Source organism: Seriola dumerili, unplaced genomic scaffold (assembly GCF_002260705.1).
Source record: "Seriola dumerili isolate Sdu_G_001 unplaced genomic scaffold, Sdu_1.0 BDQW01000331.1, whole genome shotgun sequence".
Lineage (NCBI taxonomy): Eukaryota > Metazoa > Chordata > Actinopteri > Carangiformes > Carangidae > Seriola > Seriola dumerili.
In genome coordinates this window covers 1,711,317-1,855,495 of record NW_019174586.1, presented here as the reverse complement: position 1 = coordinate 1,855,495, position 144,179 = coordinate 1,711,317, and positions in this window count along the sequence as shown.

Below are 144,179 nucleotides of genomic sequence, written 5' to 3'. Positions count from 1 at the left end.
TTCCCTTGGCTCTTGCATATATAGTTGTTGTGTCTTGTTAGTATTTGAAATTTAAATTAATTAAAACCAAAACATAATGAGTCATTATTTTTGCCTTAATTCATCAATGGTAGTAAAGATGTAGACTTAAATTATGAGGAGAGAGGTGGGCATAACATGCAACAATGGATACTCCAGTTCTGTGTCATCCACCTCCCTCCATCTATGTTTGACTATTAATTTATGATCACAGTTGTATTAATGCTCTATTAGTGGTTGTCTGTCTGTTTTGTTTGTTTTTTTTTTCTTTGTCCTATCCAGATTGACGTGTTGTTTTCCTTCAGCTGCAGTGTCATGACATAGTCTGACAATCATGGAGACTGTGAACTTGTCCATGTGAGCTACATACCAGCTGAATGTTAATTGTGGAAAGCATCAATCCAGACAGGAGCCCAGGATAAAGTTCCACCATTCCGCTTAAAGTTATGGCATGTGACCCTCCATATAGTTTTGGATCACCTGACCTACATTCATTCACACGATGCATGCATGTTGACCTACAGACTAATCTCTGGCTCAGTTGCTTTGTTTTTGGGTCATGTAGATCACAGATGAGAGAACATTCCTGCTGACCATCGTTGGGTCAAATGTGTTTGGAGGGTGCCCAATGCAGGGTGGACTGTGTGAGTATATTTATTCTGTATAGCACAAATACAATAGACAGATTAAGGTCATGGTTTCATAACTTGCTCTTTTTTGTCTTCCTCCAATGTCTCTGCTCTACTTCTTCACCCAGTCGCTCCAGTCAAACTTTATCAGTAATTGGGTTTAGAGTTGTTGCTTGCCCAATATTGGCCCCTAGGCTATAATAATCCATTTACTAGTGCAGAGGTCAGTTTGTCTTATCTCACTACACTTTATGTGAAAACAGTAGCATGGCCGGACAGCTCTCTCAGTCTTCAGTCATACACAAAGCTGCACAAATCATATCTGTCATGTGTCATCAAATTTACTAGGTATTCCATGCTTGAAGCCCCTTTATATAAGTCACCTTGTTCTGCCAATAGAATACAGATATATGGGGGATAGATATTGTATATTGCTGCAACAAATGAGATCAGGATTTTACTAGAATTGTCTGTAAAACTGATGAAGTTAATCAAGTAAAGCAAACATTTTGACTACAGATTTGGGCTTCACTGCTGCCGGGCTCCAGTAGTGCGGTACATGCTGGATTACTAAGAGTCCATTCCTGATATTCTGTGCTTCTGTGCATAATCCGATCCAAAACTTGAAAGCGGATCATAGCAAAGTTCACCTCCTTCTAAGACCATGTGTAAGACGCTCAAATGTGCTTATCACCATAAATACTTTCATTTGTAAATAACTGTGATACTTTCCCAGGGTGCCGAAGGACCAGTCTTGTGCAGCACTTATTCTTCTTTGTAGTGCAGTTCAAACGTTCAAAACACCCGAACCCTCACTGGCATGAGAACACATGTACATATGCGGCATATATGTGTACACAGATTAATATGGTTAAGGTATTTGGCACACATTCATGTTGTGTTTATTTTGTTTTTAAGGATTAAAAATAAATAAATTATCCGATGGTAGCACTGTTGTAAATGTTTCTTTTAAAAGCATGTCCTGAAGACTGCTGCAGTTAATGGACTCTGGTTATATGCATACCAAATGTCATAATGAAAGGGAGAAACGTTATAGTTTAATTTGGCATAGAATGCATGGGGAGTTTTATATCTCCATTAAAAACATTTTGTTGTTTGTGGAGAGTAACACAACAGATGTTAGAAGATGACGCCATGCCTTTTGGATTGAACTCAAACAACCTCAAAGTTTGAAAGTTCTAAAGACACTGACATGCATCGCATTTATATTCCTATAAAGCCAGTCAATGAAAACAACTGCTGAACTGGCAAAACAGCTTTTTTTTTTTCTTTTTTTTTTAATGGGTCTTGGATTCAACACGTGCACAGTAAAAGGTATGTTTGCAACCTGAGTCCGAGCAGTCGTGAAAGCGTAATTTCTCATCAACTTTACAGCTCTTTTACTATCCACCATATAACTAATTGCCCAATCTAAACTGAGATGCAGAATCTAACACTCCGTGCTGCGGTGAAAACAATTCTCATGAAAACCGCTCTCGTTGTGACCTACATCGAAGATGCTGAGGGGATTTGATGCATAGTTGTCACGCTACAGACCAAATGTGTTCACAGTGTGCACAGACAAAGAATGTCATCCTTGTTGAAAATGACATTGCATCTTACTGGGACTCCAGTCCCTTTCATAACACAACAGTGGAGACCCTTGTTCGTACTGACAACAACTGCATCATTGGGAGGTAGTGCTAGTTGTCTGATAATGTCAAACGCTGGCTAAAGAGACCCATTGCGTAAGCGTCGATGAGTCACTGGCTGACTATGCATGAAATGCAGCTTTGTCTCAGCAAACAAATAAACAAACAGAAAGTCCAAAAAATTGAACAAGTGAAGCATTTGCTTTGGTCACAACATCAACAAATAAGATTTTGTTGCAGGAATGCTGCAGGCATCTCAACTGGTCAGGGAAAGTGAGAGAAAAACAAACCGATGGCCTGCTGCTGGATCGGTAATTTTTACATTTATTTATTACAAAAATGTCGGTGTAAAATGATTAATGTTGGCAGTTATCTCATTAGATCAATATTCTGAACAAATTGCACGCCCTGTTTAGTAATAATGTTTCACATTAAATGGCCTTCAGTGGTCTTTCTGTAAAACATTCACTGTAAACAACTTCATCTGACGTGACCAAAATGTCATGACAAGTTTACTCTGATACACAACTGAGAAATGATTATAAGCACTGAACACTAGTAGACTAAAAATTTTCCTCTGAAGTGACAAAGTACGGCAGTTTGGGCAGGTACATTTTATTTTGAAATGTGGCTCAGTACAGTGTTTAACCTTGTTCGATTATATAATAGCATCTATTTCTACCCCTGAAGCTGTGAGGATTAGTCAAATGAACAAGTCTTTTGGACTGGCTTCCATACTAGCAGGGTGCTTGTCAGAGGCTGGTGGTGTTGGGGTTTTAGTGTTCACCCTTTGGTCTTTAGCCACTAAAGGAACAACTTGCACCACTACCAGCTGTGGTACAAGCTGAACCTGCCTGGCACAAAGGTGACGGCCAAATCTGGATCGATCTGGATATGTGTGAAGATTACACTGCTATTTGTTTGTCTGAAATAAATCATGTCAAACCAAAAATGTGAAGTAAAAGCATATAAAAGGAAATTATTATAATTTAGTAATATAATAATGTAACTAAAATGCTTTGCTGAACACGTTTCCAGGCTGTGACCTCTGCACCAAGAGTTTTTTAAAATGACCTCAGGTAACACTTCATCCTGAGGTTCAGGTTGCGTGTAGGGTTGCAAACTTCATAGATACTCTTCAACTATTATGACTAAAACCCAAACAAACACAATATAAAATTCAGAGTTCTCGCTGTGCTCTCTCTTATTTTCCCTCCGGGGGGGTGGCGGCTTCAGGAGTCAGGAGAGAATGAGGAGAGAAAATCAACAACTATAAAGAAAGAAAGAAGAAACCTCACCTCTGTGGCTCTGCTGATCTTTTCATACGTATGCAACAGCGGGGCAACGTGTTATTTTTGGTTCGTATTTTTTAAAAACAAAATCTCTTCAAAACAATTATTCTGTGCCGTGTGCCATCGCACCCCACCACAAAGAGCTCAGTCGACACATGTCTGCCATTCTGATGAAACATCTGGTGGCCTGGCGCTGAGGGAAATCCCATAATTCTCTACATAGGAGAGCACCCAACGCTTCTTCCTGCGGGGCTTTGGTATGTTGATCTAGCACGGATTAATGTTCCCTTAAGGGAGGCAGTGATCTGTAATTTAGAAAATGCTATAGGTTCATTTTAGGCCCGACTGGTGTTTTGCATGTTGGTGGCCCAAAAACAGGAGTGACGAGTTAATTGTTTGAAATGTAAGGCCTTTAAAACCCCCAAAATCATGTACTGTGACACCAGTACAGTAAATTACACACTGCGCAGTCATGTTTACCAACCTGCCAGTCTTTGATCACTGTATTGCAGGACACCAATGGGTGAAGTAACGCTGCAAAATTCAGCTTTCCCCCGGACATAGCTCTAACTGCTTTTTCGGGGGATCGAGTCAATGTCAAGTTTTAATTTCTCACATATTCCAGGAAGGGAAGCGAACATACCTGGCACACCAGCTTTGTTTATGCTAATGTGGAAAACCGGCATCTTAATTACCGGAAGCTCAACGTTGCTCCCACGGCATTTTCATATACTGAAGTCAGGCGATGAAATAGCAACAGTATATTATACATAAAAAAGGTCATATTATCATGTGTTGATTTTATGGTTGATGCACAAAAGTTTCTACGTGAGCTTCTACAAGCAGGAATGGCGCAGTCCTGTGTACTGTTACATCTCTTCTTTTTTTTTTCCCCATGCAGACTGCAGCTTTGTAGATTCCCCTGGTGTGGCACACAGAGGGAGACTGCACTCCCTGACTGCTTCAAGGCCTCACTTGCTATTTAGACAGCTGTACACATCAGCCTGGTCTTAACTATACTCTAGGGTTATGGCAGATTAAATAAATCCACTGCATTCGCGTAGCTCATTGCATAACAGGCACCTGATCGTGAACACAGATTGCCAGGTTTTATTTATCATAGGTTCATTGCAGTAATAGAGATAATCCATCTGCTTGTTCCAGTGAGCCTAAGTGGAATTATTCTGGTTTCTGGCGACCGTCACAGGCCTCACCGACACACTTTGGACAATCGCCACCGGGCACTGAGTGTGTATCAACTTTGTCCAGCTTTGCTATTGAAAGAAGCCGTGCCAGAACTCCTGGTGACACACATCTGTGCTGAGTTAGATTTTCACAGCTGACCAGGGCGTGACACACTTCCCTCTCTTTTTTATTCTTCCCTCTATTCAAGGCCTGGGAAAAAAAAAAAGTGTTTGATAGAATTATATCCAACCGTCACTGTTAAATACAGTTCACAACAGCGCAACACTTCCGCTTTCTCCCCTCTCCGCTCTGTGATTCAGTACATCAGAGAACAAACCAAGCCTTGGGCCTCAATAACTTCTATTCTGGGACGCTGATGGTTTGCTGTCGTGAGCAGTGGGGGAATTTCTGAGTCAGATTTTGTCTGTTGATTATGGTTTTCCCTCCGCCACTGTTACCATGGAGATGAACGCAATCTGAGACTCACAAACACAGTTAGTGACAGAGAGATGTGAGAAATGAAAGGAAACAAGGCCTCATCCCTGTTTGAGTCATTAGTCTTAAAATAGTCCACTCCCAGAATGAGCTACGTTTTTGATGTCACACACTGCAGTGAGGTGCGGATGGAGGAAAGGAATCCACACACTGGGATACCTGTTAGCGCTCGTCATCCCAGGATGAGTTCTCTTTTCCCTGGGTGCACAGTCATATGTGGAGTTGGGCTACTGGGTGACTTCTACGTACATACTGTACCGAGCACACACTGAAAATACCACAGATGTCCTTACATTGTACACTTGGACTTGAGGCTCTATTTTGACAGTCCAGAGCACATGGTCTAAAGGGCATGGCGCAAGTACATTTAGTGCTTGCCCATATCCACTTTTGGTATTTTAACTGCGACAATGGTCGCTGTGTCAGACGCAAGGGTTATACTTGGTCTCTTAATTATTCATGGTGTTTTTGTCTTAACATGCAATAAACCAATCAGAGTACCATCTCCCATTGCCTTTTATAAGCCAAACTCGCTTGCAACTTGACTGATTGATGGCGCAGTATTTCCCACAGAATTAGATTCTATTTGTGGTGAGTTGATTACATACTCTGACTGACCAGTGAGCCCAGTCCTGGCACACGCATGCATCGCGCTCTGTGCTGAGCGAATCAAGCAACGGCACAAATCACAATGTTAGACATGTTTTATGTTATGAGGAATGTAAATACATTTTCGGTTCACTGTAAAACTTTGATAGGAGAAATTTAGTCTAGGTGATGAATGGGAAACATTGTGGCGGATTTACCAGGTAGTAAGACAGAACGCTTCTCTGCAGAGCCTCATTTATGTCCAAGAGACATCCATGATGCATGGCAATGTTATACAACACACAAAAAGTGCATTAGCTATTTAAACAACGTGGGCACTGGATGGGGAAATGACAACTGCGTTGATCTGAAACCAGTAGAGAGCTTTCTTTTTGTTTCTTTTTGCGCCGCTTTGCGCGGGGTGTAAGATAGAGCCCGTATACTCTGAATGACATTTCACAAGTAGTCTGACATGAAACTAATTGGTCAGTGTCAAGCACAGACCCATTCTATGAATAACATTAAGGCATGAAATTGCATCGAGGAAAAACTACAAGCTCTGCTTCTCTATCTGCAGGAGTCCCCGCACGCCACTGGGTCATGGATAAGAAAAACAAGACCGAGTGTCAGTTTCACATGGGAAATGAACAGTGGTCTCCTGTGTGAAGGTCCTGTGTTTTGTCGACACATCCCTCCACCCCAACCTCCTCCCCCTAATGTGGACTTTGTCACTCCGTACACTACATAACTTCCTCCTTTGCTCCCGTTATAATCACTACAGCTGCTAGACGTCGTCTGTGGGTCAAAGCTGCTGGCACAAATGACCTATGGTTGTTCTTTTTTTTTTTTTTTTTTTTTTTTTTTTTTACAGGAGGACAGTCTCTTGTTCGCACATACGCTCACAGACACACACAACAACAGCAGACTGGCTGTAATGAATGAACTTGCAACAATACGTTTTTTGAATGTACAAACCACCAAATAACTACCAAGAACCACAATTCATGTCACTCACTTATCCAAGCTTCCACATACAGTAATCACCATGCAAAGTGCTCTGGTTATCAACAATCAAATTAGTGCCGTGATAAAGAGAATGACGAATTAATCATGACTGAATTTCAGTTTTATATCTCCAGGCACAGACGAGTCTGCTGTTTGTGGAGTCTGGTGGCATATTTACTGTCAGCACTTGGCAGTTTTTACGAGGCTGCAGCGGTAATAACATGGTATGGGACTGATCCACACACAAAATCTATTAGTAACATGAAGCTTCAGATAGCTCTACTCAGGCAGAATACAGTACCTCTAAAGTTACCAGGAAGGCTGGATGTTATTGGGAAAGTCTGGATGTCTGTGTGACTTTTAGAAAAAAAAATGTTTTATATAACATTTCCCACTAAGACCAAAGGTTAATCACGGCAGGAATAAATGAGGATATCGCTCTTCTTTTATCAGTTGACCATCATGTTTGTCAGGTTTCAGTCCTTCTCTGGTCCTGATAAGAAACACTCAGCGATTGGACACAACTGCATACCGTTTTTTTTCCCCTGGTGTATTAACTTACACAGGTCGTCACACTACCTTACATTTGTAGTTTGTCAACACGCAACACAACAAAGGCCTTAAATGATGCAGAAAGGCAGTTTCTTAACTGAACAGAATACACCTGCTCCGGTAAGATGATCATGAATGTGTGTGACAGCTTCTTGGCATACCATTAGTTATGCAACAGGCACACTTGTCAAAGTGCATGGCCTTGAGCAGTCCTTACCCTGTGTGTGGCGTGCCTGGCTGCAAACAGATGGGAATGTAAACACACAAGGGTAATGTCTAGCTCTAAACACACAACAGGATTACTGTGGTTGGCTTGAGGAAAACACAGGTTGGAAAAAGAGGTTGCAGTTTCAGTCCTTGCAGTTTTAGAGGAATGAATGGGTGATTAGGTAATGACACAAGTACAGAGCTCCATAGCCTGCAGTCACTAAGGTAGATCCTGTGCGTGTCCCGCCCTGTCAAATAACAGAGAACTCTATTTTGTCTCTTAACTTTTTTTTCCTTTTTTGTTTGTTTCATTCATACTCGCACAACAAACTCCATTTCTTGTTTTCACTTTTCCTGGGCCTTACAAAACCAGCAGTTTCCTGACAGTACTTATAATGGGGCAGAGGACCAATACAAGGGCAAATACACCGCGCCAAAACATAATCAACCAGAAAGACAGTTCCAAAATTTTAACGGAATATGACAAATGCAAACATACATGCAACGGATACAATATTATGTAACTGTTCCAGATAGTAAATAGCTCAGTTTCTTCTGTGGTCTACAAGACTTAGGCACTTCTTTCCATCCATGGTTTACTAGACAACATAAGCTCTGAACTATTTTTTTTTCGACTATACAGCTGGTTATGTAAGCTAGCCACATTGTGCCTTAGTAAAACCACAACCTAGAAGCACTCCAATGAGCTTGAAGTGAGCAGCAGTTTGTAACAGATATCATGGACACGCTATGAGGGTGTGACTGCACAAGTATTATAGGTGTGACTATGCACCATATGGCCCCCTCAGCTCTACATGATGCATCGTGGCACTCCGACTAGTTCTTACCAAACACAGTCAGAACAGACTCCTGGAGGAAGAGTTGACACATCCTGGCCAAGCTTAGCAGCATGTGCTGAAGTCTTGTGGATGCAGCTTTGCAGCAGCAGTAACACGGTGTGACAAGTTGACCTATGTGTTTAAGAGCCTGTTTCCTGGTCATGTCTCATTTTGTTTTAAGTGTTCTCGGTGCTGGTCGCTGCCCGTGCCGGTGCTGTGTTGTCAGTGCCATCTGGAACTGTTTACTCTGCTCAACATTGGTGGCTGACATTTACAAGTGTGTTACGTTTTGTCGGCCTTTCATAAGCGTCTATTCCGGTGTGACTGTTTTGCTTCTAGTATGACAGATTACTTTGAGTAAACACAGACGTACAGAGTATTGTTTAATTATTTTGGATTGTTTGGTATTGGTCAGTAATTTGGTCACTTGTAAATTAGACGCGAGTCAGGCGGGTTTATGCATGATCATTCATCACAGAATGAAATCCTACAGTAAGTCAGTCATCAGGCGTCATATTTCAAACAAACCACAAAATTTCCATATACAACTGCAATGCTGTAATTACACCAGTTACTATAGTAACCATAGCTTTGTGTCACAGTAGAAATTGTGATGTGAAGACTAATACAAGGAATGGTGCATCATTTCATCATCTCCGCCGTCTGTTGACAACCTGCGGGCGGGGAAGGGGAAGGGGAGGGGTTGAGTAACTCTCTGTCTGAGTCATATAGCCTGTGTTGTGCTCTCCCTCCATGTCTAGTTACCAATACCAATACAACAACAGCACCATGCCGCTCCATAGCAACTGTGTGTGCCCAGGGCGGAGTGAGTTTACAATGCAAATGTGGGGAGTTTCTATTGTTTCTGATAAATCATTTAAGACACACAACCTCTGAGGAATCAGCTCTGTTAACTGTGAAACACCACTGGATCATCCTCTTATCATCCTCTGCGCTGCATCCTGAGACTCAATTCTCAGGGCTCTCATTCTTACACTTATCTCTCTCCCACAACTCCACCCCTCTTCAACTCAGTAGCCGCCCTCTCGCTTCCCTCCCCAGCCCCCACCCCCCACTTGCCCTGATTGTTTGCTTTTCGAGTATGTTCTTGAGAGCCCCACTCTTCTTCGCTCTCAGCCTCTCTAGTAATTTCTGGGTTTCTCCAAAATGTGCCATCTAATCTTTCTAAATGTATTTAATTTAAATTTCATTCTGATTGTTTTGCCCACAGCAAGTCTTGACTGCTTATTACGCCAACACAATGGGAATAACGTTTTCAGATAGAGAGCGTGACATGAATTAAAACAGATGCTTCCAAAGAACAGCAGCAAACACTTCACTGCCAGATCCATGATTCTGAAAGCTTATCAGATGCTAAAAATACTACTTCTACTACTACTATCACAGTGGCAATCCTTTTGCCTTTCATCGGGACGATCACCAGTAAACAGCAGATATCTGGTGTTTCACGCTGCAAGTGAACTTGCAAGGAATGTAAGGCATCCCACTGGAGGGTGCCTTACCTTCATCAGCTGTCTGAGACGTTGCTGTCATCCCAACTAGGTCATTCTCTTCCACGTGAGAAGGTCAAATCCTCTGTGTGGATTTTCTATTTATTACATTAGATTAGGACCTCCTTTCATCCGCTCTACCTTGAGCTAAGAGATGAAAGATAATTAAGGGGAATCAAGGGATTTCCCAGGGGCTTTTACACTCGGATATCTGGCAATATTCATTACATGGGGATGCACATGTGTCCGGTTCAGCAGGGACAAGCTTTGACCATGGAGATCTCACATAGACGTTCCACACCCTGTTATACCTATAGTAACATCATTCGAACCATTTTTCTAAAACTCAACGCACAGTGATTGTGCTTGAGTGAGATCAGTATTTTTTCATTTTCAATGCTTTGAATCTATAAGGGCTTCGCAAACAAGGTGAACTGAAACGAAAAAGAGAAAAGAGTTATTGCTGAGAAAGAGAGAGAGAAACTCCTTTCACCAATGTAGCTGTAAGTCACTATTCTGGAAGAATTTATAAGACAGTTTTTCCCCCCGTCAACACCTAATGAAAATCTGAGGAATGTAGCTTTGCAGAGTTAGGCTGGACAAAAATGGTAACATCCAAGTCAGCCTGAGAAAATGCCAGAACATTTTTGATTCCAATCTAATGCGCTATGAGGAGAAATAGAGACAAAAATCCAAAGACAGAAAAACAAGGGTGAGACCACTGAGCTGCAAACCACAGAGCCATGACAGGCCCATTCTGCAGAGCGAGACAACTTTTTGTTTAACAAGCGTCTTCCTCCAGACGGCTGTAACAGAGGAAACATCTCCCACAAATCCCCTTTCACCTTAGAAAAGAGTTGGAAAAACAGATGATGATGTCAGCCAAGCTGTTTTATCTACTTCCTGTTTACTTTCTTCTGTGTCTGCGTCTGTCAGCGGGGAGCGTCGGGAAGCACCCACCGCTCTGCTCCTTAGGAGAGAGGCAGGGCACGGCGGTGAACGTCAACAGCGGGCCTATTGTCACCAGACCCCTTACCAGGCCTTATAAGGACAGACCCCTGCTGTCTCCAATCTGTGAGTGAAACCAGAGGGAGGAGAGACACAGAGGGCTGGAGGGAAAGCAAGAAAAAATAGAAACTCAAAGGGTAGTGATGAAAGGGTTAAAGAATGACAGAAGAAAGTAACATAAAAGGGGGAAATCAACAACATAGATGGCAGACTGGGGAAACCCCCCCTCCCCCCCACCCCCACATAATGTGAGTCACCATCAGGAAGAGAGCCAGACCCAAACAGCCTTCTCACCTAAAAATCCTCCTCAGACCCCCTCCCCCTCACTCTTAAAACTGCTAGTGCTGTCTGGCCTATAAAAAGTCAAGTGCGAACTACCTTTTGTTTTTCTCAAAGAGACACAAACAAGTGTACAGAAGCTACTCTGATCTGAGAGTTGTTTATCTTTCTGTGTGAACAGCAGTTGCAGATTTGGGATATTTCTCCTTCTTGCACCAAGATTTGTTTTCAATTCTTTGTTGTTGTTCTTTACATCGTTGTGAGATGGCTGCTATGGCAATGGTTAATGGTTACAAACAATGATGTGAAAAGAGGAAGTGAAACAGTACTTTGGGAACATTGTGTACCTTTCTGGGCTGCAAGCAAAAACCAGATGGCACATGTTAAAGAAAAAATTATTAAAAGAGTCCAAATTATAATCATATTTTATATTATTTGTGTTGTGCGGATTTCTGTTAGCAATGTCACATCTTGTATTAGTACAGCATTTTGTTGTCTTTAAAATCACATTGCCATCAAGTGATCTGTTGTTAACTTATTTTGCAGGAAATGCGGCAGGGTTACCAAGGCGACAAAGTTCCTCTTTCCACCAATGACTGTGATGTTGAAAAGTGCTGAAACAGTAGTGCAGTGATATCATCAGTTTCTCAGCCCTTCCCCTCTCTTTCACCACTGGCCATGTTGGGTAAAAAAAAAAAAAAAGGAACCCGTAGAAAATAATTGGCTGTTGAAGATGTCATACCACCATGTCGTCACAGTCGTAAGCTGCAGCACACTGCAGTTTCTAAAGCGGGTACATTACATCGTGCACCGCTTCTATATTTGGTGTTAAGATCAACACCACTGGTTGTCAATGATGCTGTTGATGCAGAGGTGGTGGTACAAGAGATTCATTCATCTACTGATGCTCCTACTCCGCCTCTCGCCACCAAAATGACCCATTTCATCGTCACCGGGTGCATGTGTGCGTGTGTGCATGTGCGTGTCAGTCAGTCTCAAAACTCTGAGTGGATGTTAGTTGATAAATCTGCGCCTCAGTGGAGTTCACCTCTATGTTTGGTTTTAGACTCTAAAACAAATTATAGTGCTGCCAAAATCCACAAAATGTCCCTTTATGTGTTTGTTTACTCTCAAATGTAAATGTGAAATATTATGTCACATAAGGCTCTTTCAGCAAAAAGACATCTACAATGATGAAATGTAACATTTTTATACTTTGACAGAGGAAACATTAAAGTAAGGTTGCCCGCTGCCATTTAAAACTAAAGCCATTCAGGCACAAGAGGGCTTCTCTCTCTCCTTAAAATGTTTCTCATTTACTGCAGCAGCTGATGTTTGTTTTCCTTCAGGGAGGGGAAGAGGCACCCATTATTTGTCTCCCAAGAGGGTTGGGGGGCCCATAATTTCTTTTTCCACTGTTGACCTCACCTCAACAATATGGCCCTTTCCTGGCCTCAACCTCAACTTTTCCCCAGTATCTGAGTCAGCTACTTCTCAGATTCATGTGCTTCTATTTTGAGGCTCTAATTTCCATCATTTCACTGGTAGTCATACATATATATATAGCTGTGCCTTTTTAATATGGAAAAGGAAAATGTCTGGACCCTGGGTACAATGGTTTTTGTGCCCTAGTTGGACTCAGTCGGCGCAGTCGGCCTAAAGAGGTCTGATGCTGTGGCACCAGGATTAACTGCACAAAGATGTTAGAAGTGACACCAGGTCAGCAGCTTGGGCTCAGGTCGCCTACCGTAGCTGCCAGGGTGTTTAAGAGACAAGCCTTGACTGAAAATGTGGGTCAGACCAGACACCCTGTAAATCCACTTGCCTGAAAAAGGACTGAAAGGATTCATTAAAGCCAACATGCACACATACAGAAGCACAGACACACGTAATGAGTATGAAACTAGTTTTTAAAAGAGTATTAGGGGCTTTGTGAATGTATATTATACATGCAATACATTCATTTTCACTCAATGAACATTTTTGTCCCTGACACAAAAAAAAGTGTAATTTATTCTCCCCTTGTGGCTGACTGATTTATTGATTCCTGCCCCGTCAGGCAGTGAAACATGAGCAAGTGTTTTAGTTTCTAAATGCTCCTATTCCTCCCTTTTGGCTTCATTTAACAAGATGACCAGTGTCTCCCTCTATGAAGCCCGTCCGAGGTTCCAGAGTTCCTGCTTGACATGACAGCCTGGCAGGTAAAATGTCCGGCCCTTGACAGATTGGTTGCTAGCAGCCAAAACAAGAGCTGGACAGGTCCCAATTCCATTAACACAGTCATGAATGGATGCTTCACTATATAAATAGTGATGTTTTTTTTTTCTCTAGTACAGGTGGGGACATTCAAAATCATGAACAAACACATGAACTCATATCCTTTGCCAGGAGTCACTGCTTTATTTGAGAGGAGTGTGTGGGTGGGGAGGGGTGTGCAGGCATACTTATGACAAGACACACCTGCACCTTGAAAACATTACTTACAGATATTTCTCAGCTTATTAAAGACGGCTCTGAAAATGACAAAGTTGCTGGGAGCACAAGCAGAGCGAGGAGTGCTGAAGTTGGCTCAGAATGATCACTACAGTATGTGGGGTTTGGAAGCCACACGGTTTCAATTATTGTTCCTCTCACCAACTGTGTGTTTTCAAGGAAGCCTCATAAACCAGTGTTGTTTTAATTTTGTTCACATATAGGTCACATATAGGGAGTTCACTTCAAAGCATTTCTTTTTTTTTTTTGAGATTGCATTTAACTCATTCAAAGAAAACGTCAAAGTTAGGTAAAAGGGGAAAAAAATTAAAAATTAATTGAATTACCTGATTGTTTGCCAATGTGTGCAGTCAATTCGCTGTTCAAGTGGTAAATTAAATGCAATTTATCTAAATTAAAGTCTTACTCATTCACATAAAAAAGCAGACACCGCGCGCTTCCTCTTAGCTTTGAATTAGCTGTCAAATTTGATTCCACGCCACAGAGGGTACTAAATGCCCTAAATGGATTACCTGGGATCAGTGTTTCTCACTGGTGTCTAACAACCAGACATTACAAGTTCACATGAAACTGCATCAGTACAGTACTGTCAGTACATTCTCAAACAGCAAACAATACACACACACACACACACACACACACACACACACACACACAAAAACACACACACGACAGGAATAAATGGCAGATTGATGAAAATGGCCTAATTGAAGGATTGAGGAAACTTATGTTTGACCTCGAGTATCAAATTGAAACCTACGTAACCGGGGCATCATTGTGTACCATCGCTTAATATGGAAAGCGTCATGCTATGCTTGAGGTCTCTAGTACATAGAGTCTTCCACAAAATTGGGTTATGAAACCTTTTACGTCTGTGCACCCCACCCCACCCCACCCCACCCCCAAACACAAAACAGGAGAGATTTATAGGAACCAGATTTTGAGCTAGCACCCTGTTGGCATTTTAAATTTGCCTTGATACACTTGTATCTGCATATAGTACAGTCTTGTGCATGAGTAACAAGGTTAATGATGATTAGAGACACTACCATGACGCGGTGGCCCTTCCAGCTTCAAGAGCTAAATTCCCAAAGACACCAAAGCTTCACGTTGGCGCGTCACAAATACAAAAAAACGCTTTTGAGCAGGATGGCAACAGTTGTCCCAACTATTCACGATTCATTTTAAATTTCAAATGAGTTAATGTCTGTGAATATGCAGAATTATGTCAGTCACAGTTTCCAAGAGAAGAATCATCAATAGTGGTGCTCCCCCCTGAAAGCGAGCCTTCAACTTTCATGACAGAGAAGTGAAACAAAGTCTGTGAATATCAAAGCAATCCGCCACTTCCACCCTCTTATCGCTCGGATCAAAAGGGCTTTGATCCACCGGCAGGACCTCTATTCTTTTAGCACGGCCCTTCTATAATTAGTTCGACAGAAAGCTTGTAACATCTCACATTAGCAGCCTTTGGTAAAGCATGGGCAGAACACTTCCACTTCTCCTTAGATAAATGGCAAACGCAGCTGTATACTGTATAGCTGCAACCCCTCCCTCTGCCTGACTCAGCCAGATTTTAAGCACAAAACAGGCAGTGAGCAAGACATAAGTGGGGGGGGGGGGGTTGGAAGGAGGAGAGGAAACCTGTTGTCTATTAGTGACAATCTTTTTTTAAGGGTAAAAGAAAAAGCTATTATTAGAACAAGAGCCTGGGAGAAATGGCAACAACAACAACAACTGCGTGTTTTACAAAACAAAAACAGGCATAAACATGACATAACAGCCTCTATAAATATTGTGCAAATGTTTCCGCTCTGTTGTTAGCAGTTATTTTTCTGCTGTGTATTGTTCCCATTTGTACTGTAAGGGATTATCATCTCCGCTGTTTTCGGTTATCCTCCCCACCCCCCACCCCCCCACTCCCCCAAAAAAAAAACAGCTGATTGGGAGATGACAGCTGTGATGCACGCGAGGCCATGAGACTGACAAGAAAAGGTTGTTCAATAAAAGCACATATGAATGGGAAAGGGAGAGTAACAGAAAGAGGAGCCAGAGGAGAAGGAACACTAAGAAAAAGAGGTGGGGCAGAGAATATCCAAACATTTCCAGTACTAACATTACAACAAGAGGCCACCCTGTCGGCTGCTCTTTGGAAATGTAAGTGTGACCGTAAGCTGAGTGCGTGGGGGGAACCAGTGAGTCACTCCTGCGAAGAAAAAACACAACATGGATGTTTTAGAGAGGTGTTCAAAGGAAATTCTGAAAAGTGTGATAGACCAGTTTTGCCCGTGGTGACTGGTTAGAGTCTGGGATGGATGGTGATTTAAAACGAAGATATTAGGTCAAGAGAAACTGCATTTGGCTGGGTGGCATCACAGGTCTGTGTGTCTGGGAGATCAAAACCTGTTGGAAGGAGGAAGGCATTTACCAGCGTTTTTTTTTTTTTTTTTTTTTTTGGGGGGGGGGGGGGGTTCTGGCAAAGCTACTTCACTGACATGGGAAGAGGATGCGAGGAAGGCAGGGAGTGAAAGATGAGTGGTGAGAGAGACAGACAGAAACAAACAGAGAAAGAGAGAGAGAGAGAGAGAGAGAGAGAGAGGCTGGTCTATGCTTCTCTGTTCCAGCTAGCCATCTATCTTTGGCTTTGCTCACGCCCCAGCTGCTGCTGGTTCAAAGTACGGTCATTGGCAGGGAACCAGCCACAGGGCTGCGAAAAACACCCACACAGCCACTTCACATACAGAGGGAAGCAAAAAGAAACAGAATGTCTTTGGAACAAATGGAAGTCTCAAACTCCAGCCCAGTGTCACGTAACTTTTGCAGAACCACCAGAAACTTCAAATTTGGGATGGATTTTTTTTTTTTTGTGTGTGTGTGTGTGTGTGTGTGTGTGTGTTTGCATGTTCAATAAGTTAATGTTTAATCAGCCGGTTAAATAGCACACTTGTGAATGCCAGGGATACTGGATAAAACTGTTAAACTAAATGTCCAGTTCTGCAGTGACTGGCGGTAGTTTGGAGAAACTCAAAGTTTAGTGGCACAAATACATTTCCTACATCATGAGAGTCGAATTTGAACCAAATACAATGAACAAATGCAAGAAACGTTGAGTAGCGGGGTGTGCACTAGAATTTAAGATTAAAGCGCGTGCACGCACCCATGCACACACACACGCACACATACACACACACACACATTGAGAAACAGGGTGTGGATTAAAGTGAGGTTAATCAAAGCGGGAAGCCTTAACTTGTGTAGCGGTCATGCTTCAGTAAATGTACTTAATGTTCATTCAGTTAGGCGGTGGTGAGCTGCAGCATGGAGGTCACTTGGCATGGTTTACGTGATCTCCTCCGTCCTCAAAGCACTCTGAGAAATAATATATCGAAAAACAATCCTGCTATGAATGGGGGGAAAAAAAGTGCGCATTTATGAATCTTTAAAATACATTGTTGTCATTTTGTAGTCATAAACGTTCAATATATAAAAGTAACTGGCTTTACATTGGTTGCTGAGTCCTCTGCTGCACCTCCTGTCCTGTGCCAAACTATCTGGGCCAAGGTTAAGTAAATGTGCTGCAGAGCCGGTTGTGCAAAGGCGAGTGTGTGGATGAGTGTGTGCATTTCTACACGAAGTATGATACTGTATTTATATTACTGTATGTGCATACGGTATGTGTGCCAGTGCCCTTGGGCTTTTCAGCCTGTGTGTGTATGTGTGTGTGTGTTCCCTCATGCACGTGTTCCAACAAAGGCAGGTGAGCAAAAAGTCTTGTTCATCAACCATCCAGAACCTTATACTGACAGGTCAGACAGCGAGTCCAACGATACAAACACACACACACACACACACCACACACACACACACACACACACACACACACACACACACACACACAGTCGGATGATTTCCTTGTAAGGACTGACTTGTTCTTGGAGTATGAACGTGACTGTGCCAGTGTTTCTACAGCTATTGTTTAGACTCGCCTGACATGTCTGGGTCACTGCTGATACACTGTTCTGTTTTGTTCTTCTTTGGCAATATGGCTGGTTAAGGTGCAGAACCTGAAACGTGAGGAGCGGGTCGGTGCCAGTTTTTTGGGGGTGCAGCAATCAGCAGATCGAGACTAATGAGAGCAAATTCAGCCAAAAAAGAGACAGGCTACTGGAGCTCTAGCCGGGGGGGGTGAGGCTTGCTTCCTGAAGCACCCATTTCTGGTGTGATTAATAGCTGACTTCCAGGGAAGCAAGGCTGTGCCTGTTAATTACCTTGTGTCCATTTGTTTAGCTTTTGTTGAATAGGAGGGGCTACATTTGATCAATCTAGAGTGGAAAAATACATAGAATTCAGGTTTGTGGAGGATTTCCAAAACACGTCCTTGTTATTGTGCAGATTTTCAATAAGTTCTAAATTCCTTCTTTTGTTTATGCACTTGTTTTTCTTGACATCAGTGATGAAAAAGCCCATTCTAAGTCACAGTATGGAGGTCATATTAATCCTTGCCATTAATAAATGCACTCAAAACACAAACATGTTATCTCTTATCTGCCCCAAACAATAAATCACAGATTTTTACCCCACCTCAATGTCATTCAGTCTGATCATGTTGTTACACGAACCTCCTTAGGTAACAGTGCAAAGCAAAAGTGAAAGCTCTGCTCAATATCAGGTTATCGGGGGTTTTTCCCACTAACACCCCAACCAGACGCTATATTGTGCACCTACCGATGAATAAAGACATTATGCAATGTGATGTGTGTAATGAATTACTGTCAATGAGACTCCATCTAAATGCTTAATTTCCTGAAAACTTTACATCCCAAGGGCAACAACCGCCTGTGATTGAATGCCAAGTCTCCTCTTTCATTAGTTGTGAGATCATCTCTAATCTAACTGTGATTTCGACAGTGTTACGGTCTTATGGTTGAGGTTGCAAAATCCATGCTGTAAAAACTTGAGGCAAAATTTCTTCCTCTTTCTCTCTCAGTCTGTCAGGACTTCCACATTCATGGAAAAAATACTGACGGATGAAACTCCGCTGAGTCTATATACAATACATGATGTTGATGTCAGTAAATTTTACACAGTGATCTTTGATTAGTCATAATGAAATAATAATAAAATATCACTCAAAGAGCAACGTGTGGGCATATAAATTTATAATGTAGTATATTCAGAATGTATTATATCATCATCATTTTGAAGGCATAAAAGAAATAATGCAATGTATCTATAACCAAATCAAGAACTTGAGTGTTATCTAATAATATTCTAATTCCGCTGCGCTCGCCACAGAAGAAAGAAATGTTCTTTCTAACAGGAAACAGTAAGTGAACCCAGCCCTCTCACTTCCTGGAATAGGCCAGATTTATTGATAGCATTACAAATATCAGGCAGCTACTGTGCACACACTGGATTACTTAAAAGGCACAACAGAGGCAGTCGTAGTTGCAGTAAACAATTCAGCTGGATTTGAACGACATTGCCATCTTCCTTATCCAGAACTAGAATAACAGCAAGCACAGAATAGGCTTAAAATCATGCATCGCCACCACTCAACCTGAATGATCAGATGAAGCAACAGCAGCCAGGCGTCACCATATTCATTTGTTAACAATCACACAAAGCTGAAGAATGAAAATATTTGCATTCTCTTATTTTTCTTTACAGCAAAGAAAAGTCACCACCCATCACAGATGAGCATGTATCCCAAGAATGTAAAAGTAAAAAAAAATAATAAAATGATGTGCTGAACCCACTCCAGAAATGTCACTGTGTTAAATATTTTCCTCTGGACCAAAATCTCATAAAAAGCAAAGCTATGCAATTATAAACCGAGGCATAAATCTTCCACTGGGCAGCTGAAAACCTATTTTGTGCTGTATAGTCAGTGTTTACAGCCAAGCAGGCCTCACTGCAGGACAATGCAAAGGTTTCTAACTGTGTGTGACGCACTGCATTTCCCAGCCAGGCCTTGGGGAGCTGAGCAGGTACAGTGAGCCATATTCCCACTGATGAGATTAGTAGTACCATGCTGGTGCATGCATGTATGTGTGTGGGTGTGTGTGTGTGTACGGTAATGCGTAATGTGTGCGTGCACTCTGTTCGACTGTGTCCGTGCTTGCAGCCTCAGGAAGGAGTTGTTTCCAACCCAAGCTTTTTCCTGCTGACGCTGATGCACTGGTAGAGTCGACATCTGACTTCCTGTCCTCAGGGATGGGTGATCGGATACCCGGGGCAGGATGGTTACACGCCCTCCAGAGGTTTACTGGGCAGGACACTTTCATGGAAGTGGGAATATGGAAAATTACGCCCACCTTTTGTCACCTCTCTGTGAGGTGCTCACTCAGGATGGAGGCATGAGATGGGTTGGGGTTGCAATATACGATAAAAGAGATGATGTATGATGAGGTGACTTAACAGGAAAGCATGATGACAGAGGTGGAGGTGACAAACCTTTTCTTCTACTAAGCCTATTATTAGCAGTGTAGAATTACGGCAATCATATTAATAAAGCAAAAACATTTTAAAGTCTACTTACTGTCAGTCACTGTCAACTGGTGGTTACGTTAGTTTCACTACAGAGTTGTGTGATACCATATCATCAAGCACAGTATTGTTGCTATGGTTAACACTGGATTGTTCATAATGGTGTTCAAACAGTTGAGGTGTATATGATTGTAAGTGACATCATTAGTACGAACAGTACACTCACATCTCCATAGACATTCATGTTTTAGTGCAGGTCGCTGTGCTGTACGCAGGAACATGTGCAGTCGCACAGTTGTAGTCACACGTGTTTCAGAGCAGAAGGACTCCTGAATGCCACATCAACCCTACCAGGACATTCAAGCTCTGCCTAAACAGACAGTATCCCGCCTCTAAACCCTTATTAACTCCTACCAGCGCACGGATTAAGTCCTGGGATCCAGACAGCTAACAACCCCGTATGTGTCTGGTACAAGCTGCTCACCCATTCACAATGCTTTATGACTGGCTACAACTCACAGCCTCCTTCCAACGCCTCCCGCAGAGGGACATTTGCAAAACAAGTGCTTAGTTGAAGGGGACAGAAGTGGAGAGAGAGGGGAGTAAGGGGTGTATTTCAAAGATTAGTGGAAGACGGGGAAGGGGGAGGGAATAATAGACATTTGGACTGATATGGGTTTTTTAAGCTGACGTGGCATTGAATCTGTACCCAGAATTATTAGTATGGCTCTTGGTGACACTGTGGCCCACCACATCTATTCAATATGCAATATTCTGGGGATGTATTATTACATTTCAAATAAAGTTATATAAAAAATATTCTAAATATTTGGAATGATGACATGGCTTCTATCTGATGTAAGAAATGGCTTCTTAATATATCAGTAAAGTGAAAAATTGTTTTAACTTGGATAACAGCTTCTTGAGAACACAGAGGGCACAAGGGGCGAGAGGCATTGAGGCGTTATGTGCCGTGCTTTTCATGTGCGCAGAAGCATGGGCCAGTCCACGTGGAGCAGACACTCCTGCAGAGTCAGTGGTCTGCCTTTTCTCTGGGTGTAAGGACAGAACATTTCACAAGTCATCAAAACACTCCTGAGAACCTGAGACTGAAATGTTGCCTATGATTTCACGCTGCATGGAATGTGACCTGTTGGTGCAAACAACACCGATGAATAATGACGGCATCGACTGTAAATCACATTTTTTTTTCTTTTTCTGCTATGTTTTATGATTTTATTTTGTACTAATGGGTCTGTTTTTATGAATGCGAGGGATATGATGCAAGTTTAACCATCACTTTACTATTTTGCAACATGTTTCAGGGTGTGGGAAAAGGCTTCACAGAGTACCTTGCACAACTGTGTGCAAGGAGATTCCAGTCCAGAGTTGCAGAAGAATTGCATTTGGTACATTTTATTGCTTTTCTACCTAAACTGGGTTAAAAAAAATAATGAATAAATAAAAACTGAAAATTTCTGGTATGGATGCACTTAAAGCTGTTATGGCAAATGATTTTAATCTGAGGGCATTGGCGCAGCTCTTGAGTAAGTAGGTCATATTCACTTGTGGATGTTTCTCAAAGCCAGACACGACCCATTACAGAGATTTCACATAGAAATGGGAAGTACAGCACAGCGCATTGAGCAAACACAGTGAGAGAAAGTCACTTTCCCACTCACTGTATGGCAACTGGTGCACAAACCCTGAACTGCAGTTCCTTATGAAATCAACAGACTTCAAAACCATATAGCATCAGAGAAATATATCCTGTACACCTGGCCTGTTGTCCTATTTGATCAGGCAAGAGGCTGTAAACCAAAAGTGAGTTGACCTTCTTCTCCTACCAACCTACAGACCTGAGAACTAGTGTACTCATTAATCTGAGTGGTGATGGGAGTAACCACTTAAGGCTCAAGGAGCTTTGTTCAAATACTTGTAGAGTGTGTCTGTATGTGTCACTGTTACAAATAATACACACAGAAGACAAATGCATGTGCATATAATTGTACACACATAAAAAAAAAAAAAAAAAACTCATGCAAACACACTTATCTGGTTTAGCGGTGTTGTATAATTACACCTGCACAACTGAAGCACAAGCCCTGCAAAGAAACTGTTTCATAACCCCATCAGCAGGTAGATTAGGGACTAATGTTTGCCCCCACGTGAGATGTTGTGACCTTGTTGCCAGTTTGCCGAGGTTACATAACGTCCCCAGACAGGTGAAAAAACAAATGACCAATTAATAGTGTCTCCCTGGGGAGCAACAACACAGCCGCTGCCATGACAGTTCCAGCCAGTGCAGCTGCAGGTGAGGACACGGTTTGTTTGAGTGTCAAGTGTGTGTATTGGAGTTGCAGATTCCATGCGTGTCTGGGTGTGCACACTCAGCTCCACACTCATACATTTGTGGGTGTGCACATACCGAAGCATTAGAAGAGACCACAAATGACTATAAACCATATCCAGAATGTAGTAAATACATTTTTAAATGACACAATAGTTCAAAAAGAATTCATGCAAATGACATAACATGTGTTATCAGATGTTCAGACTGTCTAGAGCAAACTATAACCATTATTACTTACATTTTTGAATGCCCCCCAATTCACACAGGTCACGCAGCCTATTTCCCTCCTGAATATTTTTAATCCTGCAAACATCAATAGCTTCAGGAGTAATAACAGTTAAAATGTTCCTATTTATAGCTTTGCGTCTGCATATGGCTCAGTGTACTGTATGTGCATATGTGACCCTGTGTGTGTTCGTTTTCGTGCGGCGTGCCTCATCTGCCATCCCAGCTGAGATCACAGCAGGGCCGAGCAGAGCGAGCCGACGCCCAGCTCGTGCAAGGGGTAATCCTGAGGTGGTGACATTTCGGTCTGGCTTCACAGGTATGACAACAGAGCAGTGCTTCAGCACAGGTTTGAGCTGAGATGAGGTTTTATAAAATAACATGGAACACATGCAGATGGCCTGTGAGCAGCTTGGCCCATATGCAAATGTAGGCGTCAAATGTAATTTATATATTGTCTAAGTGTGTGGGTGTGTGCCCTGTGGCAGTGCTGTAACACACGAGCGGTTATCTGCCCTTTGTAGAGACTATGTGTGCATGCTTTGGAGGATTGTGGTCACCTTCAACATGAACTACAAAAAAAAAATAGCAAAAAAATAACAGGAAACTTTCAGTGTTGCTTGGTGAGATTTAGCCACTTGTGTGTTATGTAACAGTGTCAGAATGTGTTTCATGTATTTGCTCAACAAAGTTGTCAGCCAAATAGGTTAACATATTGCCAGAGTTCATGTCGCAGAATAAAAGAGCAACATCCTGCTTATAACCCTTTATGTTATAATCAAACCTTTTCATGTTGTGGCTGTGCTGTTTTATAGTATACCATTACAAAGAACATGAAGTGTGTGTATGTGTGTGTTTTTTTTTTTTTTTTTTTTTTTTTTTTTTTTTTAACTGGATGCCAACTGCCTCACTCCCTGACAAATTATACCCTTCCCACCTCTCCGAAGGTTGTTCTGGCACAAAGGCAAGTGGTTACACAAAGTTATACAACAACAGAAAACTAAGGTTTCTTTATGTACAAGTCTAAATTGGGCTCATGGGGATTCACTTCTGTGAGGTGATAGTCAATGAGAGAAATCTCACACTCGCTGCGATCTGTAGGGAGAAGGAAAAATCAGACAGGAGGGAGGTTTTGTTCTGAGGATTTTGCTTTGGGGCTCATGTCTTTGGTTGGAGTCAAGAGGTTAAAGCCTGTGTTTATCTGTAATTTTGAAGGCATCATGCAGTGCTGTGCAGGCAACACACAGGCATATATGGTGTACACTAGCACAGAGGCGCACACAAATATATTCAAATGATCATAGGTGTAGAAGTAGACATTCACAGACACACACATACACCCATGTAAACATATACACAGTAACGTATGATTTCCATCTCATGCCGCTGCCTCCTCTCACAAACTGACACTACTGTGTACTTCTTTCCAGAAACACAGGAAGCCTTTACATCTGATCCTACACTATTTCTAATAGTATAAGAATATCAAAGCAGCAATATAAAACCAACAAACAACATGATTATTACTGTTCCTACTACATTTGTTAAAACTACAGCATGGAAATAAATCGCTTATTTCGCAAGATCCTAAGCGACGCCACAAACACACGCGTACTCAACCTGTTGATCGCTCGCAGCACAGTCATGCTGTGAGAACAAGAATAACTCCTCGGGCTTTTATACCTCAGCGAAAAGCAGAAGTGAACCACGTGGCAATGAGGTGACATCTTAAGATGGTTTCCCATCCCGCCCTCCTGTTGTGATGTACAGCGCTGAGAGACTGAGGTAACTTTTCTCTGACCACAAACTTCCTCCTTATCTGTGATAATCAAGTGCAGTGGCAAAAAGACTCTGGCCCAAGGGCCCAACCCTAGGGTGGCTCTGCTTCCTGTGATGAAAATACACTCAGCGAAAAGATCAACCTTGAGCCACTGCTACGTATGGTTTTGAAATGTATTGTGAGACTAAAGCTCTGATTATAAACTTTATCTTTAATCAAATAATACAACGATCTATTTGATGCCCTGTATTGAAATCCTTTTTAAGTGTGCGCCTATCCCAGATTGAACATGGCAAAAGACAAAGACACAGCATGGACATCACAGGATTCACACAGTTGTACACTTGCGTTCATACTGCAGGCCGGTTTGGAGGGTCCAGTATATACAGTATGCTCTGCGTGTATTTGCTCTAATTTGCAAAGACACGGTAACCCACACGATGAGCTTTGCAATGAATTACGTAATAAAGACAAGATAATCAAGCAGGTGTGTGGTGTGAAATGTGTGTGCGTGTGTTCTTTGTGGTATGTGCTATGACATTCTGTTTTTGAGTCACTGCCTCATTCTTGTGCTCAATAGCTACATCTAGAGCCTCGATATATTTGGTGTGGCACCGCACAGGAAAACACCTCTGTAAGCAGCTTTGTGTCTCTCCTGTCCAAACGAGCCAACCACTCTTCATCCCCCAAAATCTTATAAGCATAAATTACATCCACTTACAGTAACTGGAAGTGTGCGTGATATAAGCCAGTGTGGTACTAATCACATGACATCCCAAGCAGACGAGTAAAGTGAAACTGAATCCATGGGGGTTTCCGGTGGCAGTTTTCCTGTACACATCTCTCAGGGCTTCAGTGTACACTTGTTTCGGGGAAAAGCTTTAGCCTCATGGTGCCCTCTTCAACCTCAACTAAAAATGTTTCCTTTGAGCAGTTTGGCTCAAACTCCAAGCAGGGGCTTATTTGTCTGCCAAGGAGAGGAGTCTCCTATGGGAACACTAAAAGCCAAACAAATTAAAAGAGATTGGGCGAGATTACCGTCCCAAAAAAGCAGCTTTATATGGAGGCAGTAAAATCACAGCCAGGCAGTGCTTGTTTGTGTGCAAGTTAAAGAGCTGCTGGCAGCTGGTGGTAAGTTGTTGTGAAGATACCGGCCAAGTTGCTGCATGAGCTCGAACATTATTGATCAATCTGGAAACAGGGAGAACGTAAGAAGCAACACACTGACAAAATACAAGCACAAATGCTCAGTTTTAAGCATAGACATTCTTCCTCTGTGGCCTGTAAATCTGCCCACTTGTGTCCTTCTTCTACAGAACTCTGTGCTGCCTCTGTCTTCCAGAAAATGGACAACAAATGTTCAAAAGTCAGCTTGATCCTGAGAGGACTGTCAGAGACGTAAAGCAGATGCAGTAATCTGGCTCACACCGCACTTGAAGGATATGGAGAGGAAGCAGTGGTAATCACATGCTGGCACAAGTGAGTTTGGCTGCCCTACTAAAGACACAAGTTAATAAAATGTCACGGCTCTCTAACACCGCATTCATGTCCTCACAATGCCCACAGTTGTTTTTCCAACCTTTGCACATCCAGGAAAACTCAATTCAGGATTCATGGTTTTGCCAGCGACACCTTACTTCACATTCATTCAGTTCCACACATTCACACCTGACCAGTTTTGCACTGATGGAAGTTTTTTTTTTTTTTTTTTGGTTTGTCTCCATGAAGTTCAGCTCTACCGCATGCAGACACGTGCTGCGTGCGCTTGTGTTAGAGCTCATCTCAGTATTCTGCTTTAATATGCTGTGCGAAAAAACATTGTATGAGCCAGGACTTGAATGTAAGCCTCCCACATGATAAGGCAAGACGTCCAACTCTAAACCACTGATGCAACATTGCTACAAAGTCACAGGTGGTACAGGTAGTGTTAGTGGGCCCTCTAGAGGCCCGAGGTTCCTGTCCACACCAGGCACAGCTGCCAATACTTACACCTTCAGCTGGCTGTTGGGCAGCTCCAGCTAAACAGTTATGAGTTATGGTGTTTGCTCAAGGCCCCACTTTTCTAACCTTTATCCTTCGATCCTGAGCCCACAGCACTACTGGTTTCCTGTCCAAACAGCTGCAGTACTTGACTGCATTCATCCAGAATCCCAGGTGTAAAACAGTCCCTGAGTAAGTGATACAAAATGAGAACCAGCAGGACCTTGAGCCCTCACAACCTGAATGGGATCCTCTGCTTTCACTCATATCATGACACAGAATAATTGCTACAGCATGCATTTTGCTAAATGCTGTCTCATGGCTGTCTAACCTATGTGATATACTGGCAGTTCTACTGGTTAAATAACCATTAGAGTCACTTTATAGATGCTCAGTTGTTCCCTCCTGCAGAGCACTGAGTGGGGAATCTTGGACCGGTGAGCCCCCTAGAGGTAGATATTTTAATTGCACCCTCACTCCTGCCCAGAGGTTGTGTCTGTCACCTGAGGACACAAGCTGCATGCCTGAGCTCTCAAATGTGACACACAGCAATGCATCCCTCTGTGAATGAGCACCCATGTGCATAGGTGTGTGCTTTATGTCAAGTCTAGGTTTATTCCCTTATTAAATTGTCTTTGCCATATTATCCTGCAACACTTGTTATACTTCAAATTTGTATTTTTACATAATAAATAGAGCAACATTTCTTCTGTTTTTCTTTTCTTTTTTTTTTTATTTGCTCCTGACTTGCTGTATTTGCTGGATTGGGGGTTTTCCTAGTTCCTACAGCAATAAGACTTTTATTTTCAAGTTTTCTTTTAAAGTTTTTTCAATCAAACTTGCAATGAGTCTCACCTCAAAGGACACAAACTGCTACAGCTAGAAGATAAGGGTAAGTACAGCGACTATTCAGCACTTTTCTAACAGAGCAAGGTGCACTGCAACACACACTTTTAATCTTTCTTCCTTTTTCTGTGCCACAGTAGAAGCCACAGCTGCATGAGACTTAAACTCCAGACTATATACCTTGAGATACTATTCTACATCTTCTTATTGTTTTTTCAGACATCACATGCACCTTTTTTTCTTTTTCCTCTCATGCCTATTAAAAGTGCTGAGTAGAAAAAACAGCATGACCTCGCCTGTCCCTAGCACACTGTGTCTCCCTTTCACAGACTGGCACAACGCCCAGACGGCTGCTGCTTGCGTGCCACCACTGTTTGGGTAGATTTGCATCTGGGCTCTAGAGAAAACGGGGATGATTCACCAGTCATTTTGTGTGTGTGTGTGTGTGTGTGTGTGTGTGTGTGTGTGTGTGTGTGTGTGTGTGTGTGTATGTGTGTGTTGTCTCACTGAAGTCTGTCTTCTCTCTTTGCCTAACTTTCATTTCTCAGTGGAACTATTTCAGTATCATTCTCCCAAGAGCAACAAAAAAAAAAAAGGGGGGGGGGGGGCATTTTACTACCAAACTTTGATTATAGTAACTTAAACACAGATGTGTGTGGACCTTAGAGCAAGGCAGAGCAAGACAGTACAGTAAGAAAAGGAGTACACAGGAAAGCTGTATGATGTCAGTAGGGAGAGGGAGGGGGCATCCGGAATACAAGGAAAAAAAAAAAAAATCAAAAGACTTTTAAAAAAAGAAAAAAAAGATTGGAGCTGAGCTTTTCTGCTGCACACTTGGAAAGTGGACTTTTTTCATGACAAATCAATATAATTTTTAATGTGACAGCCCACCGGGGGACTCCACCCTGAACACCTGCCAACACCTCCCCATTCATCAAAGGGCCAATGCATGTCAAGGCCTTTCTTGTAAGGCACAGTGTACACAGTGCCAGTGGATGAATGAAGTTGGCATTGGTAGGACATGTTATTGTCCCCAAAGGAGGTTTTTTGTTGTCATCGTGACCCTGTTTCAGTGAGCTCATTTCTAGTTTCACACATGGCACATAATTAAATGTAGAACTTTACTGAAACCAAATGTGACACGATGTAAAGTGCAATAAAGTGCACAACGTAACAGGCAAGTCATTTCCATGCCTTGTTATTGCAGTGATTAATAAATCCCCACCCCCCCGGCAAAATTTGTTCAAAACATTTTGAGGAATGGATGTTCCATGTAGAAAAATAACTCTCAATCTAACATTTGCTTATTAATTATGGCTTTTTTAAAATTATATTTCATCATTTCATTTCCCTTATTGTATGCCAGGGCAATGGGAGCATGGGAGGACAGATCTCAAATGTTTATTATATGGTTATCTGAAGGTTTTTGGGAACAGCACTCAAATAATGATATACTGAAGTTGCACCACTGCCCCTTTTCTCTTTTATCTCTCTCTGGCTTTCTCTGTGACCTTGTTTTTTTTTTTTTAAAAAGGTCAAAGAAGATTTGCTCTAAGGGCAGTAAAACATTACAACAGAGCTGAGCCATCCTGGGAAAAGTCTGTTGCCTCCAAAACATCAATCTACAATATAATCTAACTAATGTCTTTAGTAGATAGAACATCTTTACGGGCAACTGAGGACACACCATTAGATTATGACTTACATGAAATATGATTCTGTACTGTCAGTTGACCTGTTAAAAAAAAAGAATCCTGAACAAAGCAGTAGGCCTCAGTTTCATTCCTTAGAACCTAAAGGAGCTATTTGTAAGCTTTGCTATTGCTACATAGCCAGCGTTAACAGCTGTTTTCGCACCAGTCTTGCAGAGAGCTTCAACCAACATTGCGTTTACAAGACAAGAGGTTATAATACGCCCTCTGACCAGTGCTACTTCCTCAGGGCACACTGGACGCTACAGTGAGTCGGTATCAGAAAGTAACGAGACAGTCCAAGCGACCCGGGGCTAGCTGGTTAGCATGCTATCTTCATAAAGAGTCAACATTGTTGTTGCTTTCCGGCGCCTGAGAGAGCTAAAGGAATGCTGAACTCACAGCGTTTCTTCTAGACTGGTAAGTAAACGGCTGTGACGGCTAACGTTGACAATGCAACAGCAAAACTTTAATAACTCCTTTAAAATAAGGAGGTTGCATTGGAATTATCAGAATATGGTTTTCCCCTATACATAATGAGTAGTCCTCAAACTCATGCATGTATCACTAGCAAATCATTTGACTTTCTACTTAGTACACTGTAACAACAAACGAGCTCAAAATACACCACAACTACAATGTCTACTATCGGTGCTAGCAAAACATTAGCAAGGCAAGTCCCAAGATACCATGGAGCATAACTTATGAATTTAAGTCATCTGCTCTTGTTTTTTTGGCATCAATTGTGCAGTCAACAATGTTCCTGTTCATCTTTGTAGAATCCGTTCAGGCCATGCACTGGCCTACACGTATTTAAAATAACCTACACTCCGATTTACTGCCCTTTGTCCTGTAACTATATTTTACTCAGTGTTGCACAGAAAGACATCTATTGACTGCTTTTGCAAGTGGGCTGGTTTCCTTTGTGTAACCTGTCAGAGTGAAGTGACGAAGGTGATCTCTCAACACAAACTGCAGTGGAAGTTTTTGTACCAGATTTTCATGTCTTTGCCCGACTTGAATGGTAGTATTCAAGTTGACAACAAAAAAGTGGCCATTTACAGCCAGGTTTGTTTTTATTTTTTTATTTAAGCTCTAGGCTGTTTTTTTTTTTTTTTTTTTTTTTTACCTGTTGCTGAAAACTTGATGTTTTCCCCCATTGTCCTTAACATTCAGTGAGCTGTAGATGTGTGATGACGGTGCAGCTGGCACAGCACTCTTTCCTATGCTTAGAGCTATAGGTGATTTAAGGTCAAGTTGCCATTGGTGCAGCCCCAGTGTGAGAAAACAAATTATTAACAGCCTTGAGACTGTACTAACATGGCAAACAAGTGGGGTGTACACAGAAACAAATGCATTCACATATTGGCTACTGTATGCTTTTGAGCATGCCCTCTCACCTTGACTACAGGATGCTGTCAATACAGTCTTTCCATTTTCTAACAAGGTTTCAAGTGGTGCATTCAGTGTGAAATTCCCTTAGTTCTTAGACTCTGAGTTAAATACATTTTTCAAACGTGTGTATATGATCATGCACAGCTTCCCTATTAAAAATGTACCATTCACGATGCGGTCATATTTGAAAGTCATTGCACAGTTCAAACTCCAGGTTAGCTTCACAGCTGAATTTCACATGATGGTGTACTTGAAGTATCTGAAACGAATGAAAGATCCTTGCTGCTGAACTTTATATTGAAATATAAAGTTCTACTTTGTCTATTTAGAAAGATAATTTGTGAAATATTTCCAGTTGAGGTTTTATGACTTATCAGCAGAAGTCTTTTGGTATAGCTATTAACTGTAATAACTGAACTTTAGAAAACATGAGACATTTTTTGTCAAAGAAAATCTTTTCAGCTTAGATTCCTTTCACTGTCAACAAATACACAACATCCTTTAGTTAATGATGTCTTTCTGTATGTGAAGCCTGGTATGTGTGTGTGTAGGTGGTTTTCAGCCACTTCCTTTTGTAAAAACCAACCAAGGACAGCATGTTCTGAACATGACTGCTTTCACTTTGCAGAGCAGCCACAGAAAGGTTGCTGACGAACGTGCAAGCGACATGTTTTCTGTGAGTGAGACAAAGGCACGCACCTTCAATAATGAGCCTTGCACCGATCTAAGACAACTGCACAGTGACCTCCATTTATTGAAAGCGCTGTTTTTATGTAATTGTATTGGTCTGCGGTCCTCTGAGATGTGTGCAGAACAAAAACATCAGCACAGAAACACATGTATACACAGACCATGGAGGTATTGACAAAAACACAAGGACTTCCCTGTCTAAATGTGGTTTGTCAGTTGGCATTGTTAACATAGACTACTTAATTTCACAACATTTCATCCTGCAGCTCATTTCCCTGTATGTCTCTAATCTGCATTGTCACCACAAGGGTGGTAAGCACAATGTGCCTCATCCTAACATTTTGGGGAAGATTAGTGATAGAGTGAACAAAGGCTGCTGTTTTGGCTGACTGGCAAGGCCTTTCATGGGTTTAGTGGTGGCTGCTCTGTACATTTTGTTCAGCTGTGGGATATGTCTGCCGACAGCTTTGCCTGCCTCATGGGTAGGTATCATAGAGCCACTCTCGGAGCTGCGCAGAAATACCGCCAGAGATTTTTCTAAGCCTAAAGATCTTCCCTGGAGAGGAATTTTGCCAAACAGTCATCTGCTGAAAGTATTGTCTTCATGGCCGTTTGCTATTGTGGAATTAAACATGACCCACAATTGCTTGATTCTGAATAGTATTCCCTGGACAATGGCAACCTCTACTACTACAACCTGTTATCAGCTACATCAAAAGACTCTTCCGTGACTTATTCTCCTTTTGATGAAAAAATTGTTAATTTCAGGGATTTTGGTCTCAAAACCAGTTTGCCACAGAAAGAAAAGACAGATGAGAACATAGATAAAAAAAAATAGACATACATTGAAACAATTGTGCAATATGGTGCCCGGTATGAGCAGATCAAGACGTCTTATTTCCTTGAGATCTTTTTTAGTTTCTTCCAGACACCTTTGTGAAGAGACACACAGAAATAAAAAAAAAAAAACAAAAACACACGCTCACAGCCGTGAATGTTTTGATATGCAGTGCGAGATCGTACGTCACTGCTAACTGAGCTTTGTGATGCTTCAGTTGCATGTTCATGCCAGCAGGGCACATCTAAATCTCTTGTTAAATGACAGCTCTAAACTCACGTACGCAACCCCTCTCTCCACGTAGACACCCACATGATCCCACTCCTGTGCTATCGCTGTTTGATCAGCAACGCTGATAAAGATACCTAAGCTTTTACATAACATAATCCGCTTAGTGCTGAAATTTTACTAACTTTCACTCCGTTTACTTTCAATGCACAGTGACAAAAAAACAGTGTATCTGCTTCCTATCCCATGGTGAGACGTTCATGTGTTTCCTCAACAAATGTGTCCACAACAAATAATTGTATATGTGTGTGTGTGTGTGTGTGTGTGTGCGCACAACAGTGTTTTCCCTCTCTCCTCACATTCTGAGAACATCACGTCGTCCACTTGCACTGATAAGTGTTGTCATGAGTCTTACACACCACACACACACACACACACACACACACACACACACACACACACAAAAAAACACACACACACAAAAAAACACACACACACACACCCACAAAAAAAAACACACACACACACACACAAAAAAACATACACACACACACACACACACACACACACACACAAACACCAACAAACACAAACACACACAAACACACACCCACGTCCACGCACAAACAAACAGTAAACACAGACGTGGGCTAGTTTTGCTGAATTAGCAAGGGCCACTGGAAAACTGAAGGGCTCCAAATCCTTTAAGTATAGAAAATTATATAGAATCCTGGTTAAATACATTTAAAGAGTTGACACAGGAAAACATTTGATTTACACAACACAACTAAAGAGGCCATGGAGAGCAGCCCGCCACAAGGCATGGCTTGTGCTTGCTGGACATTTTTCTCTGAAGTTCAATAAATGTTCAGCTTCTAATTCCTCAGTAGCAGTGCACACAGATCCACTGTTTACATGCAAGTGGACATTCCTCTCATGAGCTTGGCACCGTGAATGTGAAGTATGTTCTCTCCCGGTCGCCTGGGTGGTTGGCCTTTAAGCTACTTAAAACGGTTGACCTCATGTGAGAAAATGAGGAACGATGGATGAGACGAGAACAAAATGTTCTAGACACTCACAGCTGAAACTAGGTCACTGGAGGTAAAGCGTGTGCTTCCTCCTACTGGTCGTTACATGAAGTGTAAGGAGGCCATCATGGGTTGAGAATGGCAACCAGCAAGTATTTACACTGTCTATCTGAAACTGACTTATCTGTTGTTTTACTGCTGCTAAATAAACTATAAAACTATTAAACTATAATTGGTGTTAGAGTAAAGAGAAATAAATAGGATGCTGACCTGAGGACAGTTTTCTCTTTTTGCATCTTCACTGGCTCGAATATTTTAAATGGAGCCATTAAGTATGTTAATAGTCTTTTCTTCACAGGGAAGACACAAAACTGGGCTGTTTTATAATATTTTGCAGAATTTTTATGTATGAGCTCATAAAATATGGCACATGTAGCATTTTGTGGGGAGATTACTCTGCAGATGAATCTAAATGAAATATTAAAGTAAATAAATAAAATGCACTGATGGGAGAATTGAACCAAACCCTCTCCATAAACATCTGAGCCATCAGGGATTTGTGTACTGCACAATCATCGCATGGGCTGTTCCCGACTTGGCAGAAATGTGTGTGTGCGTGTGTGTGTGTGTGTGTGTGTGTGTGTGTGTGTGTGTGGTGATAAATGTAAAGAAAGAGAATACTTAGAATCAGCATAGAAATGGATGAAAATGTAAATTCAATACACTGCATTTAAATTAGAACTTTTGATTTACTACTTACAGGTTATAGTTTGAATATAGCTGCTTCCAGATTCATACAGTATGCATACTGAATGATATAAAATCATTCTTAGGATTTAGTGTGAATGTAGTATTTAGTATTTATTGATTTTTGGTTCTATATTTGCTGACCCTAGGTACTACCACCTTCAGTACTGCCTGAATATGCTTAAGAATATTCAGCAGCGGCCTCAAAAAGTGGACATCCTGACATTAGTATCCTAACCAATATCTCTTCACCTGGTGCGAGTGCTGCTTTAGTCCATCCACATCTGGGTTTTACTGGTTGTTAGACGCCTTTCTGCACACGGTTGCGCTGAGGCTCTCCTAAGCCTTACTGTTTTGCTACTGACCTGTCTCACAAGTGAAGGCTAGTTTAGTTTCTGGATGGTCAGGGTGTATGTTGCTTTAAATGGTAAAAAAAAAAAAATGTACTAAGCCAAAATCCCTGGAGAGCAGCTGTGCTTGAGCAGCAGTAGCTGACACCATTATACCATATTTAAGATCCTTTAGATCACTTAGCTTGGCCATTATAAACTCAAGTTGAACAGCCAATAACCCTCTGGACCCTGTTGTTATGTGCATAATGTATGGGACTGTGCACTGTGCAGGACTTTGTTTGACCACCAGCATCACCACAACATTGCTTTTGATACATCATTATTTATAAAGATGATACATCTGTCAAAACAGCGAAACCTCAACAAGCATCGTCTTAAAAAACAGCAGCATGTACAGCAATCTGCCAGTGTGTGCATAAGGTTAAATAATCAGTAAGAAATGTAATGTGCAGCCACCATGAAATCATACACGATGCAGGAAATGTAACTACAAAACTTCATTATATTTGCTGTAATATCTGAAAATAACCTTTTGACTTGAGTCTCATTCGCCGCAGTGTAAATACTGCAGAACATGTTATCTTCCTTCCACTAGATGCGTTTGGAAACCATGTCCTTCAATGTGGGAAGGCCAGTGTGTACCTCTGTGCATATGTGTGCATATGTGTGTATATGTGTGTGTGTGTGTGTGTGTGTGTGTGTGTGTGTGTGTATATACCTTATCGTGCTATCTTATTGATAACAACACTTTTATCTCTAAACACATCCTCCACCAGAAAAGCCTCGGACACAGTGTTCCAGAAAAAAACATTTTTGGGAGCTTTCCACCACTCCGATTTCAACATGAAATACAAACCAAATGCAATACAGTGTGCTTATGTTATGAACTGAGAACATTTTTCATCCCAGTGACACCTAGAAGCAACATGGTACAGTGGATTGTTGAGTCAGCCGCATGCAGTGGGAGGCTGTGTTGACTACGGGTCAGACGAAAATACAGACAACACAATACAGGCATCTGACGAATGAAATGGGCACATTTAACCCCAGAGCTTACTGCATGTTGGCTACATTACTGCTGCTTTACATACGAGTGTGTGGCAGTTTAGTTTCCCCATGCAAAGCTATCAGAAGGTGAAATAATAGATTGACTTTACAAAATGTGTGCTCCGCTGTATCTAAAATATTTGAAAGCACAAAAATACTTTGGCTGCGCAGAGCAGAAATGGGAACGTTTGATGGCAGCCGTTATTCAAATAACCTGTAGTCTTTCTCCTGTGATCATTATCTTCAAGAGAGAAGGGCGGCGTGTGGTTCTACAGCAAAGTTTTCATCTGGGGAAGAGACTGCAGAAGGAGAAACTGACAGTGGAAAGAATCTATTGCAGAGGCAGAGATACACGGGGAAGTGGGATTAAACTGTCCCCGGCCTCTTCATCCAGACACTTTGTAGTGCTGACCTGCACACGAACCAGACGTAGAGTTGCTGAGAGGGGTTAACAAGGGGAGTAATTAAGGAATAAAACTATCTGCCAGCACTTTCTTTCTCCCTCTGACTTTTCCCTCTCTACCCCTCCACTGCTGCTCCTCCATCAACTCTACTTCCCCTCTCCCAGAGCCCTTTTGTTGGCTCTGTGCTCTGCTCTAATCTGGCATGGCGTTCTCCTCCTAATTTGGGGACTCATTACGGGAGTGATTATCTCACTGCACACTATGCAAGCTTCAGAGGGAAGTTGGTGATGGTGTAAGGTTTTCTTCTTTTTTTCTTTTTTTGGAGCTATCTGGCTGTGCAGAAATACATACATTCCTGCGATTTCCTGCTCAGAGCAGCACACAGGTTATCTATAAATAAGTCTCGTATGGTAACGTGAGCAACTGAGCCTCACCACTGTGTCCGTTTGCACGCAAATCACTCTGTGATCATCCCCTCATGCCAGGTCAATGTGACTTAAAGGATTTGCTATATAAACAATAAGAAAAGGAGCATGACTTAACTCATGATTCCACATGATTGGTTTATGAAGCTTATATAGATTATATTCCTGTGTGACCAAGGATGAAAGGCCATTATTCAATTTTCTTCACACACTTGGGGCAGTCTGGATTATAACAAGTTATAGTTAATAATGAAATTAACAGTGACAAATTCAAAGTGATTAATAACTGTAGAAGTAAATCACAGCTCAATAGATTAGATTAGAACTGATTCTAGATGAAGTCAGAATCTGTGAAATTCTTTATGAAATACATCCTTCTCCTTTGATTTAATAAAATGACAAACTGTTACGATCTCCTATTCCTTTAAGACACACTTCAACCATGGTGATGAGCTTCAGCGGAGGAGAGGACTTATTAAAATCACTAATGTTGACAGATGGCAAAACACTATTTCACGTGGTGATCAATGGGTTGTCAGCGAACTTACACTCTCCTGACAAGACTGAGCGTGTTCCTCTGTTAGTACTGGTATGAAGCCTCTTTTAAAAGGCAAACAAGTGGGGTGTAGGATTTAAAGCATCCATGAATATGAACATGAAAGTGAGTAATTGTTATTGACTGGACCTCCTGCAGGTCTCACTGCCCTCTGCCCAAACTGATCCAGGACTTGGCTCCAGACCCCCCCCCAATGATCCTCAACCAGATTTAGTAGAGAATTAAAATGAATGAATTACTGTACGGAGGAGTTCGATCATTTTCTGGGTGCAGTGAGCAGAGAGGTTGCATTTCATATCCCCACATGGTGGCACTAGAGAGCAGTCTTTATGCTCGTGTCTATGATTTCATTGCTCCAGTCATCATGCTCACCTCCAAGAAACCAAGAAAAACCAAACTGAAGTCTGCTCACTTGTGCCGGTTGACGATTTACTGCAATTGCTGGTGCTGTGCAGAGTGAATAGGGACTAATTCACTCTCTATCAAATTCAACAAGCATTGTGAAAAACAGATCAGAAGAAAGTGACTGTAAAAGCACTGATTTTGGAATAACAGCTACTGTTACACCCTTGAAGCATTGAGTTGTGAGGGTGAAATTTAATTATAATTCTATATTCACAAAAATGAGAATTTGTGTTGGTAGAGATACAAAGAAACTAGTTTATTTGAAATTAATGTGTGGGCATAAAAGATTAAATTAATTCATCTTAATTTATTTAAATTGGTGGCCCTGGATTTCAATAACAAAATAACAGAATTCAATCACAGAAAAAAAAAAAAAACCTTGATAACACTGTGTTCTCCTCACGCTTACATAGCTGAAGTACAATACAGATGGTGATGGTGAAGATGAAAGACGTTCACATGTTGTGTCTAGCACAGAAGAAGGGTTAAAGTTAATCCTAGATGTGATCATTGTGTAAAGCTGCCGAGGCAGTGATACAACATGACTTCGAGGCTAAATGTTCAGCTCTATTGTTGCTGAGGTAGTTCAATTATGCCGCCTCTGATAGCAGACACTCATGAAAGAGATGAGTGTGGGAGGACATTGTGTCAGAGTGTTGGAAGAAACAGTCCACTGGTTACGGATGAATTTAACTAATTATTCAAATGCCCCATTAAAAGCATGTTGTTGCTCTCAGTGTGACCTGAAATAAAATGTGTGGAAATGTTCATGCCCAAAGGCTTTTTTCTTTTTTGTTTTTCTCAGGAAACTTTTGTTTGTTTCAATAATCAAACATCCATTTGTGATAAAGGAGAGTTTTTTTTTTTTTTTTTTGTTCCAGCACACTCAGGAATTCCATCCTTTGGCACTCACTGTCTGCGACTTCGACATAAGGCAGCAATCAATTGCTAATTCACATACAAGTGGACAGGAGTCTTCAGTCAGCCCGGCAACTCAAAGGCACTAATTCAACAACCGCTCAGCCTATTTGTATCCCAAGCGGCTGTTTGTAAAGATCCAAAGTGACCACACAAATCCTGGGCAACGTGATTAATGTCCCCCTTACGCAGGACTAGAGTTGCGAATAAAGACACGCAGATCGATAGCAACTTTATTGATAGGGCCCACCAAATAAAGATGACATTTGCTTGCTTTGAGAGATCTTTTAATTTGTCATGCTAAGTGAAAATGTAATTCATTCTCAGCGATGGCACACCTTCAAAAGAAAGGTCGTAAATGGGGTATGTGAAAAGGAGGGAAAGACAAACAGGAAGGACACAAGGGGGAGGGGAGGCACGTTTACCAAAATAAAACGTTGCTTCGCATACAATATATTTTGAGTCCACCCATCGTTTTACCTCTCTAACTCTCTCTCTGTGTCTCTCTCTCTTTCTCTGTCACATACCCACTGAGACCGCCACATGTGCGCACACACACGCACACATGCGCGCGCGCGCGCACACACACACACACACGCACACACACACACACACGCACACACACACACACACACACACACACACACACTATTCTGTATTTAGAAGAAAAGCCTTGGTGTTTGAACAGCTTTGGTATCAAGTTTGAGTTGAATAAAAGCACAGACCTCCCTTTGAGGCAGTACATGTCATACAGGGAACATTGAGCCATCAAGCCAGGCAGCCAGAAGCATTGTTGAGAAATTACACATGGGGGCTTGTGATTTGGCCTTGGTTTAACAAGGGAGAAAGAGGAGGGGAGGGTAGAGCATTTGGATTTTCAAAGCTTTGAAAAAAACAAAACAAAAAAAAAAGATTCACACATCCGAACGAGGCTTCTTTCTCTGTCTGCAAACAATTTGTAGTTCGTACGGGTGCCCTTCCCTATTTATCCTCTCTCTTCCTATCATCCTTTTCGAGGCTCCTACTATTGAGGCCTTTGCACCCCCCTACCATCCTACCCGTTATCAAATGCTTTGTGATCTGGGCGCAGTGTGGGAGCCTCCCCATGCCAGCATGCTGCGTTGCGAGCAGCTTGCCGCCGAGGACGTGCTAGTCGGTGGCTGGATCAATAGGCAAGGATTCTGCACACAAAGCTGAGGTGACAGGCAGAGACTGTGAGAAAGGGGAGCGTGACCTTTGGAGAATACAATTTAAAACATCTCTCCGACTCTGGCTAAGTTAACTCTGGCACCATGCTGTGCCTGCACTTGCAGATCGTTTATTTTCCTGGACAGTACCAATTGAGAGAGTGGAGGGGAAGAAGGGTTGGGATTGGGATGGAGGTGAGGATAGCAGTGAGGTGGGGTCACGGTAGGAGGGGATGCAGAGAAGAGCACCAATTTCAGCATGTTGTGCAAGCGAATTTACTTGTTTTTTCTTCTGTTTTTACTCTCCCGCTCCGTGTCTCCCTCCACTCTCGCCTCGTCGTGTTTTATCAGTCGTCCTGTAAAGGTTGTTTAAGGAGGCAGCCTGAATGCAGTCTTTCAGGGGCTTGAAAATAGCCTGAACACCACATTCTGAATACACGGGTTTCTTGAGGTTCATTTACATCCTGTAGACCAAAGACATGGTCCAAGTCTGTACAATTACAATGAAGCACTGACAGAAAATCTATATTTGTCTGCCCTAATGATTTAGTTGCTTCTTTCCGTCTTTGTCTCTCTCACATCTGTGCACCAATCCCCCTCTTTTCCTCGTTCTCTATCTGCTGTGCACTGTGGACAGCATAACCCCCTCTTTACAAATATTTCAAAGGCCACGTACACAGGCCAGTTAAGAAGATATGAATGTAATTTTAAACCCATCAATCTGGTAACTGCTCATGACTAACAATCTATATTTTGTTGCACTGGTGGATTTAACAGCTTGACGTGCAGCATTGCTCAGTGGGGGGAGTATTTTTCATGTAAGGCGACTGGCATTTTCAAAGCATGTAATGTATTGTATTCATGAAGCATTTCATGAATAAGTTGGTGTTAGGATGGATAGCGCGGGTGAGGTGTGGGGCTGCAATCTCTGCTTCTCTCTGCGAGCTGCTGTTCCTGTTTGAAAACAGCAGGGGGCAGTGTTAAACGAGGTATCTTTATCGGTGGTGACTTTTTGTCCTCTCAGACTGATGGGGCTGCTGCAGTCTTGTCTGGAGAAAGAAGGAGGGAGAAAGAGGATAGAGGGAGAGAGAGACAGACAAAGAAGAGGAGGGGGTGAGGGCTACTGCATTGCACAACACAACAGTGTATCAAAGGTGGGTGGGTGGGTTTGGGGGGGTTGGAAAGGAAGCTGGTGGATTTACATTTGCGGCCTTCTCCCCTTGTTTTACATCTCAATTGTGTTTGGACAAGCCCCACTCTACATGTGTAATTACCACTGACACTGTTACTTTTTCCAGACACAAGTTCAGGCCTCGCCTGGGTGATTAGTATGCTTTGTGTCTCCGGGGCACTCGTAAATACAAAAACCGTGGGCCCTCAGTGTGTTAGCCATATATTTGCTTTGTTTCTCTTTTTCTCTCTGTCCCCGTTAATGTGAACTTACTCTTTATTAATAGCTCTCAAGGACAAAAGGGGATTCATATGCAAGTCTTATTCTCTCTCTCTTGAAATTGCCAAGTGGTGAGCATATCATTAGATTTATGAATAATTCTGGGGGATTTGCTGTCTACACTTCCTGGTTCCGGCATTTTTGGATTGAAAATAACACCATATCACTGTAATCACAAATCATTTGATCTCCCATTCAGCTGGGACAAAAGGGAAAAGATAACAGCCATATTCCCTTCAACAGAGGGGTTTACACTAATGTCTATAACAAACCATTCATGGCAAAGATTACATCTTCTAGGAAAATTAACATTCATTGCCACACATTTGAAGATTAAAATCAATTTCTCTGCTTCCGTCACGTCATGTTATCAGCCTTGAGATGGTAAACAGACAGTAAGTGCCATCTTCCTTGAGGTCCAGAGGCATTCTAATACACATCATGATGGGCCCTATCTATGTGATGTTTACAACAGAGACATACGCTGCAGCAATACACCAAACAGCCTGTTGGGTGTATTCGCATTCGCAGAATTTATTGAGTCAGTGTGGGCACATGTCCTAATTTAGCCAGCAGTTAGCAGCTGCCAGATGAGAATCATCTGATAACAGCAAATTCCAAATTGCCTTTTCAATTTCTATATGACCACACACACGGAAGAAAAAATAACTTATACAGTATTACAGTACATTACAAATCCAAGCTAATTAGTTTCATGTACATGCAATTTTTCAAAAATAAAATGATAACACACTGTGCTGAAGTGACCCTTATTTTGCAGAGAACTTCCTCCAAACAACAAGCATCCCTGAGGGACACAACATATTCTTCCTTCCTTCTCTAGCCTTGACTCGACTGGCCACAAAACTGGTGACACATATGGTGACAAAAACAGACTGAATCAACAGACCCTAGAGAGGTCTTACATTTCCTTCCCTCCCATGAGCACTCCATTTGGCCCCCACCACAAAAAGCCATCCTGCTATTTGATGTTCTACGAAAAGCAATTAGCTGGTCACATTTCCGCATGTAAATGAAATGACTTGTTTCCATGGAACCTGCAGGACCTCAAAGACATATTCCTGCTGGCGGCGTGTGTGACGTGAGGTCTGCCAGCATTAACATTTGATAAGAAGGGTCGTTTACAACTCCCAGCTGCTTGCCAGCACCAGACAGTGACCTTTCAAACAACAGTAAATTTTGCAGACCTTTAAAAAAATGCACCCTGCATTGCCCATACTCAGTCTCATCATCTCTAATGATTTCCTTATTTTGACCATGGCACGTAAGTGTTCCTTCTCCTTTTACATAGCCTCACCCACACAAATATATTCCTCCATACCTCCTGCTTGATATTTCAATTCACGCCCCCCACTGTCTGGATTATTACTCATGAGGAGCTTATTTATTTATTCTTTTTTTTATTTATTTTTTTTATTTCACCAGAGACACATTCTTCACCAAGCTCTATTGGGTTACATGGTGAGGTGAATTTTTCCTCTCGCTTCTTTTCTCATAGATCGCCTGTCTGCCTCCATCGCTGTCAAAACACAACCTCTGTACACACCTCTTGCAAAGCACAGAATTAGAAGGATTATGGCAGTGACTGATTTTCATCACTGGTCAGTAGTTTATCATCCCTGTGGTAAATCCCTCTTAACACAATTTGGTGATGTGAATTGCAAAATGTGGTGCCAAATGATGCTTGATAGAGAACAAGGAGTAGATTAGCCTTGGAGGGCGAACAGTACATGGACTCATTCAAAAGCCTGGGTGAACAAAACATAAATACTGCACCGCTGCAGAGACTGGAGTGGTGGAGGAGTAGGATGGACAGTTCATATCTGCAATGATACAAAAACCTTGAGAGGTACAATACTTGCAATGTACATTAAAAAAAGGAAAGAAAAAAATCAAAAGGAGCCATTGTATAAGTGCAGCTCATTCTATTATGTTTTCCACTTGCCATGGCAACAGCATGTTCAACAGTCTTTCACAATCTGCCAGTATTCGAACTCAGCTGATTATCAGCAAAAAGTTTTAAGTGGTTTTGAAGTAGTGTCATCAAAAGTCAAACATAAATCTGTCTAGTGCTGCTATCACATCATGATTGTGATAAACTGTCACCCTAACAGAGGGAATATGGCAATGAACTGTGTGTCAGATCTCAACCAGATACTGCGTTTCTACCACCAACTATATTTCATTGTACTCTGAAATGAAATCTATAGATTCTATTGATTATTTTTCCAATGATTCAATTAATTGTTGTAATTGAGCTGTACACCATACAGAAAACTGTAAACAGCAAGGCCCATCACAAGTTCAGAGAGGTGACATAAGTGACATATTTGTTGTTTGTTGTTTTGTCTGACCAACAGTCCAAACTCCAAAGTTATTTCATTTACAATTAAACAAAAACTCAGAAAATAAGTTCTTGTTTCTCACCTTTAAAGTAACTGAAAACATTAAATACTTGGCTTATTCAATTACCTATGACTACATTTTCTCCTCAAATAACTTAGCCACCTCATTTATAAGACTGTTATCTGTTGAAGTACTTTAGAGAAGTACTTTACTTTTACTTTACTTTCAAGATGTGTAGTTTTTCATTTTCTTTTCTCTGGCTCTTTCAACAGCATTTCCCCATTGTCAATAGTCACTAATGTAAATATCTCACTGTACATCCATTGCACTGTGAGGACTTCAATTTTGATGATTTCTAGATTTCAATAGATTAGATTTAATTGTACAACGCATAATTAATTTGAATTGACCATGAAAGTTCTGTAGAGCTCTTATTTAAAACATCGTAACTGTCTCCGACTGGATTTCAGAGAACGTATTATCTGACATAGCACAGAAAATCCTTTCAGTGGTTTCACAATGTACAGATACAGTGAAGCAAGGCCAACTCTTTAGCATACTGATGTGCTTTCAACACCTTGCACCCCTCACTGCCATCTGTATAGCCAGAGGTCAATCAATCTTTTTGAGTTTACCTTACCTTTTGTCACAGCAAGTGGGATTTGAGAAATCTTTGTAAAAACACAGGAAGACCTTTCTGACGGATTTATCAACTTTCCTCATTACACAGTGTTCCCACATTCAACTTCTTCTCACTAGGAGCATTAGAAATCTCACTGTAGATGTAACACTTGTGTTGTTTTTTTTTTTTCTTGGACCGCATCATCAGTGTGTAATGTGGAATAAATGGCATTAATGAGACGAGGAAGTGTTGGGTGAGCGGTTGAAAAGTGTTCAAAAGTGCACGGCAAAAAACAAAGCCAAATAGCTTAACGTCCATTGATCTGAAACCACCAATCAGCTACATTATTTTTTACAATGAAAATAATCAATTTAATATAACACGAAGAGATGTGGGGCTGAATAGGGAACCGCACCAGCCTTCTGCACCCTTCTCCACCACTCAGAAACATTTTTTTTTTTTTTTTTTAATGTGAGAATTTTAAATTGTCAACATCTAATACCTTTGTAATAGGAATTAGGGATGGTAGCTACACTAAACTGGTGGCTGCTGGAAACTCGATGGTCAACGTGATGCGTAATAGCGAGGTAAATTGGTATGAGGTACTTCGTGTGGACACTGTTGGTCCAACTGAAGCGCCCTTAAGACAGAAAAGACCATGCTTAAGGCTGTGCCTGAGGGTTTTTAAACTGCTTACACATGTATGTGTACTGCGTAACAAGTGTTCCTTGTGAAGAGTTCCGAGATACCTTCATGTTCGCCACTGATTAGTGAGAGTTTTTGTTTTCAAGATTTTTGTTTAATGTACCTCTATGATTAAAGTTTGGCAAACAGAGGCGCACAGACTTGATGTATCCCAGTAAAACCAGTGTTATAAATAAATTTTGTCATTGGAGGGTGTAGACGAGGTTCTGATGCGGACCTCGCCGTACGTAGCACTACGCGACAAAATGCATCCGAGCTGGAAAACAAACACATATGCTGAGTTTGAAGAGAGTCTGTGTGAGGAGGTACACCACTACCCTCCCCTCTACAATTCAGCTTAAATAGAAGAAGCACAGCAGACACATCAACCCTTCTTCTTGCGTGGATGTCGCCGTTTTGATTTGATTTGTAGTGCACAAGCACAATACAGTTCGTGGACGACGATGTACTGCGCATGTATGGAAGGCATCCTCCAAGTGGAGTATAAAGAAATATATATTTAAAAAAATATATAAATAACTACGCGTCTGTGGTCGTCTGCAGCCGTCCATGTACACGCCCGCAACCGAGGCCTAACCCATTCAGACTTGCTTGCATGATCCTAAGTGCATCGTGGAATAAGTTACACCTCCACTAGCTAACTGTGATACATGGTAGCCTGATAATAAGACCAATGAGTGTTAGTGTACCACACTGCAAATGGCCTGATAAGTGTGATGTAGAGGGATTTGGAAGGGATTTGGATAGATGTGAGGACTGTATGTAATCTTTCTCACCCTCCTTCAAATGAATCCTTTATTCCTTTAAGCCACATCTGATGGGACCTCCGCGGGCACTCAATCAAAACCTCCCTCTTTCTCCTTCAATCTCCCTCGGTACAGAAATTTGTCCAAACCCCCCACCTCACAGCACTGTTTGTAAATTAACCTACACAGACTCGGCGCGTAAATATGTCTGCCATGGGTGCTCTTTATCTTTTTATCTCTCTCTCGCATACATACACCACATGTCACACTCTACAAACAGCCAGGTGATCGCTTCCCTTCAGGTGTGGCCATGATAGCAAATACAGTAGATTCAACCTTCTCCCTCCCCCCTGCTGTCCCTCCTCCTATAACCTATAACACAGTAGCTTAACACTTAAAGAGACTGACCTAATGTCAAGCTAAGGTAGAGAACATCCACAACAACCACAACAGTGGACGTGCCGTGAGTGCTAAAAAGATGACTCTTGGTTTGCAAAGTCTTGCATAGCAGGTTTTGAATTCATTGTGGTCTGATTTTTAAATCCTGGGTTCTGTTTATGATTCATGAAGTTGGCCGTGAGGCAAAAGGTGGGATCTTGTCTATTTATGCTGCATCTATGTTGTCGTACACATGTGAGAGCAAAAGGATGTTTAAACATCATACAGCTTGGTATTTAGCAAATACTACTGCTACTTCACGTTTGTAAAAAAGCAAGTAGACCTGCTATTAATGATATTTCAGTGACATGTTTTCCACTGTATATTATTTGTATAACCCTTGCATCTATTCAAGTATATACATATACACACACACACACACACACACACACACGTCATACATTTACATACGTATATATATATATGGGTTTTTTGTTTGTCTATGAGCTATCAGATTTGAAGGACTGGTGATGTTTGCTGCTCACATCCTTTCAGCTCCCTCTCTCCTGTAACATGTATGCCTTTATCTGGTCAATGCTGCCTGAGGAAGAGCTTTAGCCTGAAAAGCTCCATCTGTGTGGACTGCATACATTTAGCGTTGCCGTATCCTTGTGTTCCATGCCCATACTGCACATATTTATTGTGCGTTATTGTAGCAAGTAGACACATTGTATTTTTGCATTCAAAAAGGTTTTTTACCCGTCTTGTTTTGAATGATGAAACCCGATTACCGAGGTAATGATGCATTTAGAGATGTTTTATTTAGAAAATATGTTGAAGAAAAGTCAAAGCAAACTCTAATACAAGACATTTTATTTCAATTTTCAGGTCTGAGGTAGCCTCATCAGAGTTGCTCTTTGCATGTCCTTGACAAGGTCCTTTTGATATTCCATATGCAGGTAATCAAATGCAGACACTATAAGTCTATAATTTCCATTTCAGAAAGAGCATTCACAAATTCTAGCTGTTTAATGCACTACACTGCTCCTTTGCACCTGTGGCAGCTTTTCAGGACTTAGTCATTAGGACTTCACAATCAGAGAGATTCCAAAGAATGTGTAACGGGTTTCAAACCCATTCAATCAGCCCATTGCATAGAGGGAAGGACACCAACACGCGAATATGTGACTAATCAGTGCTTCTCTTTTTTGACAGCCCTCCACACAAACGCCGTACAATGGAATGAAGTGTAAAACTTGAATTTAAAAAACCAACTCATGAACAGATGACTTAAATGGCAGTTTGACATCCAGGACCCAAAAACACGGAACCTCAGGTGCTCATTTCTCTGGTTGAAGACCTGCCAAAGACTCTGCCGCTGATGAAAAGCTGTATTCTTTGTTTGTGACAAGTTTAATGGCTTTAGTTACTTTGCAAGGAAAATAATATACATCTCACCAAATGCACGTAGTTCCAGTCCAGCTCAGGATTTTTGCTGCATATCATTCCTCCTCTCGCTCCCCTTATTTCCAGTCACCTCTGATTAGGACATCCCATGTGAGGTTGAGATAATCTTATAAATTAATTCAAGAAATTAAACAAGGGCACACCAAGCACTTTCACATCACAGCAGGAGGAGGGGGGGGGGACTTCATACGAGACCCCTCTAGATATGGAAATCCTAATGAGGAGCCCTAAAACTGGCAAACCTGAAATTTAGACTTACACCAAAATTTCCCAAACAGGGCCGTCCTGTCCTGAGAGACTCTGTCTGCAGTCCATGCCGCAGATTCAAAGACACATGCACTCAAAGACATGGTGAAACCCTGACCCCAACCATGTCCAACAGGATCATGGCTTGGAGTGGGCATGTTTTGTAGTGAGTCTGCAAGCTGCTGTAGCTCTGTCACAGCAGCGACCTTATCCAGTGGATGGCGGTTTATGCTAAGCAAGCTAAATAAAGCAGAGACCCAACATAGTCACCTGAATGTTTTGCACCAGTGGTTATTTGCTCTTGTTGTGCTGTTAAATATTCAAATGGGAAGACTTGAAATTACAAAGGCCAAGGGAAAATTTATCAAAGAAGACAAGAGAGGAAAATTTTAAAAGCCAGAAATACCCACACTTGCTAAGTAACTGTTTAGTCAATAGTATTGATCATGAACTCTATCAACCTCCTGCAGATATATTATGATCAGTTCGTGCTGTGGGGCATGAAACGGTACTGCCCCTTTAATTTGGTTGTCTATTTATGGTAGGATTTGACGTGAATGTTTACCCTGCTATCCTAAGGCCTGAAAACAGAATGATCCCTGGTACACAGCCTGTCTTTTTCGATAAGTGTCTCCTCTATCCCAAAAACCAAATGAGATTCAAGTTTTATTCTGTTTTGAAGAGTCTGAGGGCTCAATGAATCATCACTTAACCTTCTAAAAAAAAAGGTCTTTAGAATTTGCTCAGAAAATATAGTACAGTATGAACTGACTTGTTTATTGAGGTATGACTGTATTGCGGCAGAGGGGAAAAATCAGCATGTCTGTGGCTGGGTGTGTCTGCCTGTGTGCATTTAGTGTGTGTGTGTACTATTGTGCCTGTGTGTCTGTGAAATATCTTGTGGTTGAAGAGCAGCTCCATGACTACTGCTCCCAGGGCAACAGAGGTGCAGAGAAGGTAGAGAAGACTCAACCAACACCTACACCCACCCCCGCGACACACACACACACACACACACACACACACACACACACACACACACACACACACACACGCACACACACTGATCTATGTGCTGGAGAATTTTTTCTCTCCTCTCTCTCTCTCTCTGTCTCCTCTTCTAACTCTTTCTCCTTCTCTTTCTCCCAGCCTTTCTCTCACTTGTCTCCTCTCCAAGTTCCCCTCAACAACAGCCAGGCCAATTAAGAAATGGCTCTTGAAAGGGTAGCAATTATTCTTTTGCAAGACATACATGGCTCCTGCTTGCCTCCACACATTATTATCTCTCAGGTATCCTACAGTGCGGTGCCCGGCCAACCATTCACTGCAACCCCTTACACCTCTGCCAGCCTCGCTGCTTCGTCTCTCTATCTGGCTGTCTGCACTGATGAGGGCCAGATTGCATAGTGTGGCAATCTGAGGCCCAATGGTGAGCAGAGAAACACAAGATAATGGGTGGATTATTAAGGGAAGCCCTGTTGAGAGAAAAGATTTTTTCAATATCTTTGCCACCACCCACGCAACCTACATTCCATCTTTTTACTTGCATCCCCCAGCTTTTTCCATCTCTCCCCCTTCTTTTCATGGCTCTTATCATTTTTTTAAATATTTTTTTTCCCCCAGTGATGATCCCCGGCTGCCACATGCAAATGAAAGACACTGCTGTGGGTTTAACGCTAATCAATACTGTGCAAATATTCATTTAAGAAGACGGCTGCATGGCAAGAGAGGGACCTGACCTACTTGAAATGCAAGGAGCTCTATGTTTTGTGCTGGGCACTGTCGTATAAACACACATGCATACATGCAATACACCACACACATTCACCCGTCTCTAAAAATGGCTTTGTAAATCAACCAGCAAAGAAATAGAGAATGAGATGGTAAAAACAGGAGAGGTAACAACTGAGGACACAAAAAGTAGAGAGGGTTGGGTGCTTAATAATCATTCCACCTGTATAAATAATAGAAACCTCTCTCACTCTCATTACATAAGGCTTTTGTGTGAAAATTGTGTATTGCTGTACCCAAGAAGGAAGTGCAAATGGAAAAAGGCAAAGGCTGTAGGTGCCACAGGCGTGGGCTCAATGTTGGCTCCATCATCCATAAAAGCACATAAGTAGACACCTAAAGGGCTGGATTAAGAGCCCCGCTGTGAGAAGAGCACCATGGGACATGTAAAACAGCCTGTTAATATAACTTCAATCTCTGTGAGTCAATCATTCTGGATATTTGGGAGAGAGAATACTAATAGTACATTAACTCAAGCTGCTTAAATCAGCAGTGATTAATTAAAAAGGCAGAACCCTCATGCAAACATAAACAAAAGTGTTTGCTCACCACCACCACCACCACCACCACCAAAAAAAAAAATCAAAGATGCAAGATTTGAATTTCCTATTAAATAAATTGACAGGTATTTTAGCACATGCACCGAAATGTAACTCATTAATATCTCGTGATGCCAGTAAAGGCTGAATCACACAAAGTGCTTATTTTTCATCAAAACCTCAAAACTCCTCAGTGAGGATTTAAATGTAATTTATACAGTAAAAATGACTAATTGCACCTTTAATCATTAGACACAAGCCTTGATTTTTATTAAATATTTATACATATACTTTTACTTTTGAGTGAGGCCTTGCTGCGATTTTCTTTGATGGGGAACTGCTTCTGAGAGAATATTGTGATATATATCTATGAGGCTAATTTTGCATCGATAATGACTTGATGAATAATTTGAACAAGGAGCTTAAGAAAAAGAAAATCTAAAATCACCTTTGTGAACAAGACTAAGAATTTACAGCAACACTAGCAGCTCTGGGAGGCGGTACTTCGGCACCGCAGTGCTTTAAGATTAGTGTTAACATCAGTATGCTAACTAGCAGATATAATGTTCACCATCTTTTTTTAGTAAGTTAGCATGCTCACATTTGCTACTATGAAGCAAATGCAATACAGATGAGGCTGAGGGGAACGCCATTCATTTTGGAGGCTCAAAAAAGAAAAAGCAAATAAATAAATAAATAAAAATCAAGGTATTGGACAAATTGAAATTCTGACCCACTGAAAGATTACTGGTGGTGCTAGATGAAAATTCAGGGGATCACTGAAGTAATTACAATTCATCCTCAGTGGAACGCAAATGTCTGCACCAATTACAAGCGAGTTCATCCATAGTTGTCAGAAAAATTCACTCCACACCACCATTACATGGTGATGCTACAATTTCGGTAAACTCAGAGACTGGAGTGCAAAGTTGCACAGCAGACTGTGGGTTGATGTAAAAAGGCAGAGTCTTTACTGAAGCTTAAGCAGGTCATACACAGGTAAGCAGTCCAAACAGGGCAAACAGGAGCAGACAGGGCACAGGCAGGAATACAAAAAACCCAGAGAATAACCAAGTCAAAAACCATAGAATCAAACACTGTGAAAGAACGCCAGAGAGCAATGCACACGCAAGGTAACAAAGACAGTCTGGTGAAGAGGAAGGGGAAACAGGGGAGTATAAATACACAGGGTTGACAGACAGGACCACCAGGGGCAGGTAAGTAATTGGAGGCAGGTGTGGATGATGAAAGGCGGGAGACCCACAAGGGCAGGAAACAAAACGACGAGACAGTTAAGTATTTCAAAATAAAACAGGAAATAATGAATGAAACAGACAAGATCTAACAATTAGAGCATCACTTAAGTCAGAAGGATTCATCTTCTGGGGACTGCGAATTTCAGTACAAAATTAGGTGCCAATTTATCCAGTGGATGTTGAAATATTCATCATCTGGGAGCAATGTGTGTGACAAGTTCCACAGTGATCCATCCAATAGTTGTTGAGATATATCAGTCTGAACCAATGTGGTGGACAGACTGACATTGCTATCCTGAGTGTCAGGCTGTGGCTAAAAATGAAACACCTACCTCGCTATTTTGAAGAAAGAGGGACTTCATAAGGATATAGACACATTTTCATTAGCACAATGATATCAAGTTAAATTTAGATATAAAATCTAAAGCAAATTCTCTCTCCTTGAATTCACCGGTAAAGGATTACATTGTGCCTTTCTTCTTGCAGTACCACATTTCAGTGTCAATTATCAGATTCTTCGCACAATAATCAGCTGCTTATTTTACCATATTTTCAAAGATGTAAATCACAGTTATGGTACTCTCCATTTTTCGTCATCCCATTTCAGTGTGAATCAAAACAGCATTTATAAATTCATTGTCAGCTATGATTATTTGCTTCCTTTAAGTTATTTCCTGTGATGTGCAAAGGCGGCTTGAGTTGACAAGGTGTTATATAGTGTGTGGGTGGTGGGGGCCAGCTGATGGGGGTGGGGGGGGGTTGAGTGCGAGTGAGTAACTCTCACTCCATTTCATTTCAACTCTGACAATTTTTCCCTTTTTCTTTCAAGTTCCCTCCTCAGCAGACTCTTGTTTGGCCGCATCATCAATGTCCCTGAGAGACATTGTCAGATTTCCTGTCTACTGTGGATGCCCCCCACCCCCATCCACACACACACACACACACACACACACACACACACACACACACACACACACACACACACACACACACAAACAACTCAAAAACACACACGCGCCTGCCTGCCTCCCTGACCTGTCTGCAGCAGTGCTCTATTGAGATGCTTTCCCTCTAAAGTAGGCCGGTGTTGTTACTGGCTCTGACCCTGAAATAGAATCATTGAAAATAAAATAACAGTCAAACATTCTTTGTGCTGTCATTTACAATAGCCACACAGCTTGGCAGCACCTTGTTTTACAGTTCGCTCCAACCAATCAATACATGGCTTTCATCGTTGCCATGCTGCCATGGTTGTACTGGAAACACATTTCGCACTCTTGCACTTTGTCTCTCCCTCTTAATCCTTCTCTTTCCTCCTCTCGCTCTCTCTATCTCTCCCAATATATTTTTTTTGATGTTGTCTTTTTTTGTTCTCATTTTCTCTTTCCCTCACTGTCTCGAGGGGTAGCCTTCTCAAATAAACTGATTTTCTTCTTGCCGTCATTGGATAATACGAAAGCCGTGGAGGAATTGGCCGCAAGATACTCAATCAATCAATGTTCTCCACAACCCTAGTTATCCCTCCCAGAAGTTGCTTTCCCTCATGCACGTTCCACTTAGATAATTGTTTATTATGGAGCCTAATGTGGGGATTGAAAGCTGCCTGGCAGCACGGCCACTTCTGCCTCAGGATGAAGACAGTTATCTGCTAAAGTACACGATGGCAGTCTCTACTTGTACCACTAAGAAAGGTCAGATCCAAACACACACAGAGACACGAGCGCACACACAGAACAGAACAGAAATACGAAGGCAGCAGCAAGTAGCTGTCACCCAGCAGTTTAAATAAATGGGTGCCTCCTGCCCTGTCCAACGAGCCTGCTAATTGTATTTTCTCTTACTTGGTGGCGTTTTGTCAGGCTCCATCAGTCTTGTGTGGCATGTATAAAATGACAGTCCACCTAGTTGACATTGTGAATGGTAGTCAGGTCAGGCCCCTGCTCTCCTTGGGGCCAAAAGGTTTGTTCAAACATTTTGCTTTGGCTCATTAATTCTCCCAAAAGGGGACGGCAAGACTTAGTCCTCCATTGTTTTTGGATAGGTTCCATACCCTTTGCATTATGTGAGGACGGACAAGACGTCTGTTCTTACAATATAGCCCATGGGTATACAGAAGGTGTCAGAAACTGCAGTTGAAAAGCAGCGTGATCGTTCCTACCAAAGCCCATTCTTTTTTTAAATGAAAACATTTTACAGAGGTCTTACAATGTCAGCATAAAGTCTAACTGAATTGTAAGTACGGAATCATACAGAATTGCACTGAATATCAAGTCGAACAGGATGCCGCAAAATAACCCTTTTACTAATTTAAAACAACTCCATGTTGCATTACAGAGTGGAGCATGACTATGGAAATGTTTGCAAAGGTGTGTCCTGCTATGGCTGATTATTAAGCAGAATATTGAAAGAATGTCTTCAGTTTGCAGCGGCTGGAGAAACCTTTTCCCTCTCACTACTTTAAATTACATTTTTTAATCAATAGATAACTAAGATACCAAATATTTCTCTGACAATTGTCTGGGTAGTGAACAGTCTTTGGACACCTGGGTGTTAGCATGCTCACAAATTATATGTAATGGCGCAGAAAAGCACCAGGCTACACTCTCACTTCCTGTTCTCAAATATCAATGCAACACCGTGTGAATATAGATGCTTAACATTTAGTGGCAAATAATGGAATGTGGACAAGGTATTTGTGGCGCTGACATTTTAGATCAGTGCTCATAATGTCTTCTGGTGAAGCTGTAAAACAGCTAATGTCTTAGAGGGTCTCAGCGGCTTAGAGTGCTGCTAAGTTGGAGAGAAAAGCAGAAAGGGGAGTAAGGGAGTTGGAAAGCAGCTGAAGGAGGTGGAAGAGTGAGAAGAGATGAGTGTTTCCTTTTTTTCTCCTTTTTGAATTCTCAGCTAAGAGAGCCACAAAGAGAATTACACAGGAAGAAAAATAGCCATTGTCGCAGACAGAGACAGTGGTAAATGGCGCGTCATTTTGCAGTAATTTACAAATCGCAGAGTGGAAACAAAATTAGATTAAGTGGGTCCATTGAAATGGACCTGCTAAACATCACTATTAATTATGTGGCTGTCAAGGGTAAAGATTATTTATTTTCATGGCAGCGAGTGAAACCATGTCGTAGGTGACTGCTTTGGGGTTTTTAGGGGAGTCATTTTTCATGTGCACATGCACCTCTAAACAGAACAACAGGGAAACATGGGCATTCAATCAAAGGCCACTAATGTCTACATTATCGTTCGGGGCAATAAATGGCTTAACCTGACTTATGGGAAATAATCGGCGCAACCGATGTTGCAGTGTCACAGCTGACATTAATGAGGGAGGAATTGTTTGCCATGCTCTGAATGGCCAGATGAATGTTGTATACTAAACAAAAGCTTGAACTGTGCATGTGAATAAATGCTGCTCCTAATGTTCACTGACATAATATAACTCAGACTCCGGGGTTCATCTGGCAGTTACAGGAAGGACAAAGAAAAAACCCCCAGAAATAATAGAATATCAACATTCTGTTGATAAAAGCTGTGAATGCACCCACACAGCTGTTTTTAATTGAAGGCTACACTGCATGTACTTGTTCAGTCTAAAATAATGTAAACTGAGAGATGTTTACTGAAAACTGTGCTCCTCTTCATGTGTGCTTGCCCTCCTCCCCAGCCAGCAGTCGTAAGATCAAAACTATGTCAGAGAATACAATAATCTTATTCACAGTGCTGCATCCCTTCTGCAAATATTGTACCAGGAGAGCTGTGGAGAGTGCAGATACCCATGGACATAGACTGGTGAGTCGATACTGGTATTCATCTTTTCATACTTAGGGTCAAGGCAACACAGGTTGTCACAACGTGACTGCAGTTGGATGGATTGCTGAATGGTGAAATTTAAAATATTAATTTGATAATTTTAAAAATTCATCATGCTCATTGTTATGCCCGGCTCATTCAGGAGAATAAGGGAGGTCCACTCAAAAACCACTCAGGTAAACAAGTTATTTATTAAGGACAACTCAACATAAGCAAACTAGAACATATGTACTCAGTAATCGGTGGTGAAGTGTGGGTGTTGAGGAGGAGCTAACTTGAACTACCTCTTACATGAACTGAGGCCTTCACTAAACAAAATCCAAAAGCAAACAAAGGCACCAGCCATTCCAGGAGGGAGAGTGAGAGGAAACCATCTTGAAACCACACAGCTTATCAAGGCTCCAAACAGGTGAAGGCAATCCTTCAATGAGATGGGTAAAGGCCAGGAAGAAGCTGAGAAGAAGGACGCAGGGACAGGCCAAAACAAATACCGTCATGCAGCCCTGGGCAGTTTTTTGAATAAGCATTTACACACACACACACACACACACACACACACACACACACACACACACACACACACACACACACACACGATACTGTCACAAGGTCTAACTTGGTCAAATAAGGGTTCTAGTTCTTGCTTGCACCTTTTTCAGAGATGCTGACTAATTCACCCTGCGGCACATTTTAGAGCAGAGTCTAAGATCACCCAAAAATGAACTACTATATTTAACTATAAACTATATTTAAAATTATGTATGGCGGGAGACCCATGTAGGCGTGGACCCCTAACCCATTTTCCTACTATGTACTCTCAAGCCCCATGAAATCAAATTTCTGGACGCTCAGGAAACTCAGAAGGTGAGGTTTCTGGGAAGGTAAACTCAATTAATGCTCTTACAGGCTGGCTTTACCGTTCTGACTAAAAAGAGAGACCAAAAAGCTTCTGCGACAGAGACAAGACTGTTACATGATGATGTTATCAGCAGAAATAAATGATTTCATTTCATATAGGTGTATTTTCTGTGAAGTGTCTTTACTGCAATTACATAATCAATAAATATACATATACAACATATATATTAAATTTGTCTGATATGAATGGCATATAGTATATATAAATGCATTAACAAATGAATCCCATGGTCAAGGATGCAAGCTAACTGTGAAAAAGAAACCAACAAAACAATAATAAGAAGAACTAAAAACCTAATGCGTCAAGATGCTGTTGAGACGAGAGAATAACAAGTGAGAGCCTTTGCTCACGCATCCAATAAGCACTGACACTTTGGATAGATCGGCTGCAGTCTTCTCTGGCCTCTGCATCGCTTTTCTTCAGGATGGGTTTTTGAATTCTTTTCAGAATTCAGCACAATGCATGGCAAAAAAAAAAAAAAAAAAAACTTCCTCAATTCTATTGCCTAAATGATTAATGACAGCTCTGAAGGTTATCTGTCAGCCTCATAAAGGTTTAGCCATCTCCTGAAGAAGAACTACAAAAACTCAGGTGTAACATTAGGCTCCGGGCTACAGTTCTCTCCCTCTGTGTCTCTTCCTACAGACCCAGCTGTAACCATATCACGGACACTACACTAAACCCTTCCATGTTCTGCCGTCTCATTCTCAACTCCAATTTCAAGTTTGAAGTTTTCTGTGCTCAGAGGAAGAAAAAAAACAGGACACATTTTAGGATGTCAGTCAAGTGCGATGGTAAGTTGCCTTCTTGCTGGCATTTGATTTTGATAAACAAAAAGACTGACTGTTTATAAAATGATGTTTTTCAGAGCTCTGTGTGTCCAGTGTTTTCCAGTAGTAGTTTCTTTTTACAGTAGGTTATGTTTGCAAAACTAATCAGGAACATTAAATGGCCCGTGGAGCTCAATCTTTGAATGTACAATTTTTTCATCTGCATTTAAAGACAGGAAAAAAAGGTGTTGCTTATTCACATCTTATTTTGATTGAAAGAAGATTGAAAGAAGACAGGTGTCCAAATTGATTATAATATGACCTAAATCTAATAACCTGTCACTTTTGTAGAAGAAGACTCAAGTGTGAAAACTTAAACTTCTTTCTCAAAGAAACATGTGAGGTCCAGAGCAAAGCAGAGTTTACAGAAGTTAATTGAAATTAATATTTAGTGTTCTTTCATCCACATAATTTTTGCATTGTATTATGTCTTCTTGCATCCACAGTGTGGAGGCACCATATGATGTGCTTTGTGGCCTACCCATCAGACAACACCGCTAGCTGATAGGGTAAGCCCCTGCTCTACTCTCCATCTGCTTGGCAGGCTGTCCCCAAATCATTAGGCCCCTCTATGGATACCCAGCTGGGGAGGGGTGTGGGGGGTGTGGGGGTGCTGGAGTAGGAGGAGACAGGACTGGCCCCTGTTCGCCTGGCACTGGCCATCCAGAGAGGGGCATCTGGCAAGGCAGCACCCCGGGTCAGGCTATCTGAGGAAGGAGCACATCGGCGGGCGCTTCATGGATGGCTCACTGTCTGTCCCTGGCAGCTTGTCATTTATCACTGCTGAGCAGCAACGTCAGGTGGGAACGTGATTAATTTCACTTTACCATTCTCAGAAATAAGCCCTATAAATCATCCAAAGCTGGGCTTGTGTGCAGGTTTTCGTTGTCGGCCTGGTCTGACAAATCTTTACCTAGTCCCTCCGCCCCGCTCGCGCCTTGTCTTGCCTCTGAAGTTGTGGCAAAAGAGATTCTGTGTCACATAGACAGTTCGGTGATGGCAAGTGTCCACTTGAAGACAGACAAAGAAAAGAGATACAGATACACATGCGCGCACACCAATTTATATAGCTCACATAAGTTTACAAAATGTATTAAGAAATTGAGACATGTGCATGTCATGGACAAATATTAACACCTCCTCTGTCAATATAATCCTCACACATCTGACCATCTGTCCTTTCTAAATGAATGGCAGGAGGAGAAAGAGCCTAAGACAGGATCAAATGGAACATGCTGATGATGTGGACCTGTCAGTGGAGTCTGTGGATGCAGGGGGTTCTAGTTTATTACCAGAGCCACAGATCACATCACATCTAATATGTCAGAGGTAATAAGGACACTCTGGTGATAGGTGGCAGACTGCCAGCATGTCAGACAGGCACCCTGTTATGAAAGGCTTTTCTATTAATTTTACAGATGTGCTGCTGTTTTGCGAGGGATTTAACTGGTCCTTAACAAGACTTCCTCCCCCTGCCACTCTGTCTCACTCGCTTTCTCCCTTTGTAAAGGGTGAGGCTGACGGAGCGTTTCAAAGAAGTAGGATAGGAGGAAAAACAAATTTAACTGAAAAGTAAGACCAGATGTGTGTGTTTCCTATAGTCCTACAAATTTGTGCTAATTCAGCCTTACAGGTACAGTAGTATTCTTCTACCACGTAACAGAGTGTGAATTATACAATGACATTCCGGGCATCGACTTTTTTGCCGGGGCAAAAAGGAGCCTGGTACAGTGCAGGCGTGTGCTTCAGTGAACTGAAGTGTTACAGTCCTTACAGTATCTTGCTTGTTCAACTAAAGCTGTCAAATAAATGTAGTGGAGTAGAAAGTACAATACTTCCCTTTGAAATGTAGTAGAGTGGAATTATCAAGTAGCATGAAATGGAAATACTCAGGTAAAGAACCTCAAAATTTTACTTCAGTACAGTAGAGTAATGTACTACTGCTAATACAATTACTTTGCCTTCACCTCATGGATTTTAATATTGTGCAATTACACATTCAGGTAAAACTCTAATAAAAAAGTAAAAGACTGACCACCACAGCCTCACACAAGGCTATTAAAATGAAATAATAATCACTATATGTCAAAATATCTAAAACAACTAATCCTCCATTGTCTCACCGCTCATGACTTTTTATATTGGTAATGAAATACCAAGCCAACATTGGAATTGAAAGGGTGCACTATCAGCTAGCTAACATTTGTTAGCTAAACTGTAAGTTAAGATACTTAGCACAAGATAATAACACTGCCTAACACTGTTTTGTACTGTCACATAGACTTCATTTATATCTTACGTTATCATGGGATCTATATATCCATATATGGACAAAGAAAAATACAAGTTGTAATGCAGAACAGAATAGACCCATATGGAGCTGGTCTGGCTCACACTCACACACCTGATTACATCACGCTCACACCTCAGTGAGTAGTAAATGCAGTCCATAAACTGTGACCACATTCTTGCAAAAAAGGAACGACACCTGTCCACGTTTGTTGACAAACTGCCAACGTAATTCATACATTATATTAAGATTCAAAGAATCAAGATAATGTGAACGCTTACTATCAACAGTTATACATGCAAAGACCTGTGGATTAGATGGTATAAATGTCACATGTTAATACCAAGTGTAAATGGAGCCATAACTTGATAATCTAATTTACAGTTTTCTCATTATTGGGGGTATTTCTATCCGACCTACTGTCCATTACAAGAGCTGTATGTGTGTTACCCCAGCATGCACACAGCTGGCCACCAATGTCATTAGATGTTGATATAAGGTCGACTGTAGGTTGTGATGTCAGGTGACCAAAATTCAATGTCAGGACAACATCTAATGTTAACGGTAATTAGAGGTAGATTACTGACGATAGCTGACATATTTTAAAAGGTTTTAAGGTGTATTGTTAAGTAAAATCCAACGTCTTCTAAACGCCTCATGCGTGGTCGGAGGAGGGGTCCGTGATAACGTCATCTCAGAGAGAGCCTAGGACTCTGTACTTTAGTCTAACAGGGGTGAGCATTAGAAACTACCCAAGAGGCGACAGAAGTTGAATAATTTATTCACAAATTACCCAATGAATACTTTGACGCATGAAGGGGGATTACCAAATCAGCCACATAAAAGACTGGGCCTAGTGTAAAAATGTCAAGAAGTCCATAAATAAAAAATTGTTTTTTTGTTTTTTTTTTTGGATTACAGCACAGTATCCCTTATGAGTCCACTGCCACATTGTCCTGTCCCGCTGCTTCTTCAACGAGCCCCTCTCCAAACCCAATTCCGGCTCAGTCACCGCTAGCGACGTCCATTGGTGGGATAATGCACTTTAACAACTGTTACTGGATGGCAGAGGTGACAGCACTGAAAAAAGGATGTGCTTGATGCGCTTTCCTGAAGCTCCCTGCTGGCAGATAAAAAGAAGCAGCGGGAAATCATATGTAAAAGAAGAAGCAAGCAAGTTGTCCACGCCCAGCTTATGACAACAGGGAGTGTTGGCATTGTGGTTACAGGGCTGTTTCAATTTCAGGAAAAAAAAAAAAGAAAAAAAGTGACACACTGAACATCTGTATTCTAATCTAATGTGCATTGTTTGAAAAGAAAGGTACATTTTAGTCATTTGGGGGGCTGTATTGCACCTTTCTGCTGTTCTTTTTTTCTGAGTGTATTTTTATAAGTCTATAACTGACGTCTGCATCACTATGGAAATTAGTCATCCTCCTGTGAGATTTTTTTCCCCCTTCTTTAACCTCCTGATACCAATCTTTTTTAATTAAGTAATGACTTTCAAATGAATCTCAGATCATGTGTGAGAGAAGACACTTATCCTTAAAAGTATCTCAAGCTTGATGGATTAATTCAGAAGGAAGTGGGCCATGTGTCCTGCACATTAACAAGCCCTCTATTGCTTTTAGGAAGAGGTATAATGGAGTATTTGGTGTCTGGAATATTACAGACGAAGCCGTCACTGATTCTCCTTGTGATAGCATTAAAAAAAAAAATTTAAAAAAAATGTAATCATTGACAGCGACAGATAAGGCATGGGATGTATATGGCATTGTAGTTACCTGCAGTTACAGTGACTTCATGTGCACATCTGATTTCATTGAGAAAAGTCAGTTCATTTTCAGCTGTGCCGAAATTCATATTCACCCTAACAATACCACTCTTGACTCCCTGGTGAGCGTAACAAATGCCACACAATCAGTCCTCTCCAGCCTTTGGCTATGCCCACAACATTTATTCCTACACTAAACCAAGCGAGGCCAATCGATTGGCCTATAGTGTGGTCAGAGCTTCCGTCAAAAGCGAAATTACAGGGACCACTGTTTTCCCTTTCCAAAAAAAAAAAAAAAAAAAACATGAAAAAGAAATCACATTTACAGCACAGAAAGAAGAAAGGGTAGAGGAGGTGGTGAAAATGATGAGAGTGAAATAAAGGATTCTTTTGCTGCACAAAAGATCTGAATGTTTCCACTTCCATTTCCTGATCTTCAGCTTCTCTTTCTGTCTCTGGCATGCCATGGTGCAGAAGCCAGATTGCATGACTAAATAGTCGTGTAGAGCTTACTCTATTTGATATTTATATTCCCATTGAAGTGTTCTTGTTCCTGAAGTTTTAATTGGGTGCTAATAAATAAATCATCCAGTCTCTTCCTCAACAGATGTGCGAGTGAGCGTTATGCTGCATAATATCTGCCTGCGATGCAGGTGTGTGTGCTTGCCTCATGTCACTGGTGCATGGGATGAGATGTACCAGCCAGGCCCCCTTAATCTGGCGAGCTGTGGCTCAGTGAAAGACTACATAACAAACAGAGAGATGTGACAGGCCCTGGAGATTGATTTCTGTTCACTGTGACCTGTTTTATGTGGGAGAAATGTTCACACATCTGTGCAAGTTTATTTGTGGTATACAGTAGGGCTTATAGGAGCAAAGGCGAACTTTAACTCCGCTTTGACATTGTTCGACTTTGCATTGAACTGGTTAAGCTTAAACGAATTAACAGCAGTATAATGGAAAATGCCACTGTGCATTTTAAAATACTTGATGTTGATCTGTGTCTTGCCAGTCCAGAACTGGCTACTTTCCTGAGTGCAAATGCCAAAGAAATAAAAAAAAATTAAAAAAAAGACTTAATTCAGCAAAATGTTTTTATGCTTTGCTGAAGGGCAAAAAACTGTGTATTGATAAAAGCAAAATGTGACAAAATGTGATGGCAACAGACAAAAAACATCACATCTGTGTGGAGACCGTAACCTTCCCACAATGAAGCAAATGCAAAGACAACAAATCCTTACAGAATAATAACTGACCAACTCCTCAAACTGCTGAAAATGGTTGCGAATACAGTCATATTCTGTTTTTCCTTTTGTTTGCTTTGGTAACAGTATTGCTTCCTCTGTCTACAAGACAATACCCTGGTATCATGCTGGCTTATTCTCACACTAGACCTCTTCTCTGAGCTGTGTGGACCTGGACACACTGAACTTGATCTGACTCAAATGAAGGCATTGTTGCACCTTTTACAGCTGCACAAATACATAAAAAATAACTTGATTTTTACAGAACTTTTCAATAAATTATAGCCCTTTCATTTTATAAGCACATGTAGTTATTTCTAGCATTAAAACGACTCAAACTGAACCAAACTTTAACCTGAGCAGAAGTCTAGTCAGCAAGAATAATTGCAATCACCTATGTAGGCTTATGTGGGGAAAACCACATGGCAGTGTATTTCACATTTCATTTGATTGCCTTAATTTAAATAACCCAAGTTAAAAACCAGATGTAGACTGCAGTGATTACATAATCTAAAGAAAAGCTCCATTTTGGGAGTGTTTATTACTGCCACAGTCTAAAAGCAAGTAATTGTATTACGCACGCTGACTTTACCTGCCCGTGTACATCACTTTCATACACAACCTGTTGTCTTGAAGTCGTTGTGTTTTAAATACATGACTGATCAGCGACAGTGGGTCACAACAAATTACAGGATCTCCCACCAGGACGAATCCCCAGTGAGTCTGTCTGGTCTCTAGGCTCTGTTTGTGACACACACGAAATCATGCGATGAGTGAGACAACGATATCTTTTTTGAGATCGAGCCAAATTGTTTTTGCTCTTATTTGCAGTGAAAAAAACAAGGAGGAAAAAAGAAAAGAATATGGGTGACAGCATGGCTGCGGAAAGATGTTTTAAGTTGAAGGTGCTGTAGTGGGAGGAGCATTATACCCCAACCCATACAATACAACATAGGCCTACAACAAAACTACTACTACTACACACACACAAGACACACACCAAAAAAAACCAGTAGCAGCAGCCAGGTCATGCCATATCATTGCAATACACATGTCCAAAAGCCCACTGCGCACAGCACACAACAACATATCCAAATACGCACATTTTTTCAACAATGTTATATCAGTGATGATGTTAAAAAGTAGCTGACAGCTGAATCTTAAACTGCTCGGTGGGACCTTACAATACTACACCGTCAAATGTATGACTCTATTGTAACTAACAGGTCCAAAAGCTCATTGCGCACAGCACACAGGAACATCTCCAAATACGCACATTTTTTCAACAAAAGTATATCAGTGTGATGTTAAAACTAATTGACAACTGAATATTAAACTGCTCGGCGGCAGCTTGGACCAAATAACTTACCTTGAGCTGCAGACGATGTGCTCCTGTAGGTATAACAATCCAAATGTGACCTTGCGCTCAGGTGTTGTAGAGAGTCTCTCATAAGGGCATGGATGTCCAATGAGTTCAAAAGGGCAGTGTGGACATGCATCTGGGAGAGCTGAGTCAGTCGGTCTCTTCTGGGTCACGGTGTTGCTGTAGACATGTTTTCACGATGCAAGGCGGAGAAGGTCCGCTCAGATGAGGCCACAGAGATGAGCAGGCACAGACATAACTATGAGTTTTTCAGCTGCTGTCAACAGAGCTCTTGTTTGTGGAAGGAGCTTAGGTAGACATGTTGTTTCATCTTGAACTGTGACACTAGACTATCTGGTGACATCGCCTGGCATTTTGAGCGGGAGATCAGGACTGGCCTGGGTCCAGCTCCTCGGGACGGTGAAGGGCACCTAATCGACCGTTTTCCCTCAGCTGCCTCTTCACGCAAGCAAAACACACAACCTGACCACACTCCGCCACATAAGCCAAGTTGGTGCAAATGCACGTTTGAAACTTTCTTTCCCACTTGAAGTTGGGTGGCTGGAGAGGCTCCTCAAATGCCGCCAAGTCACTCCTAGCCTTACACCTGTTGACAGCAGGGTCCTCAATGGTGGCGGTGATACTCCGGCGGGTGCCTGCGGCGGTGGTCTCTGTCTCCGAACAAAAACTACAACCAAACGAAAACGATGTTAGTGGAGCTGCTCATTATGATTTTATCCTTCGATTATATATCAATGCTACAGAAGCCGGATGTAAACTTACGAACCCTGTCATAGAGTTCACATGACCCGCACTACACTGCCTCTGATTGGCTAATGGTCGTTGCCTTCGCTGGTTGGATTGGTTAGGTTAAGGCACGAGGAGTGAGGATGGTTAAAGTCAAGGTAGGAAGTCATTGTGAGGCAGAGTACAACTGCTTATGTCAACACTATAAGAACATTATGCTCTCACCACGTTCCCGCGGCCATGTTTGAGAGAACGGACAGAGATCCAAGGGCAGCAGCCGGTTTCCCCTCACCCTGTGTCCTGCGCGCTCATTGGCTGTAGCTCATCGCCTACGGGGATCGACTCGCTTTTGGAGCCAGCCTCAAGTGGCCATTCGAGGAACTGCAGTTTTTGGCACTTCCGCTTGGTCACCACAGTCTGTCCCACCCTCCAGCCACCTACTCATCTGCTCCTCATGCCCCTAGTTTATATACCAGTCCATTCCACCAGGACAGGTTTGTTGTTGTGCCATCCTGCAGCTTTACAGCCTCACTTACTGCCATTCACCGCCATGAGCAGCAACTCTCCTCGCTAGCCAGAGGTTAGCAGGAGTTAATAATTAGCAAGAAGGCTTATGGACATGAATACTTTTTGTAAATTATTTTTTTCAACACTGTTTCATATTAATTAAAGTGAATAAATTTGTGTTCATATGACCTGAAACAGAAGTTTCATGGTGTTGTAACAGACTGTGTATCTAAAATGGCAACTTTTCTATAATATAAAGAAAATTTAGTGTACTAAGCAATGTGATTGGAACTAATGATGCATTTGAGAAACAATAACATAACAAACTGTTAAAGAAACAGAAAAGAACATTTCTCTGTACTGCCTCACTGCTTTAAACAGCAGGCGAGGAATCTGGTAACGGGAGGACACACAAAGCACTTGTAACATTTATAACAATGATGAAAGTCCAGAGCAAGAACAGGTACACTGCATATATTAGTGTATCTGTGAAGCTGGACTAACTAATCACATATCTATGACTAGACTAAACACAACTTGCATCACTTAACATGTCACACTGTCAACAATCTACAGTATTTACTTGATCAACTCAAGTTCAATCAGGAGAGACGAATGAGGAAAGAAATTAAATTAGATTTATTTGCCATACACAGAAGCAGTACAATATCCCCTCGCTGCAGTCTAGACACCGCTGGTGGAGAAGAGGTGAATGATTGCTGAAAATATGGATAGATGTGAGGTGGAGCAGGTTTCTGATGGGCTCAGTGGAGGACGCTGGATCTGATGAAAAGTGGGGGTGAATGGAGTGGAGGAGGGTTTCATTGGTCTGACACTGAAATGACAGCTGACAGCAGCAGAGAGGAAAAGTTTAAAGTTTGACAGCAATGAGGTGATTGCCTCACTGAGTGTGGCAGGATCTGATTGGTTTAACTGAAAGAGCGAATGCCCTCAGAGAGTGTGTGTGTGTGTGTGTGTGCATGTAAATACAGTAAGGATGAGGATGGCCTTGCTGATTGAAGGAAGCTACCAAGCTTCATTTATATCCATTCAGTTTTGTTTGAATCTGTACTAGATTAACCCATAAACTCCATCACCTGTCCAAGGTATTTTCAGCCATCCCTGTGGGATTATTATTGTTGGCTTTAAGTTGTGTTGTTAAGTAATCAAATTACATCATCTTTCAAATGTTTCATGCCAACACCATCTTGACATATAGAATACCGACATTCTATTTCTGAACAAAACCCAAAGCCTGCTAAACATCACAGTGTCAGTTAGCCAATGTTGGGTTTTCACATCAATCTGATTTTAATTCCAAACCAAAATGTAATATCTGTCCAACATTGGAGTCATTTAGAGTCCTACGTCTTTATGACCTTACCTTGATGTCAGGAGCTTGCTGGGTATTAGCAGTGTGGCTCAATCCACCATCTTGGTCCATAGTGGAATATCTCAACAACTATTTAATGGATTGCAATGACAGACATCTCATGATATGCCCATGATATTTTGACATGTGGTTCACAAAATCATGATCCTATAGAATATGATTAATATTTTTTCAGTGGAGACTTTTTATTTCATGTGCATACTGCACTATCCTATATGCACTGTTTTGTGGTCAAGCATGGATGATGGCATCTCCCAGCGTTTTCTGTGCGATTTATTCAGCAGAAGTGGTTCTGAAGATTTTTAGAGCATCCATCAACTTTAGGAAGTTGTGGCAGCTCTTTCTTTTTCTCCTGCTGTGACCACAACAGTTGCATGCCAATATTTTCCGAGAGAGTGAGTTTGTGAGATCCTCTGGAAATTTTCCCAATCTGGAAAATTGGCCTGAATAATTACTGATCGCTCAATTTTTAATAGCAGCAGGGTAATGGCAGCAGAGGTAACTAATGAGATTCCTTCTTCAGTCCTATCTACTGATGGAGCCGCTACCTGGACTTATCTTGACCATTGTGCCATTCAGAGCTATCGTCTGATATGCGGTCTGAATTGCTTCGACATTCTCATGCTCCAGTTCTGGTTTTAAATTATGTGGTTCATGAATGATACAAAACGAAATCTAAATTTACAGAGCTGCTGTCATTAAAAACATCCAATATCAAAGAAAATACATCATGTTACTGTGACAAGAAGCTAATCCAAGATTTCTTCCTCAATGTATAAATTCATAGTAACAGTGAGACAGTGTCATCATGAAGTCAAACTGGGAAAGAAAAACAAAATTAGCTACTATCACTTGCATTTACCATCCCCTGAAGAAAAATATTACATCCCTATATACCTTATGGGTCAAAAGTGACCCTATAATATACTTTTCCTATAGGAAAAACAATAGAAAACAATGCTTTTTTTGGACATTTTGACACCAGGATGTTTTTGAATGCAAATTTGAGGAATACCAGGGAGTCGAGTGCTTAATTGAATGAAATTAGATGGGGGTTATATTTATGGGCCACCTAAGACACAAGGTATTTAAGTTAAATTAGCAAAACCCTGATGAACCGTACACACTTTGGTAATCTCCTGACTTTTCCTCTAGTGCAACCAGCAGAAATTTTCACTTATCCTATGAAATATCACAACTACCAGCTGTACCTGTTTAACAACGGTGTGTTAGCTCTAAGCACCCCTGTGCTTAAGGGCAGTTTACAGAGCCATTAACACAACTGTAGACTTTTAGTCTTGATCCTGTGAGCCGCTTTGACGTGAACTATGCAACCTGGGAACACAAACTGCAAAGTTCTGAGGTTCAATAGACATTTTTCTTTTTTGACTTGATTTAAAAATATCAAAATGACTGAGGCTCTAACAAAGTTTGGAAAAGTAATTAATTTTGAGGGAATTAACTTCTCCAACTTATATTACACTGTTGCAGGAAAATATAATGAACAATCTAATGAGACTGTTCTTGTCTTCTGGCAAATTTATAGTAAAACACTGAAGTCTGTCTGCATGAATGGATGGGCAAATAAAAAAAACAAGCTTGCGTGTGTGTGTTAATGGGCAAGTGCTTGTTTGTGGATGTTGTGGACTGTGTACCCTATTCTACATACATATATATCTATTATTATGTATGGTCTTTCTGTCTCTGTGTGCCAGTGGGGTTGCATGCAAATACGTTCTTTTCAGTCATCATGGACAGTTGTGTTCCTTTTTGTATGCGTTTGTTTGAGTTCATGGGCCTTCATGTGTGTGCAACCCCATGTGTGTAGGTGGAATTGCAAAATGTAAGAATTGTATTTCTTCTGGTATAAAGGCATTTTGCCAGCCAGAATACAGGAGGACTGAGGGCGTATAAAAATGCATGCACACATGCTGTTTACTTCAGCCTCCCACCCTGGCTCTCTGACTTCCCACATCCAAACACCTGGAACTTGGAATAAAATGGCCTGGTCATGGGAGTGGGCAGCAGTCACTGGAAGATAGAAAATAGTGATGTTGTCAAAAGCCAAATGCTGCAAAAAGGCTATAATGGAAGATGGCTGCCTGCTGAGTATGCCCGCCTTCTGCCTAATTAACATTGACTAATAAAACAACACTTGCACAGCAGTGCTGCATGTTCACTTCAGCAGCTACTTCCACACTGTTAGGCAGAAGAAACAGTTCACCGGAGATGCAGGTGGTAATTTGATGAGCTCACATGGCATTTGTGTTTACATGCGCCAATGTGGTCCTAGTTATTCCAATTCTTTTTTTCAGTAAAGATAACCTCAGTCCAATTGGCCTGAAATGGAAAATAGCACAATAATGATCACAATTATCTTAATTTTATAATATGGAGACATCTTGACCGCTAACGGCTTCCCAGAACACTCACATGAACAAACCAGAGCAAAGAAAGAGACTGTGCAAGATGAAGTGCTATGCACATACTGGAACTCAACTGCACATATTAAAGTTTAATTCTGAATACAAGCAAAGAACAGCACCAAGTCACTGTTGCTGCCAGGCAAGGCATAAGTTTAAAAAGAAAAATAGAGACACAGCAGTACAGGCAGAAGCTGTGTGGAGTACACAACTGAGATGGTGAGTCTTTGTTTTTTCAGAAGCATCTTGCTGATCACTTGTGAGTGTCTGTGTGTGCGTGTGTGTAAGCCAGCTGACCAAGATAACCACAGGGCTTGGGTTTTAGGATTTTTCTTTAGATCCAGGTTTGTGAAAATGTTTGTAGTGTGTATGCTTTTCTGTGGATTTCTAGACACTCTGTGCTCATGTTTCCAAGACTACAAATGGCTACACCAAGGGAAAAGATTCGGCCATATGGATACATAAAAGTAGAGAAACAGAATGGAAGGCTCCACTGTACACCGTGCAGCTAGTTATTCATCTCTCTCTGTGTTCAGGGCATTCTACCCCATCACAGGCAGCCCATCCTGTACCTGCTTATTAATTTAAAATCATTTGCTGCACCTCCAGGGGGAGATAAATGCCAGGTGCAGAGACAGGGCAGTGGTGGACCTATAAAAACTATTACTGAGGCCCCCTCCTCACCCCTATTGCCATGGCCTGATAATAGCCTCACTTTGCAGCGCTAAAGCCAAACCATGGGAGAGTAAGGTGTTTCTCTCTCTACCTCTCTCTGCCTTCTAGGCTCTGCTGCTGAATTAGGGACACACACACACACACAAACACACACACACATACACAACACACACACACACACACACACACACACACACACACACACACACACAAACACAAATTCAACCGTTCAGCCAAGTTGTGTAGAGCCCCCGCACCGCCCAAAGGCCCGCCCACCTATGTCAAAATGCCACTGCAAATGTTGTAAAGGCCATGAAAGGATGGCATCAAAGTGGCATTATCCCTCTGGTCAAAGGAAAGCAAGAATAAATAAATACATACATAAATAAGGACTGCATGAAAGAATTGTAGGATCAGCAACACAGGTAAACAAGGCTAACTTCTGTTTTCCCTCTAAACATGTTAGTGTTGTGGAGGCTTTTGCTTTTGGGGCGTAGTAAACATCAGATACGGTGATAGAACCTCTTGGACAGCTGCAAACCAGGAAGCAGTTAATGTGATGTCAACCAAGTGACAAGAAATACCTCTGAGTGCATCAGATGTTGTTCACAGTATCATTTGTCCCATATTATAGATGTGACATAATTATATAAGCAAGCTCTCAGAGTACTGTGTATTGATTGCTGCATATTAATGAAGCTTGTGAATGATGTCAGTGTTGATGAATTTGATGAATCACACGAACGAGGAAGTGTTGCACTGTTTGCTGTATGTACTTTTGCCTCTAGTGAGAAGAGAATCTGAGCAGAGCACTGAAATAACCTCATGGCTGAACATTTTAGCCGAGGAGGAGATGCGGGATGTTGTCAGCCACTACAATACTGGCAGGAAGTCACAGCCAGCATCCTGTACAAGCAGAGCAGTAGTAGTGAGCACTGTACATCAGCACTGTCATGTAACTTTGTGTTTTACAGAGGTGGTTTGCACAGGTTGTAATAGGGAGAAAAGGTGTGTGTCAATAATGTCAAAGACTTCTACTTACCATCGCAGCAGTGTATGACCTTCCCGGTCACTTTATCACTGATCAGTTGTTTTTAAAGAAAAAAAAAAAAGCAGATGGCAAAATACCATTGATGTCACCAGCAAGGCAGAATCCATTTTAAAGTCAGACTTCAAAATAACTGCATGGACTTCACGTTGCATGGCTCTGAAGCATATCACATATTTTTTTCTTTATTGAATCCTTGGTAGGAGAGTCTCCCAGCTGAAGTTAGCTCAGGCCCCAGGGAGCTTGAACTGGCACATCTTAGATTCAGCTGCCGAAAAGCATTTCATTCACAAGCTATGTTGTCAGAAAATCAAACCTAGAACAGAAATGGCAAGCAAGCATGCGCATCATGAAAAAGTAAATGTGGATTTGGTAGTTTCTTGCATTACAAAGTTTGCCTTTCAGCAGTTTTCAAAACCATTCCCTTTTTGCAACTGCATTACCACACAATGGTATAAGCTCGACATAAAATAAAAGGAGGTTTACTGTGATGGATTGCAGTTCGTATCTCAAACAACTTCTCTGCAATATGATTTTCACTCTGAAGTGAAACAAAACCATTGGCTGTTTACAAGGCAGCACATTGTTGCTCGTATACAATGCTTTGGAAAAAAACAGTAAGGGATGACACCGGCACGGTGAGAACCTGAACCTGATTGTAAGACACAACCCCTTTGGTTTTATATAAAGACTTTAGAAAGTAAAGAAGGCAAATATGTCACACACTGACATCTTTTTACATGTATTGGTGCAAGTTGGTCCAGCCCAGGACTGGTATCCTGCTATTTATAAGCTTGATTTTCTTTCTCACATACACTCACACACTCTTGTCAAATGTTTGAGCTGTATATTTGAAGCAAAAAGGATTTTTCCTGACTGTAAGCACACCCAAACACAGTCTAAAAACTTGCTTTCTTCTGACACAACAGTCTGAAACTTTTTTTTGTCTGATTCACCATAGGTTATTTCTTCTGTATTAGTGAAAAAGTAACATCAGCCGGCAGAAACCTCCTGTATGTTAAACTGTGCTGACTATGGCCTTAGTATGTCTACATGCTTACGGCCACGCACACGGTCAGCTGTCGACGCCACAAGTTTCTTTCATTGTACTCCACTTGTCCGCTCTCAAGGACACAGTCCATACTCGCACAGTAGATCGTTGTCCACGTGTTCCGGTCATGCGCAATACAAGAATCGAATCAAAATGGTGAAACCCAAGCGAGAAGAATTATGACACATTTGTTTTTCTTTGTATTCTTTTAAAGACGGATCGTGGAGGTGAGGTTAGCGGCGGACCTTTTCGTACAGCGTCTCTTCAAACTCAGGATCCATGTTTGTGTTCCAGCTCACACGCAGTTGGTATTCTTGTAGCGCTGTGGCCACGCAGACATAACAAATTGGTGGATAGGCAAAACGTCTGCACCAGAAGCTCACAGACACCCTCCGACGACAAAATGTAAGTTTCGCAGAACCTAGCGGACGCTCACATAATTTGCGGCTGCAGAAAGGATAGCACTGGCTTTAACTCCAGCAGATACGCAAACAAGTCGTTCACCATCTCCCGAGGAAAATATCTGTTTCTTTAACTGATAAATGTTCATCGGCCATTTGACACCGTGCGGGCAGCATGCAGTGGCTTTATCAGAGCATTTCACTGGAAACAGCTGCCTATGTCTGGAATCGACGCTGATGAGAGCGCTGAATCTGAACCAACATAAACTGGAGCACCACAGGGGCCCATTCATTCATTCATTTCTACAAGCAACACCTTTCACATTAGGCTACACGCTCACAAATTGTTAATATGAAACTATTGATTAGAGCAGCTTTAAAAGTTCCTTGTAACGCAGATTTTCACGTTGACAAGAACTGCAGTAAAGTTGTGACTTCCTCGGTATATTTTAAATACATTTTTTGACGGTGTTCTAGTGACTCAGTGAGCTATGAATGAGACACATCGAAATATAATCTGAACATGTATCCAGCCCAGTAGCTTAGTTACAACACCCATTCTACTAGATACGCTAACACAATCTCCTGGAGTGAGATATTTAATGCTCATTTCACTGTGTGCACAATTTTATTCTGGTACCTTTGTATTGTGAAGTTCCAAAGACTCTTCTACAACAACAAAGACATTTTAGTGAATTCACTTTGTTCAAACGATTCCATAACGCAGCAAAAATGTAGTTAAGATACTCCGCTTTGTTTGGTCCTTGTACTTGAAATTATTCTATACCTGTGTGTGTGTGTGTGTGTGTGTGTGGCTAATATCAAATCCTCTATTGATCAATATGTCTTGAAAAATAATAGTCACACAAAACTTTATTTTTATAAAATCTGATAAAAAAAAAAATCCAGGCAACAAATATATGGAACTGATATCAGGCATATTATCTGATTCATATTAGTCATATTTATCTCCATAACTTGTGGCCATTTTTATACATCTTGGTTTTGATGAACACCTTCCGAATGTAGGCCAACACTTGTACTCACATTGTGAAATCCACCCACACACCATTTTCTACTATTGGATTTTTATCTTTGCACTTGTTGTCTTGTTAGTTTTTGAGTACGAATTTTTCATCAGCGCATATTCATTACCAAAGTTTATGGCCTATATAGAAATCAAGAGATACACTTCAAATGAAACGCTGAATTCTGGACTCAGCTTCTCTCTCTCTCTCTCTTTCTCTCTCTACACTCTTGGGCTATTAGCATGGGAATTGTGAGACCAGTGTATTGAGACTCCTACACATTGCTAATTCATCACATTGAAAAAAAAATAGCTCTGTAGATATAGTTTTTTCTCATTCTCTCTCTCGCACTCTCTCTGAGTTATATTGCATCTCAGCTTTTTCTTCACGCTTCAAATCCAATGTTTCATGTTTATTTTTAGGGGGGCATAAACAAGAGAAAGGCTTTAAGGGCTGAGATGAAAACAACTGGCCATAAAGTGCGCCGAAAATGAATAAACCATCCTCAATCTAATCCATGACTTGTCACGGAACTTGGAGAGTGTCAGTAGAACTCACTGGGAGCCTGAAACAACCAAATCCCATTAAGCCTTTGTAGGGGAAAGGCTGACATTTTGTGGTCTAATTATAAAAATTCCCCGCAATGAATTGCGGTGAATGGTTAACAATAATTAACAACTGGCATGGGATGCTGCAAGCGGGACATGACCACATAAACTGGCTAGCCTCTGAGAATTGTCCATTTTTCTTTGACAAGTGAAACAGTCAACTTGGAAAAAAAAAAAGAGGGAGGCTAAGACCTCTCTGATATATTATTATTCATATTACAGCTATGGTTACATTTTTCTCTGAACTTTAATTATTCAGATTGTAAAAAGTGTCATTGCATGCTGTGCATAAATTAGATTAATGCAGCCATTAAATTATCAGTTGTTATCATAATCAGCCATTTAACCACACTGCTCTGTGTGGCTGTTGTGGCGGCTGTGTTTGTGTAACTGTTTATACAATCATGCAGTCCCTGTGTTTCCTACTCATTAGCATTTTCTGCAAATGTCTCCAAGCAACAAAGTGAGGGAGGCGGGGCTGGAGGGGCCTCAAACATCTCGCCGACACCCCCTTAGGATGCTCTTTTCTCTCATGTCCATCCCTCTCGCAGCTCTTTCTCCCACTCTGCTGTCAAGGCACATCCTTAGAAACCACCCGGGTGTCACCATACTTCTTCCTGCAAAGACACAAGGAGGGCAGACACACTTTTAATCATCCTTTCTCGCCTCTGCTCTTCTTCTTGGCGGTCAAAATAACAAAAGCTGTCACACAGACTCATGTCGTCTCCTAGTGATCATAACGGATAATTACCCTCCCCCCGGGACTCCAGTCCAGCCATATCTCTCCCACAAGCACTATTTCACTGTGGATCCCCAGCACTTGTGAAATAGCTGTGTCTCAGTAACAAGCCCTGAGTGGCAGTGATTCAGTCAGAGATATAGCCAAGTCAGGCCAACCCAAAGTATATCAACCTTCAACCCTTATCCGCTGTTTCTCGATTAAAAAAAAAAAACTCTTTCTTTTCTCCCGAAGAAGATTTATAAATCAATGAGACAGGGCGAGTGTCAGAAATTGTTCGGTGCAGTCGTTTTTCAAGTGGGACATCATCCTGTCCAGGTGACGGATTAGTCTGACCAAAAGGGGGCAGTGTTGTTATTTTGAAAGAAAGGCCGGACTGTCGGGCCTGTCTGTGCTGCTGCAGTGCGTGAGGGAGTGAGCAATTGAATGAGTGAGCGAGTGAATGAGTGAATGGGTGATTGAGTGAAGGGCCAGAGCAGATAACACGCTCACTGACTGACAGAGGGAAGCTACAGCGATCAGCATCGATCCCGCCTCACAAGACCCCCAGCCTCGGCCGGTGGTTGCTCCACCGACCTCCGGGGCACAGCCAGATGCAGGATTATCAGCCTGGATGATTGCATCTCTGGGCAAATATTTTATCTGATACAATACAAAGTGTTGCTTTTTGAGCTATCACACAATATTCCAGCAACTTACAGTGACTGCTTTCTTTTTTTTTTTTTTTTTTTTTTTTTTTTTTTTTTTTTGCTTTTTTTTCTCCTTGAAGTGGAAGCCTGGGATGAAGTCAGAATTTTCTTCAGATGTGCTGGCAAATATCAAAAGATTCTAAATATATCCTTCACTGTATACATGTGGTGTGCATTTAAAATAAGACCAGCGTTCTCGGAGCACTGTAAACTATGAACTAAACTGAAGTTTGTCAAGTTGAAAATATTAATAAGATGCTGATTAAGTTATACTGGAGGGAATGAATTGTTCACAAGGGAATATCACATGCAAAGCAAGAGCGAGAGAGAGGCTGCTGTTTTTAAAGCAATTTATCAGACACCCATTCAACCCTATGATGTCCGACTTTAAGCGAGACCTGCCTTAGGCTTATATTTATGGTTTTCAGTGATGCTACAGGTGTGCTGTAGACTATGGCTTATCTGCATTCCAGTGGTGTGAAAAGCTAATTCCCTTTTTTCATTTATCTTCATTGTCTGCAACAGAAAAAAAAAAACAGAGAAGGTTAAGGGAGAGATGTAAGAGAGTGAAAAAGGCTGCTGTTTTAAAACTACAGTACAAATACAGCCAAAGTCAATACAGATGTATGAGTTTCAATTGCAAAGACTAGATTTATGGCAGAATATAAGAGTCGGTAACTATCAAACTCAATTTGTACAGTTTTGTCTCAAAGGGCTTTAGACCTCAAACTAAATCCTCCCAGATCATGCGGAATCACAGAGGCGGGAGGAATCGCAGGCAACCTTATGATGAATGAAGCTATTCCAATCCCTCTTCGCCTCCTCCTTTTCGCTTCTCTCTCATCTCTGCTGACATACCTTGTACCTACACGGCCAATCATAGTATAGAACAGAGTGAAATCTTCTTCGAAAAGCAATTCACTCCTTCCTGTGCCTGCACTTTTGGTGTCAGGATCGTAATTTGTAAACCACAGAGAAAAACTTCAGACCCCGTCAAGAGGCTTGCTATTTAAGATCAGTAAACAGCAGCATGATGATGCTGTTACTTCCGCAATAATGCAAGTCCACTTCTCCCCTTTCTCCTTCAGCCCTCTCCAGGTCTGCGGATGAGAGGAGGAGGTGAAAGGGAAAAAAAAAAGAAATGATTCAAGCGAAATCTATAATCGAGATCCCTCATCCTACTCCCCCCCGGTGTGGCCAATTGGTATTCTGCAGGATCTTCCGGCCCCCTATGGTGTTCCCAATCTCCAACTAGGAAGGAAAGAATAGAGAGCTACTAAGCCCCTGGATGGAGAATGCCTAGCTGTGGATTAATGGGTAGAAGAACAAATGAAGTCCAGGAGAGGGTTTATATCTATCAATATAAAGTAGCAGATTAGGCATAGAGATGGCTGTGTCTCTGTTTTCATTTGTCAAACTGTTTGGCCACATTACTCCATTGACAGAATCAACATAGCATGATGAAATTAGAATGGGATCAATGGACCGGGGGGGGGGCACGGTATGTTCTGCATGTAAAAATACAGAGACGAGGGTTTTATTCTTAGGTGTATATTAGGTGCACCGTATGTTTTTGTGAAGTGGTGCTCTGCATGAGGACGGACAAGAGAGCTCGCTGAAACACTCCCTCATTTTCTCTGCTGTATACTTTATACAGCTTTTACATCACACATCTTCTATAGCCGCATATTTGTTCATTGAAGTTTCATTAAACATTAAACAACAACATAACATTAAAAATATGTTTGTTTTTCTTTAAATTATGCATTGAGGTGGATTGACATAAACATCGTTGGCATCTTTTAGTATATTAGATTATAGATTATAGAATTAAGATAAATATCTCAACCCCCCCCCCCCCCCCAACACAAACTTCAGTCTCGTGTCTGCATACATATTTCTCACCCACGCCAACTTATCAAGTAACAAGGCTGAGCGGTGAATATACAGTTTGTGAATCAATGAACTATAATTAACCACAAAAACATTTTTGAAACACTGCACTGTAATTCTCTCTAAAGAAAAAATTAAGGATTTTATTTTCTGACCATTCATCCAGCACAACCTTGGCTGGGTTCAGTTTGTAAGCCTGTATTTAGAGGAGCAAGTATCAAATGTAATCATATCTAAAAAGGAGAAATGAACAGATAATTCTGTTCCACCTTTGACCTGCAGAGACAGAACTTTTTTCTTTTCTTTTTTTTTTACTTGAAGGCAAAATGATTTTGACAAAATCAGCAAGCCTTCACGGTTCCTTCATAGAGCTTTGAAAGTTCTTATTTAATTATTATTTTTCTCCTTTTTTTTTTTTAACCTTTCCGGTGCTTTGAGAAGCTTCAACCTCTGTGCCCGTCTCAGGCAACCTTGGTCGATGTTGTAATGAATTTAGCCCGTAGCAATAACTGTGCCAATCAATAGCAATCCGTGGTATGTCATTGACAGGTTAGACACTGTAATGTTTGGCCATGGCGGCTAGTCAAAGGAATCAAAGGAAGTCCAGCAGTTGTTATTCAGCACTTCAGACAAGTGCACACACACATTGGCAACCTCACCCCCCACCAACATCTACAATAACTAAGAAATATCAATACAAATATCATTCATCGATCAGTCATAAATAGGTTCTTTTAATGCCGTGTATGACGGCAACATCGCACTTGTGACCTGTGTCATTTTGAGATTTACACAGTTGCACTTCGAGCAGGTATCCTATCTCCAGTGATAGTTTAACTCATTAAAAAAAAAAAAAGAAAAAAAGAAAAGCTATAAGGTGTCTGGTGGACATCTGCATAGCTAAGCTACCTTGCCATAAACTATTAAAGAAGCCCCAGAGTGGCATTGCTTCATCTGCGATGTCATGACACTTTGTCTGCTTACTCCAATATTTGCTTCTTGCGAGGAACCAAGAACAGGAGGCCACTTAGTTTGCTTAAGTGGAGCATTAGACACACTCCCCCTCTGGTGCATTGACACATTCTCTCCACTTTACCCACGCTAAGATCTCTGCCTCCTTTTTAGCATACAAGCGGAAAACAGGGGGAAAAGAATTTTGATTCAGTGATGTTTGACTGATTTAGGTTAATCTTATTTTTATCTGGAATTAAATTAGTTTCAACTTAAAAACATCAGCAGTAGATTATTATTTCAATTATTGCCGTGCCAGTTTCAGTTGGCAACACTTGTGTTATATATCAAACCTATGCCAGTCATATGGCAAATGTCTGTCATACTTTTCATGGTTGTTGTTTCTTTTCCTTGTTTCTTTCTTGTCTTCACTTTTAAAGCCTCAAGTGACACACCGGCTCGTCGCTGAAGCTAAATTTGTTGTTGACAGCCGATGGCCTACAGACAACACCCAAACATCTGGTTACCTGCTTGATTTGTCTTTGTTGTCATGAAAGAAGATCTGAATGAACATCCTATCATAAAGCATTTAGACCTGTTGAAGCCTCCAGTGACTTGTTTTTTTTTTTTGTCCAAAAACTTGAGTGGTCTAATAAAGGCTGAGCAGCTCTCTGCCTTTACAATAATGAATATCACTCCTCCACATGTCCCTGCTCAGTCCCTCCATAACAAAGCCATCAGACACATTTGCAAGGTTGGTTATGTCATGTTCCTTTTACAAAGCAATACCCTCCAGCTAGGGAACTCTAAGGGATTGGAATTTTAGTTCCCTTCGTCATTTGTATGTGTCGAGGTGCCCGCTGTGGCAAATTGCAATTCCACATCCCATAAGGTCAGCCCTCGCACTTCTTCCTTGTTTCTCTTTCTTTGGGCGGAAAATGACACTCAATAAGGGCAGACTGGTAGAATGTAAGAGGAAGGGGCCTTAATCTCCTCAGGAAGTTTTAAGTCAAAAAGATCTGCTAGTATTAGTTTTGAGTCTCAACACTCTTCACAGGAAGTCAAAATTCAAATGACCAAAAGGCTGTGCATGGTTTCTAACTCCTTTAAAATGGATGTTTACACAATAAACAAGTTTATATTGCAACTTGCTGGCTATTAATCACTAACCCTAACCCTAACCCTTAAACACACTGGCTTTATTAGTACGATTACATAAACCTGACAAATATGCACCACATTAAGTTTATTAGTTTTTTTTATGTTAAAACTGGATGGAAATGTTAAATGCATACATAAATCTTAAACATTATGTTATTGCAGTAAATATAGTTTCAATAAAATGCAATGTGCCAATTATATCGACTACAAATACAAATGTGTATATAATGTGAAATTTATTGCGCACATTAACCATACTGAGAGTGCGTCTTTCACATTTTTATTTTTCAGGAGACATGCACATGTTAAAGGAAAAAAAAAATCAAAACAGAAAACCTTCCAGATCTTCCTATATTAAACCCATCATTATAGCATGCAGTAATAAACTCCTATTTTATTACTCACAATGGAATATAAAGTCACAGCTGATTTGGCAGGGATGTACTGTAAGAAATGCTTTCATTTATTTTATTCATATGGTTAATGAAAAAAAAAAAAAGTTGTACAATTTTGGCAGTAGCTGCAGCACAAGATGTTACCCATGTGTTTTTGAAGAATATCTGAGCCAGTGGATCAGGTTCAGCATCATGACAGAGCTGACTCATTATAAACCCACCAGCACATGTACTTAGCACATGCATGCGAGCCAGACATAAAGAGAGGGAAGGATGAAGCAGAATGAAATAGAATAGATTGCTATTATTATTTTGACTCCAGTCAGAAACTCTATACTGAGTCGAACTGACAAAAGGTCAAAACTGTCCCCTAAAAATCAGGTCATTTGGCTTGTCCCCCTTTCTTTTATCATTTTATCCTTGGTCTGCTTTCATTTCATTTTTTTTTTTTCAGCTTCTCTCTTCTGTTCTCTGTCCCCTCTTTCACTCTCTCTTTGTAACTCTCGCACACTTTCTCCCTTTTTCTCGTGGTTGTGGAGGCATGAATGCAGGCGGCAGATGGCTGGGATGTTTCGCGTCTCAGAGGGATTGTGCTCGTCTCATTCCCCATCCTCTCTCCCTGCCAGGAGGTCAGCAAGGTGGGCTGAAGAGTAATTGGCAACTGGCAGGGAGAGAGCTGACACAAGGGCTGTTCAGGGCGGCATTAATTGACAATTGTAAATAACAAATGGAGCTGATGATTCAAATTACCTGTCCACACGATTTCCCCCATTTATTGTGTCCTGAAACGTGACCCAACATAACAAATGATTTTTAAAATTTTGTCTAGGCTAATGCCAGGAGTTTCCAGCCAGAGGAGGGGGCAGAGAGAGAGAGAGAGAGAAAGAGTGGCAAAGAGAGGGAGAGAAAAGTCTCTTGGCAAGAGCGGGGAGAGAGAACGAGTGAGAGAGAGAGAGAGAGAGAGAGAAACACATCAAGGAACAGATTGTTAATATCAGCCGTTTCATCTGGCCGATTGTGAAATAAATGGCAATGGGGCTTGCAGTAACATGGTGCGACACGCCGCGGCGTCTAATGGGACGAGCAGCTCTCCACCAGCAGGGACCTAATGAAGTGCGACATCGTTTTTCACCCCGCGACCACGACAATGTCAAGGTGCTGCAACATGCCATTTGTGAAAAGATGGTGGCAGGACATCACCTGCACAGCTGATGGTGTGTGTGTGAGTGGACCAGCCAGGCATCAAACCTCCACACAACACTTGGGTGACTTTGGAAAATCAGGCATCAATACCATCAATCGACCTTCTGTTGACCATGAAAAAGACACCCCACCCTCCACTTCCCCCACGTTGTGGGGGAAGTGGACCACAGGACAACACAACTCAGATGGGAGACACAGGAGGCGACCTTGTCGAACATAGTGCACTGGGACATGTTTCTATTATTACAGGTCTGGAGGCAGTCGTGCGCCAGAACACAAAGCATGTTTTACGGGGAGGGTTTTTGACTGATGATGGGGGAAAGTTGGAGAAAGGCTGCAGTGGCATTTGATTTAGTAGCTTCTTGCAGCAGTGTAATGAGGAGTAATTCTGTCTTGACACCCCTACGTCTCCCTTTCCTCTTTTCCTCCATTCTTATGTTTCTCCCGCTTTACCTTTGCCTGTGGCAACCCCCCTCCTTTAGCGTGGCTTGTCACAGTTTTAAGACTTAGCCTCAGCTTGTGCCTGAGTTTTAGTGCTCCTTCCGCAGGCAAGAAAAACCTGACATGTGTCTTATTAAGCAAAAGGATTCTGCATGTATCTTCATTAACAGGCTATTAAGAAGACATGCAAATGTGGAAAAGTGACTTCTCGTAACTAATATCCGCCAGGGAGATTAAAGATAACTGAAATGATTTATATTTCAGGGAAGATATAATGTTATTTAGTGCAAGTTCAGAGGCCAAGTAAATCATCTGTTGAATTGAAAACTTCACTTTTTTTGTCATTGGTTCTGCCTGTACATATTTCTGCTGCAATAGATTTACCTTCTCTATTAAGGACCTTTTTAAACGAGTTTGTGACTCACAGTGAGCTCCGTTTTCTGAGGTCAGGTTGCAAAACGCTGCAGCTGAAAGCCGTAGCTTTTACCTTGTTCATTCTCATGAACATTCTTTCACAGAGATGGGTAAGTAGTTGATAAGCAGAGAAAACACTATTCAAACAGCTATTCACTCACACTGACGATCACAAGGCATTTTAAAGACAGAATGTACCGAAGAGGAGAGACCATCTACACGGAGCAACATACAGCTCCAAGGACTGTCTCTGGTGTGTGAAGAAGAAGCTGGTAAACATGAGAAAAAACACATATGCAAACACCTAAGCAGATCTATTAACAGTGGCCATATAATAGAGGGTTGTGATTATAACTGTCAGGTATGATCAGCCATCTGTCTGATAAACAACATTAATCAGAGAAAGCTCAAAGGGTGTGAGGGTTCAAAGGGAATGAAGAGTCAATGTGTTGTGTGCGATTAATGAAGAGAACTGCATCAGAGTTTCAAAGCTTCGCTGCTGTTGTTTTTTCTCCTTCACATCGGTTTGCTTTCCCACTAGAGTGGAGGAGTCAACTGTAATTTCTGTCCTGCAGATAAATTCGAAATGGAAACAGACATAACTCTCCCTCTCTCTCTCTCTCTCGTTTTTTTTCTCTCTCTCTCTCCCCATTCCAAGTCTTAATTAGCCAATGCAAAAGCAAACAAGCCACTTTATATTCAATGCACCTTTTGTAGAACTGACTTTAACAAAATTTTCCTCCTCCTATGTCTGTATTCGCCTTAATTTAATACCTGCGCACACCCACCCATTATCTTTATGGCATGGCCCAACGTAGGCCCAGGAAACCTGTGACTGCTCTGTGCTCATTAAAACTTTCTGCCGTGGTCTGTGACTGGGTATCAGGGTTACTACACTCTGATAATAAAGTGAGTGTGGGTAATTCATCCAGCACTTCCATGTTTTCATAGGCGTAAAAGTATTGGATGCCAACTGTAATGCTTAAATTATAACCTACTTCACCGGGAGCTGTCAACTTTTTAAAAGAATATTGAAAAATAATTATGAAATACTAATTTAAATGTTGCATCATTTCAAATGGTAAATCTGAAACTAAATCTGAATATTGAATCTAAACTAAAATGTATATGTATTTGTAAAATAAAAATGCAAATGTTATGTTGTGTTTTAATGACTAAACCCTACTGCCACTCGGAGAAAGCTGCCCATGGTGACATTGCTGTGCTCAGTTTTTCTTCTCTGTTCTCTTTTCCTTTTATTTTGAAAGAATAGTTTGATACCACTCTCATAGTTGTACAATAAATCTATAGCTGGAACCAGCACAGCAGAACTCAGCATTTAATATTGAAAAACAAGGGTAAACAGCTGTAACGGCTCCGTTCAGAGGTAAGAAAATCCGCCCACCAGCTTGCTGCACTGAATATTCTTTGTTTAATTCTTTAAAAAAAAAAGTGTAAAAATGACTATATTGAGTTTATGCGCTGGAGTATTCCTTGGCCTGGACCCATTGCCAGGCAACCATTAGAGGACCTTAATGGCCTCAACACTGCTTTTTGTACAGACTGACATTTTACATCTTATTGTTTTAATTAATGAGCCACCAACTAATTCACCCTGTTTAAAGTCTTTATGCTAAGCTACTCAGATAATAACATGTCCATTAGCTAAGTAACACTGATGTAACTTATCTTGTATCTTGCACCATGTATTTACAGTAAATCCAGACTACTTTTCTGTTACAGCTCAAAAGGCCAGAGGAAGACAAACACACTACGTGCCCGGCTCAGGTGTAAGCAGAGCTGGATAAGATAAAATAGAGTCTGCAGTCAACCATAAATAGTAACCATAAAATATTTAATCTTAGTAATATACAGTATTAATGAATAGTCTTTTTTGTATTCTCTTTGTCGTTTGTAAACCTCAAAAAGTGTCTCCTGGAGGCGACTTTCTCATTTCTCTGACTGAAGGTGAAGCAGATCGCACACTTCATGGATTTGGGTCTCAAGATAAAGGCAGTGTGGAGTCTGGCTATTTCAGCACAATCCTTTCCCCCACAGGTGGATCAGATCCCTGCGGCACAACCCTAACCCCTTCTCACCCAGATGATAAATATTTCAGGAAGAGAAATCAGTGGATATACGGGAAGCTGTAAAGCCGCTCTGTATGACTCGGGAGAACCGAGTTCACATTACAGGGATGTAGGGAAAAAACTCTCAGGAGAGATTATCAGTAGAATATGCTTTGTATAGTTTGCTATACATTCATATATATTGAAAAATGGAGTCAAATTTGTAAAACAGTTCATTTATTTATGTGTGTGTGTGTGTCATGCTTTAAATCTCATTTGAAAGTGACATTACATTTATCAATTGCATAAGAATTTAAGAATAATTGATAGAAATAGATAGCTATTATTGATTACACACAGCACAGAATGCTAATGTCTTCAATAGATGGCTTAATCCAAACAGATCACAGGGATAATGATATGCATCATCCTTTACATGTTTCAGTTAATTCCTCTATAAAGAAATATCAGATATGTGACACAAGCTCAGCATCTATAAACACAGCGCTACACATCTGTATAATTTTATGGTTACACATATGATTCACCCCAGCATATCTTCACGGTCATTAAACAGGTTGTATTTGCAGGTCACGGGAGCCTTTCCCTCTGTCACTCTTTACCATCCCGACAGCGTTGTTTTATTACAGTTACTAGAGCACGAGTTAAAGGACAGCTCGGGGAGCAGTCCATCCACCTTGTGTCTCCGCCGCTTGGTTCATGTGGAGCAGGTGAAGGTCAGTCTGAAGCTGAGGGGATATCAAAGCCACTATGTCTGTTCGGCTCTGTCACTTTATGTTCCCTTTCAGTAAAGACTCTCTCTCTCTCTCCTCCTCCTCCTCCTCCTCCTCTCTTCTTTATACCCAGGCTTTCTCTCTGACCCATCTATCCTCTCTCTTTTTTCCCCCCTTCCTCTCTTCTCTGTTCTCTTTCTTGCTCCCAGTGTGCCCGCCAACTTCCCCACGTTATCTTTTTTAGCTCTTCCTTCCTCTTTGTGTGTGTTTCTGATTCAAAATAGCGTCAATACAAGTCACTTTCTCTTCCCTGTGGCAGAGTGAGTTCAAGTGCTGACTCCAGATCTTCACATTCAATGAGTCCCATGCAGCCTGCACAACTGCTAAGCCTTGACTATACAGCACACATCACCTGTGCCAAGGGAGGGATAGTAATGTGTTTTACTGGCTAAGATGTCTCCAGTAGCAACGTAGTGTAGCATGATCAGTCTTTATAATCACCATTGAACATTCTTCCTTAAGATGTACCTCAAAGAAATGATAAAAAAAAAAGAAAGGGAGGTATTAAATGTAATAGAATGTATATTCTGTCATGCATTTACTGTAGCTGAGGAAACATTTTTGCGAAAACAACTTTGTAATTTGAAAGACTGTAGAAAAAAACACACAATGTTCTGAGACATTTGAATTAGAATTTCCTTGAAACAACTATTCCATTTGGGTTTATTATATACAGTTCCAGTCAAAGTTGGATACACAAACTTTGGGTACTGTATATCTGGAAACTTCCTCCATGTTGAATTATATGCTGAGCCATGAACAAACCTCTGACATAAACCTCAAGACTAAAAGTCCTTTCAAGAAAATTCCATAGGTATTTACAGATACGTATCCAAGGACATTATAAGAAACTATGGGACCTGTAAAACAAATCTGCATCTCTCCATCTAAAAGAGAGCATATGGATATCAAATGGTTAGGTTAAATTAACTTACTGAAATTACTTGGAGTAATGTTTTTCATTTAAGTCAATGCTTTGTCAAGGGTCTTGTAAATCTAATTTCACTCTCTCTCTCACCTCATGTACACCAGAGCAATTTTAAGGTGGAAGACCCGACCATACTCTGGTGACAAAAGTGGTTATAGGTTGAATCACTGTTGCATAGTATTACTTTAAGTTTTTTCTAACCATCCAAGTTCACAAAGTGTACCTTTTCCGTTTAACACAATGACCTGTGGCAGCGGTGGCAGGGAAGGAGAGGGTTCCACTCATATACACACCTGGCAGCTGCCTTCACAGCTATGTGTCTGTACTGTTGGCCTCTGAGCATATCAACCGCAGCAGTAGTTTGGGTTCAGTGGTTTCGCTCTGCGAAAGTAGTTTTTGAAGCTTTGAAGAGCACTTTCTTCCCAGCAGTTTTAGGGACTTGACTGGTGAGCAGTCAGCTGGTCATCACAAAATCATGACAATTTCACATTCAGGCACATGGCTTAGATTTTACTGGTGTTCAGCTCTCTTGTAGATTTCCAACCTGGTACAGCTCAGCAACTAATGTTCTCACTTTGCGGATTTTGTTACCCCCCTCAAACACAAGTATTTGCTGTGCAAGTAAACCTTTAATACTAAAGCTGCTACTTGTACAAACACAAGACAGAACATAGGATATGAAATATATAAGGAATATGTCGCTCAGTAAAATAAGTAATGGGTGTGACCTGGCACCAGTCATAACGAAACAAATTACCTTTTTTTTTTTCTTCTCCATTCATTGTTTGGTAACGTGGTGAAAAGTCCACATAAACAAGAGAAGAAATTCCCCAGAGGAAACTGATGTCCTTGTGCAGGAGGTTCATAATTGCCACAAGCAAATAAAAAGCACCTATAATTAAATTGGCATGGGAGGAGGGAACATATGTTGCTCTGGTCCTGGGAGAACTGTTGCCTGTTGGCTGCAAGAGAGGCCAGCCACTGCCATACATCACCAATCAGTGTGTAATGAAGGGCTTAGAGGATAGGTTCACTATATTTCAAGTTAGTCTTAAAGGTTCTATGTGTAAGAATATGAAGAATTGTACATGTATTAATTGCTTTTTTCTGTTATTACCAATGTGTGAAATGGATTGTAAAAAATTAGACCTTCCCTGCCTTTTCTTTCTTTTTTTTTTCGTGCCTATAACAGCCTGTGAAATGATTCCTCTGACTGATCTGCAGTTGGTGTTTTTTTGTTTTTTTTTTCTTAAAAAAAAAAAAAGAAATCTTATTTCACGTGATTTCCAGTTAAGGCTAATTGTTCGAACATGGTTGCAAAATAACCTCTAAACACCACAGATTTGTCTCAGTGTTGGTCTGGGTCGTGACGAACACAACATGGTATGGAATTGCCTGAACAACCAGATTAAGAGACTTCACAGAGATAGGAGAGGGTAAGGGCATCAGTAGGTTAGTGAACAAATAACACAGTTGCAGGCAACCTGTTCTCACTCCCAAGTCGCCAGATATGGATGCTTGGTCAGGGACCCCTTGGTGTCCGTCTTTAATGCACAGAGGCCTGCCGTGCTGAAAGGTGACCCGCTGTCTGCTGATGTACGTGGGGTGAGACTGCATCATGTTTTGAAGTCACAGTAAATTTTATTCTCTGTTAAACCACACCACAATCTTTCCCCAACCTTAACCAAATGGCCTTTGTTGCCTAATCCTAAACGCAGACAGGACTCTGGATGCAAACCCCAGTCTCTGGTGTGAGGCTGGGAATATATCACAGACTTTTCTGTCTAAAATAAATCCAAAATTAATTTATAATGAAAAGTCCAACATTCGAGTAGCCTGCAAACTTTATGTTGACAGATAGAGCTGGCAGTAGCAGCGACACAGCCGGCATGCACACGCAACGCAGGCAGCGTGTTATCGGCGTAACAGTCATGTCCCCTGTGCGCCCGCCATCCACCCTCCTGGTGAGTCAGCTGCACTTAATAAATATTAAATATGTTGTTTCTGAATGCTGGAAAATTACACTGAAAGGACACCCATAACCTTAAAAGTGACGCCAAAGGGTTCCTAACGAAGACTCCGTATACGAGTTGGAAGTGAAAATGTGTTGATGCAGCATTGGTTAGGAGGTACAAGAAGAGCCATACTACCAATAGCAGAAGGTGCTATGCCCATCTTTGAAAAACATCACCATGCACAATTCACCAAATTACACAGTCTTGGACTGAAAAACAGACGGGTAAGGGCTTCTGCCTTGGCACAAAGATTGTCTGCGGAAATTGGTGTTTCAGTGACTGATCAGACAGTGCGAAGGACAGTGTATGAAGTCAACCTCTATGGACAGCATCCAAGAAGGAAGCCATTGCTCACAAAATGGAACAAAACTGCAAAAATTAAACTTTGCCAAAGAACATGAAAGATTGCCTGATGAATATTGGCAGCACGGTTTTTGGTCAGATGAAACCTGAATAAATTTGTTTGGATCAGACTGGGTCCAGCATGTTGAGCGTGGACCTGGCCAGGACTACCGCAGAGACTGCACATTGCTGACTGTGAAACATGGAGGTGGGAGTGTGCTGGTATGAGGCTGCATCAGTGCAAAAATGTGTAGAGGAAATGACATGAGATGAAGTGTGTATACCCAAATACTTACTGAAAAGATGACTCTCAGTCTCAACAAGCTTGGCAGGAGAGGAATTTTCAACACTGCAGCGATCCCAAACACATGGGGGAAAAAACACACAAGAGTTTTTAAAGAAGAAAACAAGTGAAAACTATGACCTGGTCAGTAATTCCCCTGACTTGAATCCAATAAAACACCTTTAGAGTATTTCAAAATTGCACGGTAGAGCAACAGAGCTCCTCCAGCAAAGACCGAAAAGAATCATCTGTGGAGAATGTAACATCTCTGCACAGATTTGAGCAAGACTGGTCATCCATGCCCAGGAGAAAGAAACAAAGCTGTCATCAAAAACAAAAGCGGAGAAACAAAATATTTCAAAAGCAAAAAAAGAATGGAATCTGTCTTATGAAAGCTGTGCTGACTCTAGTTGCTGTCTGTTCTTACTTATGGGCTTTTTGTTACATTTCAATAACTTTACTTTTAAAATGTTTTTTAAACTAATTGGCTTCATTTCTGTTAGGCTTTGACTACAAACAAATAAAATTGTCTTAAATGGACAGGATTTAAAATGATGAGCGTTGTACCTAGTTATTTTGTACACTCTGTATACTCCAGGTGTCAGGTACACTTAGCAAGAAAGTGTTCATGCATGCATTGCCTGGTCGAACCTCTAAAATGGTCGAGATCATAACTGTAACATGGACTTTTGCCTCAGTCTCAGCAGGAGGGTAATGCAGGGGAAGACCTCAAAATGTGTGATACTGAAAATCCTGAAAGAAGCACATTAACATGAGATAAGATTATCAAAAGATTTGCTAAATTTGGCACAATTCAACAAATAAGCTATTCTCAAATCATGTGAAATGAACAAATTAGCTTATTTTACTCATTCCCGTTTGATCTGATTGATTGCTGGCTGCTATTAAGTATTCTCATTCCTATTAACCACTGCTGAATGGGCTGAGTCGTTTATTCCCCGTGCTTGACTGCTTAACCGAAATAAACCTTGGGATAATTGCTATAGGAGTGTATGGGGGTGGCAAATTGAGGTTGTGCAGTGCCCTACAGCCTATTTATAGATGTTCAGCCAACTGCTTTATGAAATAAAGTGAGAGAGCTAGCTTGTGCAGTTGTGTGAGTACTAATGTGTGGGTGTGGGTGAGCGTGGGTGGGAACCTGAATATGTGAGGGCGTAAACAGTGTGTGGCATGTGTGTAAGCGCAACTGTGTGTGGATTTTGTTTGTGCTGGGCCATTGGTGTGTATGTTCTCTTGTGTGTTTGTGTCTGCTGTATCTGTGTTTGTGAACATGTGCTAACTTGTGTGTTGTGTATACAGCATGGGCTTCCCAAGGTCACATCTCTCAAAGGCAAGCAAAGATGTCACTGCCTTTGTTCATATGCAGGCTGTAGTGGACAGTCATCCATTTAACAGACATCTCTCCATCTTGTACCCTGAAAGCAGCGTATTAGATAGTGGTGGTGACGGATTTATATCTTGTCCAAAATTTCACCTCTTTGCATCAGGTCATAAAATCATCTGTTTTTTGTGTGTTTGAGTGAGGGATTGCATAGGTGTGTTTGGGATTTTGCAAATCAATATGTCATTTTACGTTTTTGAAGTCCAGTAGAAAGCTAATCTTACAACATCAGAAAGTCATATAATAAATTTTTTTTTTTTTTTTTTACCAAAGGTGGAATTATATTGTAAACACTCAATAGTTTATGAGCTAGACTGAATTTCTTTCCAAAGTTACTGTATCTGCAAAGTTGTGCTGTATGAACTTTTTTTTTTTCTAATAAAATCCATTTAAGATGCTATCTCTGCTACTGTAGCCTAACTGTAGTAGCTGCAGTTGACACGACTGGACTGTAACTTGACCATCTTGACTCTGCGTGGTTGGGAGCATTACGCAACCAAAAAAAAGTGGGTGATCTGTCTCCACTGTGCACAAAAGACATGTTCTAGTTTCTCTGTGTGACCCCCCATGTGGCTGTGATGACAACCACCCACTCACACTTCACTTTTAGCTGAACTGTACCTGACACACAAGCACACAGACAACTCAACACTGCCTACACTTACACATACACATTAGTCTTCTCAGAAAAATTCCTTAAACTGAACTGTAAACAGCACTACATGCCTGGAATTATCCCATATCTGCACCAAACCTAAACCTTATGACTTCAAGGACAAGGACAATTGTATCTACTTACTCAAGTGTTCTTTACTCAGAAACTGTTTTGAGATGCTTGTGCTGGTACATGTGCTTTTTTTATTAAGTGAAAGTGCAGTAATGTCTGGTATTTCCATGGCCAGATGCACACCTGGATGTGTGTGGGATTAATCATACATTTCAGGGGCATGTGTAAGGCTGTTGACAATCGTGGAGCGACACATCCACCACTCATTTCATTGCTTCCTACTGGGAGACCATACTGACAGTCTGGTGATAGTGGAGAATTTTCCTATGGAGGAAACTAATAATCATGTCCTGGACATGAAGAATTGCATGGATGGATATAAATATATCTTTTCAGAATGATATTTAAAACATGATATATCTTTCTAAGATTAATTCACATTTCCAGAAAAACAATCTAATCTAACAATCTAATCTACTTTAAAGGAGCTACTTATAAGTTTTGCTATCGCTACAGAGCCAACGTAAGCATTAACAGCTGGTTACCTGCCAGTCAAGAGCGTCATCGCTGTGTTTCCAAGTGGAGGTTTAACGCACACTCTGAGCCGTGCTACTTCTTCAGGGCAGACTGGACTCTACGACCAGGCTGGGCTAGCTAGCTAGCATGCTAACTTCAGTAGAAGAAAACATGGAAGAAAAAAGGTGATAGAAATAGAAGAAAAACAAGAGGGTTGATTTCCATCAATGGCGACAGCTCTCCATTGGTAAAGGAGGTAAAGGAATGAAGTTTGACACTGAACTTGAAACACTTTCTGTAGACTGGTAAGTAAGCAAAGTTTTATTTATATAGCACATTTCATTCCTGATGGAAACACATTGTACTGCACACAGCACGAGCTACCACGGAAGTTATAAAGTATGGCCCTGGTTATGATTGGATCCAGTTATATGCTGCAAAAAACCGTAGGCCTCTGGCAGGTTGTTTAGCCCTGCAGAATAGTAGTCTCCAGTGTTGTATCAATGTCAATATTAAAATAAACAGAAATCAAAATAAGATAAAAGTCTAAGGAAATTTGGGACAATTGATCATTAAACCCATCAATAAAATTGCTGGTTGTTTTTGGGGGTCAATAGACTATGACTAATAATATTTCAGTGTAAGTGAAAGATACTCAAATGAGGTGAACTCACCACTCACTCTGTTTTATGTCTGCATAAAACATATTGGAGAAAAGTGCTGCTCCACCTCTGCCTCTCCTGCCAGATCTAAAAACCATACTCCACTTACCATTCATAAAGGTAAAAGTAGGTGGTGATGTCTATGTTACTGTTAAAGTACCACTAGAGTCCAACTAAGTTTTAGTTAAAAATAGTAAGCCCAGCTTATGATGTGTAATTAGGCCAAACCAGCACAGCCTTTCCAGTTAAAGATCTCACATTTAGAAAAGCAAGTTTTAAGATAGTGTCTCATTCAGGCCAGTAGCGTGTATGTATGTGTATTAAAATGGGATCGCCTACTTTCAACAACTTCAATAGACACAATGGGATGGGGTCAGGAAGCATTCTGTGGATCATTGGACCGGCGGATATTACTGGCACCACCTATCCTCGCAGGACATCATGGGCTCTGCGAATGGAGGATGATGTTTTTGGTCAGCAGTCTGGTGCCCCTGTGGTTTGGAAGAAGGTTATATCTCTTGCTTGGGTCCAGAAATAGTCAAAAATTATTAACAGACCCAATTCCAGTAGCAATACAAAAGTTCAAAAACAATTGGTGAGCACTAAAGAGAACCTTTCTTCTGAGAGGGATTTGGGCCTGATAGAATACAAAAAAAATTTCCAAGGCTCTCAATAGAATCAGTTAGTGTCTCAAAGTCTTGTCGGAGCTTAATTGACTGCTTAAGTCTAATATCAGTTGTTCTCAAATGCACAATAATAGTATGGGCAGTTAGGTGGATGACAGTAAGAGATAAGTGGGATAAGTCCAACCATGTCTAGAGTTTTGGCTGGGGACTGCATTCTTTGTAACACCATTCTCAGTGATGACTACAGGGCACCTACCCTCTGGAGATGCTGAACGGGACCTCCCAGAGTTGGAACAGGGTACTGAATTTTTTTTCCTTGTCTGTGGCGTAGCTTCAGTCCTGCAAGGTGGGTCTGCTGTCTGGGGCCAGGCCATCAACAAGCTCAGCTAGCAGTGCAAAGGAGTTGGAGAGAGGCAGGGTATCCTCATTGCTGGTTGGGTCGAAGAGAGGCGGGGGGATCCTATACTTTTCCTCCTCAACATCAGCCCAGGAGTTCTTTGGAGGTTCATCCCAGCAAACTGGCTCCAAAGAGCATGATACATCTTTCTGTGGAGGGACCTGGCAGGTCCCAGTATCACATTCGCTCACTTTCCAGTTTCATACTGGAAAGTTTTCATACCGGAAAGTAAGCCGAATGTAATACATGTTGGCTTTGCAGCAGTGAATATAGCCACAGTTTGCTGTCCTTTTGTTCGCTCTATATCTTTGCTATTTGTCTGTGCAATGTGCAAAGGGTTTTATAGCCATGAAGACCTGAAAACACAAGTGTGCTAACACAGTAGACTTCTCTGGCTCTAGATTCCACTATTTTGTCATTGCTTTTGGCAAGGCACGTCCATGAATTTGGGGGGCGGAGCTTCTGAAGGAGCACTGAAGGGAGGGGTGTATTTGTTTTGCTGCTGAGTTCAAATGTTAACAGTCTTTCTCCAGCACTGCTTACTCTACCTTTAATGCTGGAAACTTTGGGAAGAGATGTCAAGGGCTTAACATCCCCTCAGCTTCTCCAGGGATGACACCCGGGAGCAGGTGAGCAAGCAGGAATTAGAGAGGAGTAAAATCAAGAGTAAACTTGTTTAAAATCCTCAGTAAAAAGTGACAAGTTAGCCTAGGTGCCAGGCTAAAAACAAACCTAGGTAAGTTAGTAGCAGAGGAGAGACGAGTTCATAAAAGATGGTCCTCATTATTTCATGTTTTGGCCTGCTGCTGATTAAGCATACTTAAAACAACAAAATCTGCTAAGACTCAATTTAAAAGTGGGGCGTTAGAATGAATAAAAACGTCAAAACAACCCAGATGATCTCAGTGGGGGGGCCGAAAGGCTCTCTCATACGCCATGCATGCGTTGTAGAGTATGCTAATGTTGGCAATGTAGCAATAGTGAAACTTACAAATAGCTCATCTAAAACTCTAATATTCAGCATTATTCTAAAAAAAAAAAAAATAAGTAAAATCCTAGATCAGATAGCATGACTATGAGCCTTCCTCATAGATTCTATAGAAGCTCAGTCATAATTTTAATATTAACTCTAATTCTAAATATAAAAACTGGGGTGCTTACAAGGACCACAGTATAAGTTAAAAGACAAACAAAACCAAACAATATAAACTACAGACAAACACACACACACACACACACATACCAAATGAAATCAAGCATCAAATGAAGGCTCCCAAACATCTGCCTGACTCTCTTCGTTAACTCCCCTGTAAGGTATGCTGAGCAAGACGGTAATGAAAGCGACTGTTCATCTGACGTTAATTGATCAAGCAGGTCCCGTGGGGACATTTATGTGAACAAAAGGAACAATTGCATTATTCAAGTCTCTTGAAAGGTTGAATCAATTAGTTATGTATCAGGCCCTGTGGTATCAAGAATAAAACAAATGAGAGTGGGAATCCCCCTATTTCTCAGACAGGCTATGAGATAGTGACACAGTAAATGACTGAGACAGTAAGTATGTTTAGAACATAAGTACATCTGTTATTATCTCAATAAACATTTGAGGTGATTCAGACTGTGAAGGGAAAATAACTGTCTAACTTATATTATATTTCTAAGACAGACATGGACATCACAACATAGTAGTTTCCAAATCTATTTGGCAGGGAATGTACTGTATAACTGTACTGTGTTTCTCCTAAACTGTCAGGGCATGGAACCCCATTTAGGATTAGAGTTTAATGGGGCTTTTGGGGCTGAATCTGCTCTCAACAAGGCTGTTTCCTAGCCGAGCCAAAGCACCCCCAGCTAAAACTGCAGGTGATTATGCATGGCTGTCAATTCCATTTAGCCCATGGATCCAAACTTAAAAAATGGACATGAAGCCTTCTAGTTTGTGTTTTGCCCTGTCCATTCAGATGCTGGTGTTTATTTACGCAATACAGGACACCAGTGTGTGTCTTGGTAGCGATAAGGAGTAATCTGGAGGATACACATTTGGCAGAAATCATTAATGTGCTAGTGATGGTCCATGGCTCAATTCATATTTCATTATGCCCACTCCATGACTGGCATTTTCAAGTTGGGGATATGAAAGATTCCATGGAGTGACACATCATCCCTCTGTTCCAGAGTTCATTTTCTAAACCCAAACCTAAAGCCCCAAGAAATATTTCCAAGAAATCTTTGTCTAAGGCGCTAATTTCAGTGGCAAGCCTTGAAAATCTTATCAGGGTCTGGTGTTATTTGACATTGCCTTGGGCACTGAATATTTAAACAAATCTTCTCCCCGCTGCCCTTAGACAAGAAATGTGCGAATAAAAAGCTTGAGTGGCTCCAACCAAATTAATTTTTATCTTCTCCTGGTGAATGTTAGCTGTCCTCAGAAAAGATCAGGCCAAAGTTGTCTTTCCATTATCTTTGTTTATCCTGCAGCTTGGCGTGACGTATGTCTGTCATCCTCACAAAAAAAGAGAAGAAAATATATATATTTATAAAAAAAACAAACAAAGAAAAAATACAGCACATCATTTTGGGAAAAGGCTAGGGCCAATAATACTGTCCACAGTGATTTAGACCCAGAGTTTTCAAAGAGTGTTTTTCACAATTCCGAGTGACTGTTGTGGCAGCTGTATGAGCATAGTTAGGTTATACTGAGTTGGCAGTCTATTTTACCTTGGAAAGCATGGCAGAGTCTCTTATTTAAAAGAGCAGCAACACTGATGAAGCCCAAAACTTTTTTCTAAACCTCAGATGATTTAGCTGTAACCTCTGACAACTAAATTTAGTTGTCAAACCATATTCGCCAAAACCCCCCTTACTGCCTTGAATTGCTTTTGTTGCCAATAAATGTAAGATTATTCTAACATCTATCATGAAGCACTGGGAACGACTGAAGCTTTTACTGATTTCAGACACATAACTCCTCTGCGGCTCTAGTTGTATTGCTCAGGGCACAGCTATTTAGTTTAATATGCACAATATAAAGCACGGACTCAGTCTTTATCTCCTCCAAGTCTTCAGCACCAACATATAATCTGATGATTGAAATTAATCGATGCCAAAGAAATTAATCACATACATACCCACAAGTCACTACAGGGAGATTTTACAGTAACAGATAGTTAAGATAATGACATGAATGCTGCTTTAAGGCACATGTATCCAAAGGTGTGATCTGAAATGTAAACAAACCGCCTTTTTTATTGTCTCGGTAGGATCAGTTGGTATTGACTCATAAATTGGATTGGAGCTGCGGCGCACTGTCACTGCATAAGAGCTCTGAGGCCTCACTTGTAGTGGGACCTCAATGCAATCTCACTATAGAACAGGAATAATACACAACATGAATAATCTTGCAAGGCAACTCCTCACAGTATCATTTTATCTGATGAACTGAGCATGAACTGAAAATAGTGAAAAAGTTTAGCATCACCGAGCAGCTACCGTGGCTGCACCAGCCGATGTTGGCATCATTCTAGTGATAGAGAGTGTCTTTCAGAGTCGCTTGAGAGACAATATTCTACAAAGAGGAGACTGAGATTGTCCGGTCCAGACCGCGAGGCAGGAGCTTGTCACCTTGTGGAAGGTGCAGAGAGTAGAATTGGGCAAGTAAAAATGAGAAGTGACAGGATATTGATTTGCTTATCGCTGCTGTGCAGACACACAGATGTGAAGGGCAAGAGAAGGGGGGTGTGGTGGGGTGGCAGTGGTTATCAGGTTTTCACGTCAGATAGGGGAACTGAAAAAAAGAAAAAAGAGAGATTTATCAGCTGATTGCTTCGCCTCAATTTTTGTTCCACTTTCTTCATGTGCTTTACTGTAAAAGGCACATACTTTTTTGAAAGTAAATAAAAAGTGTGCCCAATTATTTAGTCGGGCAGATGGATAGTGCTATCTAAAATACTTATTGATGTGGCTCATCAATATTCCATGTTCTGTAATTGCAAAATATAGATAGACCTGTTAATTAAATTACATGGTACAATCACAGTGTTGTGACAAAGTCTATTTCACGGTGTTTTAAGTAAGTAGTATGTCAAGATTGACTTTTTACATACAATATACAACATACTCTTATTCTGAACTTACAGCAAGTGGCTGATAAAGCTGAATTCCTGCTTTTATACAAGTGAGCAGTACAAGGGTTACAACCATGTTGCCCTGAAAATGTTCCTGTGGCCATGAAGTCATCATGTTTTCATAAGAAATGAAAAAAGACATAATGGAAAAAGTAAATGGTAATTTTTTTTTTTTTTTGTAGAAGAAGGAGAGGCGATATGATTCATTTTAGAGAGGGAATGGGGCAATTTGATGAAAAGTCTACATACAATTACAGATTGTTGCTGAATTAGCACTGCTGCTGAAATGATTAACACACGATTTGAATTTTAAGCATGTGTTAACATTTCGGTGAGAACAGCTGATAGCAAAATATGATAAAAGGCAAAAAAGTTACAGTCATCCCACACTCTCTAATTTAATGTTAGACCTGTTACCCTGAAAAACCTGGCATAGCAATTCTAGATTACCATAAAATTAGGAAGAAGTTCTGCACTAACTTAAAATTAAATATATATATTTAAAAAATCTGTCATAAGTTGAGATTTCTTTAGAAGCAGTCTTTATTGTATTCTCATGCTTCAGTCAGGTTTATGTTGCATCTACATCTGTAAGACTCACTATTAACATAGCAGACAAACCCCACTTCCTCGTGCCAAATTTTTCAAAATACAGTTAACATTTTCTCAGACATCATTAGGACGAGTCCTCTATACCTGTCAGCTGCACCATGTGATTAGGCTGCAGAACCTGCCTTTCCTATCAGGATTATAATAGCAAAATGAAATGTATTATTGCTTATGACACCAAGCAGCAAGGCAGAGACAGTGGTTGTGTGTGTGTGTGTGTGTGTGTGTGTGGTGGTGGTGGTGGTGGGGGGGGTTATTAAGAAAAATGATGATGAAAAAAAAACAAACTTTTCTTCTCACAAAATCTATGCAGTAATTTTGTACAAAAACTAATGTGTCAAAAGAAGTTTACGACTGTAATTAAAAGTCATACTACAGTGTGTATGGGGTTTTTTTTCCACAAAATCTTGTTTTCAACCAACCTGTTTTTTACATGAATTGCAGAGCTCTCACTCACAAATCTTAGAGCAAATTACACTAAAATGACTACATCGATACACTGCTCCAAGAACTAGTGCTGAGCCCTGGATCCTGTCTACAACTAAAAGGTCAGTAAACTGGTCCTGGTCAAACCTGCGTCAATACACAGGTTTACACAGATTCAGATGAGAGCAGATTTTTCTCTTCACTTCCGAGAGCGGTTGTTCAAAACTGGTGTAAATACTTTCGCATTTAGTCGCGGAAACTAGAGTTTCAAGTGTTTTCTTGTTTTGAGTGCAGCCAGCCTTCGGTTCCGTGCATGTTCTGTGCATTTTGATCACAGTAGACAGGTGAGGGTCAATTCTTCTGATGTAGACAGAAATACAGCTAATTGCAGCCCAAATAAAAGATGTTTGTAACGGAGCAGTAAGGAGCAGAATATTTCTGACTCCCTCAACACATTCTCTGAATGCCGCCTCCCCATCAGCCAGCCAAGGTAGCAGAAAAATTTAAGATAATGTGTCTGATCTAAATGAACAAGCTCAGGGGAAACTAATCAGATAATACATAATGAATTCTACAGTTGTGCAAACCAAGGCCAAAACACATTTTGTGAAAGTAAAAGCTGACTGAAAAATGGTGCGATTCCCATTTGGAAATAAACCCCTAAGTTTCTTTCAACCCTTCCAGTGTTCCAGCTTTCAGTTCCTGAAACCACAAGTGTATCCGTGCTAACTTTGAGTAATAAGGGATTATCAAGATACTGGATCAGTATATTTTTGTGCCACTACATCACATCAGTATCATCAGCACTGATCTGACTATTGATAAGCATCAGTCTCTGGTATAAGTATAATCCTGACATCCCAAAAATAACAACTCACTTTAATTGAACCAGTTTAACTTCTGTATCAATATGCAACTTCCGCATCAATATGTAGCACATGAGGGTCACTGTCCAAACTATATTATTTCTTTCTGATTGAACTAAGCGTTATCAGTCTTACTTCAGGCAAGAGCTAGATGAGAAACGAGGAAAGTAGTTATGACAAGGAGTTATTCATAAAATACCCTAAGGCTGATTATCCAAATGTTCATGGCAGTTTTGTTTTTCTTACTGAAGTGATCTAACAGCCCCTGTGAGACTAATTTGAATTCATCAAATTAGTGTAAGTTTGGAATCTTTGGGAAAGTTCAATTAACATTTTGTGCTTGGGAAAGAAATGACTCGCCATAGGGATTTCATTGGATAGTCTCATTGCTGGCTACTCATCCTGCTGGATCTCCACTGGTGAATGGCGAAAGAGACAGCGAGGGGGGAAAAAGAAGAAAAAAAAAAAGTTGTTGGCAGAGTTTGACACCCTTTGGCAAAGTTCACATTCGAACAAGGTTAATCTCAGCTTCGTTTGGCGCTCAGGCAATAGAGTTGTCAGCTTAGTTAAAAAAAAACAAGACCATCTAAATTGATCTCTCAACTTCTCTCTTTAATAGAAAGATCACACCGTCGCATGGGAGAAAGACAAAAAAGAGAGAGAGAGAGAGAGAGAGAGAGAGAGAGAGAGAGAGAGAGGAAAGGCACAAGAAGGGGACTGATTAAATTGTCTTCATTTACTTAACCGGCTGCTAATATTTCAATTAGAGCAACTGGAGGCAGTGACACTGTAAGGTTAAAAATGGAACAAGGGGAGAATTAGTCCAACTGATTAACAGGAGGAAATGAAGACTTCTGCGCACACAGGAGACATCCCTCTGGCATCGTTCATCACTGACACCACCCTCTCCACGTCTGCGTCACTCAAGTAACGGCTAAAAAAGACACTCTTTCCCTACTCGCCATACGCAGACCACAGAGAGAGTTTGTGTTACACGAATTGTCAACCTGCGAAGGAACACGCTCGAGCTGCTGGCAGCAGCAGCAGCTGAGCTGTGGCTGAGTTTGACAGAAAACACATTGGAGACTTCCTCTCCCCTCCTCTGCCTTTTCCCATCACCATAAACCCACTCACTCATGATAACCATTAATGTAGCGTCTTATTAAAAACCTATCAATACAGCCCCTGCCAGTGCACTAATGGCCAGGAATCCCTCTCAGTTAAATCTCGACTTTGGTCTCCACTCCGGACTAATGAGAGCCATCGCTCAGCATCTCTTTGGGCTAAATCACCTTTATTTGTATCTGCCTTCTCCCGCTGTTGGCAATTTATAGAACAGACTGCAATGAGAGATTGCATTGCATTGCAACGAGGCCTGGGGGCGGAGGTTTGGGGATAGGAGGGGGGGCAGTGGGGGGTGTGTGTGGGGGGTTGGGCAAGCAAGGGGAGAGTGAAAGAGACCATGCTTACCTGGCCATTCTAGTATTTTGTGCTTGGGACCACGGTGAGCTGTTAATTGTTCAACATTGGTGCTCTGGCAATAAAAGAGGGCCCCACTGCTGCTGCCACTGATGAGGCATTGTTGTCTGGGAAAGTTTATCTCCAGTGCCGAGTCACAGGGAGGGCATGCTTGATGCAGGAGCGCCACAGGAGTTTGCCCTTCTAACTCAGGGGAGGAATTGAACATTGCTCTATCAATCTCGGCATTTTACAGCTCAGACCTCCCAGCCGTGAGAAACGTGGGGGAGTGTTTATACTGCTGCTTATTGTCCGGGATCTAAAGCAAACACTCTGTATGGTTTGGGAGGCGTTAGTATGACAGAAGCACACTCCTCATCCGTTGGATGGGGACTCCATGCCACAACTCAATGAGGAAAACAAATTTCTCACAACTGGATGAGATGTGTGTTGCACTGCAGAGCAACAATTCAATTTTGTGATAAATTAAGTTGATCTGTCAGCTGCGCACTTGCCTCAGAAATACAGGCTTATTGTGTATTAAAAGGAAAAGTAAGTAATGGCTTTTATGTGGAAATCATTCAGCAGTGTATGAGACAAGAAAAATCTGTAAAAACAGAATTGAAGTGGTACTCTTTGCCCAGTGGTGCTGCAATGAGACTAAACAATTGTCTGGAGCTATTATTTTGGGATTTATTTTCTAAGAGGAGATCTGCTGAATATATACTCTTTTTTTATTTGCCCCCATCAACACCCTCCTTCACACTCATTTAGTTGTTCATATTCACACCTTTTAGCTGCCAAGTAAATGAGCTTCTCCACTGCTGCCAGTGAAGGTTAACCACCTTACCAATAACTCATATCAGAAAAAAACAAACAGTTGTCCACTTGCAACCTCCATGCTAAGCCTTAGGGTATTACCGGTGAAAAACTGCTGAACGCTTTGTTCATAAAAATAAAGTTAACTGATTTTGCACAGGTACAGGTGCTCAGGTCATTCATGGTAAAATGTTTGTTATATTGAGTCTTTTACCCAGAATTTGCCTCAGTCTTATTTGCTACATTCGCAGCCAAAAGGCAGAACCCTAAAATCAGAAAATAGCATTGGCTACAAGGCCTCTGTTCTAACTTTCTGGTGAAACAACGCAGCCCGATGAATACTCTCACAGGAAGGTGAACAGTGCTGTTTCTTAGATACCAGAAAACACACCTCCAACTGTTCCATCTCATCCACTCTAACACTAGGGTCACCATCATGCTGACACTGGGCTAAGCTGCACAATCAAGATTCAACTTATATAAATTAATACTTAATTAAAGCAGTTACATGCAGTCATAATGAATGTTATGTGACTATAGTGTCAGCCATTAATTACACGGTATTAAATGTAACTAATTAAAAACTATGTAATATAAAACAATGATCTCAGTTCACAATTTCTACAATTTGCCCTTTTTTTATTTTTAAATGAAATCACTCTTTACATACTCAACACCATCATTTGCAATGATGGCTTCATCCACCACCACAATAACAACAAGCGTAAGTAAACAAAACAAAGTCGAAGCCCTCAACAGATAGCCTAAGTAGTAATGCACTACAAAGGTCTATTTCACAACAGATTTGAACTCCTGAGAGGTTTCTGTCTTTGAAATGTCCCCTACTGTCACCTCTGTCAATAAGTAAAAAGCTAAACAGCCACGGTATACATGACAAAGGCTCTGGCTGGCAGCAAAGGTAACCAAGGGCAGAGGGCCATTTAATATTTATGACACATGTCGAAATCACTGAAATCACCTATTCATTAGTGCCTATATATGGCTACAGCCCTGAAGAAGGGGGGGTTGGGGGGGGGGGGGGGGGGGGGGGGGGGGGTGTATGTGTGGGTTTTTGATACACTTGTAATAACCATCCCCAAACAAGGCCAATAACAGTTTCCATGTTATAGCCATCGTAATCATCGTCAGGCTGGGAGGCGCTTCAGCCTAAACCGCCAGAGAGGCCTGCCTGCCAAGAGTGCTAGTAATATAAATGCACTTTGAAGAATGGAAGGGATGGCATGCTCCTGGATTGGTGCCAGCTACACATCCAAAGCTGCAAAATCACAGCCGCGCTGACTCAGGCAATGACACTGTTTTACTCCTTTCTTTCTCCCCGGACTTGTCTGTGTAGTGGAAACAGGACGTCAATGTCTCTGTTGCATTATGTAAAAGGTACAAAATAAATTATGTCACTTAGTTTGGAAATCAAATTCAAACTACAATGAAAAGGGGCAGATTTACTTCAAAAGGAAAAAAAAACACAAAGCCCATTTTTTTGATGGTGGGTATCAACTGCTGCATGCACTGGAGGGCAGCATTGCTATGTGGGGGTGCTTTAACTTTGTGCATAAAGACTAAAATTAGCCATGTTGGCTAAGAACTCCAGCAAAATTAGTAATCTATCAGTCACAACGCATGAGGACAGATGTGCAGATGTGAGGAAGAGAGCGAACAAAAAAAATGCATCTGCGAACAGACTGAGCCGACATTGTGATTCACCCAGCTGTGATGTGCCTCTAAGTAGCTTCCCTGGTTTGTCCTCAGCATGCTACGGTGCACTCATAAGAGAGCTTGATTCATTACTGCATAACAAGTGGATGAGAATGTGAGAGCTGCTAGCAACAGTAGCAGGCACTCATTAACGCTGATGTGGACAGTATGCTTACAAAGAGGAAGGAGAGGGGAAGATAGGTTCAAATTTGTGATGGGTCTCCTCTTGATATAAAGCTAATGATATACTGTGTGAGATACACGGGAGCATAATAACTATGTACTGTAAGTAATTCTTTAATAAGTGTCCCAGGATTATGAAAAAAAAAAAAAAAGTGAGAGTTTTCAGACAGCGACAGTCGTTTGTGGATGTTTCCCCATGTCCTTCCCTTTTCCCTCCCCTTATCTTATGAAACATCTGACAGCTGTGGCACCTATTCTGTTATACACCCAAGCTCATTGTCAAGCAAACATAACTTGATAAATTCATTCTGTGGCCATACAAGCTTTCTTTGATTACCCATATAGGAAAAAAAAATCATACTATGGAAGGACAAGGTCTACTCTGACAAGGAAACAGCGCCTGATGAGCTTTATTGCCCCTAAAAGCTGCATGACTATTCCCGGATGGATGTTTGCAGCGCTTCACGCAGACGAGACGGATCTGAATGTCTCCTGTGAGTGTCGTTGCACCCAGTAAATGTCACGGAAGTAGACGATATATGGCTGTCATGCAGAGCTGCATTAAAGCAAAAACTGCTGCGAATTTACTGGACATCAGTGGCGAATTGACTGTCAAAAATTACCATTGTCATTTACTATCATCATCCTTAGGAATTACTGCAGTAGATTTATGCACACGGAGATATATGTGCTGGCTTGCTTGTGTCTGTGTCTATGAGAGAGAGAGAGAGAGAAAGACGAGATGTGAGGAAAAGGACGACAAGAAAAAACGGATGGAAGTGATTAAGTGCGAGAGAGAGAGAGAGCGAGCGAGTTGCCTCCTTCTTTAAGTCTTGATCTTTGTGTCTGTGTGTGGGTTTGTGTGTATGTGTGCAATTCAGTAACCCTTTGCATGTTTCAGTGTGTCAAAACAGTGCAACGCTCACATCCAGCTCACATCGCTCCAGGTTTGTATCCTTCCAACTGCAGGTCACAAAGTGACATTGTGCTTTTATGGCTGCTCTCCATGGTGCTTCACATAAGCCCTGAAATGACTAAATCCCTCAGCCAGTGTCCCTGACCCCCAGCATCCCTGTTAGTGCTGCTGCATTCACACTCTTTGATGTGGCCCTGAATTGGAATCGGTCATCGGCCTCATTCCAGGGATTGATACCGCCTCTGCTGTTCACATGCCTACAGGTCTGCAGAGCTCAGTCAGCTGGTGTCTGTCTGATTGTCTGTGTCTCTTGTCTTCTCTCCAGCACCGAAATGGGTGGAATTATAAGTGCAATAACCTTGAAGAGAGATCTCCCTCTTCATACCGTGTTAGAGCTTGAACCAGAGAAAAAAAAAAAAAAAAACTCCTCAAGCTCCACAAAATGTCACGAGAAAATGTCCGGCTGCTGTCCACTCGCATCCCAGCAGATAAACATGTTCATTTTACTTCATGTAGAGAAGTAAAAAGATGAGATTATACATCTTTAAAGGACGCACATTAACTGGAGAAAAGAAATAGTTTGTGACATCAATGTAATTTCACTTTCGGCATGTGGAGGTCAATTTGGGATTTGTGATTAAAAAAAAAAAAAAAAAAAAAAAAATCTTGACTCAGGGAGTGGTTGTCAGTTGAGGTACAGTTACTTGTTAATGGTGTGTGTCCATCTACGCTATCATGCATAAACGCACACCTGTCCGCCATGTGATGTGTGTCCTCGACTCAGGAGATTGATATCCAGTCAACATCTAAGGCATCCATTAACACTGTCACACTTAAATCTATGAGTACACACATGGAGCTCTTCTGTGTTAAACACTGGCTCGAACATCTAAAAAAACATGGGACAATAAATCATGTGAGGAAAATGCACAAAGAAGAACACTGCAATTATTGCTGCTCCGGTTTTTTTTTAATTTTTTTTTTTTTTTTTTTTTTGCCTCGCCTGATAATTGAATTTAATTATTCAGGGTCTGTCTTTTTAATATGTTTTCCTCATTTCCTGGCAAATTGATTATGTATACCAATCTTCTCTTGTCTTCTTTTAGCATCCCCATATCTGTTGGCATCGTGCAGTCACTCATATGAATACAACTCCTTTTTTTCACATTAGCCTCCAGTGTTTACATATTTAGTGCAATATGTATATATATATATATATATATGCTGATGAAAAATGATGAAATCACTGTAAATGTACAATGTGGTGTATCAATCATATATTGTGTGATATTATGTGACAAGTGAATATTAAACTGTTGAATACTTTAAGACGTACTAACTGCAATTCGCTACTTCTAAGAATAACTCGCATATATAAGCACTGTCAGCTGTACTTGTGAATTAGGTGAAAATTGAACTTTTATACGTAAATGGCACGTGAGTAAGTTGTACCAAGTGTTCTCCTTTAGTCTTCCCTTCACATGTTAGTGCTCGACCTCGTTATAGAGGACCAGTTGATATTGACCTCATTTTGTGTTTGTTTGGGCTAACCCCCTTCAGCTGGCCTGGTCACGGATGACAAATGCATTATTAAACAGCAACTAAGCCAGCTCAAACTTCACATTCATAATGAAATGCAAGGTGGGGTGAAAGTAGGTGGAGTTGCTTAGCGAGACAGCAAAGACATCTAGGAGATTTTAGATAGCTGCGAAACAGCTCAAGGGTATTCTATATGAGGCACCATCCCCCTGAGATTTGCTCTGGACTCAAGCAGGGCTGCTGTAGAGATACTGCGGGATACAAGTGTTAATGAGAATATACTTATCACAGTCAGAGGTGTTATCTGTAGGTTGTCTCATCTGGGCAGTTTCACCATGTTACAGTTGGTACTGTTATATGATGATGCACAATGACAGACAGAAAAAAAAGGAATTACATCATATAATAGTAAAAGGAATTTTCATGGTGCATTTAGACTGACTCCATAAAATATTTTGGCCTTCAAAAATGTGTGATTCATACACAATGCCCCTCTGTGGAGTACAGTCTTTGGAATACAGTGTTGCCCTTTCTTCCCATATATATATTTTTTGAGTATCATGGAACAGGGTTCTCCTCTATGCCACCTTTCACCAGATCCCTTACTAATTGTTTCTGTCTCCAAGGTAGCATGGCTGCTCTTTGATGTTCAAACCCCTTCCTCCTCACAAAGGAGACTGACGGCAGGAGCAGAGAGAGAGGCAGATGGGCCGCGACAGGATGCTGCGAACCTGACGTCTCTCTCCCCCTTTCAAGTGCTCTGGTTCAATCAGCCCTTGCCGCACAAGCTGTTGTGGAGCACCTTTGAAATCATGGTGTCTGCACAATAGTCTTGACTGTTAATGACTTCTTGTAAAGTTCCAAAGCGGCTCTGATTACACACCCTCATGCACATGTACCGGCGAGTGTAGACAGGAACAACAATGTCGTGCATAAACAAGTGTGCGCACACGCACTCTTGGTCACATACACACCACTCAAACACACTAAGCTTTGTATGTGTGTGTGTGTGTGTGTGTGTGTGTGTGCTCAGAACCATGCTTCATCTCTTAGGCAACACTCTGGAAACCGGAGTGAGGACACAAGTAAACAATTAATATGTTAATTAGGCTGATCAGTGAAGCTGGCGTACTTGTATGGAAGAAGATGTGCACATCAAACGTTCATGGTCCAGTGGAAAAGAATCGACATTATGCCCTCTGTGTAAATGTTAGATAAGCAAGCATATATGTGTTTTTATATTATTGCAAACATGTAGTTTAATAGTTGACCACGAAACTAGGCTACAGCTTTCAAATATTAAGTGTACACCTAGGAGGCATGTGATTGCAAACTATGTTTCAAAAGCATCCTGTACTGGGTTTGATTTGGTGCCATGTTATATCTTGTTATAAACTACCAGACTTCTTCAGCCATTTTAGAGAAGTGGTATCAAATGATACAAGATGTCAAACATGCAGGTGTTCACCCCTGAAAATATGGCACCACAGCTAACAGTGTGCCTTGAAAATACAAGTATCGTGCTGGACTGCCTTGAAGGAGATGGGGAATCCAGTTCTCTCTGGAGCTGAAACTGCAAGGACTGGCCTTAATTAGGTGGTAGGCATAGAGAAACTGGCATGTTGAAGTGTGTGTGTGTGTGTGTGTGTGTGGGAGTGTGTGTGTGTGTGTGTGTGTGTGTGTGTGTGTGTGTGTGTGTGTGTGTGTGTGTGTGTGTGTGTGTGTGTGTGGGTCTGAGCGGGAAAGAAAGACAGTACTGTACTGTCCTCTGCCTAAACTGGTGAGGCTTATTACTCAAACGTTTCAGTGTTATTTTTCTGTCAAAACCACCAGGAAAGGCTTCAACTTTGCTAACCTCCGGTCAAGTGTGATAAGCTTTTTTTTTTTTTCCTGCCCCAATGGTCGTCGTACGTCTGCAGGAGTTCCTAAGGTGGTCAGTCAGTGCCACAGACCTAATAATCACATCAGCAGAAACTCTGATTTTTTTTGGCTGTCAATGTGGTTTCTATGATGTTTGGAGACCAGAACTTCACACCAGGTACTGTAGAATTCCACATCCCTTTCAATCACACCCCACCTCTACTCATATGCTCAGCTGAGGCTGTTGGGATGAACTGGTGACCACCAAAAGATATATTATACCCAAAACAATGCAGTGTTATTATTATAATTATTCTACATTGGCATATGTAACTTCTGTATTACACAATTTTCTCAGACCTTTTTTGGACTCTAGCTAGCTGGGCTTTATTGTAAAAATATCACTCTGTGGTTAATGTCAGTATTATGAGAGATAAGCGGAGGGGGTTACCTGTAGACAACGTCCACTTTATTGCAGTTCTCCGTAGTTGCTAATGAAGGCCAGAAAAGGTCATAACTAATGTTATCATGCCAATTTAAGGGCACATTTCATATCCTCCACAACGTCTTCAGGTTATTGTCTCATTGACACGACATAATACATCTTCATTTACAATAATATACATATTCTGTCAGAGAGGAGAGTGAAACTATAGTGCTCCGCAGTGCAGTGAAGAGTGGTACAATGATGGTTAGCCAAACTACACAACTAGAACTACGACAACTTTGTTGGCTGCATTAAATAAATGATTGATGATGATTGCTGGTAGTGTGTGTCATGGATTAGCACCATGACAGTGCATTTTAACATCAAGCAAAAGCATGCGCAGATTACTGACAGCTTAAACTGATCTCCTTTTTTGCAAATGTTGAGTTGCATATGTTTTCCAAAAACATGTTACATACTGGTGTAGCAGTACGACTTGGACTGCCCTTAAAATGTCTGCATGTGCCTGAATGGCAGACTTTGCCCTTTATTAACTGCATCACAGAGGAAAATCTCACGCCACAAAAGAAAACATTCATGTTCCACTGTCAATCTCTGCCTTTTATGGTTAAATTAAATCTAGATTAAGAAACATGCATTACCTTACTTGAAGCATTAAATTAAATAAAAAACACAATCAATAAGTGAGCACTGATTAAGTAGATACAGTAAATAACTATAAGTGAAGTGTGGCTGCAAACTGGTTTAACTAAATACAGTATGTTCCCTGACTCTGGAAAGAGGATAAAAACTCAAAGGCAATTATAGTCTTGTCTGGCTTGGGTAGACAATGGTTAATTAGCCTTATGACTCCCGGACAACTGTGTGTAGTCAAACTAAGTTGCTTTGTTATTTATCCACATTAACATGGGTAGCAGGAAAGTAAATAAACAGCGGTAACTCATTTTGCCCACATCGTGCAGTTCTGGAGATGAATGCAAACATCTCTATTTGTCACTGCATGTTCTACAGAATCATACAGCACACACATTTTTTTATCTCTGGGTTCTGTCATTAACCACTTAATCAAACAACATACTGTATCAATGGAGACATTTTCTCTAGCCCAACAGTAAAACCCTTCACCAGACAATGTTTAAGTAATGCCAGTGCTTCGATTAATGATGTTTATTGGAGACTGTGGTAGGGACCTTATGATCTGAAACTGTTAGTAGAGTCACTCCCCGTCCATTGGGGTAATTAGGCCCATGTTTGGTCAAACAAATCGGTTCAATGAAAAAATCAGATACTTGACAAGTCTACCGTAACTAAATTAGTGTTGTAATTACCTTTGGGACACGTCTTCATTAATAATTGCTGCATCTTTTGTTGTAACAAAATATCAATGCAGTCCACACCTTAACTTAATGGAAATCCAATGTCACTCTCAGGTACAGATTTTTAGAAACGTTTGGTACATCTTGATGTGTTTTTCTGTGAATTTGCATGTAGGAAAATAAGTACTTTAACTCTTACAACCAACTTAAGGGTTAATTTTCATACAGCAAGCTTTGCACTGTAGACTATCACTATCTGACAAAAGGTTCAGTGGCATTGCCATGTAGTTCCCTGAATGAGAATACACAGAATAAGTCTAGACTGTGACATTCAATTGGTGGGCAAATATCAATGTTGGACAGACAAAGGATTATGGAGCTGTTGAAGTTCATGGCTAAAGCACACACTGCCGGATAAAAAAAAAAAGGAAATGTTTCTGCTGAATGTTTCATACTGGCAATATTTATTTTCTCACATTTTGACAGAACAATGCAGCACCTATGCTATAATACACAAGACAGAGAGCCAGCATGTTTTCGCAAGAACTAAAAATGCCAGAGCCTTCAAATCCTTCCAAAGCAATGACGGCAGTACAAATATGACTAGTGTTAAAGCAAAGACAAAGAAGTCTGTAAACAGGCCTGTGTGGGTGGTGATTAAAATCTGATTGAATGTCTTGTAATTACAAAATCAACATCGGTGACCAGGTGTTTAAAGGATTGCTAAATGCATGTATGCATTCCATATTTGCACAGCCAGACAATTAGGATTGGACAAGCTTGACCATCATTAATACATTTCCCTCTTTGGAATTAATTTTTCACCTACCAGTGAGCTCAATTGATTTCGTGTCACAGCATCATTGATGAGGAATTTATCTTTCATTTCCTACATTTCACAAACACATTTCACCTTGTAGCCATTGTATTTTCACCAGCTAATAATAGATACTGGGAATAAATTGAATCATAATATTAGAAACGGAGTGGGTGAATAAGAGTATACAGGGTATGTGTGATCTTTTTCTTGGTTTATTGACCATTATATGTCCCTCGTATGGTGGTGTTTGGGTTGTGTCACAGGTTCAACAACATTCACCAACTTAAGTCTTTAAAGCTACTTCGCTGGAATTGAGATGGTAACCCTTACTCTTCTAAAATCTCTGTTGATATCAGCACCAGAGTGTACGTTTTTGTGTATGGGTGTGTATATATGTGTATTCGGGAGAGCAAAAACCTTTGATTACAGAACTGCTTTTCTCCCAGTCTGATGTGCAGACGAAAGTGTCTCAGTACTAATGACAAAATGAGGTTAACATTGAATCTCAGAGATGATGTGCTGCATCCCACCGGACATCCTCTAGTCCTTGTCTGTTTTTTTATTTTTTTTTATTGTGGCACAGGAACAATGCAGACAAGCAGAAGTGATTGTGTTCTGTGTCAACATGATGTGACTGCAGCCCCGCCAATGTTTGTGGCAATAGATGGACCGTGCTGCCATGGGAAATCAATTCCATAGGTGTCAACACAGACGACTGAGATGCCCATTGTGAGGTGGGAGTGGGCCAGGGTGGGAATGTCTACGTTTGTATGTGTGTGTATTGGTTGTGTGTCTGTCTGGATCTTTAATGTGTGATTAATGATAAACATGCTCTTTAGACAGCTTACCCAAGCCATACATCAGCTTTAATGGTAATTCATTGAGTGGATTAATTGTGCAAGTATTTCATTTTTTGTATTTGATTTCGTCACGATATCAGATTTATCAACATCATTCATTTTAAGTAGCAAACACATGTAACAACTGTATGTCTCAAGGCCAGAGCTAAGGTAAAGGGGAAATTGTCATTGGCTTTTCGAATATGTGCACTCGATTTCTTCACTTGACCTCCCCCAGTGAAAACTCGACAGAAAATTGTGGGGAGACTTCCAATTTGTAGGTAGAAAACAATGAACGTGAAAACAAACATACCCAAAGCCTCCCAGCCAGAACTCATTTTCATGTTGGAAGCAGTAAAGAAGAAGAAGTTTCCCAACTGTCTGCAATGGACTCCACATTACAACATTCACAACGTGGAATTAGCTTTTGATCTATGCACCCTTACAAACTAATATAAGTAACTGAGGAATACACAGCCTTCACGCTCCGAAGGTAGGGAGTCACCCCCCCCCCCCCCCCCCCCCCTCCCTGCTACTTTATGATGCTGGTAAATCTGAATGAATGATACATTTGTACTCATGGTTTCTGTAAAATTAACTGAACAGTTTTGTGGAGAATCTATCTACAATAACGATGTGTAGTTTGTCAATATTGACAAAAGTTTAAGCATTTATATCTTTATGTAAATTATGCTGCGCTGCTTTGACAGTGCTTTAAATGGATCGCCAGGGATGGTGAGCGTTGAGTTCAAGGCCCGCTCTAATTGGGTGCTACTGGTATAATGTAACACCTGTCCTCTAATTTAATATTGAAGTATATAGAAACTGTGGTATGCTGTTATATATCAGAATTATACTATTTGTATATATTGGGTAGTTTTGGATATAAACAGCTCAGATATAAACCAAATCAAGGAAAAAACGAACAAACAAAACAAAACCAGTAAATGTAAGTATTTAAGATTATGAAGTTATGTTCAATTGCAAAACTTGAGTACATTAAAATATGTAATTATGATACACTGTAATGTACTAAAGTTACACTTTATGTATTCTGGGTAGTTCTAACTTTCAAAGTAGTGCTGGTTTATAATACATTTGTCATTGTATAAGTCACAGGTACAATAAAATTAAGTCACCCACTGATGAAGATCTTGAGAATGATGTGCTATGCTCAAACATTTTCATTTTTTTTATTATTATTATTTGTTTGTTTTGCATTGTCCTAGGGTTTCAACACCTAACCATAATAATTCGAAATGTGGGCAGTTGCCATAGTTTGACACTAAAAACTGTAATGGCATGTCAAATAGTTTTTGTCTTCTTCTGAACTGTATTTTTAATTAAATGTGGGTAATCATTATAATCTGCACATTTGGTCCTAATGAAGTATAATGTCTTTAGCCATGCGACCCTCAAAATGAGTCAGATTTCACACATATATTTTCGTTCATGAATGGTGTCATGCTTCCATTGATTCTACATCCCAAAGAAAAGGCATTTATCTCCTCATTGTGATAATGATGATAATTAACCAATGTGACGTAAAAATGAATTCAAGCAATCAATCATATTTTTATGAAGCGTTTCGATGAAAAGTACAAAATATACTCAAAAATACAACTAAGACATTGATAGCAGATGTTCCTACAGCTGTAATCTCTTCCAGCAAGAGAAAATGTTCATTTAGCTGAATTAATTGAATACTGCAGTCTATACTAATCATATTTCAATGGCTTTTGATGACTACCCATTGATTTCTTATTGTAGACATCTTTGGGCACATGAATAGGATCAAATAAACTTGTAATATCTTGAAAGTGGGGAAATGTTGAGATATCTGCAACAACAAAAAAAAAAGAAAAGAAATGCATTTATAACAAGGGCAATGAAATGTTGCTTGGAAGTTATGATATAAGCAAGTAATTGGATCACCAACCTTACATAATTAAGTTACAATGAAGTGAAGTGATATTTTATGCTTTTCTTATTTTATAATTGTCTTATTCTCAACAACTCCTTAGTCCTTTGTGCCATAAACTTCCACTGATTTCCAAAAAAAGTATTAAAAACGTATCAGTAAGCCACATTGTTGCCCACTTTCCGATGAGAAAATGTTCTCAGACTTTTTTATATATATATATATATATATGAACTGTTAAAGATTTCCGTCTTCAGTAGGAACCACTGTGCTTGGGGCTGAATTCCACAGACAGGCTGAGGTCAGGAAGTCTTGAGAGACAGACAAACACATTGATGGCTTTGTGGGATTTGTTGGCAACAGTAAAAATATACAAAAACACTGGACAGTTTCTGTAGGTCTAAGGAAAAAATTAATTATTTGTAAATCAATGCACCAAATCAGAATAAATTTCTAGGGTTTCACTAAAATTACTTTTTTAAACATGGACATGAATGTAGTTTTGTTATTTAGGTCAGGATCTAAATGCATCAGTGCATAACTCTCCAATCTAATGTCATGAATTTCAAATGGCAAAACCCTTTTCTGTTACATTATTGAGCTGTAGATAAGTTGTGTTCCAGTGCAGGTGCATTGTTTTTGCTCTGTCAATCGATTTAGATTATTTTGATAAAGGAAATGTTATTTTTATGCGCTCTTTTTTTTAAAGTGTCTCTCGAGTTTACGAGATAAAAATATTTTATCAATAAATCAAAGTGACAGCCAAAAATGTATATTGAACTTATAAAGAGTAATGGCTGCACACTGATGCTACACCAAGCCCAATTATGTAAGTGGACAAAGTTTTGATTCCAGTCCAATCACTGTGAGGTAAATGATTGTGCATATGACTACACTCCTCAATACTAAAACTTCTAACAGTAAACTAACCAGGGGTCATTTTGCAGATCTGAATTGCTAAAAAAATATTTTAGGCAATCCTATGTTGACAGAGGATTAATATTTGACTATCACTCTAATTAATCTGTCACTCACTTTAATTCCTCATGTAACTCAAGTTCCAGCTCTATGTTGTGACTGCTGAAAAAAATAAACAGATAGGCCTACTTATATGCAATCCCCCATCCCCCACCCCCCACTCCCACCCACCTGTGCACTTTTGCCCCCTGAAGTTTTTTTGGGAAAAATGGCCCCATTATGTCTTACTTGGACACTTTTCAATGTGATGTTTGTGAGATCCCAACTTACTATAGCATTAACATCATCAGGCACACATGGTGCTAGTCAACACTGAATTTGACCCAAATAATTAAAAGTATTTTATGACTCTATGAACAAATGTGCCCACTTCACCCACCCACCCCCCGCCGGTGGTATCTGCCAGCAATTATTTGGAGCAACCCCACAGGAAGAGCCATCTGTAGCTGATTTCAATTTCCACACACACACAGGGGGATGTGTGCCTTAAAGTCTTTAATTGAGATGGATTGGGTCATCCAATTAACCCTAACACACTTGGGTGTCCTTTGTGCAGTTGAAGCCTTTGCTTTGGGGTATTGTCACAAATCTTTAAGTCACCACAGAACTAGTACACCTGTCCTCACTGTCTTTATAAAGCTTAATTGGATTGAGCTCTTCTTCAATCAAAAGGCAGTTTTTTTTTACATCCCATTTCCTTTTTTTTCTCTACCCTTCCACAGTGATGCTGTGAGAATACGCGTTATCATATATGTGATGACTCGGGGAGACTGTTATGTGAAATGCATTCATCTGCCAAGAAAATAAGACCGATGTTGATCAGGGCTGCTAATTCAAAATTGTCATAGGAAATATTCACTTTCATTTGCCTCGTTAATTTACTTCAAACGAATGCCCTTGTCAGTGTTATCAGAGGTATACAATAAGATTACACTGTTCATCTGTGGCAGCAACATGTGTCACAAGTCGCCATGATATGCTTCAAAGTCAGGCTTGCGTTGTACTTCTGCGTTTTTATGGAATATGTTTTTCACTGTATAGATCTGCAGCGAAAATGTACTTGTGAAATAATTTCATGACAAACCACTCATACTTAAATTTAAGTGGGTTTGATTTTCCTATTAACCATCCAGGCAGTAAGGTGACCTTTAGCCTGACCTGAATGTTATCAACAATTCAAAAACAGGCAATGGTCTCAGAAGATTCATTAGCAAGACTGGAACACATGGAAAACAAAACAAAGCCAAACAAAAAGAAAGTCAACCTCTCAGTAAGAAAAAAAACAAAAGGTCTGAATTAAAGTTTGAGTCACAACACCTCCCTTTTTCTTGAATTATAGATAATAAGACCTGCCATATTTAATTGTTCGGGGGGAGTAAAGCAGGCTCATCTTTTGGGGCAATTTAATTTGAAACACAGTTCTTCAAGGCAGGGAGAGCAGCCAGAAGTCATGCAGAGAAAACAGTCTTAATTGTTTAATCCATATCAGTTATGCACCATATGGGAGAAATTACAGGTGCTGTGTGATGGGATAAACACTACAACTAAACAAATGTCTGAGGGGCAGTCTCTCCTAGTTTGTGTCTTTTAAGATCAATTTGTCTCGGCTCTTCCCCCCTCAGACCAGCCAATAATATGTGCATGAATTAAAGCAAAGCATTCCAGCTTTAAAGGCTCTGCTAAAAGCTCAAAGTCTATTTGCCAATATCTTCTGAATATAGAGGACAGACTATAAGAAATATTTTGTTCAACCTTACCATTAATTTATCACCGCCTCCAATATGACTCGCATGCATATGAGCCATGAAGATAAGTTAACACTTGAAAAAAAATGTAAGAGAACATCTTATTAAATAAAGGATTTAAAGGACATTAGTGTAATATATTTACACTGTTTCACACATTCTATTGAGTGAAATGTAAATGCAGCTCAATACTCTGCTAAGCTTGAAATTTTTCTTCATTATTAATTTTACAGATATCACACCTCTGAGACTCCTACCATTCACATGCACACACACCACAGTATATAAATGGTAGCCTTCAGTAGACATTTGTTCTTTAACCCCTGACAGTGAGCATTCTATCATTGGGATTTGAGTGTTTTTATTCAATATGATATATTTTGACCGAGTTAATGTGTTTCATGAAGGGGTCGCAATTACCATACCATTAATCATACTATAATTAGAGTCAGTGGCTTAATTGTGACACAAAACCTCTATTTCCTAAAGGAATTAATAACAGCGCTGTCATTTTATACTAGTAAAAAATGTATGAATCTAAGGGGTACTAGAAACTGGTCATTGTCATTCTTATAATAGTCATTTTCATCTTTATGTCTCTGTATGTAGCCTATATATGTATGTTAGTATATCTAGTTTGCTGTGAAACTGTTGGTTGCCTGGATACATAGCGAAGAACAAAAGCTACTTTACAAGAATAAAAGAAGCATGAATGGGAGAAAGAACCCTGTGGGTATACAGTGGGACTAGTATACTGTATGTGGGTGGGTTGGAGACAATTACAGGGTTTCAACAAATCAACAACCCACATATAAAGGCTTACAACATTTCCCAGAATTACCTTGCTGAGGAGTTCTTTGGCACTTTGTCTGTGTAGCCATATACAAGTCCCAAGTAATGTGAGAAATTTTCAGTATTAAAAGTGTGTGTGTGGCATGTTGTTATGTATTTAGCGAGCAATCGTGACAGCACACACACTTCTTCCACCACCTGCTCTGTGATTCTGAAGTCTTGCTAAGACGCTGTTTTTCTAGTGTTTTCTACTGAGAGTTGCATCGATAGCTATATGCTCTGTGCTCTGGTCTATAGACAGCCTTTCAATTTTTTGTTGTGTCATTTCACACACACTGACTCTAAAAAAACAAACAAACCAAAACAAAAAAAAACAGACAAATCTAGGTGATGAATTCAAGCTCATTGTGTCACAAGACATTCACAAACAACATATCAATTACCAGCAATAAAGAATACACACGGTTACCATTTTGCTTTCTCCCGACCCCCCCCTCCCCCATTGACCAAACAGAATCATGCAATCTGCTCTTCAAACTCCTCTCCAATTCTTTCGCTTCAAAAACGGGTTTCGTTTGATAGCTGCAATCCTGGAAAGGTCACAGGCATCAAGAAAATAGACGGAATGAGCCAAGAGGATTTCAAGTTGTATTAATGAGGACCCCCTTGGCCAGCACCCGTCTTAGAGGTCAGGCCATCACCTAAAATGATAAAGATTTATCATGGGGAGGCAAGGCTGGTCAAAGCGTTCTCTTATCTCGGGCTCTGCCTTTTACAGCAGCAGCTACTGTCAAGAGTCTCACATGGATGAAAGACTTGGCTACTCTCCACCACTGTTGCAAACCTCCAGAAATATTCTGACGTCGGTAAATAATTCATCCCCTATATTTTGTACTCTTTGAGAATTTTTGAGGAGGTACGAGTACATTATGCCATGCTCCCTACACCAGGAGACCCTAACTCAAAAAAAAAAAAAATAGCAGTTATAAAGTTAGCCCGATCTTGAGATTATATCAGGATCATGTTGAAAGATTTACTATTTTCATTCATGTGAAACATGCTTTAGTTAAATCTGTTATACAAGTTTAAAAGAAAGCTCCTGCTATGAAACAAACTTTCTGGTTGTGATACTGTGGATCTTCAAAGGGAAACAGTATTATTCATCTGTATTCCACTGCATGAATGCAGAATTTGAATATGTCACATACATATTTTGCACCACATGAAAAAGGACACATAGGAAAGAAACATAAATGACATTGAAATCTATTATTAAACTATTAAAATTATATACAGTGGGGTCCAAATGTCTGAGACCACAGTTGGGAAAGTGGTCTCAGACTTTTGGACTACACTTTGTATTTGAAGCTGTCTTAAATAAATGCTCCAAGAAAAATTATAATCGGACCTGACATTACAATTAAACGCCAGGAGATTTGTTACAGTAACACAGTGGTGCTGCAAAGCAACTTCAAATGTACACAGCAGGTCATGTATATGTATTTGTTTCTACCAAAGGATCCCTGTGATGTTGGAACACCAGGTACCCCTGAAGAGAAAAACATTGTTGATATGCCAGCCATGGATTTCTGTTTTCAGTTTGAAGCCTTTTCATGGATGGTCCTGTGTACTCTAGGATTCTTCGGAGAGAAACCATAACAGCAATCATCAGGTTTTCTGTAATTTCAAGCACAGGGAGAATAAACCAGGCGAGTACATCCAGGATGATTTGATGTAAAACTAATATACTCAGCCCAGAAGCATGAACACACTTGTGGTGGCCTTTTTCCTAGAATTAGACAGTATTGTTTCCCTTGTGTTTCTTGTATTGATTTGAATTTCAATAACAAACTCTGAATGAGGCATGCTTTTATTCAATCATAAGTTGTTTCCATCAGTTTGAGGTTTTCAAGGGTTTAAAAAAGGAAACATTAGCAGATGCTCACTGTTTCAATTCAACAAATTGGTGGCAACAGTTGAGGCCAGGGTTTAGAAATGTTCAAATAAAGTCAGTTTCGTGCAGGTGCAAAAATACTTCCTGCACACATGGTTTGGATTGGACCAGATGTTGGAATTATGTATGAGCTTGACCAGGACCAACCACCCCCACCTGAACTCATTTTTAACTGCACAGTAACAGAGAACAGTAGTGTGACTAAATGAGAGGTGGATAATATTACATTATTGCTTTAAAGACCATCGATGTTAATGCTACTTTAACTGTGATTACATTCTGAAAATGACCTGTTAACATAACCTCTCACCAAATATATTTACATTATGGACCTCCTACATGTGATTCCTATTCCTGGGAGCCCAAATGCTCCTACCAGGCCAAAATCCATCTTCCATGTTTGGCTCTTTAGCGTTCCTCAGCCTTCCTCTCTGTACATCTTAAATAAAAGTAAAGATTCTTCAGGGAATGGGCAAAATTCCCCAGGGACAAAATCAAAACATCACATTTCTTAATGATTATATGATGCTTTCAGTGACACTTTCTGATGTCAGCTTTCCCCACGAGACCATTTTCAATTATGACCAAGAATAATGGAGCACATTCAAGTGAGAGTATTGCTTTTCAATAATTGCAATGCTTCTCACAAGAGACTGTGGTCAATAAGGGAGGCTCTAGAAAGTACATACATAACAAATCTAACATATTTGGTAATTTAATATATTTGTGGGTTATTGTCACTTTCAGCTGAGGAGAATAATCTTGTATTTATTTATTTATTTATTTCTCTCAAACTGATGTCATGAAAGGCTGGGGCTAAATGGCTTAAAAATGTTTGGCTCCCGTATCTTTGTGGTGTCTTCCCACTCCCCGACCACGCTTGTCTTGGAAATAGAGTTCAGCAGCAAGAACAGCCATTGCAGGCCACACCATCCGCTAAATGTTTAACTTTCCTAAAGGAGTCATTCCAAACAAGAACGGGAACTTGTCTATTGGGAAATACCTCCGGATTAGGGGGGCTGAAAGATTGAAAAAGTAATTTGAAAAATAATGGGCTTTTTAATGACTAAACCTATGGGACACCCAGATGTGCTCTTTGTTAATTTTCACTAGTGTAATGTAAAATTCCAACTGCTTAATTACTCTAGGACACACAAAGCAACTGGTTTTTAACGAAGCAATTATGGGAACAGCTTCTACTACACTGCACCACAGCTTCCATTCCCCACCAGCTCCTTTCCTTGATGAACCACTACTTTTTGGTACAAAGTGATCAAGCTTTTCATGTCTTAAGCAATGACAGAAAATCCAGAGTATTTTTTTAATCAAAGGTTTGTTTTGGCTCCCGAGACCAGAAATCATTTGAATATGGCCTAAATCTCAATTTCTTACTGAATAAAATAATTTAATAATGAATGTTTCATAAATAATACCGATATTTACCACAAATCTCAGCTTTTTTTTTTTTTTTTTAAATTTCCTTCGCTGAGTGGCGGAGCCATTTTTAGATGTATTAAATATGAATAAATGAATGTATTTTTATTCTTATGTATTGGTTTTTGTGTAAGTCACCTTCTGCAACTGAATGTGGGAATTTTTGCTTTACTTGTGCAGAGAAAACTGTTAAGGAAAAAATCTTCAGATATATATATTTTTTCTTCATTTTCTTCTTCTTTGCTTCTTCTTCTTCTTCTTTTGCTTCTTCTTCGTTTTCCATAGATCAATAAAGAAAAACACCCGGGCAGCATTAAACCTCCTCCCCCTCAATCCCCATGGGAGTAGCTGGGGAACAGCTGTTGGTAAATATCATTACAATATTACACGCTTTATTGTTGCTTTAATGGTGAAATACCACATGTCCCAGCTCAAAGGACATTAACATTTAGAACAATCAATATAAGTTTCACATTTTACGAGAGACATTTTCCAGCTGAAAGGGGAACTTGCGAGGATGCCTGAGGTGTCATTCATTAATGAATGCTGTAAAGATCATTGTGATTTGTGGGCTTTTGGAAGAAATGTGATCCTCACATGGACTTGTCTTGTTTTTGATTCAGACTTACATTACCTGGATTTACATACATATTACAGTAGATGAAGGACATTATATGTCTACACATCGAGATAACTGATGCTGAAGTCCCCCTGAGTTTGTGTTTGCTATAAAGTTGTATTAATTTAGTTATTCATTTGCTTCACAAACAAAAGACAATAGATATATATTCAAATGGCAGCAGCATCAATGAAATGAAAATTGCATTACCATCCCTTTGTTTTACATCAATAGGAATGTCAGTGTAACCTTTTTAATAAATTATACCAAAAGGTGCAGCACTTTCAGTGATAGATCATTGTATTTTCAATATTTTTCTTTATTTAATTTCCAATTGTAAAAATACAGTTCGTTCACTCAGGTTCCAGAACATAAAAGTAATACAAAGCACAAAAGAGAAGGAAAAAAAAAGAAATCAACCCATCTCAGCTCCAGACCAATTTCAAAAATTAAAATTGTGCCTTTGAGATGCAAATGCTCAAACAATATTCTTCATGTTGGATCTAAATTGCTAATGTACACAGTGTATAAGCTCAGTGTGTCCCTTTCAAGACTGGATATCTTGGAGACATGGACCTGATGGTTTTGGTGTTGATCAAAGAGCCCAGCCATGTCATGCCTCTCCCCTGAGAGACTGAGGAGTCATTGAGATGCATCGAAACCTGCTTATTCCATGTTGCATGTTTATGTTGCTTAATAGCTCCCAAACTGTAGCTGCTCAACGCCGAAGAAGGGCAGAGAAACAAACATAATATGGATAAACTATTCTATGGACAAAGAAATAGAAAATAGACCATAGCAGCAAGATGCTACAAAGTTATCATCTGTACCACATTATTCTACTCCATCTGAGAAACAAAGACATGAAACTGCTGCAGATCATCATCATAAAAAAACAGGGTAAAAATCTGTATTCATTCTCTGAAACAATCATTTTAAATTCAGGAGGTGTTTCTATGACAGGAGGCTACTCCTTTTGATCCCATACAGGGTAGCACCTTGATAGACCAACTATATGGATTAATAGCACTAGTTACAACACAGCCTTAGGCCCCCTATATCTACGTTAATAGTGCCTATCCATTCCTGTCAGCTACTGGGGACTGATGGAATTGCAGGGGTGGCTGTGTATCCACACAGCAAATCATAAGCCCTCAGATATCGCTTGAGCTGGATGACTGCAATTTTCATTTAAAACCAAATATATTACAGTGAGATCTATCAAACATAGCTAGACAATTCTCTCTTTCTCTCCGTCTTTGCTGTGGACAAGGGGAATAACTTCTCAGTGCAGGTTCCTTCTCTTCATTTCCAGTTAGGTTGCTATCTCTCTCTCTCTCTCTCTCTCTCTCTCTCTCTCTCTCTCTCTCTCACTCACACACACACACACACCTTGTGAAGTTCAATCTGACTGATGCAAACACTTGTCTTGGAGCACCATCATCGCAGAAGACCGAGTGTATCTAAGCAGAAAGAAAAGCTGTGTTCCTGCCATAATCTATCATGTCACAGCAGCCGATAATTCCATCCAGACATTGTGGAGCCACCTGTTTGGTTTGAGGGACACGGACACTTGTATCAGCAACAAAATTATTATTATTTTTTTAAGACTTACCTTTGATTAACAGTTGTTATAACAGTAATATATTTCAGATTTATGATATTTTTCTACCACAAACATGATTACACTAGTTTCAGCATCAAATCTTAGCTATATGTTACATCGAGAAAAATAAGTGTCCCAATTTGAATAATATTCATATTGAATAATATACTGTATGTATCAATGAAAAGACCAAGGAAGAATTTACCTTTTTAAAAAAATACATCTACTCCACCTGCCCTTGAAGAATTCAATATCTATAAATATGCAAATATATTTTTCATTGTAAAAGTTTAAAGGTGCCTCATGGAGTATTGCTGTTTACATTCATTCTTCTTCACCTAAACACATTGTTTGTATCCTTGAGGGTTGGCAAAAGTGTTGAATGCATTTGCTTCCTCATAAAACATTTGCAAAGTTGATTTTTTGTTGTCGTTGCATTCTGAACCATGACCATGTTCCATCCCGGATGATGGTTTGATGGTTTCAAAACTAGTATAGGTGTCACAAAACAATACTGTCTTCAGCTCGGATGAGAGGTGAGCACAGAGAAACTTTCCCTCTTCAGCAGATGAATGTGAAAACAGCTTTTAAATATCAATCGCTCCACATATGCCATCATTATGCACAGTGAAGGTCAAATATCCCAGAGAAGTAACAATAAGCAAAACACGGTTTTGAGTTGACAGGGACTTTTCAGATGCTTTGAGTTTGGTCATGGTTAAGTGGGAAACAATTTAGCTAAGAAATGTAAAATTCACTCATAGTAGGAACGGTATTGTCAGAGGTGAAGGCAGATGTATCCACCCGTCAAACACCATGACCGCAGCACTTATTTCCCACTGCACAGGTCTACAGTACATCAGGAACGGTGCATCTACACTCAGGTAATCCTTACATGCCTGGGAAATTTATTTCTTGCACTCTTCATGCGTGGAGCTGGTATTTTAAGTGGCATTGTGCTCATTTCGCAATATTCCAAGAGAGTAGGCTCTCAATTTAGTCGAATAAAAGTCATTTTCTGCAGAGGTTTTGACATGTACTGCAGCTAACACTGCTGGGCTTTTCTCTGCGCCTTGTCTCAGTAAAAACAATCTGACTATCAGGTTGGAGGAAGATACTGTACATGCTCTAGATTGATGCTGAAAATGCAACAAGACTTACACTCAGCTCCGGTTTGTGTAAGATGCAAGGATGACTAAAATGATTTAAGTATAATGTTTTCACAAGACGGGCTTATGAATGATCATACAGTACTTTCATTCTGACAGTGAGTTATTGTTCATTTTGTGGTGATAAGATGAAAGATCATGCACAGCCCCAGTGTAAACAGAGTGAACTGCTTAATATCTCTAACCTTTGCTGCAGGGTTCAACTAATAGGACTAGCATTTAGGGAATGCTTCAAGTAAAATGTCGCTGAGCAATGTGACATTGTTGACGACGAGAAGCTAGCTCACTGCAGTGCTAATGGCACACTGTATCTAACAGAATCCCAATTAAAACGGTAACATTAATACACTTCAAGGCTGGTACAATGAAAGCATCTTGACAGAAAAAAGGAGGACACCTTGAAAGAAGAATGCAAAGACAATATTCACTTCTGTCAAGTTGCATATTTCTCCCTCTACAGCTAATAATGACAAGGTTGCTCTTTGATGCAGGCGAGACAGTTTTTCATTTTCTACTGACTTCAAATTCCAGGTATTTAATCCTCACTGGAAATGCCAAGCTTTGAGGATGTTACCCCAACTGTTCTTCAGAGTTCAGTGCCTCAGGAGAGCAAAGTGAATATGAAAAACAAAGCGTTGGAAATTATTTCCTTCTTGTTGTTTTGGGTTCAGCTCTTGTTTTCTCAAAAGTTGGCAGCTGGGGCTTATGCTCACCTCTCAGTGTGAACGTGACTTAAAACCCACAGCTGGGGTGTGAGGAGAATCCAGAATGAGGAGGACCCTCAGCTTCTGCTGTGATTAGGGAGGGAGCTGTTCAGTCTGGGGGAAGCCATAAACATATCCCTGCACTGCCATTGCACACATTCAGACTCCCACACATCCATACACACAACCGTGCGCATGTGTCAAAAGACCAGCATGTGCACACACTCATTCACACTTACATTCACAGAAACACACTGACAAATGTCAACGCATGCACATTAACAAATCACGGCAGCCAACAAAACAGCAAACAGAAAAGGAGGTTTTTCCACCACCTATTCCACATGCCCTCTCAAGAAAAAGCAGACATGTAGCATTTGTTCAACAACAACAGCCTTATCTACATTTGAACAATACTGTACTCCCTCTATGTGACAAACTGAGTTTTCTGCATACTGTAAGAGCACTTGCAGGAGGAGGCTTAGGCTACTCTCACAGTGTTACAGTGACTGCAGGGATTATTCCAGCACACTGAGGGATGTTTCAAGGCTCTTCCTCAGAATGTCATTCAAACCTTTTCAAGTTTAAAAAGGGTTTCTTCGCCCTAAAGAACCGTGTGCAGAGCAATGTGGAATTAACGGTGGGAAACTACACTTTTCTAACACTTTAAAAGGTCTTCAGTCAGCCACACAAGCAAAGATACAGTTCATGATGACCACGAAAAATCCTTGCCTTATAGACAAATTCTGTCTATAATGATGATTTGAGGTGGGATCAATCAACCCTATCTGCCCACTGTAATGGCCAATGAGTCTTTGATTTAAGAGCTGTAATTGGTTTCCAGTAGGGCACAGTGTCAGTTTTCTATTCCCTAGTAGCCCACATGTACAGTTTCAGGACATGGGCACTTGTCACAAGTGCAGGCTTGACTGGACAGGGAGGAAGATATCCACTGGAGACACAGCGGCTCTTCTGGCACGGCTCTCTGTCTGTAATGGCCTCCATTCACAGGCTCTTCATGAAAGGTTTTACATGGGAACTCCAAAGGCTAATTGGCCCATGGAGATCAGGCTTATTGTTAGTTCTGCATGGCTTCCAGCAGCCATGGCTGCCGTATGAGTGCCTAATCACCACAGGGCTCCACACCTGACTAAACAAAGAGTACTTTTCTTAATTCTTAAAAAAAGTGTCTCTCATCCTTTATCTTTCCTCTTCTTTCTCCACCGACCCCCTCTCCTTCCCCCTGTCTCTTAAAGTTATAAAACACTTCAGGAATTGCTGTATTAATACCTATGGATTTTATTTTTAATTAGACCTGCACTATGCTTGAATGCTTAAAGCCAATTGTCAAATGACTCCTCTAAAAGCCCAAGAGGTCAATCCCGTTGCTTATGCACTCTCAGTATTGTTACCGTGTAAGCACTTAGAGGTACGTTTGATTGCTCAGTTAGAAGCACAAAATGTAAACACCTATATTCAGTGGCAAAACGTGAATATTAGAGAAGGGTCTTCAACTCAATGCTGAAAGTTCTGCTTAAAAAAAGGATGTGTCTGATGAACCTAAACTACACTTAAAAATATTTGAGCATAGAAGATCATTCTCAAGATCTTCATCAGTGAATGACTTAATTTTGTTGTACTCGTAACTTGTAAAATGACAATATAGGTATTAAAAACAATACTTCTTTACTACATACATGAAAAGCGTAACTTTAGTACATTACAGAATATCATAAGTACATCTTTTAATGTACTCAAGTAAAATGTAGCCTAAGTTTTGCAACTGAACATAACTTCATAACTAACATAATGATAAATACTTATATTAACTGGTTTTGTATTGTTTTGTTTTATTTGTTTTTTCTTTGAATTGGTTTATATCTGAGCTGTTTATATTGAAAACTACCCAAAACATTAAAAATGTATGATATTAATACATTACAACATACCCTAACTACAGTTACAATATACTTTAATCTTAGATTAGTGTATAGGTGTTACATAATACCAGTAGTGATCCCTGAGTATTAGAGCTGGGCCTTCAACTCAAAGCTCACTGTTGCTGGCTACCAGTTTAAACCTTGTGAAAGCAGCATAGCAACGTGCATTAAGATATAAATGCTTAAACCTTTGTCAGCATTGACCAACAACATCTTTAGCTCTGACAGATTATCCACAATTCAACAATTCAGTTTATTTTAAAGAAACCATGAGTACAAAAATATTATTCATTCAGATTTACCAGCATCATAAACCAGCAAAATGGCAAAATGGTGGTGACTCCCTATCTTTGAAGCGTGAAGTCCGACTGACTGTGTATTTGTCATTTATTTGTTTAAATCTGTGAGGGTCCAGAGATCAAAAGCTTTAAAAGGATTTTTCATAAAAGTATTCCAAGTTGTCAAAATTGTAATGTGGAGTCCATTGCAGACAGGCGGGCAACTTCTTCTTCACTTCTCCCAACATAAAAATTAGTTGCGGCTGGGGGGCTTTGGGTATGCTTTTTTTTTGTGCGTTTGCAGCCCACAAATTGGAAGTGATTTGATAACTCTACAGCGACCCTTTCTGTAGCATATTTGATATAAAATGAGAATCAAATTTGAATTAGAAGAGAAGAATTATTGAATTAAAGAGATTAAATATAACATTAAAAATGCTGATATTTTGGCCTTCTCTGGAGGCCTAGAAGGAAGGCCCTGACGGTTCCCTACCACCTATATTTTTCTCAAGAAAATGTGTCTCTTGTATCCTAAACTTGTACATTTTCCTAAATAGGTGTTTGTAGGGATAACAGGCTCTGCTCACCTATTTACTTTGGACACACTTCCATTGCTACTAATCACCCTAAGGAAGGAAATACATGGCAGAAAGTAAATGATGACGTAATCAGCTGTTTTCTCTACAGTGCAGCTACATTCAGCAGATACCTGTGATGACTCAGAAACAGTGAAATTCCCTGGAGGTTTAATTTTAAATCTCTGAATGCGTAAAAGCCCACCGCAATATCAAAGGTTTGTAAAATGTCATTGAGCTTCAATATTCTTGTCTGTCATTTTGATTTGAATACACACCTGATTGCTCCACGCTGATAAAGCATTCAAGCGCCACAGGGCTCCCATTGTAAAGACACTTCAGCCGGCATGAGCTCTGCTCCTGAAGTGGGCAGAAGGATGTTTTGTCTGCTGATGTGACATCAGAACATTTCTAACATTAATAACTTAAGTTTGCAATCTTATAGTATGACATTGCACCCTGCTTTCATAAGCTATTTCAAAGAGTATGGTGAAATTTGACAATATTATAGGCTATTGTTCGCTGGACTGATTTTACTTTAAGAATATGAAATTATATGGGAGAGTGTATAAGATGGATATTAGCCATTTTCCTGAAAAAGAGACTTGAATATGGAATCTGTGTTTTCACCTTCTGAAAACCTACAGACAAGCCATAACAGAAATAACTCCACACCAGCTAAAACGACCTTGTACTAGAAGTACTGCATGTTGATGTCTAATAGCAAGCAAATCAGCCTCCTTACTAATTAATGAGAGATTTGTTGTTTTCATACTGTATGTTAGTGGATCATAAGACATGCAAGAGACAGGAGTGGTCCCGAGCAGTTAAGTAGCTCATTATGTGATGAGGCTCCATTTAGAAAGGATACAGACATTCTGCAGGAAGAGGTATGTTTAGTCCTTCTTTAACTATTGATGACTCACTCACTAACCCCATTGATCCATGTATAATTTAATCAGCACTGCTCTGATATTTTATCATTAATATTTATTACAAATGTTGCTGAAAATGGGGTGAAAGAAAATCTTAAAGGTGACAAATATGCCATAAGTGGTAGTTTTTGACAGATTTTTTTTTCTTTTCAGATTGATGAGAGTAAATAGAAAAGGGGATTTAAATTTCTCTTTGTTGTTGCTTGTACTGAGAGAGCTTCAAGATATCTGTTTTTAGTACAGAGTGGTTTCAGTCTTTATTTTGGAAAATGTTTTAGGACAAGACCTCATACTGTTGCAGAAAATTTGAAAACCAAAGCCCTCAACCTTTCCCATCTCTGTTTGATCCCACGCTTGTTGACTTTAGTTAACGGCAGATGTAACACCACTGTGTGGCTTGGTATGAACAGCCTGGGGTCACAGTTTGAACAAAGATTGTAGGACACAGAATAGAGACTGCATGGTCAAAACATGTCATCGTCTACGTGCCTCGATTACATTCAATCAGAGGCACAAATTCAAAAGCCAAACAATATGAGACATTTGTCAGCTCTCACTGCTCTGAAAGCAGTTGTCGGTATCACTCTTGCATCTACAATAATTGGACAATTGAGAGAGCAACAGAAATGCTATTTTACCATAGATATTTTTTTGACAAACAAAGAGATATATTTTCAAGATGTTCTACAATTGAATGCTCATTAAGTTCCAGTAAACTAAACTAAACTAATCGTAAACTAATTGGTACTTACTGCACAATAGTGCCAGAAAATTACTTTTGGATTGAACGGGGGCATTAAATTAACACTTTAAAGCAACATAGGGGATTAGTGCAGTTCAACAACAATGCATTTAAAATTATATTAAGAAGTGATTTTTCATCTTAATTGTGCAGTCATCTTATTAATGAGTGTGATGGATGACCTACATAGAGAACAGTATTTTTTTTTTTTGGGGGGGGGGGGGGGGGTGGGGGGGGGAGGGGGGGGGGGGGGGGGGGGGGGGGGGGGGGGGGGTTGGGGGGGGGGGGGGGCTGTCTTCATTTCAGATAATGAGGATAGTCCTCTCAATAAAGCAAGTGAGTATTTAAAAGAAAAAAAAAAGGCTTAAAAAGTCTCACTTCTTTTCCAACACAATTTAAGGCAATATTACAAAAATAATTTTACTATCTTTGCTGTTGCACCCAGTGTACTACGCTGTTATTATTCTCTGCTGCATGAGGTATCACTCTTGAGTAAGAAAAAAAAGATCATAAATTGGAAACAACACACAAAATCCTATTTGATCACATTTTATAATGACTTGAACTACTTCTGTGGGTGTTTAAAAGACACAAACAGCATATTCAAGGCCACAAATCAACACAAGCGAACCAAATATCTTAAGATGTGGCTTGACACAGAACACAAGTCCTGGATAACAACCTTGTCAGAATGCTATTTATATATTTTCGCTATACTTTGATGCCAAATCACCATTGTGTATTATCAGCTGTATTTGCCCAGTGCTAAGTACACAGCCGGTGATCTATCTGATGGGAAAGCATATTCAATTATTAACTGATCTACCTCTGCTGGTGCCCATTTCCTCATGAAAAGGCCTATTAGACTTATTTCCTCCTTGTAGATAGAATGAAATATCATGTCTTTTAATGGATAGGCCTATTTTAATCTCCCACATTAATACTTTAGTATGCAGGATATTATTGTTCTGTACCAATGACTATAATTAGTTTTGTTTAATAATCTCTGTCAATCCTAAAACTGCTCACTTGCTTGGTTCCACATCTTTCTGTGGAGATCATTAATTTCAGAGTCTTTATAGCGTGGTGCGATGAAGATCGCCCATGATTAGGTGAAATGGTGAAATCTGAGTCATGTTTTAGGCGTGAGATGCGTGGCAAAGAGGTTAACTGCATACACATAAGAGCTTTTTTTTCTGAGACAATTATTTATGTATTCATTTTTTTTTTGTGGTTTATAAAAGCTGGTATACACTGTATAATAAAAAATACATAAATAATAATAATAATAATAATAAAGGAGGAATGGCAGCAATAAATTATGATACATTTAAATCACTACTTCACAATCTACATTTACTCATGTCAAGACAAAAGTTTTCTACTGGATGTGAAATTGATTCCTGTGAAGGATGGAGGAGGCCTAAAGTGTAGGTCAAGTCATAGTAACTGAATCATTTCATGACTTACGATTCTAATTGAGTTTATTCTCTCAGGGTTAAGCCTTTGGAAATCTGTATTTGTATCTTGAAAACCCCCCTCAAGCATTATATCTAGTGCGTGCTTTATCAAGCAGATATGTCTTGGTTATAAGCAGCTGACTGTAAAATAAATGTTGAGATGTCTACGACCAGCAAAATGTTTCCGAAACATGTAGAAGTTTGCACAATCAACATCGTTGTTGTTGGAGTTCAGCCTAGTGCTAGAGGAGATGATCTGGCCACCAGCTAAAAATGTCCATAGTGTTATAACACACTGTCTGTCCATCAGTATTGATTGTATCCAGTGCCACATTTATTAAGCTGTTTCTCTGCTTGTAATTGCAGTGAAATTAGGTGATTCATTGACATCAACGCTGGACAGTGCATTATTCCAACATGCTTTGGGCAGAAGGCAAAGAACTCTTCAACTTAATATTAATAGTTAAATTTATGACATTAGTTAGGATAATACTTTCATGGGAGCACTCCAAAATGATTGCCAGTCCGTCACAGGACTGAGAATCACCCACACCCATGTTAATATCTGTGAGCAAAAGAGGTTTCCCGTCCAACTGATTTGCATCAGCTGTCGAGAGACAGAAGAATGGAAATGGACCATGGAGTAGGTTGTTATATTTCACAAGTTCTCAGGACATGCAACACACAACTGTTGTAAACAATCACAAGACGTGTCCTCAACACTTTCTCTCTGTGTCTCTCTCGCTCTCTCTCCTCAATGGCAAAGTCAAAATGGCAAAGCCCTCCAATCACATTACTGTATACCCAGGAACATTTAAATGCTAATGTTATAAGCTCACATGCCTAATATGATAAGCTGACAAGCTTATTATAAGCTCTGAAGTTTTAAGAGTTTCTTCCATTAGTTATCACAGGAGGCATTAAATTGCATCACTGCACTGTGCCAGAAGGTATGGAGTTAAATTCTCCTGCAGAAGAGATTATTTTGGCTGCCTTCTGACAGTACTATACAGTGACAGGATTGTACATGATGGTTTGTCACGAGACGGGGAGGTGCACAGGGACTGGAGCGTGGTTCAAGCTAGATGTGTATGTGTGCGCACGTGTGTCTTATCTACTAGTGTGTTCAGTATATGTGGCTATATAGACGATAGTTTATCCGATGGAGAGCTGCACCATAGCGACATTCTCTGTCATCCTTCCACTCCCTCAATCCTGATAACCTATAGAGCAACAGACAGCACTCAAGCGCATCACAGTTATGCCATGTGGATCACAGGACAAAACAAACACGACACTGACACCAAACTACTGACACATTTAAAAAAAATATTTATTTAGACAGGAGGTACAGGTGTCAAATTCAAACATCTCATATAACATATATATACACACACATACCGTATATATGTGTGTGTGTGTGTATACATACACACATATATATATAATGTATGTATACATATGTTTTGTATAATGTATGTTATACAAAACTTTACAATGATGCATTTACATGATAAGTGACAGCTTGTGTCTCATAGCGGTAACATCAGCCAGCCGGTCATCGGCCTCATCCGAGACGGTGACGAGTCTGCATACAGACGGGAAGGGGAATGGCTGGTCCTCTGGTGTGGTCAGAACAACCTGGAGCTAAACAGGACTGTGGAGAAGACTGTGGACTTTAGGAGGAGCCCACCTTCACCATACACAACAAAACTCTGTCTGCAGTGGAAACATTCAGATTTCTGGGATCCACTATCTCCCAGGACCTGAAGTGGACACACAAGATAGACACCATCATCAAAAAGGCCCAGCAGAGGATGTACTTCCTGCGCCAGCTCAGGAAGTTCAACCTGGCTCAGGAGCTGCTGATGCACTTCTACAACTCAATAATCCAGTCTACTCTCTGCACTTCTATCACCGTCTGGTTTGGTTCCTGTTCCAACTTCTCCCATCCGGGCGGCGCTACAGAACACTGTACGCCCTCACAACCAGACACAAGAACAGTTTCTTTCCACAAGCCATCACTCTGGCGAACATTTAAATCGATCATACAGGAACAATAACCTCTGACATCAACCTCTGCACACTGTGATATATAACACAATGTACATATACATATACACTCATCCCCTTCCCGCATATTTATTTAGTATTTATTGCTTAGTTTTTGCACTTACTTTCATTGTCCCTTTGCACTTTCTGACCCATCCAACACTCTTGTCGTGTTTTAACTGAATAAATATATGTACATTTACATGTATGTACCAAGAAGCAATGTAAAACCTGAGACAAATTCCTTGTATGTGTCCACATACTTGGCCAATAAAGCAGATTCGGATTCTAATTCTTATTCACATGACCTAGCACAGTTCACATTGGTGTCTGTCCACAACAGCCCTTTCAATCGTGAAAATCTATTCTGATTTTCAAAAACCTAACAAAGTCTACAAGATCTCAAAGGGAAACCTTGTAATTTCCTGTGATTCAATTGAGTCATTTACATTTGGGGTATTTACATTTTAATCAGGTCCTCTGTTCCACAGCAGTCCCATTGATTAACCTTATCATCAGATGATATACTTTGGACACATTATGAACGACGGGATGTGAACGACTGGCATGGGCCTTGCTCCACGAACATTCGCCGGTCTCAATTAGTCAGTGATACTGCATCTGAGTAACAGCTGGCAGCTTCTGTCTGTCTAATCTCTCACTGCAGCTGTGCTGGAACAGGCAACATGCTAGCCTAATTAGCCATGCTGTCTCCATGGAAAAATGAAGCCTTGGGGTCTTAGATCAATGTTGCCGTCCCTTATTCACTCTCCTCCTCCGCCATGCATAAACAAAAACGCTCAGAGCCCTCTCACTGAAAGATATAATAAAAAGCCATTGTTGTCACTGAAATGGTTTTATTACCCTCAGTGAGGAACTGTCATCGTGTTGTTTCTTCGTTAGTGCAAAGAGATGTTTAGATATGTGGCAAAATTAGACACTTGCGTCTCCCCTCAATGGCGCACTCATGTCAATTTTCTGCCTTGCTACAGATGTGATTTTAAATTGATTGGACTGGATTACTTCTTTATCAGGTTTTCCAGCTAATGATTTGTTTACCACACCAACAACACCAACACCAAACACACACACGCACACACACACAACACACACACACACACATACGCACAGATCCAGCTGAAGCAGTTTAATGTTTCTATATTTTTTTCAGTGATGTTGAGTAGGCAGTGATGGGGAATTGGGTTTTGCTGCCAGCACTGGCAATCCTGGTTTGACACTTATTTGACTAATTTGTTCTTAGCGTCTTATGTATTGGAGAAGAGAGTAATAAAGCCAAGGATTTAACAGTGTGCTCTGGGTAATATACAACAGAGCAACTTGAAAACGATGCACCCTTTTCAGGCAGCAATTTGATTTTGTTCTTAAGTGTACCAAGAGACTGCAGTGTCCAGTGTTGATAAAAAAAAGTTGAAGTGAAGTCTAACCTCACAGATAAAAAGTAATTATCTGCATACTACACCTACATACAAATTAAATGGCAAGCAAAGTGGGTGAGAGATGAATACATTTACAGTTTCTATAATTAAGGTATAACACATGATCGGCCTGAATGCTTCCGTCTAAGCTGCTATGACATACTCCATACCTTCAATACTTAGGTGCATAAATACAGCAATTACATTAGATGCACTGTCACACTCTCATCCACAACAACACATTTTTGGCACATGCATGACATGCTGAAAGGCTGAGTGTCTAACTGTTAAACTCTCATTTTCTGCTCCTTAAATGATGTCGACTCAGGAAGTACAGAGTGTTTGATTTATTGTGATCACTCTGGAGAGTAAATGGCTAAAATTACTCTTTAACAAGTGATGGTTACCAAGTTTGTTGTATATTGAAAATATATTAAACGTCACCTTTTATTTATAGTTTATTAATTGAAACATGCCTCATTGTGTTTCCCCCTCAGTAAATTCAGTTGGAAGCCAATGCACACAGAGAAAAAAAAGAATAGATTATACATTACTTTGCAAGAGTCATTGTAAAATATTGTAGTGTATTTTAATTCATAGCATCCGGATATTCAAAAACCAACTTGCTGACTCCAGAGCTATGGCTTCAGGGACTTCAGGAAGTTTTACTTCCTTTAACTGCTTTCAGGCTGTTTTGTTTGATGTGGAGATGCATGGTGTCATTGCTACGACCCCTGCTTGCTGTAACACCACCCTCCTCCTCCGCCCCTGCTCAGCGGGGCCCAGCGTGGGTCACAAACCTGTAATAAACAGGAGGGGCCTCGGCTCGATTTGGGAAAAATGGGCACTTTCCGCAGCATCTGAAACCGTCTAGAGTAATGCACTAAATTATTGGGGTCAGTGACTCCACCCGCTCTGTTGATTTGTCTGTGGACACAGAAGGCTCACACTGACATTGAAGGACATTTTTCCTCCGCCAAGGACTGTAAATTAAGAGACATGCCTGCACTAGAGCAGCTTATGTGAGGCAACGTGATTGAAGTGTTGAACTATAGAAAACCCTTGTTGATGCAAAACACACAAACACAACCCAGTGAGGGTTTGAGGTTAAAAGTGTAGTGTTACTAAAAAGATGTAAGACGATAGTGTCATCGCAAGCAGATGTGTTAAGTGTTCAGTCAGAGGAGCTATAGAGCATATCTCTCATTTAACCCAAAACATACACACACACAAAGCACCAGGAGTGTATTTTTAAACATCCGGCATCCACAGAGTTGCACAATTGCAGCTAATCAGCCTAATGAGCCAAAGATTGCAGCAGTAATCAGGCGTCATTAGGTTTATGAGTATTTATTATCTGTGGCACGGAAATAATATAGAAGCGCACCTCTTGTTGATGACACACAAAGGAGTGAAGCCCTGCAATCTGTTTATTAATGGAGCTCTGTCACCTGGCCACCACAACTCAACAGGCCAGGTCATCCATCAATGCTGGGCCCTGACACAGAGAAGATAGATGTACTTCCCTGTTCTGACCTGAATGTTAGACATTTCAAAGCTGGCACAAAGAGCCACACATGGTTCAGGGTATCATGTAGGTGGCCTCAGGCAAAGCTGTCCCCCTTGTTTCTATCTGTGTGCACACGGGTGGGTCCACGTCTGTGGCAAAGAAACACAGCATATGCAAGTGTGGAGAGTCGATTTGTTTGCCTTCAGTTCCAACCGTGCTTCATCTCGTTTGCCTGTGAGCAATGTTTCACACTGGTTCCAGCCAGTTGTGGGTGACTAGGGATGAAGCCTCCATGCAGATCTCCTCCATGTTTTCTCCCTTTTATTTTAGCTGCTTGCAAGTGATGCCATGCTTGTTAGGAATCAAATTACATACATAGTCAAACAGGCCACCCAGTCCATCGTGCTTGCTTTCTGTTTAAAAAGTGTTTTTACATTTTCAGGTTAAAATTGGATTTAGAGCTGTATTTTTTCCCCCAAATGCTTTTACCATGTCTGCTGAAAATATTGGAAAAAATCTGAGCGTTAGGGAGGGGTGTGTATGTGTGTGTGTGACACAGAGAGAGAGAGAGAGAGAGAGGGAGAGAGAGAGGGAGGGAGAAAGAGAGCTGCAGACAGAGACTTGTGTACAGAAAAAGATGCATTCATGCAACTTGTCACTGTGTGTGAAATACAACCTGCCCCTTGCTTGTATCATCTGATTCCTCATGGGACAGGGGTACACGGAGATTAGGAGGGATATTGTGAGAGAGGAGTTTTATCCGTGCCTGTTATGTGCATTACTTTAACACTTGGATTAGTGTCCTGTGCATATCCTTAACCCACAGAGAAGCTGACATGGTCAAGCTCCATTCAGGCAAACGTGGTCGTCGTCGCACTTCATGTGGTTGTTTTCCTTTTCCATGTCTCTCGACTGAAGCACACTCTCTCCACAGAGAAATAGTTTGTGAGAGGTTGAGAGTCATCTTACCACAGAGAAAACATCACAGAACAAAAATCAAATGCAAGAAAGAGCTTCTCTATTTGTAGATCATGCTCACTGTTCACACTGCAATTTAAAAATTCCACTATGAAAGGCAGAATTTTACCTTAGTGCATGTCGATTAAAATGCTACTTGTACAGCACTTTTTCAGCCCACCAGATCAGTGTTTATGGGCAGAGCAGTCCTGCTCCTGTAGCCACAGATCCAGCTCTCTGTATCTGAAAACAGGCTTACATTAGCCAAGAGCTATTTCACAGGGACAGCCAAGCAGAAAAATAATTCAAAGGTTTGCTTATCAAGAAAGCTGGTGTGAAAGTTCAACAAATGATTATTCCTGAGTCAATGTTCACATAACTGGTGGTCTGAAATGGGAATGGATGTCAGGCAGAGATTCTGATTCAGTGAATTAATTGTTATCAGGATCAGCTGGGGAGGATGGGAGTTGGAGGCCACTGGTGCTGCAGCGACTGCCCCACAGGACCATCATATGTGACAACACAAACAGAATCGGTCTGTGGTGGGAATGATTGGTGAAAACTATTCCCTCCTTCGTTTCCCACATCAGAGCAAACCGTATCACTTCATACACATTGTCGTAAAAAAAAAAAGAAAAAAGTGTTGAACTAAACACTTTCATTGGGAGGGAAAATGGAAAAAAGGTCCATTGTTGCATCTTTCCATATTCCACAGAGGCAGCTCAATCTGACATGTTGGGTGGGTGTGTACTTTTATATCAAGACAGAAGATAGTTCCTTTTCAGCACTTGCCCAGTCTATTAGGGAGCTGTGTCATAGCAAGTTTTTCTCATTTCCATTTCATTAATCTATTCATCACAAAGAAAAATGCATGAACCCCTTGGTAATAAGTTGTTCTGCTAAATGTCTTGAAACTGCTGCTGAGACATAATCTGCAAAAACCAATGTCACACTGAGATTTTAAACATTATGCAGTGTTTTGGATCAGGTTAGTTCCCCTTTTTAACTATAATAGCAGTAGCTATCACTTGATCTGTCCACCACTTTGGTCTAAACAATAGTTGTTGTTTTGCTGAAGTGCACCGGAACAACGCTCTGCTACTTTTTTCTCCAAGTATTCACAGTAATCTGGTTAAAATTCATATACACTTTTTTAAGCACCTGAAAATCCAATCATCACTGAAGCGTATGTCTTGCATGAGAGCCAATAAAAACAAATGGAATGGTCAAAGTTGTCATATTGACATTTAAGGTGTATTGATTGATTCACATCACAACAAACAGGAAAACATACCACCTTAAAACTTGCCCATAGCTGCTCGTAGCCTTTGAGTGGCACAGTGAATTAAATTATTGTTCTACCCATGCCATCGTTAACTAGTAAAGATGAAAAGGCAGCAAAACATTCTTTCATTCATCATTCACTCTTCTGGCAGTTTCTTTATTTGTGATGCATTTGCTAAGAAATATTACAAAGCCAGCCTGTTAAACTTGAAATGAAAGCCTGCTCCGGTGCAGTTTCATAGCCTAGCCTATTATATGATCTGAGCCTTCGCCCTGCAACTTTTCCTCAGAATGGAGGTTTTGAATGCAGCTTCATTTGCTCGACAAAAGTAAATAAATTAAATAATTCAAAACATAAATTGCTTGTATTCATTTTACTTTATTGCTTAATGCCATGCTTATTACAACCTCCTACATACATGGTATTGTATGGTACTAATTAGCAAGATTGTTGGCTGCCGTGTATAATCTTGCCAATGTAGGCACAGTGGTTACGTAACTTTCGAGATGAGATGAAACTTAACCCTCCACATGCAAGCAAGTGTGTGCCTCAAAGGTACTCCAGTACTTTAAAAAAATAGCGCTATACACCACTGGTCCAGACTGAAATGTCTACACCTATTCACCTATTCAATGAATTGCAAGAAGATCCCAACTACTAATGGATGGATTCCTGTGACATTTGGTTCAGACATTCATGTCCCCACAGGGAAGAAATTTTCTTTAACTTTAGGAATCACCACATTAGAATTTTCAATTTGTCCAGCCCTTGGGCTAATGACAAAATATCTTCAAAACTAATGACATTCCTATCTGCCCTGACAATATTCAGCTGGACTGATTAACAATAATACCAGCTAAATATAAAAATGTTAGGATTGTCATTGTGAGCATGTTTGTCATTGTAGGGAACAGGTATTATAACTGGCCTTCTTTCTGGTTCTTAGTCACAATTTTTAGAAGAATTTTGGGGGATTTATCTCAAGTCTTGTTACATACAGGGCCGACAACATTCTAATTATTGATTACTTTAATATTCACCTGAATAAGGTCTGTTATCCTCTAAGCCTTTCTAATGATCATTCAAACTGTGTGAGTGAACCTACTCACTGCAGTGGTAACACTCTTGATTGATTTGATTCTATCCTGTGGGATAAAAGTATCTAGTCTGACTGTAATCTCTGATAACTGATAACAAATTTGAAGTGACATTTGCCTCCTCATACCATTAGTTCACCCCAGGGCTCTTTTCTTGGCCCTCTGATTTTCTGTCTTTATATTTCACCTCTTGGCTAAACTATTTGCAATCATAGAATTCACTTCCACTGTTATGCTGATGATACTCAGCTGTATATGCCTATAAGGGCTAACGATTATTATGTAACATTTTGTTTGTACTAGTACTAAATGGACTTGTTCCTTCATACCTGTCTAATCTCCTTAAACTTTATATTCCATCTTGTGCTCTCTGTTCTCAGAATTTGGGGCTCCTTTCTACCCCTAGTTAAAAGGTATCTGCTGGCTGCAGAGCCTTTTCCTATCGGGTCCCCTTCCTCTGGAACAACCTCCCTGCTGACATCAGTCTGACTCCGTTGAGGCCTTCAAATCCAAATGTAAAACTCATCTTTATGCCTTCACTTTCAGTTAACTCCTTATTCTTTCACAACTTCAGGTGTTGTACCTGCTACCATTCTACCACTAGCGGGTTGGTCTCAATCTCAATAAGTCAGTTAAACCCAGTAAATACAGTATAGTCCATGTTGTCTTGCCGACGAGATTTCTGTAAACTTTCTGAAAACCACTGCATCATTCTTTTTGTTTATTCCCTCAAGCACATGAGCACCCAGGCTGTGTACCTTTCTCTCTTTCTTCTCTCTTCTCTCCTTCTCATTCCTGTCCCCTCCCTCTCCCTCTCTCTCTTTCTCTGTCTCTCTCTCTCTCTCTCTCTCTCTCTCTCTCTCTCTCTCTCTCTCTCTCGTAGTATTATCCTTTCTCCCCTCTCTCCTCCAGTTGCTCTCTGCAGGTCTTTCTGCCTCTGGAACTGGAGTCTGGATTTGCTACAGCAAACCATCTACCGCCCCCATGATCCTGCTCAACTCCTGCAGCTAGAATTATTGTTATTATTATTATTATTATTGTTGTTACTTTCAGGTTCGCCCTGCTCTCTCTCACTCTCTCGCGACCCACCAGGCAGCTGGCCACCGATCCTGAGTCTGGTTCTGATTGAGGTGTCTGCCTCTCAAAAAAAAGTTTTTCCTTTCCAGTGTCGCCAAGTGTTTGCTCATGGTGGGAATTGTTGGGCCTCTGCCTCTGTAATCAATATTATAAAGAGTACAGTCTAGACCTGCTCTGCATGAAAAGTGTCTTGAGATCATTTCTTTTGTGCTTTGGCACTGACTAAATAAAAATTGAACTGACATGTTAGCATGCTGATGTGAGCCCAAACCACCACACTACCACAAAGTACGGCATCATTTTCAGTTATATGTGATAATTGTCTCTTACTCTTAAGCTGCACTTGTAACTGTCATAAAGCAATAGCACATTTTTTTTCTACCAGAGTGACTTTTCAATTTACATGCCTTCCAATACAACAAACAACAAATTAAGCAACACATAATGAGATGATTTTATTGAGATTTCATAAGACAATCATGCAACACAATATCTCATTGCCAGATTCTAGAGTGTAACTGACAGCGCAGCTACAGTCGAATGTCAGATATGTTTTCTGAATTGATTCCACCAACAGCAAACATGTTCATTTCAGGTGAAGAAAAGAGGAGGGGGAAGAAACAGGATGAAGGGCCCTCGGCTTGATGATGATAAATGTCACACTTTGAATCATATGTTTTTACTAAAATTATCTGACAGACCAAAGGAAGATTTATGAGTCTGTGGAATATTTGTATTTTTTCTTTGGCTTCACCATGGATGTGCCCTGGCACAGTCAGCATCAATTCAAACACAGCTGGCCTGCTCAGGGAAATTCATCTACCTTCATTAGGAATGCCAAAGTGACTCTGAAGATGCAATTCATTAATCCTCGGCAGTGAACAGTGTTCTTCATATTGTTATGGAAAATCAATGTGATTGAGCTGGAGGGCTGCCAGCATGAGCTTCTTTTGAGGAGCCATGGAACACAGCTCTAATTTATGCAGGCAGCATCACCAGATCAAGGAAAAAAAAAATCCCAAAACACATCAGACAGTGTTAGCCTTACTTAACCACAGGGTCAGCATCATCACAGAACAACAGTGTGTTCACAGTGCAGGTGGGCATCTGACAAAGTGTGAATGAGGATGATAGATGATATTGCAGCACTTGGCTTCTTCCTGCAGTTTGCTCTGTCTTGAAGCTACAGGTCCTGAGCTCACCCACATGCTGTAAATGATCATGAGCCACAAGACATAGATGCCAGTGAACTGATGATGCTGTTGCTACCTTGCATTCATTACCTGTTAAACAAACATTTAAACTACAGAAGCATAATGATACGTAGTGATAAAACGCACTTGAAAAAAGTAGAATATTTATCACCTGCTGTATGTGGTGGTTTATCATTATATATACTGGACATATTTTTTCCATCTGTAATTTACTTGATGTTATCATGACATAGGATCAAATACTAATTTATATGCTTCAAGGGCAGAGACTAAAGGTAAAGTAACAATAGAAACACAAAACTTCACCACATCACAGCTTCTGTACAGTTGCCTAGACGGGTAAACGCAATACAGAAACCACAACATGAATGCAAACGACAAAAGTACATAAATATGAAAAATATAAATAAATTTAAAAAATAATAAATTTAAAAAATAACTGGAGACTCGGTATACACCCTAACCACTTGGCTATCGGGACTCTCAACTGCTTACATTATTTTGACTGGGAAAGTTTCTGAAGCAGTTTCACAAATAAGTGAAATGTTGGTGCTAGATTCCTGATTTATGTTGCTATGTGACTGTCACAAATAAGCAATGTTTATCAATGTATTTATATTTTCATATTTATATACTTTTCTCATGCTTTTTTCATTTTCATATCTATTGTTATAGAAGTAGTATAGACTTGACTCACTGCTTACTTCTGTTGTGGCTTCCGTTGTGGCTTAATTTGCATTTGTGTTGTTGCTTTTGTATTCGTGTTGAGACTTTTGCATTCTTCTTTTGGCTTTTGCATTCATGTTGTGGCTTTTGCATTCATGTTGTAACTTTTACATTCGTGTTGCTTTTGCCGTAATTATTTTTTATATCTATATTTTGCAATATACAATTCAAATGTTGCACTAATATGACCCATTGATCTGGGAGGCCCCTGAGGAGGGGAATGGTTTCTAAGGGTGTTTTCATATTAAGTATGGTTTCTTCGTACCCTGCCTGAGTACCATCCCAAAATTAGTTATGTTGTCCACTGCCCCATTAAGCTTGCGTATCCACACACTCCGACAGTAGATGGTAGTATGCACCTAATTGGTTTGTGATCCACTTATAAAGACAAAGAAGAAGAAAAGTGTCAAGGTTTGTGGTAAGGCTGGACCCAAATGCAACCAACACAAGGGAGTACATGCAAAATGTTTTTATAACAACCTCAAAACTCAAAATCCAAACAGGGAAAAACTGGGAAAAACTGGCGAACCAACAGAACAGGAAACCAAAGTACGAGGGCACACAAGGAACAACAACCGGAGACATGAACAGATGAACCAACAAAGACAAAGGGGAGCACAGAGACTAAATAGACACAAGGGAGGCAAGGATGATTGAACACAGGTGAAACACATTAGGGCGGGGCAGACAATCAACAAGCAGGGAAACAGGACCAAGACAGGAAGTACAAACATCAGGAGACACAAGGAAACTACAAAATAAAACAGGAAATGACCAAAATACAAAATGTATGCCATGGCAAACCATTAAAGAAAAGTACACTTGTGTGCACATTTTAAATAGCAGTCCACTTGCATGTTTTGACATAGTAGTTTTCACGCCTGATACCAATGGTGCCCAAGTGCACATGAGCTGTACTGGAGACCACCTTTTTCATGTGGAATCAAAGGAACTGGACTCACTATAAAGACTAAGAGTCAGGCAGTGCAAATGCTTATCTGGAGGTCAACTTTGATTGAACTGCAATATTAAAACTGCCATTTGATATTAAGTAAAATATATACAAAATGTCAAGAGCTCAGGGAGCCCATGGGTATTCTTTAGCTAAGTCTTAAGAGTCTGGCAGACATCATTTTCAGATTCTGTTGCAGTTCCAAGATTATGTTGAGGATCATTTGAAGTACTTTCAGGGCCTTGCACACTCCCTAGAATATGTTATATGGTAACTGACGCTGACTGGGAATCATTTCATAGTTTAAATTTTGACATTCAGAGCAACATGTAGCATATAGACACAACAACTGTCTTTCACTTCTCTCTTCAAAGAAAATCTGAGTAAAACTCATGTTTTTGGAGACGAATATACTTGGGTTCATAAGAGCATTAACTGTAAGGTAGAAAGTGATTCCTGTTAGTCAGAGAGGATGGGGAACAGAGACAGTAGTTTAAAATAATGTAAGAAGTAATTTATTGTGTAATCACCTGTTGTGCCAGAATTATTGCAGTCTTGGTAAACCTAGTGGTGATAAACACCTCGTCAGAGCTTTTGATTAATCCCTGTTTGTGTCAAATGAATTGGTGAGAATCAGGAAGTCTGCTTAATGCTAATGAACTTACTTAGCAATGCTGAAAATCAACACTTCCTGAGTTTGTCGTGTAGTTACATGTCAGCAAATTAAACAACCTTTTTTTTTTAATTACCTGCCAGTGTGGTTCAACTTCATGGGACTTCAAAGCCGGTGTCCGTAAATATTTTATGATCAATATGTCGTTACCATATTGGGTCATGTCATAATTTGAAATACAACAAAGTGTCTCGTTTACAATGGTTGGAGAGTGGTGGTGGTTTATCACCTTGTCGAGTTGCACCTGTCCTGCCTTGACAATGCCAATAAAGTCTGTCCTGAGCCAGAGCCAGCTCACTGGCAGTGATGAGTTTCACACTCTTTTTGTATTGTCACACATCAAAATCGTCAGCACGCGCCCAGTAGTGTCACACAACAACAGTTACTGTCATGTCTTTCACATTTTGAAATGGCTGATTGATTCAGATAACAGACAGGCTTCAACGCAGCCTTCCACAACAACTGTTCAACTTTTCTTCAATTCTCATTTCAATTACCTCTCATCTCTGCAAGGGGGTCATCTGTGTGTAGAGCGCAAGGGCCTGTAAAAATTATACTGTAATGTGAAATGCAGGTTATTAGATTAGGTTTTTAATGGTTTCATGAGGAATTTTAAGTTGTGGGAAAGAGAAAATTGCATCAATTACAAAACAGTTAATTTTTCCAACCTGTTTCCTGTAATTATAAAAATCTCTGTTGGTGCTGCGAAATCTTAGTAAGTTAATTTGTTATAGCCCATAAGTAAGGCAGCAGCTACATGTATTCATATGGAGAGTAAACCAGTCCTGGTAAAGACTAACTGGTGTAGCTTAAAAGGCATTTATATTGTCAAAACGTAGATTGTGTAGGCATAGAGTACATTGTCTGACTTTTTTTTTTTTCTTTTTGGTATACTGTGGTCACAGCTGACCCATGACTGGCCAGTACAACTGGATGGACCATTTCACATTCTCCCTTCCAGCCTCCAATTGGGAGTTCTAATGAAATTTGAGTCAAAGAGAGCTATGAACGCCAGAGTGTTCTAATTAAATCGACGGCTAGTTAATTAGCATTTTGGCTAACAACTACCAAGAAAGTGCCTGAAACATGGTGCAGTGAGAAATCAGCAATAAACACTTCTCCCAACCTCCATCCCCACCACCTTATCGTGAAGTCTGAAATAAATTTTCAACCACTTAATAATAAAATAGTTTTTTTGGCCATCAGGATTTTCAACTTATTAAGCACCAAAGGATGTCAGCCTTTGCCCTGTTGGCATCGTATCACTGGGATACTTGTGTATGTTTAATTAGTGTTGAGAACTGACAGGCCCACTGCTCCAAGTTCCTTGATGTTTGCTGGTTGCCTTTGGCACCACTGACCACATAATCATTGCTGGGCACATCAGGGACAGGGCTTGATTTTCAAAGCCTTTCGCCCCAATGATTCACTGTGCATCCATGAGATTGATCACAGTGGTTTATCTGTGGCAACATGTGCTTCATCCCTTCAGATTTGGGAGGTGGTTGCCTGAAGGGGTTGTGTCCTTGCTCCAGCTCTGGCTGAGGCGCCACATGAGCTGAGAGGGGGAGGGACACTATGACAGCAATACAGCCACGGCCCGTCAGAAGTTGCCTGTGGCCCCCTTGTGATTAAAGCAGAGAGAGGCAGAAAGAGGGATAGAAGGAGAAGAAGATTGGGAGAGACAGAGAGAGAGAGAGAGAGAGAGAGGTAGGAAGTGGGAAAAAATAAAGATACCATCAACTGTTGCATCAAAAGAGGACAGATAAGTGTGGCCTAACATTCATTAGGTCTTCAACTCAATTAAACCAAAATTATTTCTTATCTTTCCCCCCTCGGTAAACTGTCAGCATATCAAAAGATTGAAACTTGCTGCAAGCTTGATGGCAAAATAATATTACAAAGCGTATGAAGGAAGAAAAAAAAAAACCTCTTTCTGTAAACAAGACTGTGTTTGGCTGCATAAATTCATAATATTTCTCTCACATTTAACAAGCGAACAGGAGAAAGCATCTCCACGGTGATTACAAAGAAAGAGTGGAATTTAAATAGATGAGAATAAATGTAGTGGCACTAAATCAAAGCAGGAGGTAGTTGCTACTGTTTTTGGTATTCAGAAGATGGTGCTATTTGTTTGAGTATGCATTGTATTCATGAATCTGTTTATTTGCTCCCTGTGGCTTTCACAGCTGCCCTCTGCAGAAAGATTGTGTTTTATCAACACTGCTTGACACAGCCAGGAGTCCATGTTACAAACATACGCACATTCTATATTAATTTGTTGCCGTTTCCAGAGAAAAAAAAACAAAAAACAAAACAAAAACAAGACAAAGAAACACAAAATATGTTGATATCAGCACAATGTAGCTTAAATCGGAGCTCGAGCCACATACAGAATGTCATTGTCATACTAGAGGCATCCTCTATCCACTAACTCTAGTACTACAACCACAACAAATCTTATTTTCTTTATATTTATTTCAGCTGTTGTTATTGTAAGCCTTGCCTTGTATCTCTTTTTCCCTTTAATTTACATAGAAAGGCATTTAATGATGTGTACTGCGTCATAAGAAATTGAAAACAAAGCTGGGACCATCCATGGCATAAAAATATGAGTAAAGTCAAATAAAGAAAGTAATCAGCGTGAGGAGCTGATATGTTTAAATTGATTAGCTGTGTGATCTTGGTTCTGCCTCACTGCAGCACTTTGCACCAGTTGCAGACAGGAGAGGGACTTTTTGAC